The 114,530-nt window shown below is 38.1% G+C and overlaps 3 protein-coding genes across 6 annotated transcripts in view; 2 read left to right on the top strand and 1 right to left on the bottom strand.

Annotated features, from left to right (window-relative positions):
• The first annotated feature begins 17,784 nt into the window (after positions 1-17,784).
• SERPINA10 (serpin family A member 10) lies at positions 17,785-34,525 on the top strand. 2 transcript variants are annotated; one of them, XM_075103804.1, is made up of 6 exons: positions 17,785-17,943; positions 22,690-23,427; positions 24,905-25,178; positions 25,915-26,062; positions 28,880-29,077; positions 32,019-34,525. In XM_075103804.1, exons 2-5 carry the CDS (start codon positions 22,719-22,721, stop codon positions 29,069-29,071), a joined length of 1,323 nt encoding a protein of 440 aa, XP_074959905.1. In that variant the 5' UTR covers positions 17,785-17,943; positions 22,690-22,718; the 3' UTR covers positions 29,072-29,077; positions 32,019-34,525. The 2 variants fall into 2 exon arrangements, with proteins under 2 accessions (XP_074959905.1, XP_074959903.1); XM_075103802.1 differs by having other exon boundaries at positions 17,789-17,943; positions 22,687-23,427.
• Positions 31,028-103,505, bottom strand: PPP4R4 (protein phosphatase 4 regulatory subunit 4). Of its 3 annotated transcripts, XM_075103800.1 has the most exons (26): positions 103,271-103,505; positions 102,846-102,936; positions 102,301-102,374; positions 78,778-78,880; positions 70,481-70,628; positions 69,713-69,786; positions 67,438-67,544; positions 64,802-64,909; positions 60,303-60,424; positions 57,632-57,754; positions 54,996-55,165; positions 53,817-53,936; positions 51,932-52,009; positions 50,358-50,441; positions 49,622-49,804; positions 48,490-48,595; positions 47,529-47,676; positions 43,094-43,238; positions 42,178-42,219; positions 42,012-42,086; positions 39,616-39,691; positions 39,141-39,221; positions 38,715-38,799; positions 38,170-38,240; positions 37,273-37,408; positions 31,028-32,135 (listed from the first exon to the last, which is right to left on the bottom strand). In XM_075103800.1, exons 2-26 carry the CDS (start codon positions 102,933-102,935, stop codon positions 32,111-32,113), a joined length of 2,574 nt encoding a protein of 857 aa, XP_074959901.1. In that variant the 5' UTR covers position 102,936; positions 103,271-103,505; the 3' UTR covers positions 31,028-32,110. The 3 variants fall into 3 exon arrangements, with proteins under 3 accessions (XP_074959901.1, XP_074959900.1, XP_074959902.1); XM_075103799.1 differs by lacking the exon at positions 103,271-103,505 and having other exon boundaries at positions 102,846-103,237; XM_075103801.1 differs by lacking the exons at positions 42,012-42,086; positions 103,271-103,505 and having other exon boundaries at positions 102,846-103,236.
• A 9,884-nt stretch (positions 103,506-113,389) lies between these two features.
• The window catches only part of DDX24 (DEAD-box helicase 24), a 16,446-nt gene continuing 15,305 nt past the window's right edge, over positions 113,390-114,530 (top strand). The window contains exons 1-2 of the mRNA XM_075103798.1: positions 113,390-113,557; positions 113,926-114,530. The exon at positions 113,926-114,530 is cut by the window's right edge and continues 119 nt beyond it. Coding sequence (XP_074959899.1) covers positions 113,944-114,530 — 587 coding nt within the window. The 5' untranslated portion in view covers positions 113,390-113,557; positions 113,926-113,943. The remainder of the gene's footprint in view (positions 113,558-113,925) is intronic.

Below are 114,530 nucleotides of genomic sequence, written 5' to 3'. Positions count from 1 at the left end.
CTTTAGGGATGAGCGAGCTCAAAGAGGTGAGATCCTTAGCTATGTATTGAATAACCTAGAGTTGCACCAATTAGCACTGGTTAAAAAACTGACACAATTGATTTTAGTAGAGTGATCCTCATTATACATCAAGAAATGTGGAAGAAACAGAGGTCCCAGATGCAGGAACCTGTGGTAGCTGCAAGACTAAATATTGCTCACTCCCTTGTAAACCATTTTGGAGTACATGGAGACTAGGTTGTCCCCATGTGGTTCTGAGAGAAATTCAAAGATCAAGAGAATCCCTCACATCAGCTACATCAGCTTTTGCAGGATGTTAATCCATAGTTTGGGAAGGAGAATCCATTCTTTCCTACCCTCAATACCTTGGTGCTCTCACAGACACATGCCCCATTCAGAAGCAGGATGTGGGAATTCCGTTTCCCTCCCATATGTCAGGAAAACGAGCCCCTAGGGCTGTAGGAGGGAAGTGCAGGGGCAAACATGCTGCCACACAGAACTGGCGCTCCACAGCTTGTGCTTCCCCTCTTGCTGCATCTCCTATATGATCTCTCTGTGTTTGTAAGACATGTTGGGGCGGTTGCAGGGACAGCAGGTGAGGTGTCACCTGCGAGCCAGCCATGGAAACACACAGCGGTGGCAACAAGGGGTGCCTGTTGTTCCCATGAGGGATTTCCTGCAAATGCCAAGATCTGCATCCGGGAGCTGTCTGCCAGACTTGCTCCTGGTATACTGACATCATGCTGTGATTTTCCACTGCAGGATTTGCCAGAGACAGTGTTGAAAAAGAAGCAGGCAACACACTTAGCACAAAAGAGCAGCAGACAGCTTGCTCCCTGCCTACGTCCATGCTGTGCTGCACCATTTGTTATGTGGCCCATTCTCATCTCTCCCCCCATCCACCAAGTCCTACTCTCCTAATCCTGCCATTGTTGCTGCAAGCAGCGCCAAACAGATTTTCCTTATTACACTCATTCTTCTAATTTCCTCTCCCCACCAGATATTTTTCACAGCCTCCCACTCCTCCTCCTGCAGGCTAACATTTTATCCCTCCCACCACCAGCGCCGTTCGTTTGTGTGGAAGGTGGACACTACTCGCTTGGCTGTAGTGCCTGCCCCACCAGCAAGTCCTGCTCTCCTCCTTCCCAAGAACCTCCTGCACATCACCTCAAGGGCACTTACGGCAGAGCGGGAAAGGCTGGGCAAAAAGGCAGGGCTTCAGGCACCCAAGCTATTCCCATTTAGTGCAATGGGCAACGTGTGGATATAAATGAGGCAGAGACACATCTCGGGAGCAATTAATGACCAGGTTCATTAGCTGCTGACACAGCTGACACAGCTAATAGGCATGGGAATGGGACCCACAGCTGCGCTTGTGGTGATCCCAGCTTTGGGCAACCTGGTTGTCCCATGGCCAGGCAGAAAGCCCTGTTTCATTGACTGCTCCAGGGCCGTGCAATTGGCTGCAGCCCAACAGCCTTCAGGTGCTCCAAGTACCATGTCCCAAGGCTGCAACAGCCTCCCCAGCTCACACACCGTTTTTGGAAGGAGGCATCTGGGGTACCTTTTGCTCTTTTCTCACCATTGTCCAAGGCTGTACCTGGAGGAAGGGAACCAAAACTCCCCTCACTTCCCACCTCATGTCCTTCAGCCCTGCTGCAAAGAGGAGTTCAAGGGAGAAACTCCCCATCTACACTTCAGGCAGGTGTAATCTAATAGCTCTTGTTCAGTATGAAGAAAATCATGGGTCAGCATAACCTTTAGCCTTGTGAATACATCAGTGTTGTTGATTCTAACACAGCTACCTGTTTTCTCTTAAACTAACAGTGCAGGCCTGGGGTCTCTGCATTTGTCAGGCTTTGCTTGGACTTGTCCTGCCCTGCCCGGCATTTTGTTTTAGCTTTTTTGTTTGTAACAGTAATTATCCAGCAATCAGGTGCTCTCACCTAATTTGTCTAATTCTTTCTGTAGCTTTATACAATTGCATGGTATAATATTTAAATATTGTTACAAATACAGATATTTCTATAACTACAAGATATTAAGAAGTAGTTATTCTGCATAAAGTTAAGTGTCTATGGCCCTAGAATTAAAAATGGAGTACAAGCATGGCGGGATGATAGCAAGGGACTTGAGAGTACAGGCACAGGGTGACACTGGAGGCCTCAGGGCTATAAACAGCTTGCTAGTGCTCGGTTACTGGTCATCAAAGGGTTGCAGCCTTGGGACATGGGTAGAAACAGTTTGGGGGATAACTAGGATAACAGAGATTGAGTACCCAGTGTATGTAAAAGGCAGCCCAGGTAGTAAACTCAGGTGTAATGTGGACCTGTGAACCAATGAAGGAAGAACTAGGTGTAGAGCATGCAAGCAAATGTTTCAGAATTACCCCAAGCAGACCTCAGAGCACAGAGGTTGCACCCACTGCCCTTGTACTCCTCCTGGCAAGGATGCAGGATGCGGCCATCCTGTCAGCCCCTTCCCTTAGGGCTGAAGCCCAGTGGGGCAGAGAAAGGGTGAGCATAACACCAGAGAATGAGGAAGATACTAAAAGTCTGTGTAAATTAATTTTAACTATACATAAACTGAACTGTAAGTCTCAGTATTGTAACCAGCCTAATAATTCTTGGATAAGACTTATAATTTTAAATATATTCTCATCTTTGCATACAAGGCATGGGGGTCTTTTCACCATAACAGTATTCTGAGTATAAGAAATTGGCTGGAATTCAAGCCACCTACTATGCTATTTGGATGCAAAAAAAATTGGTAATATCAGCGAGTCCCCTGCACACCTGGGTACAGCCAAAGCACAGTACAGACCTATTGTTTTCTTGCTTCCTATACGCAATATGAAAGTACCCCACATAGTGCAAGGTAATCTCTGCAATTAGTGGATCTGGAAGAGGAGCATGACCAGGGCCCTGGCCTTTTGAGAAGAGACAGTGTTGCCAGAAAATATAGTGCTCCTCTGACTGAGACTTAAGGCAGGGGCTGTCACGGGCCACAGATGTGAACAAGCATGACTAATATCTCACTTGCTCTCTGTCATCTTAATTACTGCAGGGTGTTCAAGATACCAAGACCCCAAGGCTGGGGAAAATGGGAGCTTTGAACATGGAGGCACCACCACCCTCCACCCCGTGACTCTCTACAGCTTCTCTTCCCTCTGCCAGGCAATACCTGAAGGGCTGACATATTACATGCAATGATGTATCAGTGACAACAGACCTGTCCAACTCGTCTGTTTGGCAAAATGGGAAGGCAGCAGGCGATCAGCCCCAGGACTCACAGAGGCTGCAGCACCACAATCCCCATTTCAGCAGTAAGCCAGAGGATGCCAGCACCTGTAGGGAAGGAGAGAACACGGTGCACACAGTGCCATGGCCATGGAAGGATCATCCCAGAGGTCACCGAGGAGGGAAGGGGGCAGAAGCCCATGAAATACACAAAAGACTCACATGTGGCCACATGCTGGGTCCAGAAAGGGGATGGTAAATCTACCCTGGATGCCAGCTTCTATGGTATTTGGAGCAAGACCAGGAGTACATCATGGGTGTACCCAAAAGGCAGTGTTTCAGCACAAGATCAGCTTCACAGAGAGATACCAGTGTCCCAGAGGTCCCTTCTCCCAGTGCCTAAGTGACGGCACATAAAGAACTGATGTTTTGGAAAGAAAACATGCCCCCGAAAAAAACACTCTTTTGCAGCCAGTCAGTGAGCTTTGCCAGTTGCTGAGGACTGAAAATCTTGTGGACCAATATGGGACAAAAAGCAAGAGTTGGCACAAGAGGAGGAAGAGGCATTTGAGGCAAGGAGACAGACCTGGGTGGCAGCCAGGTCCCCATCCTCCTCCAAGGACCTTTGCCTGGCCTGCCTTCCCATTGAGTGCCCTGCCAGGTGTCGGACTACAGGACTTCCAGCTCTTCCCCACAGCTGGGTGGCAAGACCACAGGGGAAGGCTGGCATGGGGCCAGCCAGATCACCGAGGGGTGAGGTCTGGGCAGACACATGGAGTAGACCTTGACCACCCCCACTCCCTCTGGGTGCAAGGGGACAACACCAGGCAGGAGGCAGCCCACGGACCTTCTGGGTGATCATTCTTGGGCTAACAAGTTCCTCTCCACTCTGTTGAGATGGTCAGAGGAGACCTGTCACATGGAGAATATTTTGAACTGCTTCATTACTCCAGAAACCAAGGAAGGCAGTATAACAGGCATCTGTATGACTCCTTTTCATTGCCTTCTTATCTTAGCTGATATACTGATACTCTGTTATTCAGTCACTAGATATTTAGCAACTTGACCAAAAGCACCTTTTTTTTTTTCCTGAGTAGATGTAAGAAACAAGATTTCACCATTATTTATTCTGTCTTATCTTCAGTAACTGAGCCAATCAGCTACAGATTAGTAGAAGGCATCAGCATGCCTCTACTCACTGGCACAGGACACCAGCTCACCGAGAGGAGGTGAAATCACATCTAAAAGCTATAGAAGGTTGATTTCTTCATGGCTGCATGGAGAAACTATTTAAAAACAGATTTGCCCAGCTGTAAATGACTGTGACTCTCCTGTGGCAGCTACTCAGAAGTTGCTGTGGCAAAACCCGTGTGCTCTTTCACGTGTGTCAAAATCACCACTCCCAGAGTGCCCAGCCTCTAACTAGAACTGACGTTGAAACATTCAGTCTTGTTGCTGTTGGGGCATGCTGGATGACAGCCAGCATTTTTGAGGAGAGCTTGTTGCAGGCCAGGTGTGAACATGGTTGCGTGGGTTATCACTTGCAGGAAACCAGTGTGAGAATCTGATTGTGTTTGTGATAGCTCTTTGGGCAATCTGAAGATATGAATTTGAATTACTTGTGTTACAGCTTGATCTAGTTATATCCATTATTTTATATCCCTGGGTTTGCTATGATTTTTTACACAGAGAAGCTATTCACCTGCTAAATTAAGAGAAGATATTCGCCTGCTAAAGGATACAGCTGAGGGTTTATTAGACTATCTAGTGTATTGAAATACCTGGCTTCAAAGCAAGTGAGATAACTGTTTACCTAACGTAACATGTTTGGCCACAGGTACAACTCTAGCACAACTTAATATTTGTATGCCATACAAAACTTTAACAAAAGCTTTAGCAATATATACTAGAGGGATTTATTTTTCATGTATTCTCAAAATATACCCTGAGTTCCTCATATAGTAGTGGGGAAAAGATACCCTTCCGGAGCAGCTTTGCTGTGGAAACGAGGTCAGCCTGTCACACTGGGCAGCAAGGGTGATGCCGCCTAGCGTAGCCTGCCAGCATCAGTCACGGAAGCTTAGCTGACTCGGCCATCTTCCCAAACAGGCAGATCTCATATGTATTTTTCTTCATGACGTTGGCTTCCTCTGTGTTGCATTAATGGTAGGAGTCTGAGGAGTGGCTGGGGAGAGACCCTACCATTGAGTCATGAGTTCAGACAGGACCCCCTTGCTTTCTAAACTCCTCCTCCGAGAGGAGTCTAGGTGTTGCTAAGCCCAGTCTTAGTCTCAGACTTGGTCAACAGTTTATTTTCTAAGGGTTGTAGAAGTAACCACTCACCAGGGTATTTGTTGTTGGTAACTAGTTTGGCAGATGCCCAGGCTGGTCACGTTCAATGAGAACCATCACGGCTAGGTTAATGAATAGTGCAATTTGTTAAAGCAACAGACACACAGGTTCTTTGGATTACTGGTGATAAGATTGCTGGTTACAAGGCACACATAAATGCCAAAGATATGAGTACGCTGCTAGGCTACAAGTATGCAAAACAAATATGAAGCGACTCTAATATGAAGCAAAGCAAATCCAATATGTTAGGGATTTAAAGTGACTCTACAGAGGTTTGCAATCTTACCCAAAGGCGTCCCAGTGAGGGGGAAGAGAGGCTCAGCCTGTTGACTGGTCCCAGAAGTCAGAGTGGCACATGTTGGTATCTTCCCTAACACCTTCTTTTTCTTCACACATTTTATACTATTTTTTATCTTTCAGGTGGAGCTTGAGTGACGCTAGTCATACACGCCTTCATTATGATTGGTGTAAAATTTCCTTGCTTTACTTTTAAAAGCATAGACTAGAAGAAATTCAAAGTGCATGCCCAGTGAGGGGTGGTCGCACCTTGGAGGTGGGTAACTTTTGGGATGGAGGTGTGTTTTGGTATTATAATGATATTAGAATGAGCAAAGTTCACCAAAAGGGCAGCATTTTGTCAAAAGTATGACAGGCTGTTGGCCCAGGGTAGCAAATATGCAGCCCACCAGCTCCATCGTACCTCGAGTTCCCATTTATCACCAAGCCTGGCTGTGATGCCTCCACACCGCTCCACCCTCCGGGCAACTCCTCTTAGAGTCAGAGCGCCAAGTTCTCCTGGCATTGCCGACATCTCTGGTTACTAGGGAACTTCCGTGGAAAGGATTCCTCACATAGCAGCTGCACTTCGCCCTGACAGCTTCTTCAATGCTGTACCTTTTTTAAAAACATAAGTTTAATTTCTGTCACCTCCAGCGATTATTCCACACTCTGGTCACAGAAAAAAAGCACTCTAATGATCCCAGGCTTTAGTGAAATACAAATGTAAGGTTCAAAAAACAAAGAGTGTGTTTAATCTGGCAGCTGCAGAAAAGCTCAGCCTCTGCGGTTAGCATGGGAGGTTAGCTCAGTCTGCTTCTGCCCGTGGCCACCAGGACTGGTGGTCCTGGGGTCGAGCCTGGCTACATGTAAGGCCACTTTTGTTGAGAAACCAGGGGTATCCCTACGGTGAGGGCTGAGGATAAACAGGAGCTTGGGTGGAAGGAGCCATGGGGTTACAGCTGTCAGCTTCACTGCCAAGCAGAAAGCCGCTGACTGTGATGCGAGACCCCCCGGTGTCATCCACCCCCTGCCCCTGCCTGTGCTGTCCTTCCCCAGGTAGCAGAGATGGGGGTGGCAGAGGAAAGGAGAGACTTCCATGAAGTTGGAAGTCTTAAGTCAGGAGTATAAGCGTGTTTGCTGCCACATTCGGAGGCTTGATGTCCTGTGCAGAAGAAATACCAACTTCTAAATGTCCCCTTTAACCTGATATGAGCAAACCCCACATTTTTAGGATGTGACAACTGGGATCACCATACCACTGCAGAATCAAAAATACACACTTCAAAACAGGCAGCACATTTTGTTTCAGCTTTGTTCTGCGTACCACATATATCATATTGTAACTGATGCAGGTTACCTTTACCAACACAGGGCATATCTCAATGGCTCGTTAAATGCCTCAAGAAGAGGTGAGTCCCACACGCCATCCAGATGGGGAAGTGACCAAGACTGTGTAACAAGGTAGCACAAAATCTGGACATTTCTGAGCTTACTGGGAGACTGTGATGACAGCACTTTATAACAGAGGTTTCTTTCCAGCTCAAATGCATCACTGTTGGATACAGAAGGAATGGTTGTTTTTAGGACTCTGCTCCCTCCTGCCTACCCCCTGCTGCCACCATTGAGCAGTGCTGGTGCTGCTTGATGTGCCAGCAGGGCCTCCATGGGTGGAGTGTGCTCCACCAAGGCACGATTTCTTCGCAGTTTCTTTCCCCAGATCTGCTCTGAGGTTGACTGCGATTTGCCACCATTCCTGAGCAAAACCTAATGGGCAAAAATTCACAGCCCAGGTCTTGCCAGCTCAGCACCTGTTTGCTTGATGTCCTGGCATTTAGCTATGTTCGTGGTGTTGTGTTTCTTGCCTACAGATGCATTCATACACAAATGTGCATGCATGTACACACATGCATGCATGCACACACACAAACTCACCTTTTTTTGTACATTTTGGGGTCACAAAAGTATTAACTGCTGTTATTATAATTAAACCAAATTATTATAGGAGATTGTGGCTGCGACAATCTCAATGTGCAGTGGAGATTCTAGAAGAAAATACTTTGCTAGCTTATATCTTTTTTTTCCAGTTTCTCAGGGCAAATTTAAGACAACCCTCATGTTTGCATTGCAGCTAGATGCTGACTTTGCTTCCAATCCCATGCCCCATTGCTTGATTTTAAACTCAGAGATAAAACTCTGGGCAAAGACTCCATTGCACAGCTTATTTTTCTTTTCAGCAGAACTGAAAAGGAGAAGAGACATTTACATTTCATGAGTGCTTAGGACCAAATTTCCAGCCTGACTTCAACTGTTAGAGCTTCTTTGCTTGCAGGCTTTCAGTATCATGCTGCAGACTGGCCTCAACACCTGCATCTATCACATCTACTTGAACTAGATGTGCTGTTATCAACATGACCTGCAGCATGTGCATAATTAATTACTAAATTGTTCTTTGCCTGAGCAAGGACAGTTAAATCCACAGCCTGCTCCATGAAGTAATACAGTTATATCATTATACAACTGCTTCATACCGAGACGGTTTATGCCACTTCCCCTGAGCAGCATGAGCTGTACTGCTATAAGCACAGATGTACCAGTATAATTTCTCCTACAGGGAGTCTCTCACTGCCTCAGATCTCAGTGAAAGCTCAAAACCTGTCAGACCACGGCAGGTCTGGGCACACTTAGGATAAGAGCTGCTCTGTAGGTCAGGTAAGTATGGGAGTCACACAGACACAGGGGGGGCAATATATCCTCTCCTGTGGTGCTAGCTAGCAGTGGACAGTATGAGTTTTGAAGGACTTCCTTGTTGAATTTTGGTCAAAAAGGAAGAAACAGTTGTATTGATTTCCAAAAATTATATTTGATTAATAATTCCACCTTCACATTAAAATTGTATGCACACAAGAACAAGGTTCTGTTATGATCTAAAGGATTAGTTTAAAGCAATATAGTTCTAGAGTCAAAATTTTCTGTACAGAAACTTTCATTCTGGTATAAGAAATTCTTTTAATTTTGTCACCTGGCAAAGAGTTTAAGTTCAACGAAGAAGTCACTCTTATGCTGCAATGAAAGTCCACAAAAGTATTTAGGGTAGTAATATTTTCCCATCACAGCTCCACTGCATTACTTCCTCATGTAGGCAGACCTACATTGGTTAAATTTTACTGATAAAATGATAAAACATATTCACACTGAAAAGACTGTTTATTTCCTCTCTTTATTATTCTAAAGGTCTGTATCTTATAGGTTTCTTTCTTCAGATTAAAAACATCAGTTCTCTGTTTTTCAGGTTCTCTTTAGTGCTTCTGATATGTCTGCTAGCAGACAGTCCATAGTACGTAGCCCATAACGTTACACATTACCTGGGAAGAACAATTTCATAGTATCATAGAATCATTAAGGTTGGAAAAGACCTCTAGGATCATCAAGTCCAGCCATCAGCCCAACACTCCCATGTCTCCTAAACCATGCCCTGAAGTGCCATGTCTACAGGATTTTAAATGCCTCCAGGGATGGTGACTCCACCACCTCCCTGGGCAGCCTGTTCCAATGCCTGACCGCTCTTGCAGTGAAGAAGTTTTTCCTAATATCCAATCTAAACCTCCCCTGGTGCAACTTGAGGCCATTTCCTCTCATCCTATCACTACTGACCTGGGAGAAGAGACTAACACCCATCTCACTACAGCCTCCTTTCAGGTAGTTGTAGAGAGCGATAAGGTCTTCCCTCAGCTAAACAGCCTCTTCTCCAGGCTAAACAACCCCAGTTCCCTCAGGTGCTCCTTATAAGACTTGTTCTTCAGTCCTTCATCAGCTTCGTTACCCTTCTTTGGACACGCTCCAGCACCTCAATATCCTTCTTGCACTGAGGGGCCCAAAACTGAACACGATATTTGAGGTGCAGCCTCAGCAGTGCTGAGTACAGGGGAACGATCACTTCCCTGCTCCTGCTGGCCACACTATTCCTGATACAAGCCAGGATGCTGTTGGACACCTTGGCGACCAGGGCACACAATAGCATCAGCCTGAGCATCTGAGCCCATTGTCACATATGGTCCACGTTACTCCCATACAAGTCTAGTGAGTTGAGACCTGACATCTGGAACATGTTAGAAGCAAAGACATTTGCCTCTACATTCCAACCTATATGGAGTATGGACTAGGTGGATTATCACAGGGTCTGACCTACCACAAGTATCAAAGTAGGTCCAATTACTATATTCTTACTGAAGAGGGACTGCAGAACATCTTTGTGTCCAAGCTTAGATCTTCCATTGTGTGTTATGGATATGATGTGCCTAAGCTATAAGATAACTATGGTCAAGCTGTAGATAGAAGTTTAGGTGGCAAGTGTATGAACCATGATGGTAAAGACTGAAGTCTGTTCTCAAGTGCTCTCTTCATACAGAGTCCTTAATTTCATGCTATTCATAGCATTCACAAGAGCACTTGTTTTCCTGTTGGTCAGAGACAGCAAAGTCTTTTTAAATATAGCCACTCACTCAATAAAATGTAGTTGAAATTATTATATTCACCCTACGTTTATCTTCTACTAAATACAAATGTTGGCTGACAAGAAGTCTGACCACAGGACTGGCTGTCCTTTAGGACAATGACTCGAACTTGCAGACACCACTGCTCCCTGAAGAAGAATGGGTGGTGAATTGTAATTTAAACCTCCTGTCAATGCAAATGCTTCCATGCTCCTTACAATGCCAAAAAGGAAAATGAATGCCCCCATCAAAGGCAAATTATATGGTGCAGAAATCTCACATTCATTCTATAATCAGCCACTGACCAAGGTTACTATCATTCACTATGGAGTGACTTCCGTGGGATCCAAAAATTGTTTCATTATATAGGGAGAAAAATAGGTCAAAAATGACTAAGAAGGAACAACTGAAGATGTTAGATGAGGCCTTCTGGGAGGTAAAAAGGATATCTTGGATGTGTTCAGTGACTTATTCTGATCTGGCCACAGATCCAGGAAGTGTCTGAAGTAAGACTGCTCCCACGCTGGAGACAACACTCTCTTTAGAGGAATATATAATACAGTGTATTACAGGCTTTTAAGTGCTTCAGTTTGGCACAAAATCCTTAATGTAGGAGACCGGGAACCTTTCCAAGAAAAGGCATGTAGACCAGTGCTGATATTGTGCTTATGGCTGTAGCACAGAAAAGCAAGACTAACCTACAGCCGAATCTTCACAGAGGCCCTGATGGTGAAGGTGTTTTAAGCATCACCTTTAAGGATGGCCCACATGCTATGGGAACACAACTTTCTACTCCAAGTGTGTCAGAGTCCAAAGAGACTGCATTGCCAGCGCCAACCATGTGGTAAAATGCTGTCACTAGCCAAGGAACAGTCCTTTAATGGCCAGTTATGCTTCACGGACTGATAAAATCTTGGGCCAGGTTTTGCGTGTCTCCAAGGCTGGTTACTATTTCTGAACCCTGTTCGATAAAGTCTCAGCTTCCTGCTATCTTGACTGTCTTCCTTTTCTTCTCCCCTCCTTCCAGCTGTCCTATCACCCTCTAGGTTTGGATACTTATATAAAAATTGCTCAGCGTGAACATATCACACTACTGTTTGTTACCCAGCAAGTGAACATTAAGGTTGCATTTACCCCCAACACATTGATGGGCTTAACTTACCAGCATAAAAATAAATATCCAAAAGCAAACCCATGCAGTGTTTTATGTGTATATAAACATTTATCTGGCCTACAGAATCTGTGAGACCTGGTTTCCATAGCTGCTCTGGAGAGGATTCTCTGATGTCTAGCAAAGACAAGCTCATAAGCTCCTCCCACCATGCAAGCTGTAAAAGTGTCTCTCTCCTAGATCATGTCATTCAACTTCGTGAAATTTGTATTAATCTGGCATGTTGCAGACCTTCATTGTTTTGTCAGATTGGATGCAAAAAGAGAATGCTTTCAAAATGTATAAAATGGAGTGGAGAGAAGGCAGGAGAGAGAGAATGAGACAGAGAAAGTATAACCTGAATTTCTTTAAAAAAATCAAGCTGAAAATTCGCTGAGTCACATTTGCAAGTTGGATGGCACATTAGCCAGAAAATATCAGGAACTGGGAAGAGCAACCAAGTGCTGCAGTCCTCTAAAGAAGCCTCTCAGAACAACTATAAACTCTTCACCTGGTTCCCATAAGGAGTGAAAGAGATTCATTTATCTGCTCCATTTCCAAAAAAATTTTTCTAATATAAATGTTATCCTCACTAGCAATGTATGTGCATCCTTAAAAAGTTCCATTTCAAAGATGAGTAAGGTTGCTAAGTGACATTAGCGCTTAAATCAAGGAAATGAATAATTAACACCTCACATCTGGCACTGCCCACATGTTAAATGCAATATTCCTATGAAATATAAAGAAAACCATATCTGAGTCCCCACAGAGCTCATAGACAGGGGCTGCTGTCCATTTAACTATTTCACTGTCTAAATATTTTTCCTTATGGGAAGGAAACAATGGAAATATTAGTTACAAATTTTCAACTGATAGTGGATCTTTAGTACAAGATGTCTGTTTCTTGAAAATCAATATATGTGATCAAGTGACAGACACAAGTATCCAATGTCTCTGGCCTTAAATTTGAGACTGATCATTATGGATGTCTCTTGTGTGTAGCAGCATGTAATTTATTATACTTTTAACTCAAACTCACAAGAACTATGCTGTTGCCATATGACAGCTTCATGCAGTATTTGAAGAAAATGTTCATGTCTTCTTAAAAATTTGTTTATCTGCCCTTGCTTCTCCACTTCAGTTTTACTGTTTTCAGTAAGCTAAGATATTGTCTTTAAAAATCTCAAGAAGGGACTGGTCCCAAGACCAGCATGCAGAAATTAATAGAAGCATACAGATACTGACTTGTCTCGTTGAAGAGCAGGTAAAGTGCTGAAGCATTTTAAACAAAGACGCCAAGTCCTGTATGAAAACTAATCCCTGCTTAAATACTTTCCGAAAGCACAGCCAGATAGGTATGTACTTTCTCTAGGAAGAAGAGTTGCTTTTGAATACCCACCACATGCAGCCTACAGGAAACCCACACTCAGGCCGTGAGAACTAGTACCAGACCTGTAGCAAGTCTGCTATTGATATCCATGTTTAAAAGGAAAAAAACAACCAAACAGAATAATCCAACTTCACACTGTAGAGGTCTTTGCCAGCCACTCAGGGTAATGTGGGTAACATTAATTTGCACTCATGTGGTACTTGGTAAACTTCAACCCATTTCACAAGACCAGGTAGGCATCTTTTGCTTGTCTTTTACAGAGGCCAAAGTAGAGGCATTTCTTCATTACATCAGGTAATTGCTTCAGGACAGACAGTCAGAGTGCAGGTCACAGGAACTCGATTATCACAGCACTAAGAAGATGCATGCACAGTGCATGTAAACATGGAATTTGGATAAGGAATAGTGGGAAAACACATCATATTCCCAGTTCAGGTGATCAGAAGTCATTGATGTCAATATTTTCTGCCACTTTGAAGATGCAATAATAACTTTTTTCCCCTTAGATGTCACAATCTCTTAGGCATTTTGTAATTCCTGCCTTTAAAGTTTATTTTTTTCAGGAATTCAAAACAGAAATGCACTTGCATTTCACATCTAATGGAGAAACTTTGAGATGCTCTCCTAGGAGAACAGAAGTATCTTCCAGTGCTGGTTGTTTAAGCTTGTTTGTCCTGCCTGCTTAAGCCCTGCCTCATGATACAAACTTAGTAAGGCACAGAAAAGGGCAGATGTCCAAACACACAAAATTGTCCTTCTTCCCACCAGAGAAATAAAGGTTCTGATGACACCTGCTGGCTCCATGGGGACTAGGCAAACACCGCCTACTCCCTGCTGCAGCTCTTGAATTTTTGTATATAAAAATGCAGGCCAAATAAATTATTGAGAATGCAAATGTTCCCTTGCTGTGACTGAGAGAATCACAGGAAACAGGGCTGGGGATGACTTTAAAAGGTCATTTACTCCATTCCCTGGAATAAAGCAGGATTCATGCTACTTCCACCATACCTCATGGATGATCGTCTCACCCGTTACTCAAAATTGATAGTATTTCTCTGGACACATCATTACAGTGTTTCATCATTTCTGCATGCCCTGTAAAACCTTACATAGTAAGATGTCCCATTAACAGACAATTATAATTTTATTTGTGTGTTTAAGGGTAATTAGACAGTGCTTGACTGTGAAGTTGAAAACATAAAGGGGATACTTCAGCCCTATGTTATGAAATACTACAGCTTTACTGATTTGCCCATCTGGTACAGTAACACACCCAACCCACCCCAGGTGGGTTTTTGCTACACAAATCCTCCCATATGAACAATTGGACAGGCCTAGTTCCCTACAAAAAGGGTCAGGCTTATAAAGAGTGTAGGTATGGAGCCATCAGGGTGTTTGCATCCAGTTGATTTCAGTTATAATGTGCACTTTTTGAGTGGGAGAAGCAGCAGCCACTTTGATGAATCATCTTGCTGACAAACTAAGTATGTTCAAAAGACTGTATAAAGAGCTGTTTTATAACTGTTAGAGCATGTAAGTTTATGTGTTCCAGGTAATTTCACAATGAAACTTCAGAAGAAATACAGATCCTTGAAAATAGTCTCTGTATATCTCCTGCACTACTCCTGGTACACTGGTACCAGAAACTTGGAAGAGATTAGATCACATTAAGCCCAAATTGTTTCCTAAATTAACACTTTTTACCTTCATCCTTCTCATCAAACTCCAGCCTGGACAGTGTTTCTGACTGATCTCAACTAGCTCCATCAAGACAGGGGTAAATACCCTGCATCCACTCTTGAGAAATGAAATGGGTAGCCACTTGCTAGGGACAGAAATTCAAAGGGCCTTGACTGAAACATACCTATTTGGTTACTACCCTGGTTGAGCAAGGCAAGAAACTCAGTTCCACAAAATCTCCTACTGGGAAGCTGGTACAGATACGCTTAATTAAATCACCACTTTCCTTCATGGAACCTGATCTCTCGGTACTGCAATCATAGCCGTCATACCTCATAGTCCATTTTGAAGCTCAGCTGTGGTCAAGTTACAAACATTGCTAAAACGGGGCACAACATGTGAAACAGAGGCATTACTTAAGCAAGGACTATTGCTGTACCAAGGAGCTTATAACTGGAAGGAACCACAGTTAGCACAGGGAACCTAAGCCCAAACCAAACCAAATATTAAGATGACTGGTTGCTCCATGGCCACGGAAGGTTTCCTAAACCAGATGGGAGAAAGTAAGAGAAAAAGCAGCCAGTGAAGCAGAAGTGTTGCCAGCCCCAGAAGAACTGCAAAAGGATGAAAGGGGCTTATAACAGAAATCCTCTGAATATTTGGAACAAGCAGCTGAGCCTGCCTCTGCTGTACCCACACCCAGGTACCTGAGAGTCACAGGGCCTTTGACAAAAAAGATTGGTACCAAGATTTGCAGAGTTGTATATGCATTCAGAAAAAAACTTTATTAGCGAACAGATGGTCTTCAGCTCAACTGCAGACGTATCAGTTGCCTATTGCCCAGCCCCAGTACTGTGCTGGCTCAAGCTCCCAGCAGAGACACAACTGGGCAGCAATACATGTGCACTGCCCTTGCTTGTTCTGCTCTCAGGGGTGGTTTTGTCTTAAACTGTAGAAAAGAGCGATTTTGCTGGTGTGACACACCGGCAATCCTCTCCCAGTAAATCACTCTGCAAATATGTATAGTTTGGCAGTGTTACCCATATGTTGTGTGGTGTTTTACTGCTCAGAATGCTCTGTTGAATCCAAGGGGTGACTGACAGTATAAATAGTAGTTGGTGGGAGGGATACGTCACTCCCAATAGTGTGTGGAGGATACTCTCAGCAAGGTGTTACACAGCATGAAAAGCTAGCAAGGGCTTTGTGAGTAACTAGAGAGGAAGGCAGTTCCTTCAGATCTCTGTACACAGGCCAATACATATCATAGCAGACTTCTTTTTCTTCCAGATAAAATAGGATTGATGTGGGTTTTGTGGTCCAGAAAAGTTTTAGCTGAGAGATTCAAAGACTTTGCAATTTCTTCAAACCCTTCTTTTCACTACCATCTATAAACAAGACTTCAGCTTTTGAGTATTAAATACCAATATTGTTGCATCTTAACTCAGGCAGGGCTTGCAGTGGTGACCATGCTTGTTGGGGTCCTGGTGTGAGGGCTAGGAAGAGGCTTGGTTGCTATAACCATTGCTAAGAACAATGCTAATTTTGCTGAGCTCAAAAGCTGGGTATGGTTTTGTGTGCATCAGATTTTCCTTGTGTTGTCTTCTTGGGCCACAACCATGGTACAGCAGTCTCCAGAAGATGCACCGATTCAGAAGCACATCGCAGTAATGCAGTTTCGTTTGACTGTATCAGATGCAAACTACTTCCATGTAATGAGAAGACATTTGAATTTCAAATCCAACTGAATCAACAATAAATAAATATAGACTAGGAAGTAGAAAAAAAATGTCAGTCGTCTGGACAGAGAACTGAAGTTCTGGAGTCACTGGGGCATTGACAGTGGAACTTTTTATGTTTAGGGAATAGACCACATGATGTTAGGGCAGGGCCTTGACTCAGCAACCTTGCCTTATGTTCCCGTATTCTTTAATACAATGCCTATACTTGGGGCCTATTATCACCAGGATGGTTCCTAAAAGGAATATTTTAACAGAATTTTAACTAAGGAAGAATTTAGTTACCTAGAGCCTGTGCCCCTTCATGATGCCTCTGTTGAACTTCTTAAGTGCGTAACACCCACAAGTGCCTTCCAGTAACGTGTCCTTGCAATGTGGATACAAACCTGGTCAGACCAGGGAGGAGTTACGTTCAGGTCTTAAGTACTTCCTAATCAAATCTTGCACTTTGTAAGCAAACACTGTTGTTAGTTTTATAGAATTAATACTCATCAGCAACAAACCACCCTTTTTGCGTTGAGTTCTGGATGCCCAAGTCCTTTATGGGCTTTCTACTATTTCATCCTTTCCCTTGGCAATGCTTCCACTTAGACTACATATAAGAATTTCTTTCAGTTCAGTTTTAAAACAGAGACTAGCCCCCTTATCTCAAGTTTTCAGGCCAAATTCTTTTTCTTTTACAATCCAAATCAAAATGAAATGTTCTGTTTCATTTGGGAGTATTTAAAAGAGTCATTTAGGAGCATGAGGGGAAGATAGGGAGTTCCGTGTTTATATTTTATTTTGAATCAGGCCAATGATCAAGAGAGTGAAGAGTTTAGATCTTGCCTACACTACAGAAATTGCTGAGTAAATTATCTGTCTTATAGTATGTGCCATGCCCAACTAATAATGCTCAGGACCCAAATCCTGCCTATCAAATCTTTCCAAGGAAGACCAACTGAAAATTCAAAAAGTTCATTCTTACTTCCCATAGCTCTGTACAACTTTTGCAGGAAAATCAGTTTCCCTATAGGAGAAACATTACTCAGTGCTTATCAGTCGTTTAATTTTGGCATAGTGGTATGTTACTGAAGAGCTGGCATGCTCTTGAAACAGGGAGTGGAGCCCTAGTCTCTTCTCTAAAAGGAATGGCCAAATTGGAGGGTGAGGGAGCTGACAACACCCCTACAAATGTCCTGTACCTGCTCCCTCCCTCTCTCATGCTCCTCCCTGCCTTGGTGAAGAGTGACCTTTTACAAAAGGGGGTATTTTGAGCAGGATTGGATACTGCTTCCACCACTGAGTAGTCAGACTCTGCCTGTAAAATAATTCTCATGGTTGATTGGATGTGTGGGGCCAAATCCTGTGGGAGTGCCGAAGGGCTGAATGCAAAGAGTTTACTGTTCTCTTGTTTCTCATTAAAAATATAGCTTATTTACTGGAATATAACCCTCCCTCATTATGCCATTTATGGGAAATACAATACTCAGTGTTTATAAAGCAGTTAATTTATAACAGACAAACCCAGATTATCACTCTTTGGAAGAGCAAATATTTGTTGAAAAGCTTCTATATGGGACAGACATCTTCACCTTGTTTTTAAATCTAGTTGATTGAGAAAAGTAACAGAGGACCTACCTAATAGGTAAGACAAGATTTATATGAAGCATTTAGATTGTAAAGGATTATATTTATATATATATTTTATATATATTTATCACATATATTATATATATTTAACTATATATTTATCAACTATTCTCTAAATGTGATGTTTTAAATGGTTCTAAATCTTATTTTGATTATATTTGATTTTTCTCTTGCTCTAAAGCCTTCAGAAGAAAAATGCATTTGAGCAAGAAACTTCTTTCTTTGATATCTGACACTAGTAGAAACAAGTATTTCTTAAAATGAAAAGAATGTTAACTTTGCTTTACCAATTATATGCTTATTAATGAACTGTCTATGCAGAAAGTGGGTTCTCTAAAATTAGCAATAAGCTTCACTCAGGTCTAAAACTACAAGCCTATAATGTGTAAAAGTATTACTTTATTGTAGCCAGAACTGTCTAGTCCTGGAGGACATGCTGTATTTCTGTTACTAAAGTTGCACAACAAAGCTGCTGTAATGTTTACTTTAAATTGTTGCAATCTCAATTTTGCAGTAAATGCTCAGTACAATTGTGAGGTTCTTACTCCTGTCATACTCATTACACCCAAATCGGTAGTATTTGTGTACACCTGAGGGTGCAGGACTCTCTTCTTGAGTGCTGAATGGTTTGGGATGTTCCTGTAGAGAGGGGCTCTGCGTCTGCCCCGTCCTTTCAGTCTGAAACCCATTTGCGTTAGGAAGGCGGCTCACCGCTCTCCCCATTCAGTCCCTTCACATCTCCCAGCAGGGATCTGGTGGCCCTTCCAAGCCAAGTACTGTCCCAGACCTCTCAGAGAGCGACACAACAGTGACATCTGCCAAATGCAACTGTCAGACATTGCACTGGAATCGCCCTATCCCCAGAAAAGACAGGGAAGAGCTGATGCTGGGCAATATCTAGTGAGCAGTTAGGCTTGATGCTCTTTTAGAGGGACTGCTGCTGTTGCAGAAAGCCCTTTCTCTGTGACTGAATACAATCAAAAGCAAAATTTTCCAGTCCCTGTCTCTATGCTAAGGCTGACTCTGCAGTGTCCAAGGATACCTCTTTTAAGTAGGGATGACTCCCAGGGGAAAGGACCTCCTTCTTTGATGCCAGGGCAGGCATAGCATTGTGGTAGGAACAGTACCTAGCTGCCTGTGTTACTTCCCACAGAAGTGGGTCACTACATAAGGAGCAGAAATGCCTTGCATTTGCTGTAGTAGCTCCTAACAGCACTGCTGCAGTCCATGAGGGGACAGTAAGTATCCCAACCCTGCAGAAGTCTTATGCACCATTTGGCCAGCAAGGTGGCCGCTGAAGTCATGTTTCCTTCCCTACTCCAGTCCTGCAGAATCCAGACACTGGGAATCTCACTGAAAATAAAGCAAGAGTTAATGGGAAAGAAAAATAAAGATAAAATATTCACAACCCCAGTACATTGCATATCTTACTCTGTTCCCTGGCTGCCATGCACTCAAGAGGAGGCATAACATTCAGGGGTTTCACTGCATCCCGATTAACTCATTACAGCCCATCTGTGTTGCACCAAGTACAGAACGTGACCCATTATCTCAAAAGAAAATAGCACACCACCTGACTGCCAAAAGCACCCTGTGACTTGGCACCCAAATGTCTCAGTACTCACATCAACATACCTTTTCAGGACTAACTCCCACAGCATGAATCACACAACTGTGAAATTCAGCTGAGCTCTGAATAAACGGCAATCAAATAACACCAGCTTTCCCATACACCAAATCACAAATTATACAATGACCGAAATTTGCTGTTATGGATCCTTAACTTAAAATCTGTAAATAGTTGCATGTATTTTGTAGACTGTTGAATCACTTACTACTTTTAATGATGGGCCACATAATCCACCCTTTCATCTCATTTACCTATTTGCATGCCACTGCTATACAAAAGGATTCTATGCAGACTTGGTGATCTTGAACATCCTGTTTAATTTACAATAGGAAAAAATGTGTTTCCAAAGATTAGGGCCATTCAAGATTTTTCCAAAAGGTGCAATTCAACACTGCTGTATGGGAGAGGAATTCATATATTGCTTTGATGGAAAGATGAATGATAAGGATATTCACATTTTATGCTTGAAAAGTGTGTTTGCATGTGCGAATTTACACAAGCAATGCCTGATGCTAAAGTTTGCCTGAGGCCTTCTGTAAGATGTGTCTGGTTCTCTCCAAACATTTTGTTGGACAGATGAGAGACCCTGTATTAAGTTTGCTCAGAAATCACAACTTGTGTAAAAAACTGTATTTTTTAAGCACAGAACAACTGCTTCATCCTTGTGCTATTTGACACTGAAACATGGTATTTTGAGGGAGGAGATGGCACTGACAAACCTGCTTCAGCATTTGCTGTACAGTGAAGTATAAAAGAACAGGGAATCCTATGGCATGTGATCAGAATGATCTGAATGGAGTAATAAACAACCTATAGCAAAAGGATGAAAAGTGACATGAAATGATGAAAGGCAAGCATTCCTCCCAATGACATTGTATTTTCAGTCCTGGGCCCCATAATCTCTTCAGGCCTTGGTAAGCATAAGCAGTAACATAGAAATTTCACATCAACTTACTAGAAACACCAGGACACACCGGGCTCTCGATGGAAGCACACCAGCAGCTGCAACATCTTGCACTGTACAGATACTGAGGTTAGAACTTCAACCTTGTTCTCTTGCTAGAGGCTGGCCCTCCCAATGCAGCCATATATTAGGTTGTTATCCCTAGGGATTCAAACACAGTAGCCATAACGTTTCCTTGACCACTGCTGTGTATGTTGCATACAAAACCTGATATGTCTTAACAATATTTATCTAGGTTTTCACAGAACTTTGACTTTCTTTCTAAGGTTGCTTTTGGCAGTGCAGTGTTGATCAGGTTCACTGGCAAAAATTTCCTATGTCTAAATCATTCCTGACTCTCCAGGGTCACATTGGTACACTCCTTCACATTTGTAGAAATGCTTCACCTATTGCTTCTGTACCAAGCTCCAGATGTTTTATCGATACTATAAATGAACTGGATAGAAAGGTTTTTACACTTGCCATGAGAGTACATGAAGCCCAGCTCTCCAACAATCTACAAACAATGTATCAAGGGAAGAGCTGACCAGGCAAGAGGTATGATTACAGATACCATTAAAATCTGCTCTGGGTCTCATTTTTTTCCCAAATGAACTTTTCTGTAAGTGAACCAAAGAGCAAGATAGAGTACAAAAGCACTTAACTATGGGTGTCTTTGAGCACAACAACCTTTCAGTAACAGTCAGCATCCCTGAAAGAATATTTGCTTGACAAAGAGCTAGCGGTCCCACATTAACTTTAGGATCTTTGTTTTCCTTCACATGTGTGAAAATAGCTCACCTTGACTAGGTGTCATTACTTTGTAGTTCCCTGTATGCTATGACTACCTTTTTCAAAACTCTGTTTTTTACTTGTTTAGATGAATGAATGGGTAAAAACCCATAGGCACAGATTCTGCCTTGCCTTAGACCTGCTTTGTGCAGTCTATATGTCAGTGGAGTTAATCCAGATTTAGTCTGATGAGTTTGGCTTATGTCAGTCTCTTAAACACAGACTGGTTTTGTCTGATTTTGTTTCCCTACATAACCAGGTAAATATATCATTCTAAAAAAGTTCTCTGGGAAAACAAGGCATAAATCACATGGCAAAACTGTTTTTCAAAGTTTGTAAAAGTAATTTGCATTGCAGAACTCCAGCATTCTCTCAGTTATACCTGAAATATTTCAAAAATATTTACATAAATAAATATTTTTCTTCACGGTTCTTGGAAGTTACCATTTCTGGAACAAAAATTAGTTAGACCTAGTGGCTGTAGTTTGTTTTATGTAAGTAACATACAGGTATTTAAGTGTATTCAAAAGACAATTTTTAATATAATGTTCTCTAACTCTCAAAACCAGATTGTTTTCTGGGTTGGCATTTACCATACTAGAAAGTCAGATACTTTTTGTGTTTCTCAAGTGTTTTTTTCCCTAAGGAGTTGAATCTTGTTGATACAGCATGCCACTAATATTAAACACATAAGGTAACAAATATTAAGGGTCAACATTTCTACAGAAGGGATGGTAACTGTCAGGCCACTACTGTTATCCAGGAAAAGTTGGATCCAATAGGAATGGCAACCATGATTAAGATGTGTGCTATGGAGAACACAATCCACCTGCCAGTGCCAGTGCAGTGCAGAAAAGGACTTAAAGGTCTCTCAGCTTTCAATAGCTCGCCATCCAAATTTTCTGGGATTAGTCTGTGTCAGAGCTCTCCAAGGAAAATGTCATCTCCACCACATGCTGCCTAGAATTCTTGTGCTTATAGATGACATCAATTTCACGGGAGCAAAAGCTGTGGCACAGGTCCAAGAAGCTGATTTTTCATCTTTGAGCTGCATATTGTACTTGAAAACTGGGCTTGATTTTGTAAAGGAATTTCAACTCAGCAAGGGAAAATCAGTGAAATACTTCTGACATGAACCACCAATATCAGAAGATCATGATATTTCTTCTGGGTTCACTTAACAATGTTGGAAACTTATCTCTTTCGCTGATCTAAATTTGACCTTTCAGATAGGAACCAGATCTTAGGTTTAGGGCATATACACTGAAGAAACAGAAAGACCACCTCACTACATCTATGACCTTTTGCATTCTGAATAAAAGAACAAACTAAAATGTCATTGTGTTGCCTTTTTTTTTTTCATTCTTTTTTAGTAGGAAAAGAGAGCTCATTACTGAATGTCAACATGAAAACAGGAATTTACCTACTTCTCTTAAGTGAAATATGTGTTGAAATCAGCAAGGCTGGCATCAAACCTAAAATTCCCAAGGAGGAAAAAGAGAATAATTTCTTGGACAGAAATAAAAATGTCAATACTTCTGAAGAGCGGCATCATCATAAAAATATCTCTAAGTCTTTTGAAGAGCAAGGTCTCGAAGAGTTCACTCTTTACAACTTCACTGAAAAGACTGCAAATTTTGGATTTAACCTCTACAGAAAAATTGCAATGACACACGATAACAATGTAATCATCTCTCCCCTTTCCGTATCAGCTCTCATGACTGCATTTATGCTGGCAGCAAAAGGGGAAACACACAGACAAATAGTAAAAGGTTTAAACTTTCATGCTTTGAAGGACAGAGTGGAACGCCATCATTTACCAGCCTTGTTTAAACAACTGAAAGATAACATCACAATGAATGAAGAACTTCTCCTTGTGCAAGGTACTCTTTCTTTTATCCAAAAGGACTTTACACTCAAGGAGTCTTTCCTCAACTTATCTAAGCAGTACTTTGATATGGAATTCCTGAGAGTGGACTTTCAAAACTTTACACACGCAAAATTTGTCATAAATCAAAATATTAACAGAAGCACCAAAGGAAAAATACCTGAGTTTTTTGAAGATCTTGACCGTCATAATAAACTGCTATTTGTCGACTACACTGTCTTTAAAGGTAACTGTTGTTCTTATTTTGCAAAATTATTATTTATTAAAAGAATCAGGACTTCAGCTACATTAGGGGGAGTTTAAATGAACTCAGGTGTCCTGTTTTCTCTAATCTCTATCTAGATTTACTTTCTCCTATTAGGTTTATTTAATAGGAAATGATTTTTCATGTTAGGAAACCACAATTATTCTATGCTTTCTTTCATATAAGAGTCTCAAACAGAACAAAAAGCCCTGCATCAAACTATCTCAATCCACCTCCACATGATCCCTCTTGATGACTAAAAAGAATGTTTAATTTTCACTCACCAATTAAAATGAAAAAGCCTTAATCATATCAGTCTCTTGAATGCTGGACACTGGCCATAAAAGCATTGTCTGATTTTACATAGTACACAAAATCATTAAAACAGAAATAATTTTCTATTTCTAATCATTCAAGGATCTTTTTGCCTCAAAGGAACCAAAGTGACAAAGTACCCTGTAACATTACCTCACAGGGTAGGGGAAAGAAACCGCTGTGATGGGCAGAGACTTCCGTGGTGAGGTTCTCTACTGCCAGATACCTTATGCTCCTTTTCCTGCTTTTGGGGTCTTTCTGACTGTTGGCTTAGAAGATATATAAGGGACTCCAAAAAGAGGCCCTGGCAATGACAGGGAGCCACAGCCCACCCTTTACTCTGAAATAGCCGTATAGAAGTCAGAGGCACCCAGTTAGGGAAAAGGCAAAGATAAAGAGCTAGAGGTACAAGGGGGTGAGAGGAATGCTATGCAGAGAACCCACAGTCACAGCCACTATCCCAGTCCAAAGCACTCAGCAGATGCCAACCATGGAAATTCCACTAAAATAAATGCACACATGAGAACAAAGAAAATCACCCCTCAGCCATATAGCCTGCCTACAGACTAAGTTTAATCTTTTGTATTTACAAAAGTGCCAAGGTTACTTTCCCTGGCAGAAAATCAGAAAAAAGAGACAAATGGCTGCGGCTATGTTTAAAGCAATGATAGAGATCAGAATCATTACTATAGAAGAGGTCACATTCCAGCACCCCTTACAAGTAAGTGCAATGATGAATCCCCATCCAAAAGACTGTATAATTAATTTAAAAACAGGCTGTTGAACAGCTGGTACAGAATTTCAGAGAAGGTGACATGTTAATAAAAGACAGATGCTCATATGGCATTCAATAAACTAAAAAGATATCATTTCTGTACTTGACTGGCACTAATCAACCTTAGGAAAAAATTTTCCTTCTTTCCCTGCAAATGAAGGAGTTATTTTGTGTTTATTTCCTTTTCCTGCTGTAAAAAATGTAAAGCACATACACTAAATATACTGCAATTGTCATCCACTTACCCCAGACACAACTGACATCCACTTCAACTAGAAAAAAAGAAGTGTAGAATATTTTCTGTGTTTCAGAATATTTTTCTGAACAAGTCTGAATGAACGTAATTATTTAATTTCTTTCTGTTCTCAGGCAAGTGGGTCTACCCATTTAATTCCAAATTCACAGAAATTGAGACTTTCCACATAAACAAATACAGAAGTGTACAGGTACCCATGATGTTCAAGTCAGATAAAGTGAATTCAACTTTTGATGAGAACTTAAGATGCACTGTGATAAACCTACCCTACAAAGGGAAAGCCCACATGCTGATTGCCATCCCAGAAAAGGAGGGAGATTACATTTCACTTGAAGACCATTTGACTACAGAGCTTGTGGAATCCTGGCTTGGAAACATGAAAACCAGGTATTGCTTTGACACTCATTGGCCTTAATGTCTTTTATGTCTATTGCAGCAAAGCAACAAAGCGCAACAAAGCACAACAAAGATTAGCTGGTCTTCCTAACCCTTTTCACATGCTGCTGTCTCTCTGGCACTAGGTATCTACAGAGTGGAGATCTTTTAATGGCCTAACCACTGCCCAAGTGGCATGTGAAAGCTTCTCCTCTGAGGTGACAAGTCTGTGGCTCGTCTCATTTAGAAATATCTGTCTCTCTGAGGGCATAATCAATCAAGTTTTTCCATATTCTTCCTTAGGCCTTCCCTTCTCTCTCCTCAAATTTAAATTTAGCACTGCCAGGCAAAGTGCACAATAAATCTAGATATGCAGTATATTTATGAAACCCTTCCTACCAGTGGAAACCCAGAGTAACAGATAAATTTGAATATGAAAATGTAAACCCAAATTTCTTCCTGAAGTGATAATTCTTTTCACTGGTCAATAAATTAGTGTGTCACCCTGGTATCAGAGCACTGTAAGTGCTGGTGGAAGTACTTTATACACAGAAGGAAATGATTTCTAGCATCTTGGCAATCAGAAGGTCAGAGATTATATTCTGCCAACCTAAATTCCAGCAGAGACTCTTTAGCTTTTGCCTTTTTTCCTGTGTAAAGCTTAATTCCTGAGCAGCATGCACTTCAGCAGTAGTGATCTACTATGTTGTCCAAGTTTGCATTGAACTTTTTTTTTTTTTTCAAACAGAAAAGTGGATATTTCATTTCCAAAATTCAAACTAGAACAAAAATACAAAATGAAGAAATTGCTTCATGCTCTTGGAATTAAAAATCTCTTTACACGTATGGCAGATCTTAGTCATCTCACAGATCAAGGATACGTAGCAGTTTCACAGGTAAGCCTTTGAAAATTATTTGCTATTTCAATTATAATAGTATATAAATGGCCCAGCCATACTATGTCATACACACTTATAGGGACACTAATAGGAAAGGTCCTCATCTGCCAGGTATATGCAATCTGCACACCCTAATCAGTATGGCCCCCACTTCAAGTATGAGGTGTGTAGAAGGCGAAGTTACATTTCATGTGTGCTCAACAGTTTCCAAAGCTAACCCACCACAGGAGGAAAGCTCTGCCTCAAGAAGAATATAGTCAGCAGGAAAGAGTACAATTAAACAAAATCTGTGAACAAGAAAGACGTCGTAAATGAGAGTCAAATGGCAAAAGCTAGAGCAAGGAAGAAAACCAAAAGAGGGAATCCTTCACACACAGCCCAGGAACAAACGTTGTTCTTAACAAATAAAGAACTTTAGGAAGTTCAAATAAAGAAATCTCAAAAACTTAACAGTGAGAAAGAAGTCAAAGCAGTCCTGCCTTTCCTCCTGCATACCTTGGCAGAGTAAAAAAAGAATCTCACAGCAAAGCATTGGCACAAGACAGTTGTATTCCAAGCCATTCCAGTGTTCCATTTCATACACCAAAACTTTTAAAGATGAACATTTAAACAGGCAAAGGCAAGGGTGGTGAATGGCCAAGAAGAGAGGAACACAGCCCCACCAAAAAGGGAGGAGGAGAAGATAACTCAGTACCACTATTTAAGGGAGAGCAAAGATGAATTTCAGAAGACTGATAAGAAAACAGAGCAGAATGAGAGGCAGAAAAGAATGGAAGAGAAGGGACTTGACACAGCAACATCAAGAAGGAACAGGTCTGTGTGACCAGAGATATCCCATTAGGAAGAAACAGCTAGTCTGTACAAAAGACAATTTGCTGACAGTAGAAAATTAAGAGGCATGGTCAAAGAAAGAAAGTAAAAGAGATACCACATAGAGAAACCGGTGACCTCAAGAACTGGAGTGTCTGGAAGAAGATGAAATGCAATTAATGCTAAGTGCATTAATACGTTAGAATAAAAGTAACAAAATTTTTGCAACAAGCTGGATTTATAAACAGTTGAGGAAAACAAGACTCAAATCAGATTGATTTGGCACAGGATTTAAAAACATAGCTTTATAAACCTGTGTAAGGAATTTATATAATGCAATGCTTGTGGTTGTATAGGGCTGTATAGCATTGATAACCCAGGACCATAACTCTGGGAGAGACTTCACAGAATCACAGAATGTTTGAAGTCTGAAGGGACCTCTGGAGGTCATCTGGTCCAACTGCGCTGCTCAAGCAGGGCCACCTAGAGCTGGTTGCGGAGTACCACGTCCAGACGGCTTTTGAGGGAGGCCCCACCTCTCTCGGCAACCTGTGCCAGTGGCTTGGTCAGCCTCGCAGTGAAAATATGTTTCAATGTTTCCTGATGTTCAGAGGGAACCTCCAATGTTTTGGTTTGTGCTCACTGCCTCTTACCCTGTCACTGGGTACCACTGAAAAGAGCCTGGCTCCACTGTCTTTGCACCCTCCCTCCAAGTGTTGGTACCTATCAGAAAGCATCCTTCTAATCTACTGGTGCTGCTGTTACAAGTCTCCCACGCCACCTCTTTACAGAAGCCTTTGTGATTTGCCAAAACTGTTAATAGGTGGTATGATAAACATTTCTATACAAGTTTCAAAAACTCTAGGCCCTGAACTACAGTTTTTCAAAATTGTGTTGACTTAAAATAACCTTTCTGGGAAAATGGAACATCCAAAGAATAAATATTTAATGGATAAATTTGCAGTGATTTTCAGTTTGGTATAAACTGTTTCACTTTTGGGAAACACAATGGCAATCTGCAGCACTTTTCCCCCTTCCTTTTGATCATATAACTATTCCATGCTGTTTCTCAGCTGTTAACTCCATTGTTATGAAAAAATCACACTTGAATAGTAGCTGCTAACTGATATTAGAAGCAACATGTTCATCAGCTACAAAGTGCCAGAGGAGCATCCTGCCCCTGTGAACCATGACAGCCAGCTTCATCATTTAAGAATGTTTATCAGAGAGCTCAGCACTGGTGAAGTCCTTCAACTGTCTTCACATAAGTCATTCCTAGAATAAGGAGTCTGGGAGTTGGGATCATACTAGCTGACTAGGCAGTTCACCAATACAGACCCAAATACACGGAAGTACTCAGACGTACATGCAGACTGAAAGAACAAAAAGGGAAAAGGATCAGATCTTTCCAGGCTGCAATTTCAGTGGGAAGGGAAGGTCTTCAGACCAATCCAGGATTGTGCCTCATTGCTGTACGTATTTACTCTGTGCTACCAAATGTACAAATTAGAAATATACAGGGGAAAAAAAAAAAAAGCCAAGGTTGGTGCATTTGCCTAAGCTCTCATAAAATCAGCTGTGAATGATATAACCAGCCAGTCAGTGTTTGTGTCTGATGAAAACACACCTCCCACTTTTGAGAAACCCTCCCTTGTACAGTCAGGTGTCAAAGAGGAGCACTACACAAATGCAACGGTTGCTTCATGCTACCAGCTGCAACAAAATCTCTAAGTGAGGCCTATATTCAGAAACATGGAAAAGCACAATGACACCTGAACTAGTACCCACTCTGTAAGTATTGTGGTCATGGTGGCTGTACCAAGTTCTCTGCTGCTGAAGTAGACAGTGTATAGGTCTACCAGTCTAACAGACAGAGTTGCACAGACCGACTAATTCCAAAGCTTAATAGAAGCCTATTTCAACTGAATGCCTTGCACTTTGAAAAACATTCTTCATGTTAATATTTATTTCTGTCACATATTTTATTTCTACACTGCATTTCAGGTTGTCCAAAAGGCAGTAATTGAAGTGGATGAAGAAGGAACTGAGGCCACAGCAGCTAGTGGGTCAGAAATAATTGCATTCACAGTGCCTCCTGTCATCAAGGTGGACCGACCATTCCTTTTTATGATTTTTGAAGAAACTTTTAAAACACTACTGTTTATTGGCAGGGTGGTTGATCCAACAGAAATGTGAATAAAGGTAACAGTTTCTATTCTGGGGTATGTAAGTGGCTTTATTTCTATTCTATTAACTTACGTTAGAGTAAAAAGTGAAGTATGAAAATGTGAAAACTTGTTTTGTCTCTCCAGCTAGCAGTATGTCATCCTATTAATATTATATTAATGCCCAAGTGATAGTGAAAACCAAAGATTCATATGCCAAAATATTCAGGAAGCTTGTTCCCAAACGCTGGAGGTTGATATTCCTCAATGTTATCTTCAGTTGCAATGAGACTTAGGAGCCTACTGACCTCAGTGTTAGCAGAATTCTGCCAAAATGTTTCAGAAAAATGTTTGAGAAAAATATTTCCATGACCTAAATAATAAAATTCACCATATTCAAGTAATGCAGCAATTTCAACAGAACACCAAAATCTTTAACATTTAGTAAATTTTAATTAGTGGCAGAGTCCTATAAATAAAGTTTGAAACAATGCAAAAAGCTACATCTAGCTATATATAACAGATCTAAGCATTACTCTACTTGCTTATACAGCCTTCACAAAATAGCTGCCCGAAAGGGGGCAGAAGAGTTGTCAAAGTCATTTGGCATAGAAGCTTCAAAGGTGTCTATTAGTAAACACACATATATGGATGCATCTGCAAGAGAAGATACAAAAGATACGTTACAGGACAAAGCTAGTAAACGCCTCTAAAAATCACCTCACTTACGATTAGATGTCTTCCCACAGCAACCCAGACACTGGTGTAAGCCACTCACAAAAGAATTTAGCAGGCAGGCTGTGGTATCTGACTAGACTACGAAGATGCATCTAACCTAACCCCACGCTGCAGTATGAATCTACCCAGAAATAAAGAGAATCACTCCTTCCAACCTCTGAATGATTAATAGGAGTAACGTTGCTTTAGAGAGCCACTCAATTACCACTGTACACTTGACCTCCAGCTGTTATTCTGAGTTGCAGGTAAAAACAATGCTATGAAGGGTTCAAAAGTGTTGGTGCTGTCCAACAGAAGTAACCTAGGAGTAAGCAGCCCCAAAAAAGATTGCTGGGATGGAGGTCTGTAGAGTGAAGGACTGATGAAAGTATACAAAAGGCAGCAGGAGTACTGTACAAGGAAGATATGCAGACCAAAAAATGTCTAAACAGAGCATTTAAAGATTACATAGCAAGAATTCAATACATTGTAGGCTTACTGAGTGGAGCATGTTATCAGCATTAAATAAGTTAATCAGTTAAAAATGACAAATGACAGCCAAGAAGAAACAAATGACAGACTGTACACAGAACTCATTACATGCTTATTAAGGGGATAAATAGCTTGGATTCAAGTTTCTGAACTTACTGGCTGTTCTGCATTGCTCCAGTAAAGGCATCTGAGGGTCAAACAGTTTTGAGTCCTGTCCTGCAGCTGGGTACTGCTGATCTGAGTTTGGTCCCTGGCAGAAGTCAGACTGAGAACAGATTGAGCAGTCTCCTGTGGCTCATGGGTGAGCAGCTGTAGCTGGCACATTGAGTTAGTTGTCCCTGGGGACCTGGGTGTATCTGCTTTCATTAATGAGACAAAAGCAGAACGTGGGAGGAGCCAGCATAGGTCATTTGTATATCCACATCAATATTGCAGGTTAAACATCAAAATACTTAAAGAAGATTTTAAAGAGATCTGTAATTTACAAGATTCTACACCAGGCTGCAGAACAAACTGAAAACTTGAATGTTTCCACAGAATCCAAACAATGTCTGTGACTAAAGACAGAGAATACACCTAAATCCAACTGCAGTGTAAGAAGCTTAAGAATTCAGTCAGTAAAACACTGCTAACTCCAAAGACATGTTTTGTACTGCACACAAGACAGCATAGATCCAGAATTATTACTATTTAAAATAAATACCTTCTATAGGTAGATGCTTTTATTTATTTTAATTATAAAAGATGCCCTGAGAAATTTTTTTCAAGAACATGCATGTACAGCATTGTCCTAGGTTTTATTTTGAGTAAATCATCATTCATATTTTTACATTATAAAAAGTAACCACACACGCATATGCATTCACAGATCAGATCATCTTTATCATACACCAACAAATTTTAAAAAACACATACTTTTGATATCAATATATTTACGCTGCTTCCATTTTGAAATAGAGAAGCTGACAATAGCTTCATAGGCTCTCTCTCAAGTATTGGCATAAATAGACCTTTTTAAAATAGAATTGCATCTTTTTCCACAGACAAATTTTGATAGAAATATTAGCATTAATACAAACAAATGCAGATGACAGCACTGAAGCATGATAGCTTGCAATAGCAGCTGATTAAAAACTAGATTCATCATTATAAATTATTAAAGTGAAAATACAGTCTGAAATACTAAAAATTAAAACAAGTATTCATACAATAAAATTTATGAAATAAGACTTTTTTATATATCATCTGGAGGCATCTGCTTTTAGATTGCTTTGAAACTTACACAGAATTTTTATGAACTTTACTTAGTACTTGTAAAAACATTCCCTCCAAATCCACAGCACTATGCTACTGAAATTTATGTTTTGTACAGACTGATCAATGGTTCTGGACTTTGGTCTTTAAATTATGTTTGAAGGTTCTTTAAAATGTGGGATTACTTTTTCACATTCATAACAATTCCTTCTTTTCCTTGAATAAAACATGGCTGCTAAGAGTTGCTAAAATTGTAAATAAGCCAATTAAATAATGGATATGTGCATTCTAAATCCAAGAATTAGAACTACAAAGGCGTAACTGATGAAAACAAAATCCTCTCTTTAGCCGCAGCAGTTAAGAGCACATAGCTGAAATTATATTTCATAACATTTCACTACAACGTTTGAATTCTGCAACCATTACATTACTTATCAGAACATACTTTACAGCTTGGGATTTTATTTAAAAGATAAAAAGTTTTAACATTGAAAGATGCATTTTATTCATTCCAGGCATTAGAGATTTCCATCTGCTGCTCCCACCTTATCGCACCAGAACGTTGCTTCCACCAGTCTCTGGTTCCATTCTTTTTCTGTCAGACGATCTAAGAGTTGGATTTTCTGTTTTTTCTTCATACAAAAGAAGAAACACACATAATATGTTGTTGCTATATTATTAAATAACATAACATGATAAACTGCTAATGCGTGCAATATTTTAATACAACTCTTAGCTGCTGTACTTTAAAAACTACTAGCTGCTCTGCTGCACCCACTGAAAAAGCCAAATGGACACATTCTGAGGGCATTCTTCAAAAGAAGGGTGTATTTCTCCAGTAAGATGGAGAGCTGCTTCAGAAGATGCTGTAGAGATCCCTCTAAGTGAGATGGTTAAGGCAGCACAAGCAGTCTATTTATGGCTACAAACAATGCCAGAGATCTCCACCTTAACCCATGATAAAATCTGGGGCAAGTGAAGTCAGGGAAGAGAAAGGAGCTTAGAGCTCTTTACAGTGCTATTTCTAGGTCTTCTGTTGATCATGTCACTTGGGCAATTTCTGCACTTTTCAGGGCCTTAATATTTTAATCATTAAATACACTGTTCTTCAGCTTCACAGAGTTGTTTTATGTCAGTTAGCAACAGTTTGTAATGGTCAGAGACCTTTGGAACAACAGGGCTTAGCTTTTAGAACTCAGGAAATATTTGCATCAATATTTCACAGTATCATTTATAAACAAAGCAAGATATTCTGTTTCATCCTTCAAAAATTGCTGATGGAATCTTTCATGATAATACTCCAGTGTTAGGATACCTACTAGCTTCATCTTAGAATTAGTACCTAAATCACATGCCAGTCCCACTGGGCCTCAGAACTCTCACCAGCTTACATGGCAGAAGGAAAACACGGTCAGAAGCTGTGAGTAACCACTCACGGTGTAGTGGATCAGTGGCAGAGCTACTTCATCTTATGCTCAACTTCCTAAGCAATTATATGACTGGCTGAAATACACTACTTTAAGATACTTATGTATATAATTGATACAACATGGTCACACACCAATGTGGATGTCTTAAACGTCAGTTGTGGACATCTTATAAAACACTGATATCAATTTATTATTAAGAAATTTATTTCTATGCAACAATAAATCTACTCCCACTTCTTACAGGATGGAAGACCTGTACCCCTCATTCTTGAACTAGGTTTTAACTGAAAGTGAACTAAAATCAGGCGTTATCTGTATGTCTATAGGCAAAATGCAAAATTCTTACATGCTGTTTATAAAGCTGGATATTTTTATTGGTGAATCTATTAAGTTGTGGAAAACAGTTTTAACCAATTGCATATTGAAATCAGTCATACTACAGTAAACTCAGGCAAAACAGTAATTCTCATCCTAAAAAACAAAATCTTAATCTCATAAAAATTAAAACATTTAAAAGAAGGTAATAAAGCTACATAGCATAACAATACAAGATCAGACTACTTGATGGAATGTAGTATTTATGAATCACGTCAATTTCTGCACTAGGATGATTCATGATCTAACTGGCAACTCTTCAACAGAAAATCAGAAAAGCACATTTGCTCTGCAAATTGACTGAAATACTCAACCAGCGCTTTCTGTGATTCTTCCCTATTCCATAAAGTCCTTAAAATCAGGTATTGTCTTGCAGTTCCAACATTAAATTATAAAGGTGCATCTTCAGCATAATTCTTGCATTTTCTATTGTCTAGGTATTACCTAAGGTCTAGCAAATGACACCAAAACTAATGGTCATTTTCTTGTCACCTGCTTGTGAGCACTGGATCAGGATTTATGGAGATTTTCTTTTTCTTGAACCTACATTATTTTTAAGAGGGACTATTTTAATTGCCATAAGTAGCTCTGAAATGGGAGAAACAAAATATTTGAGCTCATGAGTACGGTAAGTAAAGACCTCAGTTCTGCACCAAAGTGACTTTGGGTTTTGAAAAGTTGAAAACAACATGAATATATGAAATCAGAAAGTCTTCGTCTCTGCAAACTGCACTATGTTGTCCAAAGTGAACATCTGCCAATATTCAGTAGTTTTACAGAAAAGATTGCACTTAAGCAATTAAATATTTTGTCCAAATATACATCACTTTGAACTGAGAATCATTAATTACATCTGTTGATATTTTAACTATTAAACACCATATTACTGCCCAATCTTCCATCCTTCACGAACGCACATAATTCCTTAGAAAAGGAAACATTAGAAGCTACCTTACTCATCTTGCAGAACCAATAAACCAAAAGCTAGGACTTGCCAGAATTAAGATGGTCAGTGCAATGTTTAACCAGCGCATATGTAAATTTACATGATGATATAGTCTAAATATATACTCAAGTTTTATTTTCTCACAAGTTTCCTGCCTTAATGAGGGCATAGATGGCAACTCTCATTGTACAATTTTAAAATTCTTCTCTCAGTAAGTGTCATTTCTGTCAATTGCTTATATAGTTGGATATTAAATTTTTCTGTCACTCAAGCCAGAAAATAATGTTTTCTTGGAACTGACTTTTTTTTGTATTTTACTATATGTATATTTACCGTCAGGACTGATTTTATGAACAAAAGAAAGATGAAAGAAGTACACCTGAACATAGCTGTGGTCAACAAGGTTATGTGGATGAACACATTTACCACCAACCATTCCTGTGTCTGTATCTTTTAATATGTTCTTATAGAGCTGCTCTGTTGTTTGTTTTTTGGGTTTGTTTTTTTTTTATGAAAACAATTAAGTATTAGGCTAGATTACAACAGAGAAATTTAATCTTTAGTGCAGCAGATATTATACCAACTTGAAAGACATGTTTTCCAATAAGAACACAGAATATTAAAACTTTATTCAGAGCCAAATGTAGGTCATCCTAAGCCGGCTCTTCTTTCTCCAAAAATGTTTTTCTTCCCCTAGTATATCCTCTTGGCTTTGACACGATGCAGTTTAGGGATTTTCTGAACGAGACAGAGCATCCAGATGATTGTGTTTGATCAGACACCTACTTTCAAATAGTCCGCTGCTAAGGTATTCACTTGGGAATGGTACATTGAAACTTGAAGCTGAGCCTCTTACATTCTGCTTTCCTGCCTGAAGACAAAGGTGCAAACTGCTGTGTGGGTCTTTTTCTGTCCCTTTGTATTCAAACAAAAGATATCAGTTTTATTTGAAGTGACAGAAAGAAAAAACTTTAAAATTTGGAAAACTTTTACGTGATGTAAAAAATACGTCTAACTACTCTTTGCATCTAACTGCTTTGTAAATATTAATCCATTTATTTTCCCCAAATCGTTGTGAGATGGATGAGTAATTGGAATTTCTACAATGGTCGCTAAAAAAAATTTACAACATTTGAACTATTTTTCTGGTTTTAAAGAGAGAGACCAGAGGTATATAGTGATTAGGGTGAAACCACATGGTTTTTTGAGCACACCTGATTTTTAAAGTGTGTAGCACTGTATGTAATTTTATGTACTTACGACACATGTCCCATTTACTTTATAGACAGCAGAAAATGCCAGTGTGCCTACTAATCTAACTGTTGAGTTTGAAATGCTCTTTGAAGTGACCACCTAATGATTACCTACAAAAAGTCTGAAGTAAGTACTGTGGGTAATATTTAAGAGAAGGCATTAGACTCTGGCAAAGACAGGGATCGAGTGCAATTTGACTTGGCACCTTAAGGTACTTCTGCTGTGAAACCACTGACTCAACACAAACAGTCCACCTTCAGTCACTAATCTTCCAACCTTCTCTACACAGAAAATGCAGTTCTAAAAACAATAGGTCACTATACAAGCTTGACTTCATTCCATAACAAATTTGTCTGTACAGTGAAGGTGGTAAAATTCCAGTAGAAAAAAGCCTGTGTAATCAAACAGCAAGAGACTGTATTGTAATATAGTGCATACAAGTGGCTGAATGCAAGCTGGTCAGAGAACTTTTTTTACATTTGTTAAACTTTTGGGTGTTTTATTTTACAATTTAGGAATTTTATTATCTTATATCTGAGAGTAAAGTTGGGGAGTTGTTTTGGTTTGTCTTTTAAAGGAACCTGAAAATACTGAAGTGGAAAAATACAAGTTCATACAGATACTTAAGTCACCAGAAAAGACCACTCAAGAGATATCACTATCACTATCGTTTCCTCTTTATACCTGGCAAACTAGTGTAAGGTGTTTCATATCTGGTGCAGGCTCCATGTCTCAGCTCCATTATCTTTGACCAGCAAGTCGCAGCCTTTCATTCTGGACTCTCCTTTCATTCTTGGTCTCATGCCTATTCAGACTTCCAAGGCCCAGCTTATATTTTGCCATACTTTTCAGCTTCTGCTTCTAGGTTTATTACACTTAGGTCTATTTTCCCAAACGATCTCCTTTTCTTGCTATAGCTGCCTCCTTTCCTTTCTCCATTCTGCTTTGGCTAAGAAAGCAAATCTCTGATGGCAAAGAAAAATCTCAATTTGAGCACTCAAAATTTCAGCCAGTCCAATGACAGTAATTTAGAACTACAAGTTATGTTGTAAAAGGAATCTGCAGGGAATTAGCTGCTAAAGTCCACGGAGATTTGACTAAGTAAGTACACATCACAGCGATTTTCTAAGACTGCTACACTTTTATCACCAAAACAAACAAATACATCTTTGATTTCGTTCTTGCAAAACACTGAACAGTTTAGGCTGATGTTTAAAGAAAATCAGCTTGAGGGAGATGCCTAGCATTGAAATCTTTTAATCTAAATGGTTAAGGTAAGGCAAAGAAGGAAGCCTTAATAACAAGGAGCAGTAACAGTTCATCTTAAGTATAAAAATTCATCATGAAATTGTTACATAATAATACATAAACATACATAAGCACATAAAAAGAAGGAAAAGAAAAGATTAAACCATCTAACAATATAGACATTCCATTTCTCCCACTACAGGCAGCTAAATCACTGTGATTGTAGTCATTTTATGTGAAATGCACTAACCTTCACTTTGTCCCATCCCACCCTCCCCATAATGTACCAGCTAAATGCAAATGTGCAGGAGAAGCAATGTGAAATACTAATTAAAAGGGAATGCAATCTTAAAAACATTTGTAATTGCACACATTACATTTCTATCCTGCTAGTTCATTATTTCAAAATCTGGGTGCAGAAGTATCATAAATACAGGCTTAATTTTGCGTGGCTTTTTTGAGTTCCCTTGAAAATGCCACCCATAAGGTTGATTTAACCTCTTGTCAACCACTTACATGCTCATCTTTCGGGACTGAATCTCCTTATTTCCATTGTTCTTTTGGTCAGCTGAGTTAAATAAGTTGCGAGAAGAACTGGAAGGGAAGGCAACATTCCCACTATTACCAGTGGAATGAGTCCTGAATGAATCATCTGAAATAAATAGAGTTGCAGTTTAGACAAAGAATTTTGTCTAAAAAAAACCACACAAAGAGTGAACAGAGTGAGTTGGTTTTGCTGTGGCAATAGTGGCATATTTCCTAAGGTAGTAATCCAAAAGTTCAACTTTCTGTAAGGGAACGGTTTCAGCTTAACATTTCTTCAAGTAGTTTTATGAAAAAATGCTAAAATAACATAATTAGAAGAGAAGATTAATACTTTTAATATACGAAAATAGTGGAATTTAATTGGGCAATCATCTAAGCTAATTGTCTAGTGTCTACTGGTAGTGAAAAGACAGATTCCTCTACAAAGCAATTAATCTCATTCTAATCTTTAATCATCCCAACTCTTCAACAGCAAATGGAGAGCGCTGCATTTCCCAAAAGCAGTTTCTCTCCCCTAATTCAGTAGAAGTTACACATAATATCCCTTTCCTCATATAAAATAGGGGGAGCCAAACTGCAAAACCAACTTTTCTATGACATCCAAAATGCCAATCAAGATATGCCAAACACATTTTACTTTGACTACTTTTAAATGTAACTTTAAACAAACATGTAACAAAAAAAAAAAAAAGAAAGCTGAAAAACACACTAACTAGACTAGCACTTAAGTACTCAAATATACTGGATATCTATTATTCTACATTCCTTAGGAGTATGATATCTTACAGTATACCTGTTTAATGGTGCCCACATATTCAGCACCCACAAAAAAACCTAATGTAAAATATGATATAATAACCTACTTACCACTAAAGGATAACATACAACTCTTTCCCATTCCTGATACTGAAGATGTATATCCTGTAGCAGAACTTTTACTTAAAAGAAAAAAAAAACAACAAACAAAACAAAACAAAATTGCTTATTACAGAAGAGTGTTCTTCTCAATTGTATCATCCTGCTGTTTGATAATATTTGAGGTTATTTCTGAGTTTATATGAAAAAATTAAATGAGAAAGTTATGCTGAATTTCTTTAAGAAATGTATTAATTTAAATTTAGCAGTTCATATTGAAAAATATTTATAATATATAATAAAAGTTGACACACAGGAACTTAAAAGGAACTCAAAAATTTGTAGGCCTCAGCATGCCTTAAAACGGATTTTCTTCCCTCAGTTCAAAACTGCATTCGTGATCAATTAAACAGAAAGCTGAAAGTTTAGGTCACAATTCAGGGAGCACATCACTACTTTCATAGATTCATGTGCATATAATTTCATAACAGTTTCATAACTAGGTAAATAGTTGCCTATGAGGTAAGCAATGAAGAAGATAAAGATACTAAGGACACCTGTCTATGTTGCTGTATTTTGGATGTAGTGCTTGAGTATTAAATGACTGGCTTCGAACCAACTTCGATTTCTTGTCTTCTTTGCCTAAAATTAGAAGTAGCAAAAACTTTTAACATGGATATCATTGCACTTCCTCAGTAACTAAGAACGCTTTTTAATATAATTTTCTGTCAAATTATGCTAGCTGAAGGAACTGATTTAAATACTTCAATAACAATAAATGAAGCTTATGTCACCTATTTATATACTAAAGAATAAAATAAAAATAAAAACCATAGAAAACACATTCAGATCTAGGAATGGAATCTTTTTCTAAGTGCAGTACGTGAAACTCTGGCCCACAAATGCCAACAGCAGTTTTGCTGGGTTTTAATCTGCTGGTGTGAGATAAAAGCATTCTAGAAGAATTTCTAAAGAGTTCTTACCTGCTGATGTACCAGAAGAGCTTCCAGGAACAGAGTGTGTGATACTTTTTGCCAACACAGATGATGTTTTACTGTCTCTGCCTAAAGGAAAGTCAGTATAAATACTTCTTTCTTAAAGCTTTAACTTTAAATAAAAAAAGAGGACATAATATACCATAGTTCTGGGGTAAACAGTAATAATATGTCTGTGGGACTAACACTTCAAAAATACCACAGACAAGTACTTACATTACATTACAAAATGAAAAATACCAGAGAACTAAAATTGTCATGTATTTTATTAATAAAGTCAAAAGTCTTCTTTTGAACATCAGTAGTTTCCACAAATATCCTTAGAAACAGATGAAGAAAAAATTATTGCCACTCTCTAAAAATCTATTTACTGTATGAAGTGTCTCTTTTCTGCTCCCTTCTCTTCTACCTCTGTAGGAGTAATGCATGCATAAACAATATATACACAAATAAACAAACTTACGCTTCTTTTCAAACATTTTATCATTAATATTTGTAGATCTTCCTTCATTTTGCTGCTTCTCTTTTTCTAATTGTTCCTAAAAGAGTGAATAATTTTCTTAGGTATTACTAATAAATAAATAAATATATTGTTTTTCATTAAGGGATAGCTTCCAAATCACCAAAATAACAGATAATTTCTACTCTCTCCTGCTATAAGTACAAGCCCTAGTGAATATCCAGAGAACAAATTAAATAGTACAGAATGAAATCAGGGTACATACCCTACACAAAAATCACCAATAAATGTTTACTTTAATTGTGAAGAAACCTCAGACCTGAAGTTCGCATTTATAACTTCTTATTAGAATTATGCCTGGCCTTTTTCTTTTTAGTTAAAAAGATACAGAAATTGGCAGCTGACAACATAAAATTTCTGTGCTACACAGATACTCTGATAATAGAACTGGCAATATTTTTAATTCAAATATACAATTTAATGAAAATGTTTTTCTCAAATATTAAGGTGTGTCACATACGCTCAAACTTTTTAAAGGTCTAAAATTAACATCTACAGCCAATAAACCTTTATGCAAAACAAAACCAAGTATTGCAGTTCTTCAAGTTTAAGTCTGTAATGTTAGCTAGCCTTAGAATACCTTTTGAGAGCACATCCACAGACAGAAGACAATGTTAACACAGCCACATTAATAATTTCAAAAGCCAATACTTGCTTCAGGATTCTTGGTGAATGGCTATCATTGCAACTTCAAAAAGCTTATTTTCTGTACTACGTTCATAATAAAAAGTGCCAAGTGAACCATAATTGTTCTATTCTAATATTTCATTTCACTCTAATTACTACCCAAGTTGAAAAAAAAACAAAAAGGTAATTAATTCAGGTCAAGGTTGCTGGAATATAGTTTCTACTAAGTCAATTACTAAAACTAAGCAAATTTATTAACATATTTGGTATTAATATCTGTAGCAGTCAGATACATTTAACTGAGCTCAATGGCTCCTCATCTATTTGGGACTGCAACATGTCACAATTTACTGTGTACATCTCCAGTTCCTCAAAAGTGTGCCTCTCACAGGCAATGCTTAACAAGACCTTTGTGCTACTGACGGTATGCCCATATCAAAAGAATATATCATAAAAATACAAGTGCTATTCTAAAGTCTAGCTGTAGAAACAGGGTAAAATTTAATGTTATACAATACACAATAACACAGAGCACGCTGGAGGCTATTTTACTACAGCCCCAAATGCTTTCACTATAAAAACATTAATTGGATCTAACTAAAAACCACTAAAGCTAAGCTCAAGTCCTTGAATATGTGTAGGCAGGTCCTTAGAACAAAGCTTGAACCTTTGGCTCCAGCTAACGGGAGGTAGCAGAGAGTACACGAGACAGGTATCATGAACTGAAAAAATCAACTGCCCAAGAGAAGGCCTGCAGTACCTACTGACATCAAAGTGGACCACAAACATAGGCTCTGTAACAGTCCCAAAGAGGAAAAAGTAACATTTTTTGGACAGTCTTGAACCTGTTCTGGTTCTCTACAGAGGAGTTAAATTCCTACAAGTCAGAGGAAACGTGCTAATGAAATTCAGCCTCTTCTAAATCCTGTCAGCTTCTTAGCTTCTCCCACCCCAGGCTGGAGAGGAGGCAGCAGAGCAGAGGACTGCAGTAATCTAATCTAGGCTTTGTGAAGATGTAGTAGGCTATGTGGTGAAGTGCCTGCTGCAGCTTTTGGTTACAGCCATGACTGAAGAGGAATAGTTTTCTCAGTTAGAAAAGCTTTCTGCAGAATTTTCTTCCAAACCCTAAGTAACTTGTAGCTCCTTTTGCTCCATACTACCTGCACTAAGTCTCCCTCCTGCCAGGCTGCAGATGTCAACAGCCTTGCTTTCTTTCTTTCTTTTTTTTCTGGCTAACAGCAAAGCTTGTAACACACAGAGCCTCCTTTGGCTTCCTTGGCATAAAAGAAGTTATGATATTAATTTCTTTGCCTGTGGAAGCTCTATGTGAGTTCTGAGGTGTTTCATTATTCAATTCATTATGTTATGCATGCCTGACAAATTGCTAAGCTCCCTCAAAAAGATTTCATTAAGGTGTACTGAGGGGCTTGGTATTTTAGAACTATAAAGGCATCAAGCATGAGTATTTTTCAAGAAATTCAAGTTTGCTCTTCTAATTGATAGAGCAAAATTTAGGTAGTAAAGAAAAATAAGTTATATGCTACTTTGAAAGATTTAGTTCTATTGTAAAGGATAAAATGAAGCCACACACAGATTATGAACCTACAAGGTCTCTCCATAATATGCGCTTCCCCCTACCTTAGAATTGTCACCTTATTCATATTTAGCTACAAACTATTATAAAGAGGACAGATTGTACTGATAAAATATACCATTTCCAAAAGGAGATGTTCTTGTCTCTCTTTTTCTTGATCCAATAAATCATTTTCGTAAAATCTTTTCTGAAACTTCAAAATAAAATCAATAAAAATAAAAAATCACCACATGAAAATGGGAATTAAAAGTACTTGGTAAGTATTAAAATTAGTAAGTACTTACAGCATCTACAGAAATTTCCATTCTGTCCAATTCTAACACTGTCTGTAAAGAAAATTAAAACATTATTTATCCTTACTCAACACGTGCCAGACTTTTAATTAAAAAACTGTCCAGATAAGATGCTTAGAATAGTGGTATTCAAAATTAAACACGCCTTTTCATCCTAAACATTTGAAGCCTATATTTGTATTTTTGTGCTACAAATGCGGTTAAAAACTGTCAGAGAGTATTCTCAGAGCCCTGCTGAGACTCACAATGAAGGACTAACAGACTATATGGAACTCAAAATACACTCAAGGAAAGCACAGAAGCATGAATGGCTGGAGCATGGACCTAGGAACCAAGGCTGATAAAACAACTCAGGAATCTCTGAAAAAGCCAGGATGCTCCAGGCAGGTGTTCGTCCAATCTCTCCTGCAGACTGGCTCTGTAAGGAAGCCACCTACTTTAGCTACTTCACTTCATGGCATCTTTGAGACTAAGTATGGGCATCCCTTAAAGATGTTCTTTTTCTTAAATATTCACATTACAAAGATATCTGTAACGTTTCAAAATCCTCTAAATCCTTTATCTGTATATTGTAAAATAAATAGATTAAAAAGATACCTCTATCTCAAAGACTCGATCATTTTCACAAGGATCAACCTTTAATCCTATCTTTAGTCATCTGCTATTTTTTCACAAATGTTCATTGAGCCAAAATTCTGAATCCCAGCCACTGGAAAGTAACTGCAATAGAAGTAACCAAGGAAACACCAACTCTCTTAAATTTGACGGAATGCACTATACTACATCTCCTTTTAATTGTTCAAAATTACATAATAGGCAATGGAATTCTTTAGTCATAACTTTGATCATCTTAACTTTTCATGATATCCCCAAGAAAAAAATGCTGCTGGAAAAGAAAAATACTTACTCTTTTTACAATAGTGAGGACATCTTTGTCTTTCTCTTGACACAAAAGCTTCCTTATACATAATTCCAACTGCTGAAGTAAATGTTTATCAGTGGGAATCTTCAAAGTGGATTTAACTTTTGGCAACAAATAGCATAGCTTCATTCTACAAAACAAAAAAAAAGGTAAATATTCACCTTTTGATGCAGATGTTTAATAAACATTAATTTTTGTATTGCATGCTAGAATTTGATATAAAATAATTAAGTTAGCAGGTCTTATTTTTCAGAAGCGATTGTTGCTGTGTTGTTTCTGGACATACTGTAGCATTTTCAAAAATTTCTCCATTGATCAGTACTAGAGTCCTGTGTCTGAAAGTCAAAAAAGCTTTCTTTGGTTTTGGGAGGTTTTTCAACCTAGAAAGATAAGCAAAACTCTAGATTTTCAAAATTATCTACACACCTAACTCTTATCAGGTACCTAAATACCATGGAAATTTGGTCCATCAGTACAAAGGAGCCTAAGTCTCACCAAAATTCATGTGACTGCAGTTCTGTACAATTGCAAGAATGAAAGTGTATCAGATAGACTAAAAGGATTTACCTATTTACTGGGTCCAAAAAGAGGAAAGCCCTTCTTCTTCCTACCCTACCTCCCTGCTTCGGTCTGGAGGCTCCCCCTACTTGTGCTGTGTCTGCTGCTGGTTAGACCTTTCATCCATTCAGTGAGCCCAACCCTCAACTGACTAACATAGCAGAAAACAAACTTACTTAAGAGGGGGAGGGCAGAAAAAAGTGGGCAGTTTTCTGGTGGCTTAGTGAGTTTAATCAGCATAGTCAAAGGTCCAATAAGCACTCCTCAAGGCATTGGACAAGGTGGACAGTGTGGTTAGGAATCAGGATGGAAAAAAAGAAGTAACAGGCTACAGTGCTTTCAGAAGTTGTGAACTACTCTATTGACTGAGAATGTAATTTTAAATGCAGTAAATTCAGGGAGAAAAATTATTAATATAACATAACCAAGAACAGAAACGTAAAACTTTATAGCCATCTGCTCTGACACTGTGTGGATATGTTTTTGTTACTAGAGTGCCCCTGTTAAGCTTAACTTTGCCTGCTTTCAAAATAAATGGCACAAAGTACTTAGGGGAACTTAACCATATCTTTTCTGTATGAAGGACTGAAATTGCTCTCTGGGAACCCAGCCCCCTGAGCTGGAAGGCTGTCATGGGGAGCAGAAAGAAGCCCCCATAATCCAAGGGGACCTTGGATAGTTAGCGACCTGCTACACCACCTAGACACACACAAGTCTATGGGGCCAGATGGGATCCACCCAACAGTACTGAAGGAGCCGACAGAAGTGCTCAGCAAGCCACTTTCCATCCTTTATCAGCAGTCCTGGCTAACTGGGGAGGTCCCAGTTGACTGGAGGTTAGCAAGTGTGACACCCAGCTACAAGAAGGGCTGGAAGGAGGATCCAGGGAACTACAGGCCTGTCAGTCTGACCCCAATGCAGGGGAAGGTTATGGAGCAGATCATCTTGAAGCGCCATCATGTGGCATGTACAGGACAACCAGGTGATCAGGCCCAGTCAGCATGAGTTTATGAAAACAGGTCCTGCTTGAATAACCTGATCTCCTTCTGTAACAAAGTGACCCGCTTAGCGGATGAGGGAAAGGCTGTGGATGTTGTCTACCTAGACTTTAGTAAAGCCGTTGACACCGTTTCCCACAGCATTCTCCTGGAAAAACTGGCTACTCATGGCTTGGACAGGTGTACTCTTCATTGGGTAGAAGAATCGCTGGATGCTGCGTCCAAGGAGTTGTGGCGAATGGAGTTAAATCCAGTCAGTGGCTGGTCACAAGTGGTGTTCCCCAGGGCTCAGTACTGGGGGCAGTTCTGTTTAATACCTTTATCAATGATCTGGACAAAGGGATCTAGTGCACCCTCAAGAAGTCTGCAGACGACACCAAGTTGTGCAGGAGCGTTTACCTGCTTGAGGGTAGGAGGGCTCTGCACAGGCTGCATCAATGAGCCAAGGCCAAGTGTATGGGGTTCAACAAGGCCAAGTGTCAGGTCCTGCACTTCTCTTGCAAAAACCCTGTGCAACGCTACAGGCTTGGAGACAAATAGCTGGAAATCTACACGGTGGAAAAGGACCTGGGGGTGTTGGTCAACAGCTGGCTGACTATGAGCCAGCAGTGTGCCCAGGTGGCCAAGAAAGCCAACGGCATCCTGGCTTGTATCAGGAATAGTGTGGCCAGCAGGACTAAGGAAGTGGTCATCCCCCTGTACTCGGCACTGCTGAGGCCACACCTCAAATATTGTGTTCAGTTTTGGGCCCCTCACTAGAAGAACGACACTGAGGTGCTGGAGCATGTCCAAAGAAGGGCAACAAAACTGGTGAAGGGTCTGGAGCACAAGTCTTATGAGGAGTGACTGAGGGAACTGGGGTTGTTTAGCCTGGAGAAAAGGAGGCTGAGGGGAGACCTTATCGCTCTCTAGAACTACCTGAAAGGAGGCCGTAGTGAGGTGGGTATTGGTCTCTTCTCCCAAGTAATGAGTGATAGGACAAGAGGAAACGGCCTCAAGTTGCACCAAGGGAGGTTTAGATTGGATATTAGGTAATACTACTTCACTGAAAGGGTTGTCAAGTGTTGGAACAGGTTTCCCAGGGAAGTGATTGAGTCACCATCCCTGGAGGTATGTAAAAGATGTGTAGATGGTGCTTAAGGGACATGGTTTAGTGGTGGACTTGGCAATGCTAGGTTATTGGTTGGACTCGATGATATTGTCTTTTCCAATCTAAATGATTCTATGATAATTGATTATCTAGCAGTCAAAGCTACTGTTTCTACATTGGTTATGGAAACACTATGTCAATTTTTTTAATATAATTAAAACCAAAATGCTCTGCAGATTAAAAAATATTTCATATATTTAATGAAATAAAAATTAGTGCATTTGATCAGACTGTGATAGCATATAATAGTGAACTTTTTTAATCTATATGAATAAATAAATAAATCCCTCAAGAACAATTTATGGTGATAGTCTGTGCTCTTCTCAGATTCCACTGACTTGTGATCAGAGACAATCTGTGCCATAGATAACTTTGTGATTAATAACATTCGAAAGGATTTTATACAAATCCATCTTACTGTTTTTATACCTTCAAAGCATTTTAACCTTCACAAATTCCCATTACAAAGAGTTACACCACTCTGTAGAAAGCTAGAATAATATCTCCCAATGTTTGTTTTAAAATCATGAGCTAACAATAATGTCTGACTTCCAAACTTCAGTCTACCACAGATAGTGTGTTCTTTTGTAAAAGGAGTTAGGGAACAATCCAGAAAGAAATTATGAAAAAATTAATTTGATGTCAGTTAAGAGACTGGAAGTTATTTCAAGTTTCAATTAAACATTAATATTGTATCAATAGAGCTAATTAAAGTGTTTGTTAAAAGCAATATACTACTTCAGATTATATATAAATTTAGATTATTGTTTTAATAATAATCCTCTTAATTTATGGACATGAGATGTGAATGTTCACCTATATGCACAAAATGGCTCAGTTTTTTAGGTTGGGATTCTCCTGAACTGAAATGTGGTAGCTATACTAAACACAAGATTTATTTAAAGAGTTTCACTTGGTAATAAGCTGTACTTAGTGAAGCTTACTGAATGCACACATGTATGTGCAAATTATGCTAATGTAAATCTCTATGCAACATAAGTATTCGTTGTTCAGACATGTTAACGATGACAACATGAATTACACATATCAGAAAAGATTAAAAGTGTAAAACCACACAAAATACACGACAAAAAAATTAACTATTTTCTTACTTGTAATAACTGTCTGGTCTGTATCTGTTTAATGAAGAAAAAAATGACTACAGAAATAACAGAAAAAACACTGTATAAAAATGAATAACATACCAAATTCCCTTATATTTTTCTAGTCTTTTCCAATTTATTTTAACAATGAAGTACAAAACTTTTATATAAGGTAAAACCTATGCTAACCTGTCAATCTCAGACCACTGGAAGAATTGCTAATGTGTTTTACTTTACATATTGTGATGTTGAAGGGGATGGAAATTAATGGAGACTGTGAAGTTATGTTTTTCTCCCTCTACACCAATGAAGCAGTGTATTACTTTATTCTCATCTGTTGCTGGCTCCTCTGCCTCAGTGTTCCTTTCTCACTCCCAAAACCTGGCATTTTCAATCAGTCCCCCAAACACTCAGGCTGACCTGCTTCTGTGGTTTTCTAACATTATTTCCATAGTCCCCTACACCTTTAATACTGGTCACTCTGAAGGCTCTGTACCTTTTTACACAAGTCCCATCATCCAAACAAGACACAAAACCTGTAACAATGTTTCTTAATATATTTTTTTAAAGCTTTTTAACCTGTACACTGCTATATACTCTTCATACAGTACCTCACATTTGCCACTGGATCATGTGTAAGTTCAAGCACAGGTAGAAAGAAGTATTTACAAAAGAATGATTTTGAAAACAGTTCCATAATGAATTCACAAGTATCTAAAAACCGAAGTCTGTTCCAATAACTTTTTCCTTGGCCCAGTTCTGAAAAATAACAATCGACAGATTATATTTATTAAGTTTTTAATGTCAGCTAGGAAACATTTCAAAGGCTAAGCCCTGACTCAAAGACGATGATCACACCCATCACAAGGTACACCTTCTCAGCCTATCTCAATTCTTTCTTTCAGTGAAAGCCTAACTTTCTGAATTCAATAACCATTTCTGTCAGTGAACTGCTTTTTTTCAGAAATTCAACTTGTCCCTTTAGCCATCTGAAAAAGCAAAGATAGTAAGTGAACTAGCTAGCTACTATGTTGAGCAAAGCCCTGTATGCCATTCAAATTACATCACAAGTGTAGCAAAATTACTGTGTAAACATTAAGGATTGCTAATGGGAACTATTCAACCCTCTAACCTATCTTTAACACACATAGCATAGACCAGGAAGTCAACTAAGGTGACTAACTCATTCATAAATTAATTCTGAGAAGATTCACTCAGCACTTCTTATGCTGAAGCCTTTAGAGAATTTTACTTCTATAAAGGAACTCTACTTTGTATATTGCAGCACCTACAGCTAAGTAATTTTGGATACAAGAAGTAGGGTTGGAGGGGTCCTGGCATGTTATCAGTTTCCCATATTGCCTCTTCCCCAATTCCTTTGCATAAGCTTCAGATATATTTCTTGCAAATGTACAATATGTTTTGCCTGGTGATAACATGAGCAATTGAATGTCTTCTAAGTGTAATCCCGCCAATGATGGCAGGAAGTTACACTGAATAAATATAACCATAAATAGATCTTCAGTCAAAACTAACTTGCATCTCTAAGTAATCAAGGAAAAATGTTCTTACGTTCTATCAGTTTCTGAATAACCTCATGCCTCTGTTCTTGCTTGCGATTATAACGTAAATAAACACAGAGCGTTCGAGCAGCTGCTTTTTGGACTGGCAGGACATTCTTGAAAGAAATAAAGGAAACACAATTAAACATGCCTAAAGGAATATGACCAAAAACATGTAAAAATTCTAGAAGTAGAAAAAAAATAGCTAAAATTCTCCTAACTTTATAAATTCTGTAATGAATGGAATGAAGCTTAGAGGAAGTTCAGACTGGACATCAGGAAAAGGTTCTTCACTGAGAGGCTGGCGGTCACTGCAACAGGCTCCCGAGGGAAGTGGTCATGGCACCAAGCCTGTCAGAGTTCAAGAAGTGTCTGCACAATGCTCTTAGTCCTATGGTTTAGTGTTAGGTAGTTCTGCAAGGAGCAGGGAATTGGACTCAATGATCCTTATGGGTCCCCTCCAACTTGAGATATTCCATGGTTCTACAATTCTGTGAACTTTTGAAATAATTTGTATAATGTAAGGGAGAATAATGAAGTTTGGCTGATGTATGAGACACCTACTTCTTTATCCCTTCTGCTTAACTTGTTTACTCAACTATTTCAGAAACGCCTTAAAGTATTCCATGTTTGGAAGGCACCTTCTATATTGTGGGTGTTACACAAGAAAACTTAGCTCTTCTCTTACAACAGATAGTTTTACTCTTGAATTAGTTCAATAAAATTTCAGACCAGTAGCTGTAAATGATCATTCATTTTCAGAATTAAGTGTTCTTTAGATAAAGAATGGAACACAATGCAATGTAATCTATGGAATCAGGAAGAAGAAAGTGTATCTCGGAGGAAAAAGTTTTGATATACGTAAAAACAAACTGACGAGCACAAGGAAAGGACAGCAGTATTGAGTGGGAGGAAAAACATTGCAATCTGCCAATCTAAATTTTGCTCCTCAAGCCAGGGACAGTTCTCAGAGCAATTTGTCAGTCTTATATAAAAAATCCACAGCACCCTGATATACAATTCAATGAGAAACAGTACTTTAAGATTTATATAAAGTGCTACACATAGCAAATATATAGTGCTAATTGTTCTAAATACAGTAGAGAAATGAAAAACAATAGGAAAGAGATAGAGGGGCTCACGTTTGTCAAAATGATTGTCAACATTCTGTGAAGAAAACGGTAATAGATCTGATCACTTGATATGATATGAGGGAGGCATGCATATTTTTGTAGTAACTTCTCATGAGTTCTCCACTTTAAAGAAGTTGCTGCTCTCTGTTCTGCTGTTGTTAATGCAGGAATCAAGTCAGGAATAGACAATAACTAGAAATAAAAATATAGACATTAAAGTGATTTTACATCTCCTAGCGGTATGTCATGTTAATATGTTTAAAAAGCACATCATAACAATGTAAGAAGGGAAGAGATTTTAAGTTGTCAACTAACTCCTCTCCTCAGACAGGATCAGCTACACTGTGACCATTTCCGGTAGATATTAGTCTAACTTGTTCTTAAAAATTTTAACGATTGGGATTAAACAATCTCCCAAAGCAGTAAATTCCACTTAACTGGCCAAAAAACTATTCCAGTACCTAACTAAACACACTTTCATTTCCAACCCCTCCTCCTGACAAAGAAAAACCAATCAGCATTCTCTTTGTTAAGACAGATGGATGAAGTGTTCATTTCTGTATTAAAAAAAAGGTTTTGAAAGATTAGAGTTAAGTTTAAAGTCAACAATCAAAAAACCACAGAAACTTTATATCTCTCCAAAGCACAAACTAATCATGAAAGCCTTTTAATACAATATACATCTAAACAACTTTGCTACTAGCTTCATTTAGAAAGCAAATTAAAAAAACATGAGAATACACACCTTGCTCTCTGATCCACTATTTTCTCCCCCATTAGTCATTAGTTCAAGGATTTCAGGAAGGTGACCTACCAGTGCATCTAATACCTATTTAAAGAAAGGCTGCATGAATGAGGTCAGTAAATTAACTTGACTCAGTTTTTCTCTCTCACCAATATACCCCTGCTGACATCTCTTACGTTACTGTTCTCTCACATCCATCTTAAAAAAAAAAAAAAGAATGAGGTGCAACGTATTTGCATTGATCAGGACTGGGATTTAAAACTTATGTTTTAATGGAATAAGTAACATAAGTATTATAGGTTTCAGTTTAAGAAAATAAACTATAGTTTTGATTTATGTGAATACCACAGTAAATGCTTTTTAAACTATTCACAACACACAGTATTTTAAAATGAACATTCATTCTTAAAGATCAGTATTCCATAGACAGTTAAGTAAGAGCCAACAAACAGAAATGGGTTTTTTCAATATCTGTCAGCTGAATCTTAAAAGCAATTTTCCTGCTTTAAGAAAAACTGCAGTTGATAAGTTAAAATAGAATATATAGCCTATATTAACAGAATAACCTTACTTTCAGATGTTGCAATACTTGAAACTAGACTAAAAAACTACATCATTAAATATTTTTGGCACCAATTCTGACTGAGGGGATATATAAGATAAAGGACCAAATATTTTTTATTGTTTAGATAACTGTATAGGGATCAAACCAAGGAATTTTTCAAAATGACCAGCTGCTTCTGAGCCTCAACTTTCAGGCGTTCAACTTGAGAAATCTTTCAAGATGGGCCAGAATTTCACAAACTATCAATAGATGTTCTAGGAACACTTTTAATTTCCTTGAAAATGTCTTACAAAGGGTACCAAAACAAAAAGGATCACCTAAAAGCAAAACTCATTTTTCCATGCCATATCCAAAAACCTTACATAGAAAACAAAAAATATCAACTATTGAAATATTAGTAGCAGAGGAAATGGTGATTTTGCCTCAAACGTAAATGTTTGTCTTTTTCAATCCAAAAAAAGTCTCACTATGTTGTCTGTAATATAGCTAAGTGATTCATGTTTTACATAGGTTGAACCCAAGGTACACTAAACGAAACTGTCCCATAAACACTCACAGACTCTGTACCAGATCTTGGACTGAAACTCTTTCTATAAATCTTGATCTTTGAACCATACACAACTTCTTCATCTCCTCTTCAATTGGAGAAATGAAAATAAAACAAAGCAAAAAGCCTTGAATGCTATCAATTATTATTGTAATATAGTATCAAAACCAAATCTTTCCACAGAATTTGTAAGGTAATAAATAATACAGCAATTAAAACAATTTAGAATTAATATTTTTCAAAGCTAATAAATTCAGTGCAGGTTTACTAAATTCAAACACCTTCCTATTTTCCTCCCTTTTATTCACAGAAGGCTGGCATCATTATGAAGCATCTGTGAAACAGAAGTAAAAGCTGTTGATCATTTCAAACAGTTACTGTACTTACTGCAGACTTATTAAACATCAAGATAATCTGCCTCAATGTAACAAGCAAAAGAAAGTTCCAGTAAAAGTATATTACCTCCAGTGACTCGTCCTGTAATAGTGTAACCAGTTCTTTATGTATTGTATAAACACCAGAATTTAAAAGCTTAGCAACCTAAAAAATGACAGTATGATAGCAAGGTGAAACATTCTGTAGTTCCGTGGCACTACAACAACTATATTACATCTGCTTACTTTACAGCAAGCATGAAGAAGGGAGGCAGAACAATTGTTTAATATCAACCTTCTAAAGTTGTGTACTTTCCCATTGATGGCATTAAAAATATGCTTATAAAAAGAATCCGAGTCAAGAAACAGTCCTATTACATAACCATGAAATATGCTTTTAGAATTAACTCTATTTCACATTTACCAACACTTTTTAAGAGTGCAATGCAAGGCTAGAAAAATTCCTTCTGAAATATTCGAATGCTGTACTTCATGCTCCTTAGGAGAGTTAACAGTCAGGCAGCTACATAATTTACAAAAGATAAAATATAAAAACTGGCTTAGTCTGTTCTGGGTTTTAAGTTTGCCCAACCTTCCATCTGAAGTATTCACTCCTTACTTTTTTGGGTTTTTACTGCAATTCGTAAGTCACATGTAAATTTCTAAAAACCATCAAAAGTCCATCTTCACACTGTTAGAAAGTTTTTGTAGCAAATATGAGAAAAAACTGAGGAATGAGCTTTTTGCCCTATGGAGTATTTACATTATGCTTTTTAATGGTTTTCTTTGTTTATATAAGCCAAGTCAAAATAAAGACCTTACTTCCAATCAAAATGAAGCTTTAGAGAAATGGCTAGACAGTTTCTTTAAAAAAATAAAATAACCCACCTAGCAGTGAATGCCATAAATTACTCATTTCTGCCTGTCACGTGGCTGCAAATTATGGTGTTAAAAATAAATCAACCAGCACTAAATGTATATTCAGACCACAGTATAACTTTACAGGTTTTTTTAAATGAGATAAAACACTTTATTTATACCCAGGCAGTACCTTAAAAGTTTTATGCATCTGACATGAAACATCATGTAGAATTATATCTTGATTTTATAATTTTAACAATTACCTTGGACTATCATTTCTTAAGAGAAGGCATCAACAGGTAAAGAGAACTGGAAATCCATCCATCTTCCTTAAGGCGGTGGAAATAAAGCCACATTGGCTTCATTTATGCCTCTACTAGTGATTTAAATACTTCAGGCAAGCTGCTTAACTTACCAATTTCCACAGCAACAAAATGGGATAAAAAGCTAGCTCAAGGACTGAAACACAAGGATTCTGAGTAAAACACTATGAAATCTTTGAAGATCTCCCTGTATGGATTATAACCATCAGGAGAGAGTGTATATTTATTTCTGTAATTCACCCCATATAGCTAATAATATCTATGCAGCTGTACATTTTTCAACTTTTATGGAAATAATACAGTGGAACTTATGTAAACTGAATGCAGTAATAAGAATACATGTTTTTACATCTGCATAAATTTCCAAGTAGTTTCATATTAAATTTGAGGATTTAACTTAGATTTGATACACCTAAACATTCTCAACAGAACACCAGCATAGTAGCAAACCATACAGTTCTGAGGAAGGTTTTCAGGACCATAAGTGGCAAGTTCCTTTCTTCTGTTTGTCTCGTTATTTTCTAATAGCATTCAAAACCTTAAATTATTCTAATTAGTACAATTGCTTATGTTTGTGGTACTAGACTTAAATACTAGAACTTAAATACTAATGGGTGTATATGGGCTGTATTTACATATTAGAAGGGACTGAACACCTTTGACAAACTAAATTTCAACAAGTTTTCTCATGTCTTTTTTTAGTTGAACAGTCACAAACGTAAGCTTAACAAAGAAAACAACATAAAGAAAAAGCAAGTGAGTACTAACGAAGTACCTTCGTAGACTTACTTCATAGAAGCTTATGGCCATAGTATATCTGACAGGAACTTCAGGGTCATGACAAAGGCAGAAGAATATAGAATATAGTTCTAAATGGAAGTTCTTTGGATCCACAAAAACAATCATCGCCTGTGGAAAGATAAAGTCTTTTATTAACTATATAGCTAAAGCACCACACTATCAGAAATTATCAGATGAAAACATTGAGTTACAATCAGCAAGACACTTGGAAGATAACAGGTTGTGATTTTAAAGAGGAATTGTCGCATTTTTGATGGCTGTGTCAAAACGCAGGCATCAGACAAGTTCTAGAGTTGAGAACTGAACTGGATTTACATATCTTCCAGACATGCTGCAGGCTTTTATTCTGAAGACATAGATTAAAAATACAAGATATAAAATATTAGATTTACAAATATTGTTAATGTTTCAGTACACTAGTGGAAGCCGCAACTGGAGACTTCAAAAACAATGTACATTTTAGCAAACAGCAAAGCAAGCAGCTGAATTTCAACATAATCATGTGTCTACGTACCTCATTTTTGCTCAGATAAACTAACAGATGTCCACCTATATACATGGCGTTTGTCTTTAAAAGGCAGAATAAAAATAACTGTCTACTGGCTCTTGGTACAAACATATTTTCTTTAAATATAAACGCAGAATGTCAAAATACAAAGTAGATTTACAGAAACATGAGTGCTAAGTTTCAAGACCTCACATAAACCAGAAAAGACTTTGTATTCAGGCAGGAACATGGCTAAAGCATGAATCTAACCATTCAGATTCAGTCTTCAACTCCCTGTAATGCCATGACACAGCAAATGCGAAAACCTAGCATTGAGTGGTTTGAACCTGGGGACTCTGTTTCACAGACATTTTCTCATTGCCTTCATGCTAAGAGTTTGGATAAAATGCGTAGGAAAGAATGAGACCAACCAGTGACCTCTTAGAACAGCACTCTTTCAGTCAAAACCTGCCAATAATTTTCCGAGGCTCTGCAAAGAGAAATCTTTCCTGGTAACTCTTCTGGAAAACCTCTACTTTAAGCCATTAACTTGAACTTTCCATGAGAGCTAGAATCTAGCTAACAATGTACAAATTGGCAATAACTTCTCTATCATTCATGCAGTCCTATTTAGTGAACTATATGCATGACATGAATTATTTAACCTTAAAGTTACTTACTGGAAAATTGTAAGCACAGTTCTTCCTCACTGAAGTATACTTCTTTTCCTGTTCCAGAGTTTGAAGTTGTAGTTGGTTATCATTGTGACCATTTTCCTGCTTTAAACCCAGCGTGGAAAGCTTCTTATAAAATTCCAAAAACCGTAAGTGCTGTTCAGGAGTAAAAATGCCTGGGGGGGGGAAGTTTACTTTTCTCATTACAAATGCTATTAATAATGTCCAAAAACCAAACCCCATTTACAAATCTATAAAATGTGCCAATTTTTATTCTCCCTCCCCTCCCATGCATCTAGTGGATTATGATCAGTACATTTTATACAGAAAAAGTGATTAGAGAAAAATGACAGCTAACTATAACACAGTGAATCCTAATTTCTGTTTACATAATTCTTTAAATACTCAGGATTTTAGCTGCAGGATTGTGAATATATTTCTTTGTTCCACTGATTCTGGTTTCTTCTTGATTAAATTTTTAGATCTTTCTGGAGCTCTGTTACATGAAGAATGCATGTCTGCAGCAAGTTGAAAAATTAGCCTATGTTGCTACAGATGATAGAGAGATGTAAGAATAAAATTAGAAACCTCAGAACAAACTGGAAGGCAACTAGCAAGATGACTTCAAAAATTACAAGTAATTTTATAAGTATATTTGTAACATGAGAATGATCATGGAAAGGCTCAGGTTTTTACTGAGTGAATACTTAAACATGAGATGTTTTCAAAATGTGCAGGGTCAGATGTGCTTCATTCCAGTATTCAAAAGTATTTGAAGTACTAGCTGCTGAAATCTTAAACAAGTGAGATATCAGAAGGGAAAAGGCTTGAAGTGGTACAGATATTTAGTATTTGGAGGGGGTAAGGACAAGCCATATAATTACAGATCAGTCAGATCACTTTCAAGTTTTTTAAAGAACTGGTATTCCAAAAAAAAAAAAAAAAAAAAAAAAAGAAACAAGAAAATGAGCAGCAGCCATCCTGGCAAAAGGAAAACTTGTCAGAATGATTCCATTTCCTTCTAGTACTAGATAACAGGACCTGTTATCCAGTACGAAGTATCCTGAATTAATACAAAAGAGACAATAAAGGTCATTTTTTTCATAAGCAAAATAAGGGATGAGGAGAGAAAGATGAAAAACTAAGTAGTTGCTGCAAAAGTGCTCTGAAAAACAGTTAACAAGTTACCTAGGGTTCACTGATAGATAGGCAACTGTGTAAAGAAGGGTCTATCCTAATCCTGGTACTATTCAGTATTTTAATTGGTTTTTTTGATGTTGGATTAGAGAATACACTTACTAAATATTCTAATAACATCAATCTATGAGGGAGACAGTTCTTCAGATGATAGAGTTTAAAATGATCTTCAGAAACTGGACATATGGTCTTAAACCTTTAGACTATTATTCCATTACGACAGAGGTAAGGTACCATGCTTAGCCAGATATGCATTCCTGCACAATCCAGGAAAGAGAAAGAATGACTAGGTGACTGATTTATCAAAATAACAAAAGAGAAAAAACCCAACCAAAAAAACCCACAGATTTTTGAGCTACCTATGTTTATAGGCTGCACTTGAACAAATAATGTCAAGCTATTGCAACCCATTGCAACCAAAAAAAGGGCAATTTTTCATACTGAAAAATGTAAATGCCCATATAGCTTGTAAGACACATGAAGTAACCCTTTCACTTTGTTCAGCTCTCCTAAGATATAACACTTCAAGAAAAATGTGAACTTGCCAGACAGAGTTCAGAGGTGAAGAGAGATCAGCAGTTATAGTCAGTCAGAGAAAAAACAACTGAGAAGACATGATAAAAACAGGACGGACTATCCTAGCTCTACATTTCTGTAAATAACAGCTTGACACAGTAGAACAGCCTTTTCAGGTTTTTTGTAGTGAAGCAATGGTCACTTTGACAGTCTCTAACATGATTACATAGCATCGTTTTAAAGATCTGCAAGAACGATCAAAGGATTTAAGAGCCTAGGGGAAATTCTCTAGAATTTAGAACCATGATTCTGTGCTGCCCCTCCGCAGAGCCAAGCTCTGTGTAGAGGGCACTTGATGGGCAGAATGATCAAGAAAAGATCTGTTATGCTCAAGTGCTAAGGTACAGAAACCCACAAAAACTATGGGTACAGATTTGGCCTCAGTTGTAGCTAGGAATCCACATGATATCAGGTTTCCTTTCTCCCCTGAAGTTCCTTATGGGCCACACACTGTACTGTGCCTCAAAGAGGATGTCAGAGACAGAAGTGAACATACACAGTTAACATCATACTGTGTTTTCCAAGGTTTCTAGTTTCAAAATTTCAGTCATCCAACTCACAAGCTCCAGAATATCCACGAAGGAATCAAAATAAATCAGTCAAACCAATAAACACAAACCACCATGTTTCCATCTGTGACCCTGTCTAAACATAAAAAAACCCAATAAGCAGACGGACACCCAGAGAGGAAATTCACAAATCCAATATTTACGCAATAGATTATTTCAGACTTTTACTTCCACATTTCCTTTCCTAATTATAATTTCATTTGATACATTCAAATCTGGATATTTTCCAAGGGCTTCAAATTCCCCAATCTTCCCTAAGTTTTAAGTTTTGGGTTTTTTTTAAAGAACATTAAATCATACCATATAATCCATTACACAGTTTCCCTAAATGGAAAGATAAAGAAACTAAGATAGATTCATCTGCTTTGAAGGATTTTTCACAGAATGATTTCACTAAGGGGAGCACAGTTTGACTCCTATCATCTGAAAAACAAAAGAGATTTTTAAAGTTAGCCATTTGTCAACATGTAAAAAAAGGGCACAGAGAGTGGACTTCCATAATAAGTTATGAAAAATATCATTTAACACACTCTGGAGTATTTTTGGCAGGCACTCACTAGAGGTAGAATACAAGAGGTATAGAGAATGGCAAACGTACTACCATAATACAGGTCCTAAATTTTAATACCTTACCTGTTTTGTTTGTTTCTTTGTCTTTAGGGAAAAGGCATCCACCAGTAAAGGATGAGACAGAGAGTAAATGAACAGTCACTAACTTCTCTATTTGCCAAGAGTACATGAAGAGAAAGAGTACTGCAGTACTCCTACAATAATATTTCCTACAATAGTAGGAATACAGGGACATCAAGACCAAACCTGACTATAACAGTAAAAAGAAAAACACAGATACACCAGAAGTGAATTTTTTCAGCCTACTGAGAAGAGGTTGAATATCTTTTGGTAAACAGTAAATTCACAGAGAAACAAAAATAGTTAAGGACAGAAGAAAGAAATGAAATGATTTAGAAACTGAAGTCAAATCCAGGCACTCTGCCTCCTTATAAAATAAAGAAGTAAATGTCCAAAGACATTTATGTGTTTTGACTTGTTTTAAATAAAACCATTGTATTTTAAAATACTCAAGGTTTAAAGGGATTATTATTTTTTAATGGTAGATCAACACCAAAATCCAGCAAATAAATATGGCTGAACAAAATATTTATGTTGACCTGAAGAAATATTTTTATATTGTGGGAAAGAAACCCTAGGATATAATTTTGGGTCATCTACCTTCAAAATACTCATTTTCTAGTTCAGTCGTGAAACCAAAAACTACACAAACAGAATTTCTAGAAACACATTCCTTACAAACCTGTAAATAATCCCTGATTGCTTTCTCTATGCTTTTTCAACAGCTTAAAGCAGTAGTTACAGCAATTGAGGGGAGAAGGAGTGAAGACTGGGAGGTGCAAAGAGAAGCAGAAACTTGATAGCATCAATGCAAAGGCTCAATAATTTGAAAATTAACCTAGTATCATACTTACTGATATAAGCACTAGCTGCTAAAAAGACCCTTTATGGTATTCTTCCCAAAACTATCTTATTTCTTTGCATACTCCTCTATATGGTTTATATGCAATCATGTATTTTAGTAGTTCATCATCAAGTTCCTGTACGGTAAATATTTGCTCCTCACTTATGTATCAGGAAGGAGTAGTAAAGTCAGTAAGATGGGAGCAGGAGTGGGAAACGTTGTGCAAAATACAGAGTTGCTAATGAAGGTAAACAACTAAAGAGTTTGGAAAAAGACAATATAAAGAGCAGAGTGGCAAATAATGAGCAGTGATCAACAGTATAAAATACTTTTTCATGTACTTCACTGCTTTGTACATTTCCAGTTGTAAAAGGAAAAAACACACACACAAAAAAAAGTGGAGAGCACAACTGATACAGAGCCAAAAAAGCTGGCTGTTACCGTGTTACTGTCTTCTACATCACCCTGCAAAAATCAAGACAAAGCGGTTGACTGGAGGACAAGGCACAGCAATTACCCAGAACGTTCCCCTATACTGGAGCAGTCACAGTAGCTCTCGTTAAAGTTTGCCCCAATCAGCGTCAAACTGAACTTGTGATGAGAACCTGAGAGCCAGGCACGTAGGTAACCCACCACGACTATGCCAAAAGAACCAGATACACCACAGAATTTCTCCTTCCTCACATGGAGACACTCACCCCTACACCTGGAGAAGCATGAAATATGCATGTTGATTAGAGGAAAGATATAGAGCACTGAGAAAATACAAGCATTTACATTTTCTGTTTTAAATAGAGAAAAGTTTTATAAAACACATGCGTTCCCATTGCAAAAAATAAAGCTTTCAGTGCCATACAGCCACAAATTTAAAGGGATTTAAACAGTAATTGCTGATGCTTAGTACCTCTAAAACCTATCAGTTGTGCACACTGCATTTTATGGGACATGAAGAAATATTTTCTGTTCCAAAATTTGACACGTAACACTGGATGTTAAAATCTGCAAGATTTACTGATACACACACAAATATCAGATCATTGCCTCAGTCCAGGCTCTTCAACTCAGAAGGCAGACTGCAGTCTGTAGTTAGGACTAGCTTTACTTCAGTTAAGAGGCAAAAACTAGTTAACAGCAAAAAAAACATAAGCAATGGCATCTGTTGGGCTAACATTTTCCATTCTGTGTATTGATAGTGTTAAGTAAATACTAACCACCCATTATTCCTATCATTTATAGAGCAATTTTACTCATTCCATTTAGCCACATTATATTTGAAACTTGCAATAAGATAACTGATTTCATGGACAGCTGGTTCACCTTCTTAAAACTTACTATGTATGAAGTACTGCAAGACATAAAATACATAAAGGATAAAAGAAATAAACTAAATTCAGAAATGTCTGGAGAATGCAGACAGAACAAAAAACATTTAAATACATTTAGAAGACGCATTAAAGCATTAAGGACTGGGCTAGTAAGCCTAAATTAAATCCTTACCTGCATCAAACATATCAAGCAGATTCACTAATGTCTCAAAAGCTGCAAGGCGTACACTGCTGCCCTCATCTCTCGCCAGCTCTACTAACTCGGGAAGCACCACAGTTTTTGTTAGTTCTGTCCTGCAAAGCGAGGCAAGCAGTCAAGACAAAACATATGATGAAACAATATTGTCACAGCAAACCAGAATTCTTCCTTGAAATACTCATTTAGATATTTTGAGGATAGTCAAGAAGGAAAAATTGACAAAGCTGTAAGGAAATGAAAATCTAATAAAAACCTCCAGTCAATCTCACGACTCTTTTCTTTCTCAGCCAAACAAACATGCAAGTTCAAAATGTGAAAATTCATCACTAAAAAAGCATGCAAATTAGCCTGAAATAAATCAGAGAAAATGGAGTCTGAAAAAACTCAAAGAAGTCCAGCTACTTCACTGCGTCAGTAAGAAAACTCATCAAATATGCAGAAACTGCTCAATGCAATGGTCCAAAGTGAAAAATTAAATATGAGTCATGTTGGATTGAAGTGTCTGGAAATCTTACGCTTCAAAGAGCCTTCTTTACAGAGGGTATGCAACTACCGCTCAGAGTAAACGTGGTTTCCCAACTAGTCCAAACACTAGCCTTTAGGCTTGTTTTAAAGTAGTACAGAAAGCGTTCTGCTTGCTTCTTTTTGCCTTGGTAACTACTAGCACTATCTGGTTGTGTGACAGTCCTGACAACTTGAATCTATACATTGGCAGCAGATTGCTTTATTAGGGACCGACTTAGAAATCAGAGCTTAATCAGAGATGTGACTAAGGAGGAGTGAAATACTCTCAACAGAGAAACTTTTGCACTGTAAGCTGCCTGGCATAAGTAAGGTGAAGAGTTTTGCTTCTTGGAGCAGAAGTATAGCTTCTATAGAAGCTACCAACCAGCAAAATTTCCCATGCCCCAGTGTATACCCGATTCTTGATTGCTTTAAGAGATTAGAAAGATCTTCTCTGCAGTCCCACTATCAACAAGTACGCAGAAGACATACCCAGTATTTCCACTGTTTTTTTTCTGTCATGGTCATTTTTTTATTTATAGTAGTCAAGATTTCTAATCTTTAAATTTGTCTGCATTTGAGTTCAGAAGCCCACTTAGTCCTGTTCTGATGTATGAGCTCTTGCTCTGTTCATCAATTAGCAAAAGCTGTGAAACCACATCTCAGGAATGGGACCTCAGCAATTTATAATAGCCAGGGATCGGGTCCTCAATGTTTATACTGCCCAAATCATAAAACTGCAGGGAAATGCTCTGATAAAATTACATTACATGAGCATTAACCAAGATGACAAAATCAAAACTCTTTGACACTTAGCAACTGTGTACGAAGAATTTAGACACTGTCATTTCAATCAGTTTTTAATACAAAACTAATCACAGCCTCCAAGATGACAGATTTTTTCTGAAATAAAAATGCCCCAAATTCCCCTTCCAATCAGACTAAATGAGTAACAGCTGTCCCTTCTGTAAATCAATATGAACAATAATACTTTTGAACGTTTACAATCAGCAAAGTGATTTGCACCTTACAGAGTTTATTATTGTTACCAGCAAATCAAGTTGTAGCTTAACAGTATTCTTCCAAACAGATGATTAATCATTCATACAAAGTTATGAGAAAATGACATGATATCATTTAGTGCTAACATCACTAAATACTAAAAATAAGCATTGGGACTACCATTACATTATGCCTTCAACATTTACGTAAAAATGTGTTTATTTCTGTTTATTTAATTGCCTTTATTTTCCTACTACTTATTCATCCTCAACATGAAACACTGCAATAATTTATATACTGAAAATACTGACAGTTCACCATTTCTTATGAGATTAAAGATTAAACCATCTAAAGCATTGGGAAGGGACTAGGCAAAAACCTCAGAGATAAAACAGTGTATATGGATACATTAATGCTAAAAATAAAAGTTGGGGAGGAAAGAATTAAAGAAAAATATACAGAATGGACCACTAATTGATAACTATGTATTTAGCCCTATTAAGCCACTATTCTAAGGCTGGGTAAATTGCCAGTAATACTGTCATTTGGCGCTGCATAACACCTATCTTGTTTTAAGACTTTCAGCTCCCAGATATAATAAACCAATTTAGTTCATTTTAAAGACACTAAACAGAATGAAGAAATTTTCTTTTCCTTTCCAAAATGGTCACTTATTCGTAAAAGATATAGCCACCTTCTTACAAATGAAAACTTTTGCGCTTCTTCTTTCACACTGCTTAATATACATTGGAGGAGAGAGGAAAAAAACACAAATGCACACATTTAGTTCTTATCTTAACATCTAGTTGGACATATATCTATCTTAAATTTAAAATAAAACTGCTGAAAGCAAATTCACACAGATTCATAGAACCTGTGAGTGCTTCCTAAAGGTGAAAGGAATATTCTCTAACCATATGCTTACCCTAGATAAGAGTTATTTTACGCAGAATAACACTATTTTGAAAAAAAATATTTTGCTGCATTACATGTCACAAATAATTTTCAAAGCCAAATTCATATGATTATTTCTTAGCTCTTGACTATAGCAGCAGAGGTTAACTGAGAAGGTTAGAGGAATCCATGGAAATGCAGACGGTATCTCAAATAAGACACCAAAAACATCTCATGGGATTGAGCAACAACAAATGAGAAAAGAGGGAGGAAGGAAGGTGATTGACATAGACAAGAAGCTATGGCATAAGAATGGTCAGGGGAGAGAAGGGTAGGACCACATCCTAAATCAAGACCCAGAAATCAAGGAAAAAAAAAGAAAGGGAAAAAAATGCTTTGCACATATGTTTCTGTGGATTTCCATTTTGGTGGCATGAAAAATCTTCAAGCTAATATGACACTTAGAACCATCCCTCCCTTCAAAACTCAGTAGTCATGGAAAAAAACCCCTGGTCACTCCCTGAAGATACACAGAACCCTCGCTTTCACTCATCTTTAATCTCCCATTAAACAGAATTTGATTTCAAGAAACAAAGATTCATGCAATACATGCATACAGTAAAAATAAATGCAAGCTCAAATTATTCAATAATTCAGTTTAGTAAAATGCATGTTAAATTTTCAGTTTTACAAATATCAACAATATTGGCAAATACTACCTTTCTTTTCTGCAATCACAAGTTCTTTTAAATTCAAAGCCATTCAATATGGAAAACCATTAAAATTATTTACCTTGCTAACCTACATTTTTTTATTTAAAAAATAAGCACAAAAACAAATGAGTAACTTTACTGAGATGGGTAATATTGTGTTTTCCCATTATTCACTTCCTCTGAACTTGCACGACAAGAACCTTGCAGGAGTGGTACCTAAAGCACATGTATAAAATTATTTTGCATGCAATAAAGACAAGTTTATCTATGAATCTAGAAATTACTACCCTGAATGACCTTTACCAAAACAAAGTTAAATTAAGTATATGGCAGTAATGCTTAGTTCTTGCAGTGGATATTCATTCCCTATATCTGAGTAAGCTAAAACACCTCCCACATGTACATATTTCCAGTATTCCATGGTTGAGAAGTAAATCAGTTGCTTCAGGAATTTGTGGTGGTTTTTGTTTGGCTTTTTGTTTGTTTATTTTTGGGTTTCTTTTTTTTTAATAACTCAATTTAAAACACAATAAATCATTCCACAGCCACAGGAAGGCAGCTTTTCCACAAACACCAGCACTGACAAACAGAAGTGCATATTTACTGTATCTTTCAAATTACATTTCAGTTTCAGCCTCATCCTTGAATTTGCTCATAAATTCACAATTTTAAAAGCTAGAGGGACTCTTAAGATCTAATCTATCCATGCTGTATAACACAGGACAGGGAACTTTACTTGATAATTCTCTGTAAGAGAAGTTACTGCTTTTTTTTCTTCCTGATACAACAACAGGAGGGCAGACCTGGAATTTTAAAATATTTGTTCAGAGACCAATCCTGTGTGGGTAGTTAACGTGTTCTATTTATTAAAATAGAAGTTCCAGAGTTTTTCTATTCCTATATGTGCAATATTGAAGGTCTTCAAGCTTAGAGTAAAAGTTGATACTGATCTGAAATTTGCTTACAAAACACATTCTGCCTTTCACAGAAAACTGCACAGTAATTATTAGGAACTGCTAATACTTGCCATAATCCTCTTCCATTTTTAAACAAGCCCAATGACAGGAATGTAAAATTGAGATGATTTCAAGAAGCCATAAATGAATTTTTTATTTACAAAAAACTGTTGTTTGCATGGTTCAGCAATTTTACTGTCAGAGAGGAACAAAAATCTGAAAATGGAAAAGAGCCAACTGCCAACAGACAATTCCTAAGCCTAAGAACACATCCGTACACTCCAAATTCATTATTGAGTGTATGTGAATTAACTTAGAAATCTTAAAAGGAGTTTTTAGGTTACCATTAAATATTTTAGAGAAAGATTTTGCATTTAGAAGCAGTTATGCAAATCACACTCACCCTATTCCTTGAGCTATATGTTCCAGTTGCCGACACATGCAAGTTCTAACTTCATATTCCACATCCTGGCACAGTGATTTTACCAATGGAAGAATCTCTCTTTTAATACTAAAAATGTGAACATTTTTTATTAATATAGAGAACAAAAATATATAAAATCCACTCTGTAGTATGCAAATTTTACCCATATATTACTTCTAGTGGTAATTTTTTAGAAACTAATTTATCACACATGGTGAATGATTTTTCTGAGAATTTGGAATTATAAAAGAATACTGTACATAGGACACAAATAAGTGCTATAAAGAAGCAGGAAAAGGATTATTTACAGTCATTACAACTGACTCATATTCACCTATTTTTTTTTAGCTACAAAAATAGTAGGTAGGCTTAGAAATGCTGTCTTCATTTAATAACCATCTTCAGTACAATTTTTGAACAGTCACTGTAAGAATACAAAGAATTATATAAATGGAATTGCAAATCCCAATTAATTGTCTCTAATACCTCATCTTTGGTATGCACGTATCACCAAAGAGATATTTGGCAAGAAAGTAGAAAAAATAATTTACGACTAAAAGCTTCAGTACTGCAATGACTTCATGCAAGTAGACCCAAGTATTCAGGTTAAATCAATGGCAGAAACAAAATAACTATTTTGAATTCTATTTAAATAAAATCAAGTATAACAACTTGGCAGAATTGCCCATTGTGTTTTCTTTCACCGCCCAAGATGCTGTCATGAGTGTTCATAAAATATCTCTATCCAAATCCTCATGTTGTTGCAAAACTCAGGAGAAATAATGTGAAGCCACAGACAAGCAAATTTTCAAGCCAGCTTGCACAGCCTCCACTCATCCCAGTGAAAAGTAATTTACTACTTACAGCAAAATTTGGCCTCAAGTTTCAAAAATTGTATGAAGTCTTGGGAGTTTGGCATTTTATAATACTCTAAAGTAGGGACTAGTTCAAAAAAAGACCCGTTTTTAACTAGCTGTTAGAATAGAGGGTAGAAAAACTAATGCTCTATTCCAAGGTCGGGACATTCACAATACCCTATAAAATAACCAGGGAGTCGTGTATTACAAAAGAAAGGTTTTTAATTATAGTATAAATTTTATGAGGAAAAATGTTGCCATTCTGAAGAATGTGAAGATGTGCTTATATGTTGCCTGCTCCTGAGGCCTGACACAGCTCCTGAGCCTTTACCAAGACCCATCCTGCAAGGGGAATGAGAGTGTGCCATGGATCTTACTCAGCCTGCCACATTCTAAACCTGTGGGTCCAGGTCTCTTTTCAGCCCTCTGAACTGCACTCAGAGCCCTCTACCAGAGGATCAATATATCCCAGAAAATTCTCAGCAATCTTCTTAACACACAGCTTCTGTACAAAAATGGTGTTACTATCTGTTCACTGAAATGAGGGGGTTCCTATTTCTGATAAGCAAGGAATGATATTAAGCAAACCCAACCAAGTACGATTATCTGAACTTATTATGGCTAACATTATTATAATTTCTCCTAAGATTCCAACTGATCTGGAAATTCACTTTATTTTCATGTAACATCAAATAAATAAAAGCAATTATGGTTCTGCCAGAATTCTACAGATTTTGAAGATAAAGATTTGAAGGCTCTGGTAACCTTCTCAAAAATACTACTTTCATCATGCCCATTAACTTTTGCATGTCCAACAGGTGTAGTCTACATAGTAAATGAAGGCATAGATAGCTTCCTTTTGGTTGCTTCTAGATCTTTTTTATTGAAGGAAAAAAATCATAAATTAAAGAAATTTATTTCTAAATGTCTTGTCATATGTCCTGTTGTTCATCTTTTCTGTTATGCTGAATTCTTACATTTCGGGGGAGATCAAAACCACTATTATGGCAGATTTCCTCAGCTAGGCATGGTTTCTGTGCATTTAGTAGCCTTCACTGGATTCCTTTTGTAATACAAAAATCACATATGCCCAATTGCCTGGACAGGAAACACATTTGGTGAAAAGGTCCTACTATCATAAGACTGGATAAACTGTCCAAAGAATGTACTGTACCTACTGCTTTGGGCAGATAAGTTATTCAGATTTACTTTCATCATTGCTTCCCTCTTCTGCACCACTGTCCAAACCCACAGTTCTCTAAGAGCTAGATAGTATCAGGCAGCAACATTGGCTCCCGATACATCTCCATATAACCAGGGATAGAAAAACATGTAACTACATGTTAACTTTGATTAGATAAATAAAAAGTTAGGAACAGGATTTTTTCCTTTATGACAAGATGCTCTAAGGTGATGACTTTGTGTCCTGTCTCTATAAATTGCAGAAAAATCCACTGTTTGGCTTATTTCCTAGTAAGAAAAACAATATGGTAGAACAGCATGAAAATGGTACCCATTCAAACCTGTGGAAGAACATACAAACTGAAGTTAGAAACTGAACATCATCAAGTCTGAATATGCTAGTTACATATTCATCTCTTTTTTTGTTATTAATTAATATCCAGATAAAGGAATCTATTATAAAGAAAGCATTTAGTTTTTGCAATAAAGTCTACTTTTCTTGTAGTTACTTTTGCCCATTAACAGAGAAATACAGGTATGTACTGTGGAACGTCAATATACATACAGCCTACTTACATATGAGCTTCAAATTTGTTGGCTAATTTTCCCATGATTTTACAACTAACTAAGCGGGACTGAAGTGTTTGAGAAAGCTGTGCTTTGGAAATAAGTGGATTCAGGATCTATATGAAAGAAAAAAGAAGAAATGTGAACAGAAGAAATGCAAGCAGTAAATAACATATTCCCCTTCTTAAAAAAAAAAAAACAAAAAACAAAACACAACACAAAAAACACCAAAAAACCCAAACCAATAAACATTAAAAAAACCTCGAAAAACATCCCAGATGTCACCTACCCCTTTCATGGAATTAATCAGTACTAATGCCTATGTACATTAACAGTCTATTGGAAACCTGTTATTTCATATTTGTGCTAATTATAACATACTAAACCCGTATCACTGGTCCAAGCCATAAAACCGGCCCAAACAGCAGTTTCTGATTCACATCACAGCCACAGTTTTACATCTGTCTACTTGTGTCTTTATTTTGAGACTAAGTTGTGTATGAATATTTATAGCTATTAGCTGGTAATTTTCACAAAAGTTGTTAAATATGTTCCTGCACAAGAAAATAAAAATGCAGAGAAAGGAAAAGGAAGCCTCTTTCTCATAAATTTTCCCAGGAAACACCCCTTATGATGTAAAGTTTTGAGGCAACAATCCCTCTTGATTATGCATACTTTGGGGATCTGCAGGGAAGAGATTTCTTTTCCATACAGATGCAGAAAACCTGCATCTTATTGGAACTCGGCAGTCATTTGTTGGATCACCTCTATGGTGCCAGAAACAAACTAAGAAAGGCCTGCAGAACACCATATTTAGATATATTAAGCACAGAAATCCAGGTGCCAGGCCAAGAGGAACATTACAGAGAGGTATCTCCTGTAGTCTGCCACAGTACCTCCCTCAATCTCTTTTGCAGAGTTCCACAAGAGGATGATATAGAGGGCAGGAAAGTCCAACAAAATTCTAAAAGCATTTTTCTGCTCCTCTTACCAGCTGAAATTTTGAGATAAGAAAATCTTACCACTATAAGGAGAAACAGATCGCCCAGACTAGAATTAGTACTTAAGGTATGCTTCTAACTATAATGCTGCATAAAGAAACATATCATTAGTTACCTACAAAAGCGTGTATTACTTACTTGGTCTTTGAACAATGACAGCAAACACACCATGCCTAGTAATACTAACTCCAATTACTGACCTAGACACAGTCTGCCCCATGAAGTGACCATTGCCAGAGACAGGATACTGGGTTAGGCTGACCTTTGGCCTGACACACATACCTTTCCTTATGTCCTTGAAATCCATGATTGTCCTATTATTTTTACTTACGAAAAACATATTAACAACTAGGGTATTCCAACAGCTGCTGAATCAACACTGTTTTATCAGTTGTGATCTTGTCAAAGCAAAATTTTGTGGAAACTTATGTGTTCCTAGAGACAAATCAAGGGAGGAAACTCCATCTTGTTTAATTGGCATCTTTAAAATTACATTACCATTAGATTTCGGAGGTGACTAGAATAATTTCTCTTTTTTTTTTTCCAACCTAACTTTTCACCCTTTGGAAGTATATTTTTAAACAGTGATGGATTTCAATTACCCACTAATTTTAATTAGTATTTTTATACTACACAAATGGTAATATATTTAAATCTCCATCCAGTTTTAAATTAGAAACGCAGTAAAATATGCCTGTTGCAAAGCTTTTAAACTTAACAACGAAATATGAATACTCAAAACAAAACTGAATAAATTAGCTGAGTAAAGGGGAGTGACATTATGACTTAGTGACAGATTTCCTCCCTCTTTCTTGAGCTACACAGTGAAAAATTAAGTGTTGGAAGGGCATTAGGTTTTTGGTACATCAAAACCAACTGAAACAGTGAAATGGATCTCTAGCATTCAGTATCATTTAGCAAAAAGCAGAATTTTAGTCCAGTAGCAAGCAAAATGTAGCTCTTTCATGAAGACGCAGAATGAGATACTATCCTCTGTAAACCAGAACAGGATACATGAAAACATGGTACTGAGAATCCTAAGTGCAGTAGAAGTGTTACAGTAAACAGTCTTTATTTACTGAAGAACACTAAAAATTTTAAGGTGACCTTCCTGTCTCGCCTTTTAGCACGTTCCTCTCTTACAGTATATTCCACAAGCATTACTGTTTTCACAGGTATAGAACTGCCACAAATCTTACTGAAACGAGTAAGACTTGCAGGGAACTACAATCTTACAAAATATTATTAATTTGTTGCTAGCTTAAGTGGGAGAATATTATTACCTCATGTCTGATAGTCTCTTTTGGTAAAGCTTCTATTACAGCAAGAAGAGTTTCTAGCCACGCATTGCTGACACCTGATAGAAAGAAATGGGTTATATGTTATGTTATGCATACAATGAATATAACAAAACACACACCAGTTTTACAAAATTAGTTCTCATTTTTTAAACTCCTCTCTTCAAGGAGCTATATATCTAAAAGTTACTAAATTAACATGCAAGACTTCAAACACTCATTAAGAAGTAGAATAGTTAAGAAGCAAATTCTGTCCCATTTTTTTACCTTTTGAATTCTGGTAGAGGAATATAACTATCCTGTTTGTTTTAAAATGAGAATTTCCCTCATTTAGAAGCATATTATTTTCTTATGCCCAGTAAAACTTTCTAGTTTTACAATAGACCCTTTTTCCTTTATATCTTAAAAATAGTGTCAAAGAAGTTAAGAAAAACTAATAATTACAGAAGAAACGTCAAACCATTCTCCTGCTATTTTCTCAGCCACATTAGTCTGGTACTTCAGTAGAAGCTTGGACTCAGTAACAACCGTGGGATTTAGTCCTCCAGACAAAGTGTTTTTTTGCGTTTCAATCAGAATTACATTTAAATATCAGTATGTAAGTGGTCAGCATGCAAAAATATTTTCATTTATGCAAGTCTAGATACAAAATCACACTGATTGCACTCACTGCTTTAAAAAGTATTGTGCAGTCACTAAGGAAACAAAACATATATAAGTAATCAGTCATCAGCAGAGTTGTACAGCCCTGACCTGCATCTTTGTGTTCCATGTTCTGGAGAATGATGTGCAGGAAGGAGTGTGAGTACGTATGAATGGAGACCGACTCCTCTTGCAGAACAGTCAAAAATGAAACAGCAGCTGTTAACTGCATTTCCACTCCTGCAACATGCAGCACGTCCTGTATAATTGCAAATTACATCAATTTAGAGCATGAGGCAGAAATAAACTGAAAGAACGTTCAAATTTTTACATTCACTTTTAAGAGTGAATATGCAACAACCTGGGTAAACTACAAAAGTGGCTGGAAAATTATTTTCTCTTAATGGCAGTTACTTGGAGGTACTAAAATCTCTTATAGAATGAGCCTTCAAGAAAAATAAAGTTAATTCTAAGACTTTCCCACTTTCAGTTTCATCAGTGCATATGTGTGGATTTTTTGACTTTATAAAATGAGAGGTAAAACCAGACCAGCCAACAACTGCACTTCTGCTGTTTATGCACACAAATAAAAAACAAATATTCCATTCATCCAGCAAGAGATACTAAAATAGCAGAAGGCAATTTAAATCTCATCCCTTGCCAACTGACATGGAACACAAATGAAAATGCGTGTGTGTGTATGTATATAGTCTTAAGAATAAAGCAAGGTGTACTAGAATATTTAAAGTAACCCAGCATTTACCAGCGCTTAGCTTTAACATATACATATATAATTAATTAGACTGTCTTTAAAAGTGTTATTTCAGAAGTTAAAGATAATAGGGGAATGAAATATCATTAAACTTTTTGAACGAATCAAAAAGGAAATTTAAATTTCAGATTTATGCACCTGCCAAAGAGCTTGCAGGATGCAATTTATGACATAGCATTCATTGTTAGTACACACACTGTCAGGTAGGTGAACATTCCATTTGTTCACTTCTCTAAACATATCTATCTCATGAGAAAATAAAGTGCATTATTGGACTACTAAAGAATTACACTCATTTTACAAAGTATTCCAAACTCAGTAAGAGTTTAAAGCCCATACTTCCTATTTAGCACTTTAAAAAAGAAACAAAGCCACATATATAAAGTACTTGAAATAAACAGGTTTTTCTCAGGTCACACATAAAAAAAAAAGAACTATAAGCTGATACTTTAATTTTTTTTTAAAAAAACAGCCTAGACCAGATTAAGAAAACATCCATTATTCACCTAAGTATTATATAGCAGAGGAATTTTTGCTGAGAAAATTCAGTTTGCAGAGAACATCTGAGGAATTATTTAGTAGACTTTGCTTACTTCAGAGTAAAACAAGAAGTTCTTATTACACAAATGTCCACCCGTTTGCACGTGCAAATGCGTAATTTTTAGTTTATCTGATTCCAAAGCAAACCACTACTTATCTCTCAACAGCTGTCTGAGTATACAGCTGTGTATATTTGTAACAGCATTCTCTGTGCCCCTGCTCCCCCAAATGAAAAAAAGAAAAAGCATTGCTCAGCTTACCAAAGTGTGATAAAATATTTGCATTCAAAAGCCATGGGAACCACTCTTGTTATAGCCACAGCCTACCTCTGTTCTCATCCCTCCATTGTTATTACAACAGCCACAGCCACAGCCAAGAATACGGACACCTACCAATTTTGTAACTTGAATGTTTCTGGGATCAGAATACCTGTGCATACTGTTCTGGTATTTTGGCTTACACTTGTTCAAAAAAACATCCCCAAAATAATCAAAAGAACTATCTTAGCACCACTGTAGATGCTAAGAGACCACTGCAGACTAGAACATAATAGAGCTGGACTCAATTTTATATACATATTCCCTCTGTACACAATGCAAACAGGTTTACTTACCATCAAATAAGGTTTCCAAATAGCCTCCTCCGTAGGTCCACACAACTCTGGATAATCATATGTGAGAACACATTCTCTGGATGTGCATCCTCATGGACCTCAGGAGACACTGAAATTTAAGTTTCTGGATTGCTCACACACCTGCCTGCAATGATGCTTGCACTCAGAACTGTACAGTTCCACTTCTGAAAATATATGGGTCTCCTCATTCCAATTTCACTGAACTCAAGTTGAGTGACTTAAATTTACTTAATACAAATTTAATTATTTCAAAAGTAATGTATTTTTCTATACACAGATCCTCCACATATTCTCACTCTGGAGGAAAAAAAGCTTTACCTATCTTATTCAGACAAGCATATTTAAAGGAATTTAAGGGTATTAGGATGTTCTTGAACTATCCTAACGTCTACAAGTTAAACTCAGGCATCAAAACTTGCAGAATTTAGAAAGCCTGGCTTATTCCATTAATGGGAAAACAAAAAATTCACCTCTAGTTTAATGCACTTTATGCCCTGCAGCAACAGAGTTCTCTTGAAAGAATGCTGCAAGCAGAAACGTAGTCAATCGTTTTAGTAACTGCATTGATATGACAGAAATCTTCATTTAGGACCAGAAAGACACAGAAATAATGGCATTTACAGAAGCTCAAAGATACAATGAGGATGGACCTTAAGATCAATGTTAGGTATAAGACGGAGTGAAAAATCACCCCACCTCTTCTTAAACTATAAAATCAACTAGGGAAAAAGAAAAGCTTTCAAGGGGAGGCAGGTATATTAGGAAAAGAAGTAACCGTGAAAATGAGTTTCAAACTAATCAGAGAGCACCAAATAAGGCTTGATGTATACACTTCAACAAGAATAGCCATAGTTTTCTGCAATCACAACATTTGGAGAAATCTCTTATTAGTCAGTCAGACAGACACCTGCAGTCTCCCTCCACTGCTTCTGGTGGAAGTGCCCAAGGATAGACAACAGGGAAAATACCACTAACATCATTTGAAAGGAGCCATTTGGTGCACAACAAGAAATGCTGAGAGGAATCTCTAAGCTAATCTGCATTTCAATGACTTCCAAGGTTCATGAGGAGGCGCATGCAGAAATCCAGAGTGGAGATCTCTATGCAAAAGAACCCATACAAGGATGCCACTTCATTTTAACTGTAGAATTAAAAAATGTATTTCATTATCTCATGCCTACATATATCATTTAGATTTTAACAACATATTTGTTTTATTAGCATAACCAAAATACTGACACCCAATTTAATCATTACTTAGATCTGGTATATTTGTTGACGTATTGTTTGTTTGATTTTGCTTCTCTCAGACCTAACACTCTTATGTTAAATATAGAAAGGGTCTTTGATATAATTTTATTTTAATTAGGTTTTAAGGAATGATAAGTAATTTGCACATATTCATTTTTATATTTATTTACAAAAGTAACCAGGTTTATCAATTGCTCACAAGTGAAATAAAAATTTGTAATATATCCAGCCAGAACATTCCTTGCATTTATTTCTTCCGGTACCTGTTTTATCCTCAGCTCTAATAAAAACAATATTTATTTTTGCTTTTGGGTTTCTGCAAGTATGCTAAATAAGTACACTTATTTACTGGGTTTCCCCACCCAGTTATGTGGTGACAATACTTTCAGATAAATAGCACCCTGAAACTACTACAAACTCATTTTTCATTAATTTATTATGAATTTGAATTCATAAATTATTTTTCCCAATCTACAGAAGTGAAACTAAGTGCAGTAATTTAAGTCAGCTCATTTCCCTGCAATGCCAGTCTACATTTGCAAGACTAATAGCCATTGAGTTTAACTATGCCTTTATAGACTATAACAGTTTCCACTTCATGGTCAGGACTATTACTCCAATAAAAACAAGGATAAGAAAAAAAACAGGCCAAATGCTTAACGAAGTCAAACACTGTTTTGCAGTTAGAAGTGCAGTGAACACAGGTACAATAGAACTGTTCTTCTATTACAGATTAAATAAATATTAGATAACAAACCACCACTGAAGAACCTACTTTATAAGAGTATGGCCACGGAAAGAAATTTAACTCTCATACATTCCAGAAAGTTTTAATTTATAAAGCTTAAATCTGAAAGAAACACTTAGACTAACCTCATTATATTTCACTCTTTTACCTCTGCCTTGAGCCCATTAACGTAAGTTTCATTTAATTTATCATCTAGGAAGACATTCAGTTTGGATTTAAATGACACTGCAAGATGAAAAACACTACTTTTCTCAGTTATTTGCTCAAGATTGATCAGATTTATTAATAAAATTGTCTGCTTCATTTCTAATATTTCAGTCTTCAATTCCTAACTCTTTTTCTTCGTATACTGGTTTGCAGTTGAATGTTCTTTAATATTATGCAGGAAGATAATTTTACAAAGTAATTAAGTACCACCTGATCTAAATACACTGAGCTCCAACTCCTACTGTACAAATATTTTCCAGGCCCTAGGCTCTGATCATGCTAATGATCATCCTTTTAATTTTCCCCTCCATCCCTATATAAAAAAAAAAGTGAGACTAGAATCAAAAACTGTATTTCCATATTAGACTTTTTAAAGGCAAAGAGGCAAAGACTACCACTTCTCCACACCCTGACAAACAAGGGTAAAAAAACCCCAGCGTTTATTACTCCTTCATTTCATTTCAGGAAGAACTCTGCTCTCAAAGCAGAAGCAACAGAGACAAAAATGGATTCCATATGTTAAACAGAAAATTGAAAAAAAAACCCAAAACCCTTTCTGGAAGCCAGTAGGTTGGTTTAGGAAAGAATGCATGATGAATGTCAGAATAACGTGGTAGTAACTGCAGAAACTTGGTGTAAGTTAAAGGGCTTTCAATTACTTTGCAACTTCAAGTCATTCTTTCTCTCAAAGAATGGCACGTATTTATATTTAAAATGGGCACATATGTATATTTAAACAAAATGCCTATCGACCTGCATTGTATAGCACAGAACATGATAACTAGAAGTACTTTAATGTTTTCTGAACAATCTGTCAGGCTATACTGGTCCTCAGTTCTAAGGACAGCTATTTCTTGGCCATTTGCTGAATTTAAAAAATCAGACAGCATTTGGAACAGGTCCTCTTAAGAAACAGGAGTCTCCTGGAATCACAGAAGTTTCAGGAGATAATGTGAAGTTGAAAGGTGATGTCTGATATTCACAGAATCACAGAATGGTTGAGGTTGGAAGGGACCTCTGGAGGTCATCTTGTCCAATCCCCCTACTCAAGCAGGGCCACCTGGAGCCAGAACATGTCCAGACAGTTTCTGAATATCTCCAAGGAGGGAGGCCCCACAACCTCTCTGGGTAACCTGTGCCAGTGGCTCAGTCACCCTTCATAGTGAAAAAGCATTTCCTGATGTTCAGAGGGAACCTCCTGTGTTTTGGTTTGTGCCCACCACCTCTTGCCCTGTCACTGGGTACCACTGAAAAAAGCCTGGCTCTGTCCTCTTTACATCCTCCCTTCAGGTATTTATTGATACCTGGATTGATAAGATCCCCTCCAAGCCTTCTCTTCTGCAGACTGAACAGCCTCAGCCCTCTCAGCCTGTCCTCATAGAAGATATGCTCCAGTCCCTTAATCCTCTTCATAGCCCTTCATTGTACTCTCCTCAGTGTGTCCATGTCTCTCTTGCACCTGGGAGCCCAGAACTAGACACAGTGCTACAGATGTAGTAGAGTAGAAGGTGGAATGGAGGGGAAGTATCATCTTCCTCAAACTGCTGGCGATGTTTTGCCTAATGCAGCCCAGGATGCTTTGCAGCAAGGGCACGCTGCTGGCCTGTGTTCAGCTTGGTGTCCACCAGGACCCCTATGTCCCTTTTCCACAAAGCCACTTCCCAGCTGGGTGGTCCCCAGCATACATCAGTGCATGGATTATTACTAAGTACATCTACAACATGGAACCTAAGACTCCTCCTGCAGTAGGGCTTGCATTTAAATATCCTACAGAAGAGTATTTGCTAAGTAATCATGTTGAGGCCTACATATATATTTGTTCCTCATCTTTCAGTCAATCAAATAACAAATGAGCGGAATATAACACATTAAAATACTTTTTTTACAAATACTGAATTGTCCCTTGAGCAGCTTCTTTCTTAAGATTAGGAGACAGAGAGAGGATTCAGTTTAAGACCAGTTCCACAGGCAGTAAGAAATACACCAAGTAATTTCCCATAATATGACATTTTTTCTGGAATTCTTTTATTAATATAATGTTACAGTAGCTATCCTAAAAAAAAAAAAAAAAAAAGCTGAGAGATACATACCCACACAGCTATTCAATAAAAGAAACAATTCATTTCTTCAGAACTTCACCAAAGAAAACAATGAAATATAAATGAGCATTTACTGGAACAAACAAGTATAATTTTTGCATGGGCCCACTTTGCTATTTAGTAATCATCTCCTTGGTAGACAGAAAACTGTGTAACATAAGCATGTGACTCAGCCATGTCACATTTGTTACTAATATAATTATATACTTTCTTACACCTGGCAATGAGAATCTGATACAGATATACCAAGAAAACTCACAGAAGCTACTACAGAAGACTTTCTCTTCTCATCCCCGAAATGCTTGAGATAGAGAGAATAAGGTAGCTGAGGAGATTCTTAACTCAAACTCTCAATTCAATGTATATTATATCAACAAATTCATAGTTAGCTTGAATCAGTAACTAAACTCTTTACATCTTTCTGAAGTGTTCTAAATACTCTTCTTAAGCATTACTTGTTTGCAGCAATAACATTCTTGTTGGCAAATTGTGTTAAAAGGGAAAATAATTTTAAATTATATGGGAAAAAAAACCCTAAACTCTACAAAACATCCCGATAAAATCGTGACTGAATCACACTACCAAAAATGTCAAACATTTCTCTAAAATTGTATGGGGAAAGTGAGTCTGTCCATGAAATTATGAACACAACTGAACACTTTGAAAATCAAATTTCTACAAGAAATCCTTGTGATTTTTACCTCTTTTCCCATATATACATGAGAGCACATACATTCAAACAGCTACTAACAAACACAATGTTCCTTTAGCTGGCAATCTGAATGAATTAGGACCAGGTTAATATCAAAGCGATCAATTGCATGAGACCAGGCCAGAGACTATTATAAATCAAAACTTTGGTTTAATCACATAAAAACTGTCAATGGTATCCGTAAAAGACTGATAATACACTCATCCAGTTAAAAAAAACACCTCAGAAATTTGCTGTTACCAAAATAAACTTTCAGATACTTTAATAAGCCAAAACCAAATTTTCCACTCAGCTGCTAGCCTTAAAATCAATGAAAACCACTCTAACAAGCAGGCTAACATAACCAAAGTCTTAATTCCTGTTGTAACCTTACACAGAGTTATTACGCCTATATAGAGTTACCAGGCTTTGCATTCTTCGCATTTGCATTTGTGATGCAGTTTGTTCTTATTTGGTTGAAGCTGCTCCTTGAACCACACCTTAAATGAACTTTTTTTTTTTCTAGGCAAGGGGTCATACCTGGGGCAGAGTGGAAATATATATTTATCTTCCTTAAAATCATAAAATCACAGAATGGTTTGGGTTGGAAGGGACCTTTAAAGGTCATCTAGTCCAATCCCTCTGCCATGGGCAGGGACATCTTCAACTAGATCAGGTTGCTCAGAGCCCCGTCCAACCTGACCTTGAATGTTTCCAGGGGTGGGACATCTACCATCTCTCTGGGCAACCTGTGCCAGTGTTTCACCACCCTCATCATAAAAAATTTCTTCCTTTTATCTAGTCTAAATCTACCCTCTTTTAGTTGAAACACATTACCCCTTGTCCTATCGCTACAGGCCCTATTAAAAAGTCTGTCCCCATCTTTCTTATAAGCCCCCTTTAAGTACTGAAAGGCTGCAATAAAGTCTCCCTGGAGCCTCCTTTTCTCCAGGTTAAACCACCCAAATATCCTTTATACAAATATATCTGTATATAAAACTACTGGATAAAATATGTGGCCATTATGCATCTATCACAGCTAGTACTGACTTACTAAAAATGCGGAGGGCAGCACATGAAGCTTCAGACAGCTAAAAGCAAAGGATAATTTTCTGGATAGCAGCATGAAAATCTTAATGTTTGGATGGAAGGCGATTGAGAACATCAAAATGAACCATTATGACTGGCTGGTCCTCAAGAAGAGTTCTCAAAAGCTGTCAAAACACTGGTAAATCTTCAGAATATGTAAATAGTATTAATTCTGTTTTATTTTCCTGCTGAAACAATCTTCAGAAAACATAATACCTGCAATACTTTGTAAATTTGGTGAATTAATGTGGAAGATCTACTGGACGTACCTCTACTAGAGAATGAGTTTGCAATGGAAGTGGAATTATTTTTGCCTTTGTTAAAATACTTATACTGGCAGAAAAAGATACATTCCAACCTCATTACACACAACTTACTCTGATTTTCGGTAAAACACGACGAAGTGTTTCTGCAGGGTTCTGTCGCATCAGGACTGGAAGATTTGCCACCACACTTGTTCCTTGGATATCCTGGCCAGAACTTACAAAAATACACATATACAATACATTACTGTCTATGATGGTTATAAGGTCATAGCTTTCATTAAAAAAAAAAACAACAACAAAAAACAAACCCAAACTACCCAGGTTCTTCATATAATAAGAGAGGCATTACTTTTTTTATATAATATGTAGTAGAAAACAATATTAAAATATCAACCATAAAGCTATTCTGTACCATTCCTAATATGGAATGTTCTAATTTTTAGCGTAGCTTTAGAAAAAAAAATTATAAAACAAAATATCTTTTCAAACTGTATGATCAAGGCAGTGGTTTTGTGGAAGATTATATTTTAACAATACAAGTGTTAAAACACAGGAAGGGGACAAATAGATGATATAAGTGAAAACTACACACAACATACAACAGAAATCTACCTTTTTTCCTTTTTGTAGGGAAAACAGACATATAATCAGATATATATTGACAAACATGATTAAAGAAGGATGCAAAAGCTTGGTTAGATTACAGATCTTGTACATTTCTCCTCATCCTGTCCCTCTCATTGATATTCCCCAATTAAAAAAGAAAAAAAAAAGGGCAGGATGAAAGAGACAGGGTAAGCAGCAATGATGAAGAAAGGGCATGAGATGAAAACAAAGGCTACCCAAGTGGATAACTTTCTAGAACGGAATCAGAAAGAAAAAGGATCTGGATGCCAAAACTGAAAATAAAACTAAACATCAACACATCCTTTTTCCTGCTTAAATGCACAAAAATCCATTTTGCTAAACAAATTAAAATTTGTTCCAACACCTAAGTAACTCATTTTTAAATAAGCATGCAAAGCTCAACTGTACACATGCAAGCATTTTTCTTAGTGTGACATTACAATTAAATGTATAATATGTTTTTTTTGTTAAATTATGTGTATAATCATACTAAAACTACTTTTATATACTTCCATACAGCACTCCCCATCCTGTCATCATTCCAAGTTTCCTTAGTGGAACACATGAGCTTTTAAAATGAGGATAGGTTTGTAAAATAAGCAAGTAGCAAAAGCTTTGATTAAAATCAAAGCTAAAATACCCCAACAGAAATATTGTAATATCCTACTGGGAAGATTTTTTTCTTTGCACTCCATAATTTCCCAGTGAAAACATTCAAACAACAATTAGGTATCTCCAACACTAACTTAATTGTGTTTAGCAAACTGCAATTTCAGCGTATTTTTGAAAGAAAGTATTCTTCACTATCCTCACAAAGATAATTTTCCATGTTAGAAAGCAGTACGTTCTGGAAGATTAAGTACAGGCTGGAAGGCAGGAATTCAGGAGTTCAAATCCCCTTTGCAAGGTGGAGTCACACACACCCCAGTTCACTTCTGTGTTAGGCTTCCGTTCTGCAGATGGGTGTAACTACCTAACTCACTACAAACTATCAGTCAGTATAAGGGTCTTAACATGGGAAAACCTCTGGCCCAGCAAAACCTTCCCCTTCCAGAAAGAGTAAATCTTGCTATGGCAGATGTGTGTCTTTTTTTTTTTCCAACAGAATAACACAAAAAGCCTGTAATTTGAAAGTGTGTGTCTAAAGCACACATGACAGAATTAACCTAACCTTAGATTATGGGTGTTTGCCTCTAAAATAATTTCCTTTTAAAATCAATGACGAGAAATAGGACTCAATAAAGAACAAAATCTCTCAGCCTAAACAGATGAGATGGACAGTGCCATCCAAGTGCCTGTTCTCCTCTACTGCCTACAAAGGCAGACACAAGGACTAGCTCCCCTGCATGTACCTGTACTGTAATTAAATGATGGCTCCTGCCCACAGAAACACATTACAAGCCTTAGTCCTACAGGCATTCATGTTTATGCATAACTTCACCACTGCAAGTAGTCCCACTGATTTCTTACCTAGTAATATAGTAACATCTTTAAAAATGCTTGTTTAATTATAGCACCTAACTAATATAACTGATCTGGGACAAAATAAAACATTCCTACTTCCCTGAGTTCCAAAGGAATCAAGAAGGATCCATCACAAACTTAGTCATGGCAATAACCGTTCTAAACGGGCGCTATACACCATGAATACCAGGAAACACTATTTTTGTCTTTTTTTTTAATGGACCATATACACCTTAAATATTACAAAGATAAGAAATCAAATATAAGAGTTATCAGAAATTCTACAATATCTAACAAGTGAGCAGAAAGCTGTGAGTACTCTACTGAGGGTATCGCACATCGCTGCCATCAGGGCTGCAACATCCTGACCCACTGAGCAAAACTGGGGAATCATTCCCAGCACAGAGACTTCACCTTTATGGTGCCTATACCTTTACAATAACACAGAGTGAACAAAAGGCACAGCCAGGGATGGAGGTCAACAGAGGAGAAAAAAGGAAAAAATACACTCTGATATTGTGAATTTCATTGTAGTAACAAAAATATTTATAAACAAAATTTAACAAGCTGAAAACAGGACAAATATAAGATACATCATTTTAAGGCTTGACAGAGCATAAATACGAGCACCATTTCCTGTACTTTTTTAATATGGGTTATCTTTTTGTATTGGTATACACCTTACTTTAGGCATACAGGAAATTAGTAATCCAATACTGCTTTTTTATTATTATTGCATTTTTTAAATACAGTATGTATTCCAACTAAGAAAATGTATCAGTATTTTTGTAGTTTTTTAATTCTCTGTTAAGACTACTACTGATGTAAAAGTAAGCTAATGTGATTTTCTCAAAAAGTAATAGGAACCAATTTTCTGACTACTTAGCATATACTCCACTCTGTATTTTTAACTGTTGTCTGTAAACACAAGAGTGTCAACAAGTCTTGACAGGGCAAAGCTACACCAAAGCCCTTTTTAATGCCATTCAAAAACGGCAAGAGTGGATGAGAGTACAAACTTTCAGACGGATTTTAATATTAGCATCCCTGCAATATTATTTGGTAAATATGTGTGAGCTCTCTGCATAAAAACACGTCTCCAAGTAACATTTAAACTCAGTGAAAGGACAGTATTCTGTCAAGTACTGAAAATGGACTTAAATTAACGATTAATATCTGATCTATTTAGAGATTGCAACATTTTTGCATTATTTTGCATTTTATTATATATTTTAAATCCACTAATATTAAAGCCTTTCATGTTTATGGCAGATTTCTGAATATCACATAATAACTTTATTATGTGGTTTTTTTTTTAAAGCAAAAGTGAGAAATCTAGAGCTCCCAGTGTTGAAAAGGGTCACAGAGTGGATGAGGTCTACAACTTCTTATGATATGACTTGCAAGGAAAAGATGCATACCTTTGTACTACCCAGCAATAATGCAGAAGGTCAAGGTAACTTGGAGAAGCTATTTAATTGAAAATTTTATTCATGTTGTATCAAGATGGAAGAAACCCTAACTACTAAAAAATGCAACCAAAATGCAACCTTTATCCTTCAGAAATTTAAAGAAAAGGGGAGTATTTCCCTTTAAACCAGAAATGCTTAGTATCTGGCTTGCTGCCAGTTAAGAATGTGAAGCAGGAGGCATTTCAACACCTACACAGCCTGTAATTTTCCAACTGCTGTAGATTTTTCTTCTATTTCTACCAAAGAAGCTGCACCATAGATTTTCTTTAAATATGAAAGACTTCAGGATTATAGCGAATTACTGCTAAATGCTCAGATTTAGACATTTTTATACTAATACATAAAATAAATGCTAAATCTTTTCTTCAGAGTCGCAGTACACTCAGTGTAATGAAGGTGCTAGCCCTTTATTAACAGTGCTAACTATAGAACTCAGCAGAGCCCTATACTTAGAAGCAGTTTAGCTCAACCTCTTTTGTGCTAGCAAAATCCACATAGATAATACCATTTAAATATAAAACTTCAGGACTCATCTTCTAAGATCATCTTACAGGAGATCCCAGTGACTTTACAGTGCTGGGAATCCTCAGCCAGGGGGAAAGCTCTCACACCTGAACACTTCTGTCCTAGTACTCACTGCCTCTGCAACACCAGCTGCTCGCTGCCAGCTGGCGGTACCAGAGCTGGTCTAGCTACTAGGTTCATTGAAGAGCTGGTACTTCTCAAGCACAAGCATAGCACTAAGCCTCTCCCTCTGGCCCCTGCATTTTTTACTTTTCTACCCTCATGAAATGAAGTCTACATTATATTTGGGACTGCCTTGAGACTGGAACAAATCCTCCTAGAAACCATTTACAAACATACAAAGGACCAAAAAAGTGACTGGGAGTAGTCAGCCTGGATTTGTGAAGGGGAAATCACACCTGACCAAAAAACATGACAGCCTTCTACAACAAGATGACTGGTTTGGATGGTGGAAGTTGTTCATCTTATTTTAGCAAGGCTTTTGACATCAATATCCTGATAGATAAGTTGATGACGTACAGAGTAGGTAAATGGAAAGTGATGTAGACTGAAAACTGGCTGAACTATCAATCTTAAAGGGTTGTGATCAGTGGCAAGGCAGCCAGCTGGTAGCCAGCCATGAGTGGTTTACCTCAGGGTTCTACATGGGGGGCAATAGTGTTTAACACCTTCATTAACAACCTGGATGATGGGACAGAGTGCACCCTCAGCTGGTATGTAGATGACTCAAAACCTGGAGGAGGGGTTGATAGACCAGATAGTTGTGCTGTCTCAACAAGCAGGAGAAAAAAACCAACACGGATCTTAGGAAGTCCAACAATGGGAAATGCAAGCCCTGCAGTTGTGGAGGAATAACCCTGTGCACCAGTACAGGCTGGGGGCCAGCCAACTGGAAAGTAGCTTGGCAGGAAAGGACCTGGAGGTTCCAATGGACACCAAGCTGACCAGGAGCCAGCAATGCATCCTTGTGGCAAAGGCAGCTGACAGCATCCTGGGCTGCACTAGGAAGAGTATCGCCAGCAGCTCAAGGGAGGCAATTCTTCTTCTCTGTCAGCACAAGAAACTCATAGACAGCAGTGAGTCCATCGAAGAGCCACTAAAATGATTAAGGGATTACAGCATCTAATATTTAAGCAGAAGCTTAGACAACAGGGATTTTTAGTCTCAAGAAGAGAAGGCTTGGTGTCCTTATTTAATAGGTATAAAATCTGATGTGAGGCAGTAAAGAAGACTGAGGCAGATTCTTCCCAGTGGTGCCCAGCAACAGGACAAGAGGCAATGGGGACAAGTTCAACATACAGGAAATTGCACTTAAAAAAAGTTCTTCTATGCCAGAGTGCTCAAACATTGGATTGAGTTGCCCAGACAGGCGGTAGAGACACTTCTTTGAGCGGGGAGGTGGACTAGGTGATCTCCAGAGGTCCCTTCCCACCTTAACTATACTATGTTTCTATAATTATACCCAGGGTAGGTGTTTCCGGATTTGCAAACTTTCAGCAAGCTCTGGGCAGACAGCAAGATTTTTTTATATTTAAAATAACTAACTATGTAAAATGGGTGCTTAAAAATTCAATGTGAGTTTAATTTTTAAATAATTTTTAAAAACAAATTCTGCAAAATAAGAACAAAAAGGTTTAAAAAGTCCCTGGGTAGTCAATTAGGAATTTGTATCTGGAAAGGGAATGAAGGACTACAGCTCCTTCTAGAGCATGAAGAAAGATTAGTCACTGAATGTTCCCAGAAGAATATTACCACAAAGGAGCTTGAAAACGAGAAGATAGATTTACATCTCGCTCGTTCTCCTTCATTTGCACTAGCCTGCAAAGCACGATGATAGGAGCAGAATACAGCATTGTAAGGAAGACTGAGGTACAATGTATACCCAAGCTGTAACTAGAGCACTGTGTTTATGAACTGACTTTTATTTAACGCTGTGGCTAACTGTATCAGTTCAGCAAACAGTATTTGCTAAACATCGCTGAATCAACCACTGAAGTCTGGCTTCGCGGTTCTGATGGGTGGCTGCAGGGGATTACAGCATTAACACCCTGTAAGTGACACTATTCTCAGTGCAAAACCCCAAAATATTTTGTGTTGGCCTAAATCTGCGCTTCCTGAAAACAGAAGTAAAAATTTACCAACTTCAATGAGTGAGGGATTAGAAAACCTTGATTAATGAAGTGAATATAGTATTCAATAACTAATTAGATATGAGGAAAAAGAAATTCACAAAGAACATTGTTAAACATTGAAATAGGGTGCTCAGAGGCTGGGGGATCCTTGGAGACATTCAAAACTCATCTGGACAAAGTCTTGAACAACCTGATCTAACACCAAATTACATTAGCCTTGGCAGCTGGCCCTGCTTTGAGCAGAGCATTGGACCAAATGACCTCCAGGGGTCCCCAACCACCTAAACTATTCTTTAACTGTGATTTGTAAATCCTAAACTTAATTTCCTATTTATATAAGAGTTCAGTATCTGACAGGACTTAGCCTATTCCAAATGATTCCATTTCAATTCTCCTACCAGAATTTCTGTTCTCCTGTACAATATACTGGTTGCCAAGAAAACTAGAAATCCAGATTAATATTTCTGTCAATAACATAAAAGTGCTCAGCCCATAAGACTTTCTTAGAGAATCTTCTTTATTTTTATTGTGGAGACTTTTATATAGCAATCTTTCCCTTGCAGACGGGGAGACACAGACTTAAAATTTGTTAAAATGCTTTCTACATACTACTCTTGCTAAGTAAAAACTAACACTTTTACATGTTTTATTTTTGTATTTTGTCTTTGATTATATAATTTCAGGGGTTTGGTAACAAAAAGGGAAAATATTCTAGAAAGTAGAAAAATGTCTTGAAATCACAAATATTGATGAGTGATTTTAAGACTAATTTTCATTTTATTTCAAGGTGAATACTCCCTTGGTAAAATACAATCTGGTATTTTCTGTAAAAGTACAACCCTTTCTTAATACCGGTGTAAAGCAATAACTTTCCTTTCATTTCATGTTATGTATGCTTACATTTTAAGTATACTTTTGTAAACATAAATTAAGTAACAGGAGTGGCTGAACATCTATTTGACATATATTGTAATAAGTACATTATAAACAGACACAGCCCCATGGAAGAATCTGTCATTTCATTAAAATAACTTCTTTTAAGAGCCTTGGTTGAATAAAGACTGAGAAGCATGTGCTGCACAAATATTAACGGTCCTGAAACTATATATTACAAAGGAGATTTTATAGACCATAACAGCCGTAAAAAATTGTTTGTGCATTATCTTCTACCATGTCGCAAATGACAAACAGAAGTATCTGAGGATTTGCCCTAGGATTTGAAACTGCAAAGGTGCATGAGATATTTGAGATATATTTTTAAAATCAGATATCTAATGTATCAAACGGCTTATATTTCTGGCATTGTACAGTAACTGTTAAAAAAGAAGCTTCTTTCTCAAAAAAAAGCTAGTATAAGAATTTAAAAATCATTACTCATTTAGACACATATATACATAATTACAGACCTATGTATCATATTAACTATTTTATGCATTGTAACCCAATCTTATGTATGAAAATACAATATTTGGGCTCCTAAGCGGTATGCTGCACTTTCTTCACTGTCAGAACACCTTCCGAAGACCACAGTTAGCTGGGCACCATACGCAACAACCTCAAAACTAATTCAAATTGTCCTAGAAGCCAATGGTCTTTTCCCGTATGTACTAATACAGTATAACATTTATGCATGCAAGCCTTCATCTGTGTGACATTTATGATAATATGCAAGATTCTAGAATAGGGATATAAACCAGACTGTATCTAAGTCCACGACTGTGATGGGGCCAGAGAATTAAGCAGCTTTGCCCTTTAACCCTTCCCTTTTTCCCTCTGTTACTTGTCTAGCCAGAGCAAATAAAGAAAAGAAACTTCATTTTCAGGCTTCTATAATTTTGCTGAAAATACGATAGAAAAAATTTTATCTGAAAATGTACCACCTGATTAATATCCATTTTGAAGAAGTCAGAAGTCCTGATGGTATCACAATATGAACACCTCCTTGCAACTGACATTGTAACCTTCTTCTATTAAAATCTCATTTTCAAAACCACTTTCTCATCCTCTACTTCAGTTATATGTGCTCGTGGTAATTTTATAGCACATCTGAATAAAATCTACATGATCTATATATTAAAAAAAGAAATTAATCTGATCTTAGTACATATCTGAACATGCACCATTGCACATGAAACTTCTAGTGCAATTAAAGTTAGAATGGAAAACCCAGATTCAGCGGCACAGTAGTTTTGTATTCATAGTAACTGTGTTTACCAGGATCAGTTTGGTCAACTGAACTTTCTTATTTCTGTTTGCTTGCTGAACAACTGTCAAAGAGAGAAAGGATTTCTAGTTCATACAAATACTCCTTTCTGTTCCTGAGCCAAAACAAATGTACTATAATGGCACAATAACTTCATTCTTCCTATTATCATCAGTTTCTGTGAGTTTAGACACTAATTACTATGAGGAAACATTAAGCTCTTCTCCCTTGAATTTTAAGAAAAGTTTCAAGAATAGAAACAGTGCCTCAAAAGGAACACATTTTTCCTCCCAAATATTACCCAATTATGAACATTACTATCTCCTACAAGATAACCGTTTCCTCTCCTTTATGGGAGTATGCATTACTTATCATACATACTGCGTTCTGTATGGTCTCTGGGTAGAATTCATCTTGGTGTTTTTTACATTAAGTCTGATTTTGAAAATTAAAACCACTTTTTTCACTCCAAGATCAAGATAATGCAATTTCCAATTCCTAGGTGATATAACAAAAATGAGCTAGTAGCTGGTATTTTTCCCTCTGCCCAATCCTCATTCACTGACTCAAAATTTATAATTTTCACTTTCAACAAGATTTGTCATTTCACAGCATGCATTATATGATATAAGAAGTCATCTGAAAAAGTACAAGGCCTGTAATTTTTCTACACAGAAAGTGAGAAAAAAAAATAATCACAGATGCTAACCAAATTCTGGAAGAGTAAATTACTTCTGCTGACCTAAATTTATCTTATAGTTTAATTTAGATACAGGATCTCTTTTCATTCTCCAGTCTTATTTTTTGTACCAGCATATTTCATCCACAGAGTTAGTGATTCGTGGCATGAGATACAAACACACCGAATGACCTAACAAGTACTCAAATCTAGAGTCTTCAACTCATCTTAAAAGTCTGGGGCATTATACACAATAGATCCAACAGCTCCCACTTCATTACTGATCTCTGTGTCTTTCTGTCATGCATTCTCATCCTATCTGACCATAACATATTCCATCCTGTATGAATTATGTATTTTTTCATAGCAACTCTAATCTAATAGTTGAGAAAGTCAATGAGAATCTACTCAGAAATATTTAAAGGTTCTTGGTCCAGAAAGCAGTACCTGTACATTTCACCCTCTCCTTTAGGAAATGGCCTAGCAGGTCTAAAATAATTGTCTATTTTTTCAAGATTTATTGACTGCTCTAACAGAAGATATCACTTCCCTTCATCTCAACTGTTGTTATGAGTCTCTTCAATCCTTCAAAACCCAACTATGCTATACTAATTCTATTAGGAACTCCTCTGCGTACCATTAAGAAAAGCACATCAAAGGTTAGGAAAGTAACTGTTACCGGTCTATTTATCTATATCTGTATTGCTTTATAAAAAAGCCTTTTCCATATAAGCAAGAGTCTGCTTTATACTGAAGATGTTAAAAGGCTGAAATAACCATAACCATCTAAGACTTAAAGTAAAAGTAGGACTTTTGAGCCATCTTCCAAAAAATTAATGCTTTTTAGAATAGGCTTATAAGATCCAGAACAAAAAAAAATAAAGATCTAAGTTGCTGCATCAACCACTATAACATAGACAAATGGTACATAAAACATACTTTGTAATTGAGTTGACCATCAAAATCACACAGACTGAATCAAAAGAAAATTCAAATGTAAAAAAACAGTAAAGACATTGTAAAGAATGCCGAGTACCGAATGAATGGAACTACAGTGTACTGACTACAGTAAAGAAGTGAAAAGCCACAAGGAAAAAAGAAATAAAAAAGGGTAATGAGGCTGAACCCAAGGGTTTGAAGCTATTGCTCACAGAATTTTCCCCCACATGCAAGAAAAATATATCTATTTATCTACAGAGATACTGCAGGTAGAGAGATACCATATGTAATAATAGAAGCTGAATTCATGCTTCAATTTGAAAAATAAGGGAGTAAAATTGTGAGCACTGAAAAATATAGCTGAAATTTTAGAAACTTTTCTGAAGCTTTAGATGTAGAAGCAGGTCTTTTTTCCCCAACCAAAGAAATCTGACTGTGACCTCAGAATGACTTCAGAATTTCTACCAAATTATTGCTGTCATCCTCAAAGGGCCTGGTGACTCAAAAGAAAAAAATAATTAGAAAACAAACACAAAACTGTAAACTTACTGCTGACCTAAGCTAGCTTTTAGACAGCTCAGAAGCAGAAAGCCTTGCTTGTTCACCTCCTGTTCATAATTTATATACTTTCAAGTAGTATTGGACATCTACTTCAGACAGATGCGGTTACATGCATCAGAAACACAATTGTCAAACATCTAACTCTGGCATTGCTTTCTCATCCATTTAGAAGCAACCATAGATCAAAGGCACCTTTGTGAGGTAAACACGCAAATAACTAAAAATTACTTCATTTTTAAGCTGTTGATCATTCACTTTCTGTCAAACAAAAAACTGCTTTACTCGATTCATGGTCGCTTTGGAAAGTAGGATGAAATTCAGCTACTTAATTAAAACAAAGAACGAGTCAGTCATGTCTCTCAGAAATATATGAGGTTTGTTCCATTGACAGCATACAGCTTGGAGTGGACAAATAATCAAACCAGATAATACAATTAACATAATAAACAGATTGAAGTGATGACACAAGTCTTGCAAATTTCCAGCTTTCTGGCAGAATAATTTCTAACAGCAGATAAAAATAAGTATTATATATACAGATAATTCATCCATATTTACCTTCCTGTTAAAAGCATTATGAGCACACCATCAGAATCCTCCTGCCTACCCAACTAGGCTTCGGTAATTATAACGCATGTAACGTCCCCTGCCTTCAAAATCACTACAATGATCTTAAACATCCTTTTGTTAGACTATTTTTTCCTCACATATTCATATTTTAACTTATTTCTAATGGTACAATTATCCCAAAAAGAGTTTGACATTCTGCAATGGAAAGAATAAATAAAGATTTTACCAGTAATTCCACCCACATTTACTAAAATTAGTTCAGAACCATCTCTGGAAAAAAATAATATCTCTTTCCTTTGAATGTGTGTCAAATGTGCTCAAACTGCATAGACCCTTCACAGCATACCAATACTAACCAGCAGAACACCTGGCTTATCTATTTACTATGTTAGTATCAATATCCTTCTATGGAAGCAAAAGTAACATGGAAAAAGATAATTACACTAAAAGGCAACAACTGATACAATACCATTTGCACACCACTCCCCCCCGCCTTTGGTTTGTTTGTTACTGAAAATGAGCAGGATTAACTGACCACCAAATGGTGTGGGACAGTAAATTTTTAGTCTATACTCATGGAATATCAACACAATGTGTTATTTTCATGAATAATACTTTTATTAGGTATGGATATTTTATTAGATATGGAATCCATACAAATACAATACAAATACAATACAAATGCATATTTACAGGTAGAATTTACCTTAAAAACAGCACACAGTGCTTAGAATATCAATACTACTTCAATGCATCCAGAACTCCAAAGTTTTATACAATATCACAGGGCCAACATAGTCTTCACAGGTGTCACACAAACCATTTCAACCGGTTTTCAGTGTGTATTCTTCTGAAGATAATGAGCTTAAGGCAAACCCTCAGTCATAGGGATGATGGCAAAGAAAAGGAAATTAAGATACAAGCACTTGCAAGGGAAAGAATAGCATTTGGGGAAAAATAAAATCAGTCTTCTGTATGTTGGACTCAAAAAGGGGGATCAACAGAATAAAAAAATACCTAGTACTTGCATTCTTCACCAAAAAGTACGCAAAGTAAGTCATGAACACCTCAAATGGCCTAACAAGTAGTATAATCTACTTAGAATCTTCAGCTCATGGGTCATATAGGTATGAGGCATTATACACAATAAATCCAAAAGCTGCCACTTTCCAATTGTTCATTTAAAAAAAAAATCCTCTCCATTTAATCAGGAAGTAAGATGAGGCACTGGAAAAGTAAGTACGTAAAGCCTTCAGAATTGGCAATAAATAATATACAAATATTTGGATATTAATTTTATTGATCTCTAACACCTCACTTTCAAATGGGTGGGACAGTTTCAGTGATCAAAGCGCAAGTGTAGTTATCTGCCCTTAAGAGTTGATTTTTCCATACCAATAAGCACCTAATCATTTATTACAAACTCATGGTGCAAGTATTTTCTTTCTGTGCAATACAACAGGCATGCAAAGATCAAAAGAAGTTACAAGTAACCCTTAAAATGCACTTAAAGTTGGCCTTAAATGGTGATAAGAATAAAAGGAAATAGCCATACCCTTGGGTTAAAACATGTACCAAAGCAGCACTTTAATTTAAAGTAGTTGTCATTCTTTTCTCCACTGATTTAGTGGTTAGCACTTAATGCAGGTTTAAAAAGCAAAAGTAAAAATCAATCTTGCCCTGAAGACCATACCTTAACTAACTTCTAGCTCCCAAAATGGCAGAAAAATATGTCTCCTAATCCTGAGATTTTAAATGAAATTACATAAAGGAGATTAACTGTTTATAACAGAAGAATTTTGGTGCAAGCAGCAATGAGGCTGTGACTCATGTTTTGCTATTTAATATGGACATAAATCCTCCTCCTCAAAAAGCTCAGTTACAATTTCAGCAGTGAAAATGGCATCTTTTCTGTTTCTCCCTTTAAAGCCAGCATTTTTATCTCTAGGCCTGCACAACAATGTAAGTAATATTACCATGTAAATATGTATATTAAAGCAGATGCCCTTCACATTTCTCCTTTACATATGTTTATTCTGTCAGAGACAACACGCCCAATTCATATTCACAACAAGAACATAGTTAGCATTTTTAAAGCATTTCTCTACTGTCCGAGTCTGGCCTTTTCAATATATTCTTGGTAACAGAAGTTATCTGGCAATTTCACTAGGGGGAAAAAGAAGAAAAAAAGAAAAATAAAAAAAAAAAGAGAGCATATACTACTTTGGAAAGTCAGACCACAAGCTGGTCAGCTGCACTTGCCATGCAGCACAGGCAAACAGTAAATCACTCCATTTTGTGGACATAACCCCTTGCAAGCAAAATGTATTGGTATTACTGAGTGTAACAGCACATCTCCTACTGTGCAGCTCTGTGTCTATCAATTGAGTTATCAATGCTTTGGCCCAGCTTGAAGCCAACTTTCTTGCTCTTCGTCAGCTGGTAAAGAGAAGTGTGTTGGAGCAGCTTTGAACAACTTCTATTTAATCTTAGCATAAACTGATGGCTCAAGTGCTTAATGTCGTTCTTTGTTGTTCAACAATAGTCATCAGGGTGGGGAGGGCAGGGGGGAGCTAACTGACACCTACCCAAATTAATTCACTGTTTTTACTTCAAGAAATGTGGACTCAAAGCATAATTGACAATTTTTACACAAAGCTAGTCTCATAAGCAAAATTAAAAGAAAGGTTTCCAAGACTTTCTGCTTATACCCTTTCCCATGTTGCTGGACTGCTACAGAAAAACCTGTTGCAACTTTTCCAATTCTATTCAAACTTACAGTAAGTTACTGTTTAAAAAAATAAAAATGAATTATATCATTCTGATTTAAGACACACTGGGGAAATTAAAAAAAAAATCCTATGGCTTTTTTCTCACCATCAAGCAGAATATTTAACTTAAAAACCTATGAGAAAAATGCCGTAGGAAAAAATGTCTGTATTGATCTCTTTGCAAAGCCAAATGAATTCTCTTAAAACTAGATGATTACTGAAAAATGGATAAGGACAAGAAGAACTGATAAATGACCTTTTTCCCCCATTAGAAAGAACGTAAGACTATGTTCTTTGAGGCTTCAGTCTTTCTTCAACATTATACATTATGTGGTGATGCTGGTTGCCTTTATATAATCTTACATAAAATGTAAATTTAAAAAATATCTGAAGACCTACAAATCTTTTCCTGGCTACTCTGAGCAGATAAAGTCAATAAAACAAGACCCCTAGTTACTATGCTCAGCTTGGATTCATACACACTTAAAATGATGCAATTCCATTCATATTAGTTCATCTACCCCTGCTTACACACAGCCTGAATCTGACTATCTTGTGTTATAGTAATTTTAGGAACAGTAGAACAGATAAGTAGGAATTACAGAGAAATGCTGGGACTAAAATCACACTGTAGCATGTTTCTGCAAACAAAGTGTGTCATTTTGGAATCATACAATAACTAAGAAGAGTTCTCTATCCGTAGAGCCTGTGAGGAAAGAGGTAGGTATCTAAAATCCATTCACAGGTAAGGAGTAGATGGGCAAGATGTTTCCAACAATAGTTAACAAGTTCAAGAAAGCACGGCAATTCCTCTTGCTCCTGGTATGAATTGATACGACTGACAAGGAATGACTCAGCTAATCCGCACATGAGAGTTGTACACATTCTCAGAACCCACAGCCATGCAACAACACAGAATAAAGAAAACTGCTCCCGAAACAATCGCTACCAAGATACAGAGAAATATATCCAGAGCCTGATATTTTTATTCCTTAACATTAACCCCTTGTAGGGTAACACTTTGCAAAAGGAAACATGCAGAAACATTTATTTGAATGCAAAAAAAGCTAAAAGTTAGAATTTAAATAAGAATATCTGCATCATCAAGAGTCTATTCAAATAGTAACATTGATATGAAATATCTGGTACATTTTCCCGCTTGTATAAAAGTATCAGCCAGAGGCAATAAAGCATGGCTCAGATATATCTAAGGTATCTAGCAGAAGTTTCCAAATGTTTTTTTTGTTCTTTTCTCATTCAATTTTATTATGACTCATAAAGCAGAAAGACATTTTCCTTCCATAGACAGGGGTGTTCATGTGATAGGTTATAAGGAATTAACATTCAGTGGGAAGGACTCCATCTTGTCAAAAAGCTGCTCTGTGAGACCAGCAAGGTTATTCATGGAGAGAGGAGCAACTTCAAGAAGTGCAGTGAATGTGATAGCCATGTAAAACTAGTTTTAACAGACTGAGGCATAGGAGTTAGACAACCCTTATTTTCAAAGCCTGAAAAGGATACTGTTATTGTTCAGGCTAGAAACACCCAAACCCAACCTGATCTAGCTGATCTAGGAAGGTAATTAGATACTGCGGGGTAGGGGTGGGGGTGGGGAGGAAGGAATCAAGATGTAATAATGCCAGTGACATGTTAATTCTCAAAGTGTGAGTTTCAAAACCAACTCGGTTAGGTAGCATTCCCATCACTATCACGTTCAAATTAAAAGATTCTTGTTACTTTTGCATCACTAGTCTATCTTCAAATATCTTTCCCTGAGGGCATAACTGTCTCTGGCTACAGATGCCACTTGTGGCATCAGTTTTGAGTCTGAAGCAACCTTCTTTTCCAGACAGAGCGTCCTATAATTGTGTGTAATTTAAACAGTTGGTTCCTTAGCTGTAATGTGGTTTTTGCCAGACTATGCCAATAGAATTCCTCACTTCCAATTTCCTTTTCAGTTTGTCTTCAAGACCAAAAGAGAACTTTTATATACAAAAAGCTGCCCCTGAGAGATTAAATAAGACAACCCCTGCCAAGTTAGGCAAACTTCTCAATGAATAATGGAGACCTCCTTGAATTGCCCAGTCTCAAGAACCTTCTACATTCCTGTTCTGTGTTCCTGGTGAAAAAATTTCTGTATAAGTGGTGAAATAATCCTGGTTTCTTTCCTGTGACATGAAGCTTTGGGGTCTGAGGTTTGACAAACATCCCATGTAACTTTACCACAGCGTTGGCATTTAGACTACCAGCTAGCTGGTGGAACAGAGAATGACAAAAACATTAATGTTCCTAAAGTTAACTCTAAAAACAGATAAATAAAACAGCTCTACAAGTATACCCCAGAGAACAAGATTAATATTAAATCTCAATGAAGCTATTTATTGTCTCATTCCAAATTATTCCTGCCATAGCATATCAGCTGAGGCACAGACACAGGCCCAAGCCTGCAGTCCAAGCTCCTGAAGTCCTTAAATTATAATCAGAATTTCACCTCAGTAAAACAACTCCCCTTCACACAAAGTTTATAAAGTGCAGCAATGTGAATGAATACATAATGTAGTGTTATCTGCCCCAATTCGTGGAGATTCAGAGGAATATCTGAAAGAACTCTGAATGTAAAAAATGTGGTGTCTCAGGACTAAGAATCACTATTCTGAAGAGTTTCAGAGTATTCAGATTTTTGGGAAAGGTAACGGTGCATGCTACTACCCTGACACTCACAAAACTGAAATGTCTACTCCTGCTTTTGGGAGTAGAGCAGCTGGACCAGTACTAACTACTGCTGCTTCTCTGTCAGCAACACATGAAGTAGAGTCAGAGTGCAGGGCCATGGAAGTATCACACCACGAAATGTGAAGGGCTCCCTATGCCTACAACAAAGTAGTCCTCAAAACACCAGGATTTTGCAAGAAAATCCTCTAGATATTTGTTTCAGTCACTGCATATGACAGTCATTATATTACAAGGCACCATCGTGTGAAAGTGTTCTCAGACTTGCCATAAATGACAGCTTGACCTACTCTTTGACGGGTCTGTACTTTGATATATTCTAACACAAAACACTACATTTTCCCATCTACATCCTCAAGCAGTTTCCGTTGGCTGCATCTCCAGGTCCTGACATGAACTAGTGCAATACTCTTTCCAAGTCAGGCAAAGGATACAAACGTAAACTAGTAATATTGAGTAAGCATGAGAATAAAAGCTCCTTACCAGTACAAAATGTTGTTATAAACAATTGGAGCTTCTTAAGGAAGGTGATATAAAGGAGAATTATTATATTTACACATTAATTATGCGCCATCTCAAAATGAACTGTGGCGCTGTTAAAGTTATTTCTTAAATGCCAGTAATCACCTGCACAAAAACAAACTCAGCCTCCTGCTGGGCAACATACTATTCCTGTATGGGACTTGTCATGTAGAAAGAAACATTGTAAATATTTAGCTGGATATCCCTAGGTAGATCTTTTCTAGGAGAGCATGATAAGGTTTTCCCAGGGCAACAGAACAATTTTTAGAAGTTAAGAAAACCCACAGTTCCTTCAACTGTGTTTACTATTTAAAAAGGCATCCACACAACTACCTAGTTTCTCCTTATCATGCCATGCACAAAGATGCTCTGAAACATACATAGAAATGACATCTCCAGAGGAGAATTTGACAATGCATAAGGAGGGCTACCACTGATCTCACTCATCGCAGCTCTCACGTAGACTTCCAGAAGTCCATTTACTGTCAAAGGGCTCGTTACATACACTACAGCTGATACGTCATACTCTCTCATCACTTCAACCAGTACTTGGCTTCACAGATTCAAAGTATAGATTCAAGATTAGCGTAACCTCAACTAAACTTCTTCTGCTATTTATGGGAGAGTGATCTATCAGCTGTGACATCTTCTCTGCTCATGCTCCACTTACCGTAGCATGAGCAGTCATGCAGTTGCACATTTTGTTGGAAGCAAGTACCTGAAAAATTTGTTAGAATTGGTATCAGTTCCCTAATCTGACCAAGACTGCATGGCTGCAATAGTGCTAGTGCTGGTGCACAAAACATATCAGAAACACGCAGTCATGTAAGGAAAGGAGACAAGAGCTACTCTTTCTGATCTAGGAAGAGCTTCATTCAGCTTAATTTCACTGTGAAACTATACACAGAAGAACTTAGCTCCATGAATACCATGAACCAGCCAAACATAGTGCTAAGTCTCAAAGCCATTTGACCCACTCTCAAAGCCCAGTTCCCATGCTGCTGCACACTTCTCTTGTGCTGGCACAGGGCTTTTTTTTCAGGTGCACAAAGTCCTGGATCACACAGTTGATCTGCTTTAAAACTAACTCTTATTTTTATGGTTTGCCTCAAATTCCTCAATGTGCTGTGCAGGCACAAGGGCAAATGTAGCACAAATACTAGAACAGGGAGAGGACTGGCACTGCCATCTTCCTGCGCTGACTGTGGCCTGAAAAAGAAAATGGAAATGAAGAAAGATTATGCTGTCTCTCTCTCTCTTTTTTTTTTTTTTTTTTTTTTTATTTTTTTTTTTTTTTGAGGTGTCCCAGATCACTGTATTAACTTTGCTGGGTATATTTACAGCTGATTCCTCAGTTGTAATTTCAACTCAGCAAATATCATCGACAGAAGTATTTGCACAAATCTAAATTTTAATAAAAGTATGTGACTTAGCATCATTTGAGAAGACTACTGGTACACCTTTCACTTTAAGGTGAAATAATCAATTTCATATACATTAATTTATTTGCATACAGAGTCAAGGTCAAGCAACCAATTTATGCAGCCAAGAGAATCAGGATTACACTTTTATAGATTTTAAGTTGTAATTTACAAAATAAAAGACACTATTACATTATGCACAGAAAAAAAAAAAAGGCTTTAGAAATACTTTTTATGTTAAGTATTTACAGCTTGCCAGTATGTTTGGAGAATTTTTTTCCCATGTGCTTAGCATGACGGCTGGATCTTTCACTATACTATGTATGTTTCAGGATCATTAATTCAGAAGCTGTGTAATCTGGATAGAGTAGCCAGTTCTCACAATTATGTAACAAAAAAAATATCGACACAATGTTTATATTAGAAAATCAGCTCCTAAATGTACATTTAAATTAAAGCTCTCATTTAAATTAAAAGGTGAGTTGCCTGCACCTGCAGAAAAAATAAAATCTCCAAAACTAACATGATAAAACTAAAAACTAAAAGAAAAAAAAAACACTTTTAAATAGTGGGTTTGACAGTCACAATTAACAACATATACTGTATAAAAAGATGTTTAGAATTTGAGAACCCTTTAGCTAATCAAAGATGACTACAATAAAGTACAACTTTTTTTAAGACATGCTAAATTTATAGACATTGAATTATTTCCAATCTAGATAAAGTATCTATTGTGTCTTCAAAACTCTGCTCAATGTTTCAGAGGGGGATTGTGTTGATTGTTACACAGAGATAGGATCACTCCAAAACCAAAGTACAGTATGTTCCCAAAAGGGTGCATAATTCAATCTTCCGCCTTGATAACTCATTATTACCCTGTTATTTTGAGTATGTCAGAAATGTCAAGGTCTGGAAGCTTTAACACTAAGCAGGCACAAATAAACAAAAAAGTAGCTGAATACAAAATAACACAATACACACAACAATGTAAAACCCCCAGGGAAATCTAACAGAAAAGTCCTCAGAAAACAAACCACGCTACAGTGTACATACCAGTAAGCATCCTTGTATCCAAACCAGATTCACCTCAGGCAAAGAACACATATTTTGCTGGTGGCTGTCTGCCATAAAAGGCATACAGTATGACAAATAAAAGTAAGTAATAACATCAATCAAACATCAGCAAACATGGAAACTAAGACTACAGGCAAAAGTTCATAGAAGGAATAAAAATCACTGTCCCTGAGCTGCTTATTGCCATCATCTTCATAGAGGTCACGATGCCCTGAAGTGGAATGCAAACTATTCAGTCATCTCAGTGAAAAGTCTGGCAGCTTTTCTTAATCTGCTGACAGTTTTACGACAAATCATCAATCTTGACACCGACATGGTTGAGATGCACATCACTATTTTGCTCCCCTTGTTCTTCTGTTGGGCCAGCTACATCCAAAATACAGTCAGAATACAACTCCTCAGTGATTCCAGTTAGACCCTCCAGAAACCCCCAAGCACTCAGGCTGAAGCTCTAAAACACAGATCCTGGGCACTCAGATGCCTCTCCCTCTTTAGGTACCTAAATCCATTTCATTTCCGTGGTAAGTTCATAAACATCCCTGACAACGTGGCCTAAGGAAGCCCAGTTCCTCAACCAGAATCAAGGTTAATTGAGATTACAAATGACAGTCCAATTTGCTACCACATTCTTATTAAATTAGAACTTGCTTAGCCTAATTGCAGAATGTTACCCAATTAAAAGTGCAACAATTATCTAAAGCTGAAGTTCACCCATGCGTATGTCATATTAAAGTGACTCTGGCCACCGGGAGAGCTACTGAATCCTTTCCCTTTGCTTGCACAACTGTTTTTATATCCACATGATGAGCCAAATCAAGGAGCTGATTTAGCTGAAAACAAATCTGACTAAAAATGATCAGCTTTAGCTAGATCATCTTGTCAGTCTACCTCATTACAGTTATCTGAAGAATAGTACTGGCAGAAAAGGGGAGACTGAAAGCAAAGTCATCCCCTAAAAATAATAATTATATATATATATAAACTTTTAGGATTATCAAAATTACAATTAGCACTTTAGAATGTAAAACCAAACTATGACAGGTAAAAATAGGAAACCAATTAAAATGAAGCCACATTTCTGTGAAAGTGAGGTTTCAAACAGGATTAGTGTGTTAACATACTCATGATGTGCTAAGAACATTTGTAGGCATATATTTATGTCATACTCAGGAGAAGGCAATGACCAGAAATTTACAAAATCTGTGACAATACATCATGGCTAGATACAGACAGACAAGACGTTGCGGAAATACAAACTAATCATTGGATGGATACAAATACATACTAGATAAGCAAAATAAATATCTTTACAATATCAAGAAGTAAAAGAGCATGCCAGGAACTCAGTAGTATTGCTGGAAAATAAGAAGTAACACAAGAGGTGAAAAAGAAGAATGAACTGATGAAACTGACGGAAGTTGGGAAATTAATACCTTTTCATAAACATTGTATAGCAAGAACCAGTCACAGGACAGCAGGGAAAAAAAACAAACCAACAACCAAAAAACCGCACAACCCACCACTATTCAAGCAACAAAAACCTCAGATAGTAAAAGGCTGTACTATTCTCTCCAACTAAGATGTCAATGTAACTGTTTTCAGATTACAACAGCAGAAGACCTCAGAAGCAGAAATCTAGAAAAACAAGATTCTACTAAACATACAACAACTCTGCATATTAGCAGACCAGAGTATCCAAGTTCAAGGGTTGGGAAGAGAAGCTGGGGACAGGTTCTGGAGGGAAGAGAGAATGCAAAAAGAGAAGAAAGTGGTTGGGCTTTTTTGTTCAGAATGAAAGCCATTAAAATGTGAGGACTCTTTCTGGACTTTCACAAAAAATAATTACTAAACATTAGCTTGGCTGTATCATACAAAGGTCTCAGTATTAGTCAGCTCTATTGTACTGTACCAGCAACACTAAAGAGATCCTCCTCAATAAACTAAAAACCTCCAACTTGCAGATTAGGGTTACATAAATAAGTGACAATAGAAAAGACAATGTGACACAACATTAAGTATTTTTATACTATTTGTAGATATTTAAGGGAAGAGATTTTATTTCTATTATTGTACTTCTTTAATGTATACAGAGATAGCATCATCCTTCCTAAACAGAGCACAACACAGACATCATTAACAATTCATTTCAATCTCACCAAAGCAATTTTTACAGTGGGATTTTCAGAAAAGGCAGTGTCTTTTTGGATATCATCAAGGAGAGCCCCACTTAAGGGACAACCTGAAGGTCAGCAAATAACATATCTGTATGAGAAAATGAGGCATGAAAAGACCAGACTGACATTATTGTCAAACAGGAGCAGGCAGGAGTCTTGTATTATAATAGATTAAGAAATGCCAGACAAGCCAAAAATACATACCTTTGTACATTATATAAAGGATACTACCTATGTTACAGGCAGCTTTTCAACTTTGCTTGCTTATACTCCACTCAGTACAGGAAATGCAATACACTATTGAACAGCAAAAGCTCCACTGGATTATTGTATTAACATACCCGGACAATCACAGCAAGTGATTGCCCTACAAAAAGCTTATCAAGCAGAGATGAAGCTACCTTTCAGCAATGAGGACAATGCAGAGGCAAAAATGAAAACTTCATCACAAGGAAAAGAATATTATGTCCCCAGAACAGCTGCTCAAGTAGAGAGAAAGCAGATGAAGATGTCAGAAGTTCAAGGCCAGGTTGAAAAGCAATTAGTCAGATGAAAGATACAAAGTGGAACCTTTTACCCTTTAATAAGGCAATGATCCAGTAAAGACATATTGCTGGAAACATGATCTCTAATTGGGAAAGGAGCAAAGAAATTTGCTGCCACACAGGGAGAGAAAGAAGGAGGTTAAAAAAAAAAAAAAAGGTTAACTCTGGTGATTGTGTTGAGGTAAAAACCAAAATTGATATGCATCCTTTGCAATAACATGCACCACATGCAAACTGTTTCCTCTGAATTTCCCTGGACTCAACAGACCACTTTGTTTGTTGTTTTTTTTTTTTTTTAATGCTGAACTTTATTAAATAATGGATTTTAAAACTTGCTTTGCTAATAGTTCCTGAAGTCAAAATTCAGTACAAAAGTACTATCAGTGGACAAAAATCCTTACCTAAAAATAATGCCACGCGCCCGAAAAAGAGAAAATTAAGGCACTGAGAAAATTAAGGTACTCTAAACATTGAGCACAGGCATAGACTGGAAGAGCAATTAAAATAGCAGAATAAGCAAACAAAGAGGGAGCTGCAGCTGGTTCTCCAATTACTAGGTATTGTTTAAAAATGCATATTCAAATCAAAATCCCTCAGAACGTTTGTGCTCTCAAAGATGACTTACAGAGTAATTGAAAGATCTGTATTTTAAACTATCAAAATTTAAGTTACTCAGGTAGCTGCAAGTACTTTAAAGAACAAGGAGGAGGACGTAAAATGAAAAACCAGAACACAGGGAAGTATTATATAGTGTCTTCTACAGTATTTCCTAAGGAGTATAAAACTAATCCCTCAAGTTTCCTCTTCTGAAAGCCCAGACATAGACAGTACGCTCGAACAGCTCTTATCAGTCTGTGGTAACTGCTTATGCCTTAGAGTGAATATGAAGTCACTGAATGACTGGTGTTATTAATGTTAACAGTCAAGGAATCTTGCAAAATCAACTGCAGGGGAAAAGACTATTAAGTATAACTCAGTGTTGGCGAGGGCCATATTAGAAACTCATGAAATAAATGTTTATACATGTACATGGGCATCCTTTTCTATGCATTTTTTTTAAATTACAGTACCCATTTTTATCTTGTCTATATGTTTAACGTACCAAAAAGTAAGAAAAACTACCACCGAAAGACATAAAATAAAAGGAGTGAAAAGTAAAACACTAAAAAAGCTGTATGTAAGCACAATGGTCAGCAACGTTTCACAGTAATATTTTAGGCAATACCTGAGTAGATAAACAGCCCTTTCAATATCACTGAGTTCTTCATCAACTGTCAATCTTTCTATTTCTTCTGGTGTCTGTCAAGCATGAAATAGAGATTATGAGTTTACAATGCCTCACTATTTCCCAATTTTAATCTTCTTAAAACAACCCCTTCCTCCCCAGATCCAAAGATAGTTCTATGAGTAATTTGTATTTAATCCTTGAAGTCTCTCAAATAAATCCTTCAGCAGGAAAATATGGGATGTAACAGAAGTACAGTTCCACACCAGACACTGTCACTATGAATCACTTAAAGTGTAATCAAGTCACATATAAATTAAAGTCCTAAATTAGTCCATTTTTTTTCCAGCTTAATATTCTTATAATGAAAATACTAATTCCCTGCTACATAGAATTCGAAGTGGTTTACTCCAAAATGACTGAAAACAATTTATAGTATCCTGGTGCTGTAAAGGATAAACTGCCTATTCAGTTAGCCGCGCATAAATAAAAGAGACACAATTTCAAACGGATTTTAAAGCATCGTTCCATTTTGAAGTATATACCTTCAGGCTCCTGCGTACTGGCCTCTCTATAATAGTTAGTTCCTGCAGGTCTTCTATGTATCCAAATAAATTGCTCTGATTAAAATCCATTCTGGAGAAGAAGATTATCGGATGCATGTAACAACTAAAGCCTTTGGCAACCGCTGCTCCCCGCGAGTCTCACATCGCACTGAGGGAGGCAGGACCGACACGGCGCAACACCCTCCCCGAGGGCGCCCGCCCGCCGCCGCCGTCGCCGCCTGCCTCCTCCCGCCGCCGGGAGGCCGCCGCCGCCGCCGCCTCGCCTCAGCGCGCACACTGCGGCAGCGGCCGCCGCTCGCCCCCGCCTGGCCTCCTGACGGGAAACTTTCCCCGGCCCGGGCGGGCAGCGAGCGGGGCCGCCGCTGCAGCCCCCGGCGCCGGGAGCCCGCTGCAGCCGCTGGTACCTCGGCGGTGGCGGGGGGAGTTTCCAGCCAAGTTTCCCCTCGCCGCGGGTCGCCAGGCGGGAGGGGGCCAGGCTGCCCCCGGGCGCGGGGCGGGGATGGCAGAGGCTCTCCGCGCAGCGCCCGGGCTGCGGGGCTTGTCTCTCACCGCCGGGGCACGGCGCAGAGCGGAGCAGCCCTCCGCCGCCGTGCCCGGGTGCCGCCCCGGGAGGAGGAACGGTCGCGGTGGTGCAGTGCCGCTCCCCGCCCCCGTCCCGCTCCCGCCGCGCAGCCCCCCTGGGCGCCCACCCCGGCAGCGGGGGAGGCGAGCGAGCGCCACGGCGCCCGGGCCGGGGCAGCCCCGCGGCCCGCAGGGCGCCGGCACCGGCGGTGGGGCCGCCCCAGCACCGCCCAGCCGGTCGCCGGGGCAACGCGGCGCTACCGCGGCCTCGGCGGGGCAAAACGGCTCCCGAGCGCGGCGGCACCCGAAGGCGCGGCGGGCGCCACCCGCCGCCTCAGGGCCCGACCCCTCACGCCGCCCCGCCGCGCTCCCCCGGGCCTGCTCCGGCCGCCCGCGGGGCTCCTCTTCCACAACTGTGGCCTCCAGCTACCGGCGCCCTGAAGCGCCTCTCCCGCTGCTGCGGCCTCCCCGCCTGGGCTCCTCGACCGCTGCTGCCGTCCCCTCGGCTCGAGCGGCATCCCTTGCCAGCTGTCCTAGGACACCTCACCAGTGTCCTGCCCCGCCGTCACAGCTATTCCAAACCTCAATTACACAGAAAAAAACCTATAAGCGTACTGATTTTAATGAAAAGTCCGAAGCAGTTCCTCTTCCAATGAATGCTTTTATATTCATTAAAAAAAAAACAACAACCAAACAAACACAAATATCCCTTTGACGGTCAACTGTGAATCGACACCGAAGGCTTCACTTCCAGTCTTCATAACTTCTTCACCTTTACAGCCCTCTCCCTGACTCAGGTCACACAGTGCTCATACTTAGAGCAGGGCACATCTCAATGGTGGATATCCAGCTAGGCCTTGGACGCTGTAGGATTTATCCTGGCTCACTAAGTACACTGGGGTTACAGGGGAGAGTATTTATTTCAAAATAAAAGTATGCCATTTTTAGCCCGGACTGGTGGACAAATAAGCATGGAAGATGCTATCTTTTTTAAAAAATTTAGTAAGATGGCTTCTTCTGGGGTGGGTTAGTGATGTAAAATGCATGCAGGGCAAGAATCACCACCAACAGCTAGGCATAGCATTTACTGAGCTAAGTAATTCTCCAGGCCTTGCAATGATTACATGGAACACAACTAAACAATTGCACTCACATCAGGAGTTATAAAAACCCTGTAAATATTGTATAAGTAAGTTTTGTTGATAAAGTATAAAAATATGTCCACAAATTATAAGGATTAGATAACACTATCTAGTATATTGCCCAGAATTTGTTTAACTATTTTATGATTGGTAAGTACCTCAGCTTTTATTTAGCAAAAAATAAATGTGGTCCTTTGTGTGTTACATATCTGTGTACTAATTAAGCCAAATCCTGTGCTCAGTTAAACCTGTAAAACAGTTAAAAATTAAAGCATCTCCATTAATTTCAAACATACAACAGAATTACTAGCAGAAAAACCCAATCCAAAATACATAGAAATAATTAAACTGTTATGTAATAGAAAACCAAAACCATTTGGAGTTTTCAAGGCATGATGACAAATTAAAATGAGAAGCGCTATTTTGAACATCTCCTTTGCATGATCCTTTTAACTAGGGAACATCATCAGACAGTAAATATAATATTGACCCTAAGTCCTCTCTGAGTAGTTAACAAAGTAGCTCCACGGGGGGCGGGGGGGAAGGTTTTATAAAATGTTCTCTAATTCAGAATCCTGACATGCATGCTTCTGCTGATAATAAGTGTTAGGAAAACATACTGAAATCCCAATCTCAATTAGTTAGGAAAAATCCCTTTGCAATTTCTTCAACAGCCAATTTGTGGTTGTTTCACCTTGCAAATAGTTCTCATGAATCTTAAAGATCTTATGAGACCAAAGGCATTTTCTTTTGCGTGTCCTGAATTAGGAACTCATTGCAGTTTTGAAATCAGGTATTTCGTAACTCAGTTTTAAAGACTGAAGAATGTGGAGCTTAGATATACAGTTAGGCTGATTTATCATATTATATTTTACATAAATTTTGTAAGCTACTACAGAAGAGGGGTTTTTATAAACACATAAACAGCTCCCTTTAAAAATCTGTCCTTACAGCTCAGTCCAAGAAACACTGTGCAGGAGCAACTCCCATTAATTTTAAAATCAGCAGATACGTCAAAGAGATCTACAAATACCCTGGAAATGTGAAAAGCAGAATAAAAATAAGATTTTTTTAAAAAATGTAAATTGAATACCGGACCAGAATAAAGATCACAGAAGGAATTAGCTTGCCCAGAATCAATATAAACGTATCTCTTTTTGACACACATATTTGCCAGATAGAAAAAAAAAAAAAAAGCTTGCATATGTTGTTCCCAAACCACATATATAACAGTTACTCCCCTCTGGTAGTAAATCTGCAGGCACATTCTCCCCAAGTGGCCTGTCATTCTCATCTGTGATGAAAGTCACGCATGACTTCCCTTCCACTGCTGCTGTTTTCAGCTCCTCCCTTTTCCACTACTCTCTTCTCCCAAATAAAGCACTGCTTTCAGCTTCATTCTAACCTTGTCATAGCTATTGTACAGAATGAAGAGCTATTTCGTACTGCTTTTGTGAAATCCAGAGTGAATTGGAACCTCCATTTTAACATAGGAGCTTTGTAAGCTTGCGAAGCCAAAACAGGGCTGATTTTAAATAATCCTTTGATGGAGACAACTGCAGAGCACCTGGGAAAATGGCACTCATACCTAGTGGAAGAAAAGAAATAGCATTATTCATGCCTTCTAAAGCAGTAAACTTTAAATGCAACACAGATGAAGATCAGAAAGAAGACAAAATAGATGGGAGGAGTTTGTACCTGAAGGATTCTTCAGGTACACTGACTCAACCTAAGGACTCCTAGGTGAAGGGATTTGTCCTGTTGCACAGATGCACAGTTCTGCTTTGCTACCCAGCAGTTAGATGTCTGCCTTCTAGAAATTGCTCTAAAAAGGTTGCAATTCACATTTTACATGTTCCCAAAGAATTAACCTGTAAATCCAGTTATTCACAGAGAACTTGAAAATTTAGGAAGTCTCAGCACGAACTGCAATGCCTGAATCAGCTGGAATATGAAGGAACTGGTTGGTTTGGGGGATATAGAAGGACATACCAAGAAATGCTTTCAGGCAAAATGTGCACACTGTAGATTAAATTCCAGAATTTCTTTTGCATTGGCCAAAGCAAAAAAGGAGGAAAAATTCAGCAGAATATTTTTGGATTATTGGATTATGTTGGGGGGGGGGGGAGGCAATACATTTTGGGTCAACTTGATAGTAACGCTTTCTTTTGGAGTGTTTTTTTTTGCTTCCTTTTTTTATTTAGACTACTGAAGAGTTTCCATGAAGGTCAAAATTAATTAAACATTTCATTCTTCTTTTCCCCTTTTTCTGTTAATTTAATATTCCACGAAAAATAAATATACTTTCATAATGTACACTGTGTAGATGATTATGACCTGTGTAATCACAGTTCTGCTCAGGACTCAGCACCTAAACTGTGCAGAAGTTCAATTCAGTCTGTTCACCACCATGGAGATGGCCAGAGCTGGATCAGCTGTCACTCACCGTTTCCAAATGAGCAACCTCTCACTGCAATGGTTTGCCTTTTTTTTTTTTACAGTTCACCAAACCCTTTAAAAATGCAGCTTTATTCCATCTACTGCCTTAGCCTTACAAAACAAGATTTTTCATTCCATTCATACTCCAGGTAAGAATGTCTCCACGACCACTGGTTCTTCAGAAAAACTCTGTATCGAGGCAAACCTGTAAGAACATTAATCTAAAAGAACCACACACAAAAATCTGGGTCTGCTTCAGAACAATGCTTGGAACGTAGCATACACAAACTTCAGCAGAAAAAAATATTTAGCATGTTTTCCAGTTTGTTGCTAAGAAACTGTTGCTTCATTTTACTATTGTCATTTACAGAAAATTGCTGATTGTTCTTTTGCCTCTTCGGTCATCTTGTTGTAACAGCTATATAATTAAAAGGGGTATGAAAACACTGGAATGTACTCACTGTGCTTTCATCGTCTGTGAACTGGTCTCCTGTATTAACTCAGCACCCTCCAATAAGATCTAAAAAACAAAAAAAATATTTTACAAGAACACAGAAAAGATCCTTAAATTTGTGTTTGGTTTTATGTAATATATAAAATTTTTAAGATTGCAATCACTGCGTTCGTTGTGTCTTTCTGTAAGAACTAGTAATGTTCTCCTCCTGCAGTGTCTAATCTGCTACCCTCTGTCCAGAAGTAATGGCACATGCACAAAGACAGACTAACAACAGAGCAAATAGGAAGTGCCATTTTTCTTTGTATCTTCCAGCTACTTTTACAATTTTTGACCTGAGAGTAGGATATAATAGGAAATTACTTTATGAAGTTTAAGTGAATTATTTTCTGTCGTAAAAAAGAACACCTATTTTTTGCCCAGGTTTACTATTTTTTTCAAATATCTGCATAAAGCAGAATTTATTTACATTTTAGAAATAGGATCGATAACGGCAAAAATCTCAGTGCCATCAGTATTTCAGTAGCGAGGGCTGTACCCGTATTCTACCAGGAATTTTCTTAACCCTTTACAATGACCAGGGAAGGGAACCAGTAACAGATTAAATGATACTGGGCATGGTACAGGCACTGGAGCTCAATCTTTCGCACAGTGTAATTGCCAGTGCGGTCCCCAAGGCCAGCCTGCACTCCCCCACATGGTACCCTGGGTTAGTGCCAGCCCAGACACCTCTCTGTGGGCAGTAAGGATGCAAGCACCCTGCCTCGGGAGGTTAAGAGAACTTACCAGTATGGAGATGGTCAAGGCACATCAGTCTGCCTCGGAGCCAAAGACTGGCACTGTTATAACACAGAGGTAGCCGATGAGTCCAGTTCCTTGCTATGACAGTCATGAACACTGTCATATGCACATCAAACTTAATATTAAAACTAACAACTTTTTGCCTTCAACTATTCTTTACTCATTGGTTGCCATAGAAACCAGATTTCCTACCTAAAATTACCGTTGGCCAGTTTACCAAGTTTCTTCTTGTGCCAGTGTTGTCCTTTACTTTAAATTAGTCTTCCTTTCCTGGTATTTAAAGACTGCAGTCATATCTGCTGTAATCCTGGGTTAAACAAGCTAAGCTCAGCATTTAGTCTTCACTCCTAAAAGAGGCTCTTAATTCCCCTGATCACCCTAGCATGTCCTCTCAGCATCTGCAGCAGTTTGACTTCACCTCTCTTGAATTAAGGTGATCTGAAAATAGTATTGCAAAGGAAAATTTCAGGGAAGTAATGCCTCCTGTGAAGAAATAATGTCTGTGCAGGAATTAGTTTACCGAATATACTACATTGGCAGCTCACAGTTATTTTGTGATCAATTAACACATGAGGTCATTCTCATCCACAGTGATCTAAAACTAATTAACTCCCATCTTAGTAGTATAAATTCTCACTATCAGCCTTAGCTGAATGGTGCTGCACTTTGTATAAGTAAATTCATCCAATTATTGTGGTCCTTGAGGTCCTTTCAATCTGCCCAATAATTCCCCTCTGTATTAATAACTGTGTCATCAGCAAATTTAATATTGTATCACAGTTGTTAATGAAATAAGATTAGGCCACAAGACTTAAGAAACTCCTTGAGTAAACTCCATATACCTGGTAGGCTAATCTATCCATATACACACCAATGTGCTCCCCCACATGAAACATGCATCTCCCTTCCTCTTTAGCAAACTCCTTTCACCTCAAAGTCCTCTTCTATTCCTCATCATTAATCAATTCTCATATCAAAAATATTTTAAGGATGTCCAGATGAACTTCATTTTTCTGCCCAGAAAATGAGTTACCCTATCAAGTGAGATGGCCTGACTTCCCATTTCCCCTTGGTTAGCCAATACAGCTTTTTATTTCTTTTCCTATTATCTTCATAACCCTCTTTATCACTCTTCCCTTTAAAATACATTCTGAAGTATCTGTTGCATCTGACTGCATTTGCAACCATTGCAAATGTTTCCCTCATCTTAAATGAAGGTGTCTTTGCTATTCTTCAATCACACAGAAAAATCCTCACCTTGCTGTATGTGGACTTGAAAAAGTCTTTGCTATTACAACTAGAGTTAAATGTGCCAGTACTCTTAAATCCCATGCCTGGAGATTATGTTGTTTTCCTGGCTTTGTGAACACATTAGCCGAAGAAGCAGCACTATGTCTTTCACAAAGCATACTATATACCAAAAATGCTTCACAGAGATAAGTAAGCAGCTCATCTGCAACGTTAGAAGAAAGAACAAAGAAAGAAAAAGTAAACCAAAGGCAGCATAGGCAATGGAGTATACATTTTTAAATTAAGTTTAACAATAGAGAACTAATCAGTTGGAGAAACACAGGACAGATGTTCCAGAATGCTGCAGAAGACAAAAAGAAGAATCCAACCTAAAACTCTCCTCCAGTTAATAACCCATCTCCCAGAGTTATTATTTTTATGGTGTTATGTCTTGAGATCTTGCCAGTCCTAGAATGATATTCCAGAACTTCTGAATATGAGAACAAAGGCCTTGAGTCCAGGAGAACCAAGATTTTACCTTCCCACTTCAGGACCAGGATGACAGGCCTCATCAGGCTTGCCAGAGAAGACAGAAGAGCAAATTCTACAGCCTGCCAAGCACAGGAGGCATCAAGTACCCCACAGGCCAGTGGCTGCACATTTTTCATATGCAAAATGCACCATGAGTATTAAAAGAATGTTGAGTATTTAAGAATGTCACCGTAATGTGATTTATATTATTAGCAGTAATGGCTATTAAAATTAGTAGGTTAAGCAGATACTGATCTTCCTGCAAGAGACATAGAAAAAATGAGAGAAACTGAAAAACTTGATTACTAAGTGAAAACCTATGTCAGTTTCTGGCATGCAGATTCAACTGTTCCTGGTACTGAATTCAGCTACCTGAATCCCAAAATTAAATATGTGCCTCAAAGAGATATCTGGCTTGACCTACCTTAGTAGGAGTCTTTTATATTTTACAAAACATCAAAGTATTAATTGACAAAGCATATAATATCTAATATTGCACAATAGGGACCAAACCATGACCTCTTGTCTACTGATCTGCAGGACTGTAAGTTTACAGCTGGGAAGGACAGAAGCCTCTGTTGTCAGCTAAAGTTCTGTAATAAAGACATCAAACTCCTCAGTTTCTCTTGGGCCCTCAGACATATTGGCTTAAATCATCTGGAAATTATCGATAAAATAATCAAATATATATTTACTGGCGTGAGCTATGCAAGCATACAAATGGCATGACTCTTTAACCATTATTAATACATGTTATTATCTTCAATTCACAACTTCCTGGTATTTGAATAACTGCTGATCTAAAGAAGTGCAGGGTGGGGGGGGTGTGGCGGAGCTGACTTCTGCTTCATTTGTTACTGGCATTTTAACCAAGAGCTCGTTTGGCCCTGTCAATAATGGAATTGTCCTTACCAGGAGTGTAACACCTGACTCCCTGGTAGGACACAAATGTGCACTTCTTGTTGACAAAGCCTTGTCACAACACACCAAAGCTGTGTCACTTTCAGGTTACAAAGGCTCAGAAAGATAAATCTTGCTCTAAAACTAATCAAATGTTTAGTTCCCTTGGTCATCCCTTTTCAAAATGACTCAGTACATTAATGCCTCTTGTACAACCAGTTCAAACCATGGCAGTAAGAAGAGTTGCCACCTCTGCGTAGGTAAGACCATTCCGAACCTCCATGTTCATTAGGAATAGGCATGTGCTTTCTTTCAAATTAAGATTTAGGGCCTGCAATTCAGTCCCTTAGTCTATAAATAGCATATGGAGCTCAATACTGATCAAGAAGAAGAGTCAGCTGCATTGACAAATGGATTCTTCAGGAAGAAATCAGGATACTCCTATGCCCTGTAAAAATACATCTGTAATTACATTAAAAAGCATAATTCAACATCATTTGGCAAGTCATTTCCATGTTAAATTGTTCTTTCAGGACAGAGCTCACTGTGAGCAAGGAACTTACCTGTAGGGACAGATTAACAGCTAAGAACTCTCCTGTCCACGTTTTTTTTCACTCTTTATTCAGGATCAGCATTAAGTCAGCCACACTGGAATTTGAGAGTAATCAGTTTCTTTTGCTTCTGCAAATTTGCTTTTGCTAATACCGAGTAAAACAAAAAGAGGTAAAGTGGAAAAATTGCAAACTAGAAAAATTGTCACTTACAAATGTTAATCCACACAACCTAGAAGGAAAGATACTTTTAATGAAGGAATGCATAAAGGCTGCTGAGACCCCCCCATTAAACTTGACCATGAAAATGCAGTCACAGCTCTTACCAGCGAGCTAGCACTGTCAGCCATCGCCATCTCCAGCACTACGTAAATGAGGTTTGCTGGTGGCAGTGACAAAGCTACCGTATCAAACCCTGCTCCCTGAACTCTCTCCGGGACTCTCACCGATTCCAACTCATTTCTTACAGAACACACGGACAAAGCACCAAATGCTTTTTAGCCTTGCTTACATGAGGATAAGAACTGGAAACAACTGCTCATGTTGTGCATTGGCAGATCTCTAACGCTGATTACCTGAACAGAAACTGTTCTTGAAAATGCTTTTTTGTGCTCGTTTCTGCCCTTTGCCTCAACATATTAGAAAAAAAGACGAAAAACCAGAACACCACAACCCCCCATTTTCCCATCTTCTCACAAACCCAAGAAACACTTGCAGATACCACAGAGAAGAAATAATTGTAATTGTTGCTGTGATTTCACCTTAATCTACTATCCTGGTCTCTATCACCTAGAAACCTCCTGTTTTTTCCTCTCTTCCCCATGTCTCAGCAAAAGAGGTTGTTGAGAGCATCTGCCAGTCTTTTAGCAGAAATTACAATCTTCCATTATCATAGTATATAATTTATGACATCCTCTTCCTACACCAAGACCAAGCTGCAAAGAGCACTTGATCACACAGGAGGAGAAAAAAAAAAATCATGCTGTGACCTCAGTGGTACGCTTTTGCTTCTATAAGCCATTTGCAACTTTTCTCCAAACTGCATTATTTTGCCCACAATATTCTTCTGAACAGGGAATAATAAAGAATACATTAACACATAAGCAAGCATGAATAACAAGTTTTTATTGAACGAGCAAGGCTGATGACATTCAACCTTAGCTGCTAATTTTAGAGTTGAAATTTAAGAGGCCCTTTATGCATTCTTTCCTGAGCGAGGTGTATTATGCACACAATAATACACGAATGATCTGTAGAGAAGTTATTAGTTCGAAAGAAAATTTTCAGTTGAAGGAAGGTAAACAAATTTTCTTATTCCTTGTCAGGGCTGCAGCAGTACGCCTAACCTACACTTCAGTACTATTCATGCAAACAGCACCGCAGCTACTAATGTACTTGTGAAAGATAAAGTCAGTGCCCGATTAGAAAAAAAGGTACGTCCTCTTCCCCGCTCGTGAGACAGCTGTCACCATCAGCGCTGTCAGTCCAAGGGGGCTGCAAGCCACAGTTAGCCTGCCGTTTGCTTTGTTTAAAACGTAGGCTGCAGTAACAGGCAAGGTCGATGGTAACACCAGCAAGCAGATGTTGCTCCCCAGTAACGCAGTAACGGGGAAGAAGAGGGAGCATGCTCATTCCTTCCCCTTAGCTGCTTACATGCTTACGGCTCGCCTCCTTAAGCTCACCACACGTACAGCCGAATGCCGCGGGAGCCTGGAGCGCTCACGGGGCCGCGCAGGGCGCCTGGGTCGCGGCGCTGCTGAGAGGAGCCCCCTCCTCCCCACCCCCACACGGAGAAGCGCCTCCGGGCGAGCACGGCCACGCACCGCCGGCTGCGCGCCGCCCCTCAGCCCCGCCCCGCCGCGGGGGCGCACGCGCATGCCCGCCCCCTCCCACCGACCCCTGGGACGCGCTCGTGGGCGCCGCGGGCGCTGCGCAGTGACGTGGCGCGGCAATGGCGGCCTCCGTGAGCGCACGAGGCGGGCGGCGGCGGTGGTAGCGGTAGCGGGGCGGACGTCGGGGCTCGCCGTCCCTCACACCCCCTCACCCCCTCGGTCGCCCTCGGTCCCGGGTCTGCGGAGCGCGGTAAGCGCCGGCGGGAGCCCCTCGCCGCGGGGCTGCAGGCTGGTGGGGCCGGTCGGGGTGCCGGCAGGTGCCCGGGGTCCCCCCGAGCGGCGGCGGAGGCCGGGCCGTGCTTCTGGCGGGGGGTGTCTGGGGCGCGCAGGGGCGGGAGCGCCTCGCTGCCTCGGGGGTTTGCTCCGGCCGCTTTAGCTTTGTCCCCGGAGCTGTTCCAGGAGCCAGGCCGCAGGCCTGGCCTGCTGTTGCTGTATTTAAGGCCGTGACATATTATTCCCCCCGAAGGAAAAGAATTACGCCTTGCGTTCCCGCGAGTTTGGACATCATCGATGTAATCCTCATTCTTGTGATCTGATACCCAGATTTTTTGTTTCCAGTTTTTTTTGTAGGTAAAAATGAAGGCCAAAAGAGGAGGGAGATTTAAATCTTCCTTTAAACTTAAACAAAAAGGCATTGAAGTAATAGGAAAATGGAAAGCTGTGCACATCGACCCCAACCTATTTGCTGATGAGGAGTTTGGAGATATAGTATGCCTGGAGGAACTTACAGAGTACAAACTAGTAAGTTCTTCCAAAGTGGGGAAAGTAAAAGAGAAGAAGAGAAAGGCTGAGGGTGTTTCAGAAGGCGGCAGTGAGGAGGAGGGAGAGGAACCTGTCATCCCTCCCAAAAAGAAAAAGAAAAATAAAGATTTGAGAACCAAGGCAGATAAAAGTGGTGATCCTAATGCAACAGATGTTGATGTGCCTGTTGATAAAGAGGCAAATTGTGAGGACCATGGATGTGTAGCTGAGAGCACTTCAAGCACAAAAGACGCTTCAAAGAAAAAGAAAAAAAAGGTAGCTAAAACTAAGCCTTCTCAAGCTCAAGAAGCTCTTTCATCAGTAACTACTTCTAAAAAAGTTAAAAACTGGACAACAGAAGTTTTATCTGCCTCAGCTGATCGCAAAGTTGACGTGTCTGCATGGAGAGACCTGTTTGTACC

This window comes from Phalacrocorax aristotelis, chromosome 9 (assembly GCF_949628215.1).
Source record: "Phalacrocorax aristotelis chromosome 9, bGulAri2.1, whole genome shotgun sequence".
NCBI classification, from domain to species: Eukaryota; Metazoa; Chordata; class Aves; order Suliformes; family Phalacrocoracidae; genus Phalacrocorax; species Phalacrocorax aristotelis.
Note: the sequence above shows the minus strand (reverse complement) of the source record. Positions and strands in the feature narration are given on the sequence as shown.

Excerpts from the sequence above, each read along its gene's own strand:
- PPP4R4 (XM_075103799.1), bottom strand. The coding sequence starts at position 102,962 with ATGCATCCGATAATCTTCTTCTCCAGAATGGATTTTAATCAGAGCAAT. Across the intron at positions 49,805-50,357 it reads ATAGTGGATCAGAGAGCAAG|TTATTGTCTATTCCTGACTT; the intron begins GTGTGTATTCTC and ends TTTTATTTCTAG. Across the intron at positions 39,222-39,615 it reads TAAAATGTTTGAAAAGAAGC|GCAGAGACAGTAAAACATCA; the intron begins GTAAGTTTGTTT and ends ACTTTCCTTTAG.
- SERPINA10 (XM_075103804.1), top strand. The coding sequence starts at position 22,719 with ATGAAAACAGGAATTTACCTACTTCTCTTAAGTGAAATATGTGTTGAA. Across the intron at positions 25,179-25,914 it reads CTTGGAAACATGAAAACCAG|AAAAGTGGATATTTCATTTC; the intron begins GTATTGCTTTGA and ends TTTTTCAAACAG. Across the intron at positions 26,063-28,879 it reads GATACGTAGCAGTTTCACAG|GTTGTCCAAAAGGCAGTAAT; the intron begins GTAAGCCTTTGA and ends ACTGCATTTCAG.